The 137,348-nt window shown below is 39.2% G+C and overlaps 2 protein-coding genes across 4 annotated transcripts; both read right to left on the bottom strand.

The window, feature by feature from the left end:
• Positions 1–51,707: 51,707 nt before the first annotated feature.
• Positions 51,708–84,207, bottom strand: GXYLT1 (glucoside xylosyltransferase 1). The gene is made up of 8 exons (XM_062017279.1): positions 83,993–84,207; positions 75,867–75,959; positions 66,072–66,246; positions 65,002–65,127; positions 63,911–64,162; positions 55,558–55,681; positions 55,099–55,271; positions 51,708–53,589 (listed from the first exon to the last, which is right to left on the bottom strand). The coding sequence occupies exons 1-8, from the start codon at positions 84,205–84,207 to the stop codon at positions 53,428–53,430; spliced, it is 1,320 nt and encodes a 439-aa protein (XP_061873263.1). The 3' UTR covers positions 51,708–53,427.
• Positions 84,208–92,338: 8,131 nt separating this feature from the next.
• Positions 92,339–129,008, bottom strand: YAF2 (YY1 associated factor 2). 3 transcript variants are annotated; one of them, XM_062017244.1, is made up of 4 exons: positions 128,706–129,008; positions 128,405–128,530; positions 104,526–104,678; positions 92,339–101,905 (listed from the first exon to the last, which is right to left on the bottom strand). In XM_062017244.1, exons 1-4 carry the CDS (start codon positions 128,729–128,731, stop codon positions 101,668–101,670), a joined length of 543 nt encoding a protein of 180 aa, XP_061873228.1. In that variant the 5' UTR covers positions 128,732–129,008; the 3' UTR covers positions 92,339–101,667. The 3 variants fall into 3 exon arrangements, with proteins under 3 accessions (XP_061873228.1, XP_061873239.1, XP_061873248.1); XM_062017255.1 differs by lacking the exon at positions 128,405–128,530; XM_062017264.1 differs by lacking the exons at positions 128,405–128,530; positions 128,706–129,008 and adding an exon at positions 119,817–119,895.
• Between the last annotated feature and the right edge of the window lie 8,340 nt (positions 129,009–137,348).

Below are 137,348 nucleotides of genomic sequence, written 5' to 3'. Positions count from 1 at the left end.
CACACAAACTATTAATGAATAAGTCAATACACAGACAAGATTTGGGACCCTTAATATTAGAAAGAGGAATTAGCTCTGCAGGAACAGAGGTTCTCAGCAATAGTCTTAACACCACGATTCACCTGTGCGCTCATTCTATTTATTTCTCCCAACCTCATTTGAGCTCATTTCTAGACTGAAGGTTTCTAGTCTGAGGCTTGGAGTTTGGGAATGTGCCTCTCCCATGTTGAAAATGACTGCTGGGGATGGACTGAGACCTACATGTGATCTGGAGCAAGCTTTGGTTCTCAGGCTTTGAGGGACAATACAATCTCCAGCATGGTACCAGCTCGCCTCTCATTTGTCTATGTGGCAACAGCAGCAAATGCTGACAGTCCTCCCATTACCCCACCACTCCAGGCAGAGGGGATGAAGGAGCTGAAGCTGTGGGTGCTTTCCTCCCAACTGCCAGCTGTGGGAGGGGAGAAGGTAGACCACAAGGACCACAGGCACCACAGCCACGAGAGAGAAGATTAATTTCAGATCCTGCAACTTACCTGAGACTATTACTATCACAAATTAAAGCTACTCCACAAATCACGGTTTTGGACATGTCTCTTTGGCTCATCAGGTCTGAGAGTCGGAGAGATCACTGGCTGCCTCAAACAGAGGAGACAGAGCTATGCGATAGTGGGCAAAGATGGATCTCCCGTGAATGAGTTGTCATTTCATAATGTAGCCTGGTGTCTCAGCATAGCAAACCATCAGCTGCAAAATTTAAGTTAAAGGAGCATAGCTACAATTCAACATTCTGAAAGCAAAGAAAGCCTTCCTATTTCCCTTCCAATTCCTCTGTGATACACAGCCAGTCCAATTAGTTTCTGCTCACACATATTGCTAGAGATTGTGTGACACAGAAATCTCTGACCCACTGCCACAGAAACAAGTAACACCGAAGCCACTTTATGAAAATAGAATTTGTAATGTTTAACTTATGGTGCAGGGAAAGAAGCAGCAAAGAAAACCAGTAAGATACAACTCTAAGCGACATGTTACCTGAGAAACTTCATCACAGTCAATAGGTACAGAAGACATGGGCAAGCCTGTGGCTCTTGGCTGCAAAAAGAAATGTATTAGAACACCTGTAACAAGAGCAAGGGTTCTGCTTTAAATGTGATACTTCTTTTTCCATTCCTAGGTGAGCATTTAGCTTTTCCAATATGTTCAAGGAAGCTAGTTAGCACATCAATACGAGAATGTGTCAGTGTTTGCCACGTGTCATTCAGACATGAGAGAGATTTTACCATTTAGCACAGCTCCCCTGCACCACTCAATCATTGGACTTGCTTGTTACAGCTGCCAGATCCTGAACAAATGTCTTGACAGAAGCATCTCCTCTGATACTGTTGTCCAGTCAGTGAGAGTGCCTATCAAAGGAGAAATAAAATTAGGCACATAAAATTCATTTCTCTTTGGTAAGAAGATGCTGTGGCAAAGAGCAGCTCCAAAACTCAACTTCTCAGGCCCTTGCTAGATTTAAACTGTCTTTAATATTTCACCCAAATACGGGTCCCAGCTATGAATTTAGGCAGCCTCAAATTTTTTTCTATCTTACCTATGTGAAAGCTCAATGGTGGAGAACAACTAGAGAGATGAAACAGAAGAGATATCTTTGATTTGATTCCTTCTAAAAAGTATTGTGCCAAACCCTAGCATTTCCATGCTCTTTGTTGTGCCAGGCCACTGAACTGGCTGCAGAGGGCTGCTTAGAGCTTCCTGCAAATGTCTGTCACTGTAATCCTTGGGTCACTCAATGCAACTTTCAAACAGGAGCTTTGCTCTTCTTCTCTTCCCACTCCACAAAGTATCTGTCAAAAGTTCCCATCATCTCCAACTTGAATGACAGAGGATTTATCTGGGTTCTGGGGCACAGTGTGATGTTGTTAATGATGACATCTTATTTGTTTGTGTGTAAAAAAACACCTGATCACAGCTGTCTGGGAGAGTAAAATATGTAGACAGTGTTGGAAAACTTCTGTGAGATAAAAATCTGGGTGTACTGCCTATTCTGCTTCCTTCAGCTGCATTCTGGACACATCATTTGTATCCCGAGCCTTTCTGGGTTAATTATTTTCGTGAAAGTGCCAGGGAGCAAAAACACTGCCATGTATTAGCAATCAGACTTGACTGGGTGTCAGCATAGATGTTCTCTGGTAACATGTCTTCCTGTATCTAGCCACAATGAAGTGAAGCGTAACCCCTCAAGCGATTCAACACATTCAATATCTAAACTTCTCATTTGAGGAATTTGTTGTACTTATTTCTCTCTTAGAAAAAGCAAAGAGAGGATGAGGATCATGTAGTTCAGAGTTTTAACACAGCACAGATCACATTCCATCCCAATTACACAGCAGGTACCCTACTTAGTATCCCTAAAACTAAGCAATTGTCAGTGTCAGCTTCCTACTTCCCAAGATTCGAGTACCATCCCCGATGATCCTGAAAGCTCTACAAAGAAAAAAAAAACCTCTTCCTTCACATGAGTGATTTTCTTATTTTAAAATCCTTTTATCAATAACTCTTGACAAAGCAGTCATTATCAGCAGACTAGTGTCTTTTCTCAAGGTATTTAGGGCTAACAAGGTTTGCCACAGCCTGTTAATGCTCTTGCTACCCAGCCATTACTCAGACTAACCACCAGCTTCACTGTTAATACTGTTACCAAAATGTGGAACTTAAATTTTTAGCCATTTGAATTATGGAACTGATGTATTTAATAAACTCATAATTAAAAGGTTAACATGAGAGAGACAGGAAGTGCTCACTTTTTGAGGCATGAAGCAGGTATTCAAAAGCATCATGCATTTCTGGGAATATTGGAGTATAGGTCTGCAAGACATCACACAGATTATTGAATCAAGTCCCCAGCAGTCAAAGACAATATGGAATAACCATTTAGTCCATTAAAAAAATCTGTAGGGCTATAGAAAGCTCAGGTCCTTCTAGGTCTGCTGTCCCTGGAACATCTGTCTCACAAAGTCTTGCTCACTGGTGACAACAAATTATTTCACAGCACGCTGTATCAAACTAAAAGAGCAGAGGTGTCTGAGTGCACTAAACATAAATAAAATGAAAGATCACTGATGGAAGAAATATTCAAAGTCCAAAAGGAAGGTCCCCAATCATCCTATGAAGCAGACTGCAGCCAATGAGTAGAACAATGTGCAAGGCAAATTGCCAGCTACCACAACCAAGCCTGTATTTTTTTTTTCTGAATACACTTAATGTGAGGACAAGCCCACCTCAAAATACTCTCTCAAAGGCTTTCAGGAGTCAAATATAAAGGATTTAGAAAGTCACTCAGTATTAGAATTAAATAGAATTGGGCATCCTACCGTCTGGAAGGCTTTGAAAGACCAACATTAAAAACCCTCATCTCCCTATTTAATTAACTGAGGTGACTTCTATGCCCAAAGCAAAGCACCTACCGTCACAACCTGACCTCTGAGTCCTTCCTCTGGTTGAGTTAGGATCTGGCAGACCCAGGTAACTTGCTCTCCGATGGAGTGATGTTTCATCTCCTGGATGAAGCAGCATGTTGAGCCTTTACTTTCAGCTCTTGTTTTATTTGTGCATGATTATCCATGTGAGAATATGATTATGTATACAGTCTCTACCAGAGTAAGAACAATGGTCCTCTTGAGAAGTGCCAAGGCATTTGACCTTTTGATCACTAGTTGAATTTAATCTAATTTGGTAGTTATTGAAAGTTTCTAGTGTTCAATGACTTTACTGTGGCCTGCTGGTATGTGAAATGCATTGATGTTTTCCCAGGCTGGATCTTGTTGGTGAGGTCTGTAGCTCAGCCATTGGCAGTCTGACAAAATCTGCTAAGACAGTAGAAATTACTGAACTTCTCCATCTCCCAATACACTCTGGAAAAAGAGACATGCTAGATGTCTCTTTCAGGGAAATTCAATACTATTGAAAATGCTACCTGCAAAATCTTGTTGATGGGTTTCCAGAGCAACTTAGCAACTTTTCCAAATGTGAATGATGCTTATGAAAATATGGTGGCATGCTAGTGACAGCTTGAGGCTTTGAAAAAAAGATTGTAAACTCTCAAACTCAGAGTTTTGTTTCACTGAGAAACAAGGGGCACACCACGGTTCTGATACCCCAGAAGCACATGCCACATTAGAGGCCACTGGTACTCTCCTCCATGTCCCTTGCTCTTTGTTTGGCAATTTCTGTTGATCACTTCCCCCAGCTGAGCTGACAGAGCTCAGGCTGTTTGCTCTCAGCTGGATACACAGGCTGGAGACGCTGGTGAAGCTTTTTCTAGGCGTTGCAGACAGGCCCTTGCCTCTGCTCGTACATTTTATTTGATTGTGTCACACAGTCCCTCGTAGCATTTCCACCTCTCCCATTACAGAGAAGAATTAGTTTCCCAGCTGCCTGTGCCGAGCAGCCTGCTGACAGACACAGGTCAGTGGATGAGATAACTAGCTACCCCTTGCTGAGAAAGATGGAAAGAGAAAGGTCTGATGAGGAGCCATGCATATGTATCTACATGCCAGGCATATTATGCCACTCAGTAGGTCTGCTATACTAGCCTCTGAGCCTCTCTTTTTGGTTTTGCCTTAATCTCTCTCTGTAGTTTCCATACAACTTTCCTGAAGGTCTGCTGTATAAATACTTTTGCAATTGGGTTGTTAGAAATGCTACAATCGCTAATCTAACATGACAAAGTGCTAATGGGCATTCTGTTGAATGTATATCTTTTACCTTTTGATGAGAAAGAAGACTCTTGTTACCTTTTGATGAGAAAGAAGACTCTTGGATTCTCATGTTGCTGAAAGATGATGCACATTCTCTTTTTGCTCCTATCCACAGTGTTTATTTAGTCTAATGCCTCCCAAAAACAGCAATTTCCACTTTTCAGAATTTTCTATTGTCCTGAACTTTCCTTTCCTGGATTTGTGGCTACTGTAACGGCACTCCTGCCCCCTATCAGCCTTAAAAATCTTATGCCATCCTCAGAAAGCAGATATCCAGTTCTGCTCCCCTCACAGGTCCAATTTTTTCATGCCTCCAGAGAAGCACAAATGAAGAGTCTTCCCTTCCTACCATAATTTTCATTATTATTTGTACTACATAAATGTTCAGCCTGTGATGAGACTGTATTCATCTACAGATAAAAACAAGATCCCATAAGTTAAAAGACCTGAGTTATTAATCACAGTTAGCTCAGGTAGGGATTAGAAGACTGTCTAGGAATCTGTGCACAGCTTCTGAGGAGTTTTCAAAAGCAGATCAAGAAAAACTGATTTCTATGTGGTGTAGAAGGAGCTGTATGTGATGAAATGTCTATAGATTTCCATATCTCTGCTGAGTTCACACCTCTAAAGAACTAAAAACTGCTTCTGGAGACAAAGGGAAAAACATGATCCACAAGCAAAGAATGATACCTGCTCACAGACATTTTTGATATCTCCTGTGTTGAAGATTAATTTTCAATCATATCATAGTCCTTCCAGGCTTTAATAATTAAAACTAACTACTCAGTGTTATCTCATAAACTCCCACCTTGGATTTAACTCCCTTTTAAACAAGACTGCAAAATCCCAAGCAGGAAATTGCCAGAGCAATCCTGCAGCCACCATCCTCAAATTCAGTTGATACACACAGTTAATTCTCCTTTGGACAAAGCCTGCAATGAGCACTACTGTTTCTTTGTTACCAACAAAGCCTTCTTGTCTGGTAAGCTATCTGTGAAGACTGTTACCTGCAAATAGCCAACAGCTGAGTACATTAACAGCGATCGACAAACAGCTACTGACCTGTTCTGCTTTTCAAGTTGAACAAAACTCTTTAAATTCTGTGGTTATTTGCCATACTGTAACTCTAGACCTTGAGATAACTGCTACACCCTTAATATAACCAGAGTGAGCTTAGGATAAAGGAAATGTTATATATTTTGGGGGAGGGTTGTTGTTGATTTTACTTTCCCTGTAATAAGACCAGGTTACTCACAAAGTGTTCCTGATTTTTGAGGCAAGCAGATTCTTCAAACTTTCTGGCTACTCAAAACATTGTGGCGTAAAATTTGCCCTGATGCCTTGATTAACTGGAAGACTATATATTTCCTAACTGATGTATGGCTAGAGCTGATGATTCATGCATGGTCCTCATGTTTGCATGTGGCATTTCAGGTGACAGAATATAGCTCAAATTGTTGTTGTTATCATCGCATGGCAATTTACGTGTTAAACTCCTACATATTCTGCGTTATTTTGCAGACAGGTTAATTACAGTTAGCAAGAGTCCTCAGAAAAGTATATGCTACAATGTCAAATGGAAAATTACTTATTAAAGAGTAGAAGACAGACATTAACACGAGACTTCTGTATTGCATACCTAACTACCTGAATGAAAGATACTGTTTGTAAAAGAAAATTAACTCCTAGACTGGAGAGAATTTTATGCATGAACAAGGCACAGAAGTAAAAAAAAATGGTGCACACTGCTAAAATTTGCTGAGTTATCCTTTGCAGAAAAGGTCCAGAGTGCAGTGCCATACTGCAGGGACTGCATAACCTGGAAGACTTAAGTAATAGAAGGAATTTAATAATAGGCCTGAAAGGTCATGCCTTAAAAATAGACCTGAAAGGTCATGCCTGCAAAGATGCTCTATTACAGAAGCTTCTGTTAAAAGCTGGGAGTACCTCAGTCAGAAGAAAGAGTGGAGGAGAAAGACCTGGCTATACTCGTTAGATGCCAGGTGACTGTGAGGTGCCAGTATATTTTGGCAATGAAAAGACAATAGAAAAATCTGAGGGTATATCAGTATTCCCAGCAGGAAGAGAAATTCATCCTGATGGGCTCACCAGTACAAAGGTGATCAAAGGACACAAACCTTGCCTGCTGATAGGCTGTGAAGAAGCCTTGCTGTGGCAGTCTGCTACTGCAAGGCTGAGAGGTGACATGACTCGTCTCTGTAAATCTGAGAGAAACAAGAATTATTTCCACAGACACAAAGCTGACTCGGGGTCAACAGCCTGATTAAACTTCATGCAGAAATTAAAAGGCTTCTAATTATGAGAAGAGTGGATTTCTGGTATCACCTCTGTGTAAAAGTAAAGGAGATAATAAACACCTTAGTTATTTTTAAGATGCAATGATCAGCTCAATGGCAGGATTACTCAGAGCTTTGTAACTTCAGTAATAACAGGGCATTAGGCTCAACATCGAAAGTTCATCTGAATCCTCTGCCCCTTGTTCTATACATCATGGTACACGATAATGATTGCTGACTGTCTCCTGCCACCTTCACTCCTGTTGCACTGAGGGCAATGCAGAGCTAAGCCTGTCCTCAAATTCAGATCTGAGATTGTTTAGTGACCTCTGATTTCCCACAGCAACTATGCTCCATCAGAGATATGAAGGTGCTGAGAGAGAGAGAAAAAGAGTCAGAGCCACCAAAAAATAAGAGCTTTTTTAAGACTGGATCATGAACATCAGGAACTCACCTGATGCATCTCCATTACTGTTTAGCTCAGCTCAGGAGCATATTTTTGAAGTTGATTCCTCACTCATCCTCACTCAAATGTGCTTGACAGGAAAGGAAAGGAAAGGAAAGGAAAGGAAAGGAAAGGAAAGGAAAGGAAAGGAAAGGAAAGGAAAGGAAAGGAAAGGAAAGGAAAGGAAAGGAAAGGAAAGGAAAGGAAATTCACAGATACTCTCCACAGTATCAGACCCATTCTGACTTCAGACTCTGATCCTCCAGCTGATAGGGTCTAAAATTAGACTGAATCCTATAAAGCACAAAATGGGCAAATGTATTTACCCTGGATCATTTGTTATTTCTGCCTGATGCTGTGGAATCTCCAGCAGATGACTGCACAGTATGCGTTGCTGAATTATGCAGATAACAGATGAATTTCAGGGTAGTGGCTGCCTTAAGCAAACACTGTCTTGCTATTGAAAATTTAATATTACAACTATTTTGGCACTTTTCTGTGTTTCATCTGCTTATTTTAAAAACAGCGGTATTTGTTTGCAACGGCATTGTAATATCCTCAATAATCTTAAACCATAATGCCAATAAACCACCACTGACATTGTAATGGCTCACATTACCATATCATTATAGATGTAAAAGTCAGTCCCATATACTTCCTACAACATCAGTGCTGGTGAGGCAGCCATTAAGATGTCAGTGGTAGAGCAGAGAATCACCATTATGAGCTTAGTCAAGATAATAAAACATTACTAAAGGTAGCTACAGGGCCAAGCTCAGCAGCTGTTTCCAAATATAAACCTCTCAGCAGTTTAAAAATAAATTTTAAATTAGCCAAATGCTCAAACCTGCATTAAAAAACAATGTTTATATCAGCCCCAAAAAGTTCTATTCAAGACTGTCGGGAGTTTTCTTTCATGCCTGTTTTGAAAAGGCATCTTTAAAAAAAAAACCATATTTCAGTATACTTTAAATAACTGTAAAATTGAGAGACAAGAATTGTACTCTTCCTTTAGCTGCAAATTGACAATGACACCTTAGCTGACAGCAATGGAAATACCCAGCTTAAAATGAGAATGTATCCCAGCTGCATATAAGAAGATTTCACCTACTATGGCTGAATCCAGTGGTGAAATACTTTTCACATAGTAATTTATATTCTATAGCATACACAATTGGTTGTATTTGGGCCTTTCACTGCCACTAATATAATTGAGTCATATCAGATTAAGCTTTTGCATATGATTTTTTTAAAGCAATACAATACTGAGACTAAAGAAAAGTGGTTAATAGAGATTCTGGCAAACGGGAAAAGTTGATTTGGAAGGCATAGAGGATTGAGACTGGGAAAGATAAATGGGAGTAACAGAACACAATGCACACAGCAAGCCAAGTATACTAAACAAGAGCATTCACTGCAACAGCAGCTTACATTTATGTACACTGCATTCAAGAATGTGTTGAGCTTATGTTATACAAAAAATCATACTGCTAGAATTTTTATATCCTGTACATAAAAATCAGAAGTGACTCTTCTTATGTGAATTTTAACCATCATAAAATTCAGATAATATATAAGCAGAATGTAACTGGAGACTTCTCTTCCTCTCTGGTTATTAGTCAGTCTTGAGGAGGAGGCAATGCAACCTCCTCTCCCCAGCCTGTACCTTTACAGCCCAACCTTTACTGCCCAGCCTGTACGGAAGCAGGAAACATCTTGGTTTCACCAACACTTCTTAATGGGCAAGTACTTGATAAGGCAAAGGCTTCTTGAAACTGGCCCTTTACCTGACAACATGCAATAAGTGTGGAGGACCATTAATACACAGTTCTCAGGGCTCCACTTTTAAAGAAGTTTTATGTTGTCAAATGTAGAGTTTGACAAAGCTAAGTTTTTAACAGCCTATCAAAAATCTGCAAAATCAATGGAAACTGTGTTGGAATGACTAATTTTCAAACGGCTGTTGAGATTGGTCAGTTTTCTGGTAATAAGGGAAGTCTGTGAGGGCAGAGGAGATAACAGAAGTAATGTTAACTCCTTCACTCAAATGATGTAATTTTTGTGTTTCATTAAATCATGTGGTAACTATGGTTTTCAACATTATTTATATGCTATACAGGTGAATATTGTCCTATCTTCAGATTCACGGTACCTATGACCTTAACTGGGGATATGGAAATGGAAGATGATGGTCTTTGCTTATGTATACACACCTTATATGTGACTTATGACTTATATGGTCATATATGCTGCTGAATGTACATTTAGGACGAAAGGCAAAAGAGAGATCAATCATAATCATTTGTCGATAAGAAGAGCAAGAATTGCATTGCTCAGATATTTAAATGCACTACTTTATTTTCATTATCTTGGAAACAAACTCAAAATTGTCATTTACATATGGTGCTCAAAGTAACTTGCACACATACACATTATTCTCTCTCAACACTAAACATCTAAAGCTTTACCACTATTAAATAAATGAGGTTCTTATTCCCATCAGTCTCATCATCAGAGAAATTTCAGCATATGCTTTTCCTCCTTGTCAAAGATTTTCTTTAGACACAGTGGGCTTTATGCAATGCATTGTGAAGGGCAGTTAACCACTGAAGGTCAAACAGATTCAAACACAGGATCCAGCTCTTCCGTGTCATCCCTCCAAAAGAAAAATGGTTAGACACTTTTCACTATCTTGTTTTGCAAATCATGTAAGACTTAACAACACCAAGTTCAGGTTTCCACAGATACCAGGCATAAAACTTCTATTTATAAATTGCCTTTTCTGATTATAATCTTAGGAAAGCCATGCACTTTTAAAAATGTATGAAATTTGAGACAACTCCAAAAATATGAAAAAGAAAGCTTTTACATCTTTGACAGATGGAAGATATGTAGTTTGGAAAGAGGCTGGTTTTTAAAGTATCACTATATTTTATGTATTAATAGAATAAACTATCTGGTATCTCTCAGAAAGTTCTGGCATAACTTTTAGCTATATTTCATTAGACAGCTGACTGCTTGGATATCTGTGGTCGCTTCCCAAAGTACTTAAAAGCATTTGGGACCCTTCAAGAGACATTGTGATTGAAATGGTGCTAAATTTTGGAGAAGGTGCTCATTAGCTGACCCTGACCTGCCATCTCTGGAGCATCAGCTCCAGTATCAGCTTGTTTGTGAAGTCTCAGGATGGTGAAGGTTTCTGTGGGTCAGCAGAGGGCTTAGTTAGGGGAGATAATAGAAATATATCTTGTAAGAAAAATCAGTGTAGCTGAGTAAGGTTATAGCAACAGTGCAGAGCACAAAGTTCATTTGTAGTTCTGTTGCTGGCATGCATCCTGTAACAACAAAGGTTCCCATCTCTCCTCAAATGTCTTCATAGCAATTTTTTTAACTAGGCAGGATTTTATCAGCTTTTCCACTCTTTAAACATTGTCAGTTAGTGCTAGCCAGACTTCACAGTTAATTGTATTTTAATCTAGTCAATTAGTCCCTTATTCCCATAAAGACTTACACATGTGGTTAATTTAAAGTTTAACGCAAGTGTGAAACTCTTCTGTGCCTGAGCCTGTCTGCTTCTAATGAGTGAAAAACCAAATGCTTTTCTTCCTCAAATCCCTCCTCAAGAGCCACAGCTTTCTCTTAGCCTTTCATCATTAATCTCAGCTCTAGTGTTATGCAGTATCTCACCCATGTCTGGTTATTAAATATAATAAAGCAAAGTGAAAAACAAATCCAAAATAAAAGCCAAAGGGAATCAAATTACCTGATGGCCATGCTTTGTAAATAACGTCTCTTTCATGAAACAAATTCCCTTTCTTCTGCTTTCTGTTGTTTCCTTTCCTCTTTTGCCTACTCTGTGACCCTTCTTACCCAATGTCATAATTCATTGCGTTGTCTGTCCTGTAAGCATCATAGGGCAGGTATCTTGTCATCTCTGTGTTCTGCACAGCACCACACACCTCCAGAGGAGTATGTAAATATTAATAAACACACATTCCCATTCAATGAAATCAAAAGCCCTATTTTTCCGAATCAATAACTTATTCTTTCTGAGTACAAAACAGTAGCAATCCATGACCATGAGCCTTAATCCTTTTGAAACGTGCTTTCAAATGGGACTTTCACGAGCAGTATGAAAAATATAGACAAACAACCAAACGTACAGCACAGCTAGTAAAGCACTGGTTTTCTGCATGAGAAGTGTTTATTGACTTCCACCCACAAGGAAAAATGTTGTCACCTGCTGCCAACCTGTCTCCATTGATGTTAAACTCTGTTTGGAAAGGAGTTTTCCTATCTGACCTTTCCAAAATTTTTTATTCTCTTAGCCTATCATTTTACCCTTTCTCTGCCATCCCTTCATGGTGTTAAAACAACTTAAAAAAAAGGCACTAATGAAATCATTGTACAAGTTAGAAGAGATTTACAGTCCTTCTGTGCAACCTCAGTTCCTCCTCCCTCCTGCTTGTGCCTCATGACACAAACTTTGGCTGCAAGACCACGCTTTGATTTTTTACAAAACTCCTCTGGTTTTACAGACCAATCAACCAGAGTGAATGCAGACGAGGTGCTGAAGCTGATAGCAAGGATCATACCTGCATCACAGGATGTCGAGCATGACCAGATTAATGAATGAACTACATCCCTTTTAGGCAAGCTGTATATTCTTACTTGCCTTGATTCACTATTATTCTCTGCACTGCATGGACCTGGGTTCCTCTGGAAAAAAAAAAACTGCCTCTGACTGTGTCATTGTTACCCTAAGCAGTTAGTCTGTTTTCAAGGGTTTGGTGGGCTGCTTCTGTTAGAAGCAGAAGAAATTAAAGAGGGAAACAGATGTTTGTCTGATCTAAGCAACTTTAGCAGGAAAAAACAAGACCATTGTCCTGTTTCTATGAGGATGAAATATCTGTTCCAGACCCCTTTCCACTCTGCAATGTGTCCTCTAAATATCACAGTTTTTATATCAGGTTGGTGTAGTATTTTACCATCTGGCTATAACCTGTGGGGTTTATTATGCAGCACCATTTCTTATGCAGAGAATAGTGGGGTCTCTCCATCCCTAACCCTGCTGCAGCCTTGCAACCATTGGCAAACTCTTTCTGTGCTTCTCTTCCCCCAGTCACTGAGCAAGGTCAGCCCCTGATGCAGCCCACAGAAGCTGGAAGTACATATCATCTCCATATCAGTCCTTGGCAGGACTTTACTGCTGTCCCCCAAGTTACTTAGACAAACACAAGGCAGCTCAGGCAGGAAAAGCAGTGCATGAGAGTGAGTGCCAATGCCTTGGCTGCCCAGTACTTGTTGGAATTTATCGTACAATTGCATGTTACCACCTTTCTTCACGCTAAAGCTGAATGAAGCAGAGCTTTTATATTGATCAACAAGTTAAGCAAATGTGTTACTGAGCTGTTGTGCACTTGTGTGTCTGGATAGTAGACCCCAGGGGAGCTTTCACTTGCTGCCTAAGCACAAAGAGATGGCTACAGAGCACCTGTAAAGCAGCATATGAGAGAAAATTATAAGGCTTTTTACAACATAAAGGCTATTTCTTCTGTTTCCAACATGCAACAACTAAATAGTTTCATATTCTTAGTATTATCTTTGTGATAAGTGACCTGTACTGTTCCTATGTTGTATATTGTTCTCCCAAACCTCCATTACACACACACACATTCAGAAATTTCTTTGTTGAGAAAATTTGGCACATCAACCAAAAAACACCAGAGTGAGCACCGCTTCTAGGTATAAAACATACACATTTTTTCCCCTCTTTCTCCCATACACTCAATTCCCTGAAACAATAAACAGTAAAACCGAGAATGCTCTTGAAAAGCATGGCTGGCATGTGTCGGACTGATGGCTGTAGATAACAGTTATTTTCTGGAAATTTTATCTGGGAAGGATTTGAGTCCATTTTGTGGACTTCTAGACATATGGCAACTTATGGGAACACCTACACAGTAGCTTCATCTGACTAGCCAGAAATCTGGCAACCCCAGGGTCTGCCAGATTAACGACACGCGCGGTACACAGATGGTTCGTGCACGTGCAGTAAGTATGATGGGAACTGGAAGTGTCAGAGTAGCTATGCACAGAATTAGCCCATGAAATCCCACAGACATACAGCAGCCTCACCTGAGATCCCCTGGCTCAACATCTGTGCCAAGTTTGAAGGCAGCATCGTGCTCTAGGGTACAACAATATTGTCTCCTCTATTTATTCCACAAGAAAACAAGATCAATTTTGCTATTTATTCTGAATTAATAAGGCTTCAGTAAGGCTTTGCTCACTCCCAGAATAAAACAAACAAAAAAAATTGTGTCATACTGTAACAGGTCTGCCCTGAATGAAGTTAGCTTTCTTCATAGCAGCCCATATGGTGCTGAGTTTTTAATTTGTGTCGAAAAAAGTGTTCGGAACACACCAGTGTTTTGGCTACTGCTGAGCAATGCTTGCACAGCATCAAGTCTTTCCCTCTTTCCCACTCTGTTCTCTCATCACCTTGTAGCAAGTAGGCTGAAGATGGGCAAGACTGTTCAAATTGTCCAAAGGGATACTCTATACCATACAGTCAATGCTCAGCAGTAAAACTGGGTTATAGGAAGAAGGAGGTCGAGGCGCTTTGTCTTCCAAGAGAGATATTGTTCAGGGGCTGGCTGGGCATCAGTCTGCAGGTGGGAGGTGATGAGTGATTGCTTTTGCATCACTTGGCTTTGCCTCTTTTTTCACTTATTAAATTGTCTTTATCTTGACTTACAAGTTTTCTTGCTTTTACTCTTCTTATTCTCTTGCTCCCCTGCTGGGACATGGGACTGAGCAGCTGTGTGGGTGCTTCACTGCTGATCAAGGTCAGCCTACAATACACACTAGTATGCGTAGAGGCAGAGTGTTGACTGGGGCAAGACAGCTTGTATCAGTAACCTTATTGCTCATATTTCATGAGAGTTTGAATGGATGACCATCAGCCCAGACTTGTACTTGCTTTAACATCTAGATTGCCTCCTTCTTCACCAACCAGCCCTTGTGTTTACTGATGCCCATATTTAACTGGTGAGTTTGGCATCTATGTGTTCATTATCCTGTAATACTCAGATGCAGGGCCTTGGACTCAATCTACTTCCAGCTTCTGCTTCCCCAAACCCTCATAAGCATGTCATTGCCCTGCTACCATCCACGTGCCCTAGCTTATACTTATTGACTGTTTTCCTTGTCCTTCCTCCTAATCACCCCTCAGGATCTCACGTACGTGCCCTGTTTGTCCAGGTGCCTGGCTCCAGGATCTGGTCCTCATGGGGGATGAGATTCCTACGTTCCTACTCCACTGTTCTTCTCCCCAGAGCCAAGCATCAGAACTGTGTGTAGAGAGGCAATGCTCCTCTTCCCCTTCCTGTGCTCAGGAACACAACTGAAAGCACGTTAAGTGACTTACCAGTAGGTCTGTGACCTGACAGCCAGCATGATTTTACCAGTAGTTTAAAAATCTTAGTCCTTCCAGCCATTGATCAAAAGTAAATTCCTTATTTCTGCAGGATAAGAAAATTTATAGCGCTCTTGAGAGAGGAGAGTATTCTCTAGTGCCAGAAGGTGACTGCTTTTAAGGTATGTATTTTATAGCTCCCAGAATTTTTAAGCCCATCTCATTTTCTTTGTGATCTGAATCATGAAATTAGTTTTTATTCAAGATGCCATCCAGGATCAGTCAAAATGTAGTTTACTAGGAGATTCCTACTGAAACTCTTCATTTCAGCAGCATTAAACATACCATCTCTTTTTTGGAATGAAATTCAGGCTTTCTGAAGGCAGCAGGAGTTTTGTCATTGATTTCAACAGTATAGCTTTCTGCCTTTTCATATAAAAGAATCACTTACTGCAGAGAGGAACTGAGACGCTGAGGCTTGGGTTTGGATCCTGATTGATCTCCAAATCCCTTGTGCAATCACCCAGGCAGCTGAGCTCTACTGCAAGTCCAGGAACAAGGATAAATTCCACTCACCTCCAAAAGAGAACAAGGATAAAGCAAATGTTTGGAGGATTTGAAGTCTTTAGGGATGAGAACGGTTCATTCCTCTCATTTCCCTTAGCTGCTATTGTAAAGATTTCCTTCACTGTGAGGCTGATCCAATTGCCATTGAATGTCACTAGCAAAGCTGCAAGTGACTTGTAAGCCAGGATACACTGGAAGGTTATTATTGTTGTTATTACAATACATAGAAATTAATTCCAAAGAACTTTTTGAGAAAGATGTGTTCTCTCTGTACTGTCACCTAGCCTGTAGAAGTTCAAGCTCTCAGCAGAACACAGAATGACAGCTTCAGAAGTGCCTTACTAGCTGCTGTTTTAAGGGACATCATTTGTGCCTTCAGTGTGCCTGTTTAATACTCCCTGACTTCAACGACTTCGCACACATCTTCCTGGTGATAAAAGTGGTTCTACAGCAAAAAGAAAAAAAATCATGGAGATAGCTTAGTGACAGCATGTGGGAGCAGTATACCCTGACTAATTAAACCCACAGTTTCAACGTTAGGGCCTTGCTGTAGCACCAAGTATATCACAGAACTGTCTGGGGGAAAAAAAATCACAAAGAAAAATATTTAACTGGAATTTGAAAACAAAAATCCCCAGCATTAAAAGTTTGCATGGAATCATTCAAAACCAACAAATGACCAAAGGTCTGAAGGGCACACGTTCTTGGACAATGGTGCTGGTGTCACATGCTGGCAGTCAATGTGTTAGGGCAACTGGTTTATAACTTTCCCTGCCCTGTGTCAGTTCAGTACATGTGAAGAAAAAGATTTCTGAATAACATTTTATAAGCCAGTGCTGCTCAGAGGCACCAGGGTAAGAAACACACGTCGCTGCTGAAGATCTTTTCCATCATGCCTTCCAGCATGATCTTCACCCACTCCGAACACTAACTATTCATCTCTCTCACTCATTTGACTGCCAACCTAGGAGTCGGGAAAATTTCTAGACTCTTGAAACGTGCATACACAGATTTCTTCTTGCTGGACAATGAAGTTCTCTTCCTAAGCTAAGTACACAAGCCTTTTTCCTCTGAGTAAGTGCTCTCATGTGTGACAGGAAGGTCAGAAATCATATCACTCAACCTTCTAACTCTTGCATCAAAAGGACAGTCATCAATCTTTTCGACAGCGGATTAAGAAGTAAGAAGCTTAACTAGAGAGTCTCAGAACATAACTTCCAGTGCCCTGCTAGTATGCTTTGAAATGGATCTCAGTGTACAGTTTCAATTATATTTTTTTAAAAATGCAATGCATGTGGAGTGGTCTGTTTGCCCTTTCCTTACACAAACACGTTTACCTTCTGCTAATGGGAGTAGCAGAGGTATGAACAACATCTGGGTTGTAGGCACTAGGAATCTTCAGGGTCCTCAGCACTCCCAGTTGTGTTATTCACAGTTTTAGCAACTGCCAATGAAACTCAGAGAACATTTCCACTTCATTCTGCATTTTTGCTTTGACGGTGTAATGAATCTTCTTTCAGTCAAAGCCAAATATTTTACCGTGGATGCAAATTTTTGCTAATGAATGAATAGCAGATATACATTTTTCATTTGATAAAGACATGCACTTAACGTCATTTAAAAAATGTATATTCATATAGCCATTTAAAAATAACTGGCACCATTGTCATAATTAGCTTTTCATATGTTCAGCAGTGTCAGGAATTAACTATGAATGTAAATGTAATCAAGCACACCACTACACTTTTAATAAATAAGACAGCTTCTATATCTCTGTTGTGCTAGGAATGATCTGTGGTTTACTCTTAAAGAAGCTAAAAGGAAATCTTTTCCCAGGTAACAAGTGTATTGGTTCATTAGTGTACCACATTGTACTGAGTCTGCTGGAACTCATGGAGCAGATTAGCTCTGGAAAAAAAAACACATCCAGCTCGAAATATGGGAAGAAAAATTTGTATTTTTGTGTGTCATCTCTCATAGATGTGGGGAGTGGAGGATTGTCTTGAAATGCAAGTGTGCAAGAATAGATTTCTTTGAGGAGGTACTAAGCAGGTTCTCAAACTTCCCCATCAGCACAAATGTTCTGTATGTTCCTACATCACACAATGTAATTGCAGACTTTTATCTCTATGTCCCTTTTCTCAATCTCCCAGCTTCTGCCTCCATCTGTCAGATGAAAAACATTTCTGCTAAAGATCATGATATTTTAAGAAAAAGCCCTCAAAGTCCTGTGTACATAGGAAACGTGATACATGATCAAAACACAACCTACCATGACTTGATTATTTCCCATTGGTCTTATCTCAGCTCCCGCCTCTCCTCATCTCTCTCTCATGGTGCCTTTTGTTTCTCTCATATTCTCACCTTCTAGGAGGTCGAAGTGGCTTTAGTGAACAAACATATCACCATAGGTCGTCTGAAAAACCCTAAGGCTGCTTTATCAGGAAAAAGATATCAGAAATATGAAAGGTAAATTGCATAAAGATATTAAGATATTGTTTCCTTACTATGTGTTGGAAAATATGAAAATACATTATTTCAAAATCTATTTAGTGCTCTCATGAAATGCCTAGTTGAGAATCCTTCATAAAAGACATAAGATAACTAAGATTTGGGCAAACAGGCCTGTGCCTCAAAGAAAAGATGCTATGGAAGGGCTTGCTTTGGGGCTGAAACTGCAATGTACTCTCTAGAGGCAATTAGGTACTCTGTGTTTCTGCTGGAAGAAGAGTATAAGTTATCAGCACCTTTCCACTAGAAATGGGCTGATACCACTTGCTCATTAAACCCAGGCCACCAGATACCTGTCACCTAGTAACAGCCTTCCAAGCGGAATACGACTGGATACTGTGCTGGATTTTAGCCAATGGCCTGAGGGTAGAAGCACCTGTGTGTCCTAGTATTAGGTATTATTTCTCATTGATTTGACAGGGAAACTGTTCTGGCATACTGAAAAGCAAAGACCACACTAAAAATTTAACCCTTGAATATATCCTACAGGGATCTAAAGACCCAAGGCGCTCGATTAGGTATGGCTTGCGAGCAAGCTCAAGAAATATAAATCATTGCAAGGAGAAAGTTATGCAGAATAGTAAAAGTCCCTTATTATCACTGACACTCTCACTGTCAGAGGGTTCCAGAACACTGCTGATTAAATTATCATTTTTTTTTATCAGCAGGTTTTGATTCTTAAGGTGTATTCACTACACCTCCCACATCTCACAGGGATCATCCACAATGCCACTGGCAGGTAATGGGAAAGCTTCTCAGCTAGGGGAAAGGCAGCTGGAGACAAATGATAGAGTTTCTCTTAAGTCTCTTCTTCCAAATTCAGGCACCAAATTTGTCATAAGGGCTTTTTCTTTACACCTGAGGAAAACTGTACCATGTTGGCACCACCTGGACCAAAGGCTTCCACTCACATATTTTTTTCCTTTGTGACCGCAGCACAGAGGCCACTTTCTTGCATCCCTGCACCTCCCATTTTCAATCAGGCCTGGAAACAGATATGAACACAACAAACACAACTTCTCCACTGACATTTCTCTGTATTGGGAAGAGGAGGAATGTATCACATGGTGATAACTGAGATAAATAAGGGCAGATTTTCAGACTGAATCCTGTGCTTTTGAGCCACACACCAAAATGGTACAGGAATGACACTTGGCTCTTAAAAAAATAAAAAACCAAAAAAATCAAGTAACATAGAAATACTTGCTCCACAAGAGTCTGTTTTTGGTAAAAAAAAATGCCTGGAGAAATAGTGAGGAGTACAGTTATCTTCTACCCTTTAAACTTAGTGCTGGTGGAGCAACAAGATACAATATCATTAATATTATTTCCCTTTAATGGTTTTGGATCATTAGTTGCCATCATAGTTGATTACAGTAACTAGTTATGCACTTAAATGTATGTGACTGGAAGCATGATCAGTAAATTTAACTTACTGCTTCCCTAATGGGTTCATTTATGTCTTCAGCTTGGTGAAATCAGTAGTAACAGAAGGGACCTAGTTTAAAGCCCATCCAAGTCCGCTCAGGATATTTGCATTGGTCTCCAGGAAATTTGAGTGGGATCCATGCAGCATGTCCATCTGTAGATGTAGAAACCTTTTACTAAGAAATGACAACTCATTTCTCAGAGATGTTTTGATGGATACATGTGCAACACATGCCATGATGTGTATACAAGAATTCTATTTTATATGGATCAGCCATTAATTTTACTTTCTTAAAGAGGTATGAAGATAAAAAATAGTTTCGATGGCTGAGTTCATGTGTATGCATAAAACAAATGGCCGTCAGTGTAATAGAAGTTATGATAAGGTGTGTTTCCACATGTAATGGGGTGTAGTATAAATTTTATGATTAGGCTCTCTGGCACATAAATAATAAAAATTCTCCAAAGGGTTCTTGCAGATACCAGCTGATATTTCTCTGGCTTTGTAGCTTGCAGACTGATACTGGTTTTGTACTGCTGTTATAGAAACAGAAAAGACAACAAGAGCTGCTTTACCCTTTCCACTATTTTGCCTTTTGTACTTAACAGACATTAATAACACAGGTTGTGTGCAAAAATATTCTGTGTCCTGCTCTAGAAAATGAATGAAACCCACTGTATTTTGTCACTTTTCTTCTTAGAACTGCTCTCTGTCCAGAAATAAAGCATTAAAACATGTAGCAGTTCCTTAAATAAAAACTTTTCTACAGATTATCACTACTGAAGAAATGTAATCCTGCTTGATATTCAGTATATATTTTCTCCTGACAGTTTTATGGTACAATTAAATTTCATACTTTCTTTTCTACCACTCTGAATATGCATTAGAAAACCAAGCATCATAATTCTAAGCCAATTGGCTTGATTTGCTTGTTTAAATTCAGATATTGCTCCTTTCTGTGCATTTCAAAGAAAGGCCATGGGCTGTAACAGCGTATTTAGAATCAACACAGCATATGGCCACCAAAGCTCTGGCTTGCACCAAAATTGCATTTCTAGACTCAAGTTATGCACTTTACATGAAAAATTAAATAATGCAATTCTAAAATGCTTTATTGGAGTAACACACTGTAGAGAAACAATACAGCTAATAGAGGGTTTGGGAGAGAGGCAGATTATGGAACTCATTGTGTATTAGTTGAAAATTACACCGATATTTAGATGGACTTAATAACTTAATAAGACTCATTTGAATGCAAAAGAATGAACATGGAGTTGATATTAACTTTTAATGCTTGTCATTTCATGTTAATTGATATTTTTAAATTATAGTCGATTTTTTTTAGTAATCAGACTGGCTAATTATACCTCAAACATGTAAATTTGACATGATGCCAACACCAAATTAAAAAAAAATCAACAAAGTACTTGGTTATAAAGGCCCATCATTCACTGAAACTAGATTCTGGCTTTGTTCCTCCAACCACTCAAAGCATTATGCTTTGCACTAGTACAATCATTCCATTTCTCTGAGACGATTTCTTTAGTTTGTTTTACCAAGGAAGCAATGCTAATGCACTGTGTTTGTGTAACCTTTTCCTGATCATTGATTTGATCATTCTTCAGAGAAACCTTTCGTCTATCCTCGATATCCTCAAATGCAGCTTTCAAATATTCCCTCATGCTAAAACGGTCATTTACAAAAATGTCTTTTTCTAGCACTGAAATGGTCTTGAATTAGGATTGTGAGCTCTGGTCCTTAACATTACATAGTAAATTACTCTTGTAAATCCTAAAAGTCTAATAACTTTCTAAAATCAAAGTGTAAAACTATTGCCTTACAGTTTATATATCCGAGTCCCTCCAGGCTAATTATTTCCCAGCACATATTAAACAAAGTTACTGTGTCTAAATATGCCAAATAGACAGGAGCTTAATGCTACTTGAAAATGAGTGGGTTCTTTTTTTTCTTAATTTACACTTTGGAGTTAGACTTCATTTCATTTCTTTTATCGTGTTTCCAGAATTGAAATCGTAAATTCCTTCTGTCAATTCTGTAGAGATAATTTTTAAGCTCTCATAATTCAGATGTCTTTAAAAAAACAACAAACAACAAAATCTTTCAGCTTGAATGACCTCAGCCTTCATCAAATTGGGAGATTCTGTGTGCGAAGATATAGATACAGCAGAGATGTGTTGAGCTGACAGCCTTGTTGCACCAGCCCTCTACCCATTTCAGGGATTTGTTTAACAAGTATTTGTGTAATGGAACCCAACTATTTAACGAAATGTTGTTTTGTTTGCATAAAGGTGAACAGACAAGATGATTAATATATATAACAAACTGAAAATCTGTACTCCTTCAGTAAGAATTCCTTCTCCTCTCCTCACCTTCCTGTAGGGTCAGAGTGTTATTCTTTTTGTTTTTCATGACACAGATTGACATGAGATCATAAGCTAAATTTTAACATGGCAAATCTTACTCTAGTTGATTCAAGAGGGAAGTTCCTCCTAAATAGGAATTGAAATTTGAACTGTGTCTTTTGGGGTAAAAATAGGTATAGTTACTGTAAGTATCTAGGTGAAGTTTCTACCTCCGCTTTACTTACTTCTGTGGAAATATCAAAGCCAGGGTTTGCCCCTAGGTTTATGAAGTATTTGACTACTCCATCCTCCTCACTCAGCCATACCTATAGCCATGCAAAGTCCTTCATGCACAAAACTATAGTTGGTATCTCCTGGAACACTGAGAAAGATGAGCAGAAACTCTCCATTACTGCCTTACTATCAGGGCTTTGCGGCAGCAGGACGTTGCAGCACTGTCCTTACCAAGGCACTGCAGAGCTTGGGCACACATGCTGCAAGGTTAGAGATCCCGTGAGCACACTGGCTGCAGTCATAGAGCTCCAGGTAGTGGTTCAGTGGTGAGTTCCCATCAGGACAGTAGCAAAGCCACAGGCAGCCTATAAGCAATTCTCTTTCCCAGGTGTAGCAAAATTGACAGTCTGTGGTAAGAGCATGTTCTGTCTTATTTTCTCTAACCTTTTTATATGTGTGAGTCGCCGAGCACACAGTTCCACCCACAGTAAATTCATAGTCACTGAATGCCAGTCTTTGTAGCTACCAGCTAAATGTACTTCCCCATCCTTGTCTCTCCAAGTCCATATTATCAAACTGCTTCTCATTTGCACTGAGGCTTTCCATTGCCAGTGTCATATTGTTGCTAGTTTACATTTCAAATGACTAGGTCAGTTTTCTGTCTTAGTTTGTCTTTTCTAATGCTGAAGTCTCAGTAATCTTATTTTGATATGTTTGTGGTGGGAAAGAGAGATCGAAGGCTTTTTGTACTGACTAGTAGTGGTCTTGAACAGTGATTATTCAAGCACTTGGATAAATGGCTCTGCTCTAGCATCTTTCATCTGCTCTCCAGTTGGACCCATGAAACGCACATAATAACAGTTACAGGGCCCCAAGAGAGTTTACTCACAGAGCAGTGAAAATAGAACAATTGTGAAATTTGCAGACCATCCTTATGATAACCGAGAACATATCTCTTCAGCAGCTCAGAACTGATTTTCTTTTATTAAAGCATATTCCATAATAGCTAGTGCATACTTACAATGCTAGTTACTTTCTTGCAATTATGTTATTCAGAAATAATTGGATTTCTGGGTTTAATTGGGCTCTAAATTAGCCAGAGCTTTCATAAAAGCTATTACAGAGATTTCTAATAGCAGCTTTTCCTGCTATTTAAGCACAGAGTATTTCAATGAGAGAGATTCACCGGTGCAAAAAGTCATGGCTGCTGTGAACTCTAGTGCAGGTTCAGATTAATTATGACAATTTAGGCACCATCCTTTTGTAATTAAACATTTGCTCAAAACATTACCCAGAGTGCACAACTGTGTCAGACAACTGGTTGCCCTTTATTTAGAAATATATGAATTTGTTTTCCAGCTCTTTGGAAGATCAGGAAGCTTTATGGAAGGTGAGCTCAGAGGCAGGGTCAGCATCTGTCTGCTCCCACTAGTCATTTCACCAGCCCAAGTGGGAGGAGGCTGCATGAGGTGTCCTTCTGAAACCCTCTCCCACCCAAGAGATTCTATATTCCCTTTACTGACCACTCCTGCATGTGTGTGCTAACAAGCCCAGTTACTGGGAAATACAGATAATTTAAAATGCAATCAGGTTCACAAAAGGTGGTTCCTTTGGCTCTGACACAGACAATTAAGTGGTGATGATGAGGTGACTCAGGGTGAAGAGTAATAGACCTGGTCATTGTTTTTCCCTGTTCTCTGCCAATGGCACCAGTACTCCTGTGCAGTAGTACCTGTGATTTCACCATAGCTTGGAGACTAGACTCTATTTTAGGCATCACTTTGATTAAGGAAAGGTGTATTGCCTTACTCAACCAAACAATATAACTCCTGGACCATAATGATATCTTCCCTACTTATCTCCTAGCCCAGTGGATAGGGGATAACAGCAATTAGTCAACTGACCACTCATTCCTGCCTACATACTGGCCCCTCCGTGCCACGTTTGCTGCCCTAAGTGGTGGAGAGAGGCTGAAATTTTTACTCAGTCCTTCCTCATTTACATTCAGGTAAAAAGTGAAGCTTCTCCCATACACAAGACTCAAGACTACATTCATTTTACAATATTGGATTTGAGGATAGAGTGTGACCTAGCATGTGAAAACTCAGGAACGATTTGAGAAGGCAAACTGCTCAGGTTTTGGTTTTTAGAGAACAAATTAGCAAGTCTCTACTTGGTATTTTTGGCTTTGGAAGATGGATAATCTAAGAAAATTTAAAATGTAATGTGGTAAATTTACCTCATTCTCTAAATCACCCACCCTTCTGAAGAAGCCCATCTCTCTGCAAGGGCTGCTGCTGAGGGAGAAGAAGCCCAATAGTGAAAGCTGATCGTGTTATTACCTGCTTTGCTGGGAAAGTGGGAGTTGGTGAGCTTCGGCACAGATGTGGTTGCTTGAAAAGGCAATAATTTTACAGGACTGAATTAAAGGGATAATCATGAGGGCTTCTGATCTCATAATTTGCAATGTCCTTTCTCGGCTTTCGGGAAGACATTTGCTCCCAGAAACGTTTTGCTCTGTTATTGGAACAACTTACCATGCAAAAGGGACACGTGTCACGTAGATTTTGCCTTCCACTCTAACTCGGCAGCTGAGAGAGCAGGTGGGCATGATTGCCAGCGTTTTTTTGCAGGATATTTTCTCAGCGATTCAGGCTCTCCACAGCATTCTTCTGGGATATTTCTGTCTCCAAGAAAGGCATCTTATCTGTGCGTTTTCAAAAAGGCTTGTGCTAAAAGTTCAAATATATATATATTTTTTTTAATTATAATCACAGATAAAACAGAACACTCTTCCACTGATTCATTCAGCTCTGAAAAATACTTGCTCGTGTAACAAAAGGCAAAATTCAGCCCCAAATTAAAACACGAAAATTTGGATGCTGGTGTATACGTATTTACATATTAAGTAGGAAGCCAAAGGGACCTTTAGAGATCATCTAGTTCAATTCCCCTGCAGAAGCAAGTCAACCTAGATCAGGTCACACAGGAACATGTCCAGGCAGGTCTTGAAGACCTCCAAGGAAGGAGACTACAGCCTCCCTGAGCAGCCTGTGCCAGGGCTCCGTCACCCTCACAGTGAAATAGTTTTTTCTTATGTTTAAATGGAACTTTTTGTGTTCCAGCTTCATCCCATTATCCCTTCTCCTGTGGCTAAATATCATAGAAAAAAAGGATGCCCCAACCTCCTGACATCATCATTTAGATATTGTAAATATTAATCAGATCATGCCTCCACAGTTTTAGTCAATATGCTCAAATGAGCCCTTTCTAATACAGAGGCTTCAGGTCTCAGCCCTGTACCTACACGTAGGTGTTTCCTGAGCAGCTCTAGGAGTTCCCAGATGGCTTTTGGGTGTTCATCTGGGAAGATGCATACCTCCCAGGTTTCAAACATCACAACTGTAGCCCTACGTTCAAGTCTGGGGCACTCCAAGTAGCACAAGAATCCTGCCTTTATGCAGCTGAATTGATATCAAGAAGCCAAAATATTGAAATCACTTTGGAAAATCAGGGATTGCATAGGACGCAGTAAGATAGCAGCAGTAACTCAATTCATTATACTATAGAATAACAGAATATAGAATAACAGAATAATAGAACACAGAATATAGAATAATAGAATATACTATATGAAGTCCCAACAACATCTGATCTGAAAGACATGATACAACTTCAAGATTTGCCAAAATTAAATATGAAGGTTGAAACAATTCAGTTAAATCTTTTGCTATTGAATTTTCCCCCTTTTCCTACAACATGCTACAGAGTTAGACGAGACTGTACTATGTGGTGGAAAAGCCTCCTACTGACAAGAAGTCCCCTTCACGGGTATACCTCAGACAAATGGCGAGTGGTAACATTTCGGTCTCTTGCAGCACATGCTGTTTGGCTTTGTTTTATCCGTAATAGCTAGGAGGTTCCTTTGAGATTTACTTCAAGGCTGAGAATGTTATTTTGGAAATTCATTTGCTAAAGCACTTTTTTTTCAATTACCTGAGAAAATTCAAGGTTCTTTTGTGTAAATGGTGGGAAATGGAAGCAAGGCATTGCATAAGTCAATTCTCAATCCTTTTCCAGTCAACAGGAGTTTTACAATTGACTTCAATAGAAGCAAACTTAAACCTTCTAAATCAATATCCCAGTTTGCCATGGACTAAGTACAAATAAAACCTTAGTAAATTGTAAAAGGAATTTAGTCAATTTAGTCGATTCATGAAGTTAAATGGTAAGAGAAGCAAATCAGGAGAGATAGGTTATTAAAAAGCCTTATTTAAGTAGATGAACTTCTTTTGGAGCCTGTTTCATATAAGCAAAGATTTATCAATATTCATCAATAATGTACTCACCTATGATGACTGTGAATAATGTGATCTTTATTATTCCCTAAATTTTTTAGATAACCTTAGTGAAAAGTCATTAATTATAATATTTATCTGTTACTCGAAAAAGAACACGATATAAAATGACGACTCAATTTTCCTCTTTGACATTTCAAATACAACTAGGTCACATTAATCAATCAATAATGTGCTTATCATACACTGTGGTCAATTATACCCCAACTATCAGTGACAGTTTTCTGGCTTGCAATCTGGACACATATACTGTCATGACAACTACATTCTTTTTTAGCCTTTTTGCATTTTACAACCAGTGCTATTGCTTAAGGCACATCAGAAATGTGCAGAAAGGGCATCAGATACTTTATAATCACCATTCCATTTCTATGCTATTAGTGTATTCCAAAGAACAAATTTTCAGTGCACTGAAATCCAAGAAAAATAGGATAAGTTCCCCTTCTCTGAAGAGCAACTTATGTTTGCAATACTACAAGAATAAGCATTTGTATTTGCTGATTGCAATGTTGCAATTATAGCTCTCCATTTTAATGAAGTGATAAACTAGTTGAGCTTACTACTTTGGTTTATTGCACCATGATAACCTTTTTTGGGGTGGGGAGTTGTAGCCATATAAACTGTAATTATTAATGATATCTCTCTGAAAGACATTATTAATACTGTTTGTCAGGACATTATTTATAGTCTGGGCTATCTGTAAAGATGAGTCACTATCTCTCAAACGAACTTTGACACAGTTTTAAATAGAACTTCTCACCTTCAGACAAATCATATAAATCTTAACCTTTCTGTTTTTATTAAAATTATTGTGAATGAATGATACAGTCATAAATCTTAAGACAAAGTATTTCTCCATTGGAAAATGATGGTTGGCCAACATTTAGTGAAATTGCTTTTTTCAACAACACCTCACTAATTTCCCTTGAAAGATATTTTTCTGATAAGGAACAAGAGAACACTTCAGATTTTTTGAAGGGGAATACTTAATTTTTCTTTTTAAAAAGAACTTCTTTCAAAATATCGAAACAATAATGAATTATTGACACAACAAGATGGAAAATTATGGGAGAAACAATTAAAAAATACATTATCCAGAATTTTTATTTTAATTTAATTTCACATTAATGAAATCTGAAAACACTCAGAACGGGAATTTGTTTTAAATTGCAGTTTCACATGAAACAATAAAAAAGGCAGTTTTTATGAGGTCACAGACTCAGTCAGGCAAAGGACACAAGCACCAACTGATAAAACTTTGTTCTGCAGAGGTGATGGCTTCTGCAGTACTGCCCTCCAAGATTTCCCGGAAACATGAGAGATTATGACTTCCAATTTTTGGGACACAAAGCTCTGTTTGCCCCAACTATCTTGTACATGAAGCTGAGAAGGAAGAAGATAAGTGATTTTCAAAACCCACCTGGTTGCATTACTGTGTGACCTGATCTAGGTGGACCTGCTTCTGCAGGGGAGTTGGACTAGACAATGTCTAAAGCTCCCTTCCAACTCCTACCATTCTCTGTGTGTGTGTGTGATTTCTCAGCCCTTCCAAGTGCATGAAGAGACACATTTCACATCACCCTGCCCTAAGAGCCAGCAGCAGAATATAGAAACAAGATGAGAGCAAATTTGAATATCAAAAGTCATGCTCCTGTTTATCCACTCCTAAAACCTGTCACATCATGTTCCCAGCAGTAATTAGCTACCATATTCCAATTCAGAAGCAATGGTATCTCAAAGGTGGTTGAATGACCCTATCAGTTGCAAACTGTTTATTTATTCAGCATAAAAATAAAGGAAAAGGAAGAAAGAATGTTATATACATCTAATAGTCCAATACGTACTGTTTGTATGATTTCATTGTGTAGTGGGTCTGGGGTGGTAGTGATTTTCCACAGCAGCTCTTGAAGTGCTGTGCTTACTGTTGGTATCAATATTGTGACTACTGCTCGCACAGCATCAGGGCTGTCCCTCCAGCATTCCTTCCCCCACCTTCACCAATAGCTGTGGGTGGGAACAATCTTGGGAGGGACTATGGCCAGGACAGCTGACCCAGGCTGACCAAGGAGATATTCCATACCATATGACGTCAGCTCAGTAATATAAACTGGGGGAGAGGAGCAGGAAGGGGAGGAGAGATTCATTTCTGGCCTTCCAAAGGCAACTGCTACACATATCGAAGCCCTGCTTCTCGGGAGGTGGCCGGACATCGCTGCTGATGGGAAGTAGAGAGTAACAGCTTTATCTCCTCTTGCTTTGCTTCTTTATTAAACTGGATTTATCTCAACCCGCGAGACTCTCACTTTCTCCCTTTCCCTGGCTTGCTGAGGAGATGGGTGATAGAGCGGTGTGGTGGACACCTGGCATCCAGCCAGGCTCAAACTACCACATATTGTTTTTACATCCTATTTTGATATTGTTATACTCATTGGGGCATTTAGAGGCTAATATAGCGATAATTTGTGAAATAAGAGTCTGATATGCAACAGAATTCCTAGTGGTGCATTTTGTATCATATTGGCAATACAAAAACCATAAAAAGCTGACGGTGTCAGTGGGTTCCCACTGAGACATACCCTATTACAGTGGTGTATTCATGTCAGCTTTTTGCTTTTTAATCACAGCTTTGACATTCAGTAACTACAGTGCTTCTCTTAAAAACTGTATAGGGCTTCACTAAGAAGTCCAAATCATTTTGATAACATTCCTTCTCCTACATTAAAGTAAATTAATGAAAGGACTACACTTAGTGCAGTTGACTTCCACTGACAAAGACTGATGTACCAAAATTATTTGTGTGTGGAGCCTGTAAAGAAAAAGTCCTTTCTGAACCCATAGAGATCTACCTAGTGCTGCAATGGGACATGAGAGGAGGCTGTCAAGTATTCCTGTGGTAATTTCAATGTACAATTCTTTCCCTATCACAAACACCATGTTATGCTACCAGTGCACAAATATGCACGACAATTGCTAACAAAACCTGGTCTTTCAATATTTACTTGATGGTGGTAGTGCAGGGGATGTGGTTTATCCTGATTTCAGTAAAGCATTTGAAACCATCTCCCACAGCATCCTCACAGCAAAACTGAGATAGTGTGGGCTGGATGATCAGGTAGTGAGGTGGATTGTTAACTGGTTGAAGGAGAGAAGGCAGAGAGTTGTGATCAATGGGGCAGGATCTAGTTGGAGGCCTGTCTCTAGTGGAGTCCCTCAGGGATCAGTGCTGGAACTGGTACTGTTCAATATATTCATTAATGACCCTGAAAGATGAAACAGAGGGCATTGTCAGCAAGTTTGCTGATGATACTTAAAGTGGGGGGAGTGGCTGACACACTAGAAGGCTGTGCTGCCATCCAACAAGTCCTGGACAGGCTGGAGAGTCAGCCAGGGAGAAATCTAATTAAATGCAACAAGGGCAAGTATAGAGTCTTGCATCTGGGAAAGAATAACCCCAGGTACCAGTACAGGCTGGGAATGAACTGTTAGAGAGTAGTGTAGGGGAAAGGGACCTGAGGGTGTTGGTGGACAGCAGGATGAACATGAGCCAGCCACGTGTCCTTGTGGCCAAGAAGACCAATAACATCCTGGGGTGTATTCAAAGGGTTGTGGTGAGTAGGTCAAGAGAGGTTCTCCTCCTCCTCTACTCTGCCCTCGTGAGACCACACCTGGAATATTGTGTCCAGTTCTGGGCCCCTCAGTTCAAGAAGGACAGGGAGCTGCTGGAGAGAGTTCAGTGCAGGGCCACCAACAAGATGATGGAGTGGAGCATCTCCCTTATGATGAAAGGCTGAGGGAGCTGGGGCTCTTTGGCTTGAGGGGTGACCTCATTAATGTTTACAAATATATAAAGGGTGGGTGTCAGGAGGATGAAGCCAGGCTGTTCTCAGTGATGTCCAGTAATAGGATGAGGGGCAATGGCTACAAGCTGGAACACAAGAGGTTCCAAAGAAACATAAGGAAAAACTTCTTCACTGTGAGGGTGACAGAGCACTGGAACAGGCTACCCAGATGGGTTGTGGAGTCTCCTACTCTGGAGACATTAAAAATCCACGTGGATAAGTTCCTGTGTGACCTACTCTAGATGCTCCTGCTCTGTCAGGGGAGTTGGATTAGATGATCTTTCGAGGTCCCTTCCTGCCCTTGAGATTCAGTGATTCTATTATTCAGTGATAGGCAAGACCCTGAAAGTTTGAGCTATTCTTACAAAGTGAAGGCAAAAGTGATGATGAGAGGGGTATGTTCAGATATTGGTCAGGTAAGACAATTGGACTTGGTGAAAAACGGTCTTCCAGTCCTGGGGAAAAAAATCTTAAGAATTCAGTATTTCTTTCATCTATGGTAAAACTCCCTCTGAGAACTTTGGCTTCATCTGAAGTACAGTCAGACTGCCAGCCACAGCTCTTGCTCCAGGAGGCAGAAAGCTTCCTCTAGGAAGCCCTGGGTTGATTTTAGCTGTGCTTTGAAAGAAAGACATCATATGCTCACAGGAGTAAAGGAGTGGGGCTTTAACAAACAAGCAGTGTGCAATGGTGCTCGGGAAAATAAGGCAATTCTAAGGCAGAGCCAACAATGTCTTTAAAATTTAATCATCCTGGATCTACAAAATTATTGACTGTACTGCTGCATCTTCAGATTGATTTTTTCACACCATTCCTAGATTATTATATTACCATCTCCCATCAGAGAGATCACCTTTGTTAGAGTAAACTGAAAATCACTGGTTACGACAAAAAAGAATTCCCATTAACAAGTCCTCATCTAATCATATTAGGATCATTGTATCCTATTATCAGCTTTCTTATGAAATACCATGTCTTAATGACAGGGATTTGGCTAATACTGCGTGACCTCTGTTAACATAATTTGTAAGTTACTACCAAGTGTGTATTTATAGAATAAGGTGTCATCTTTTTCATGTTTGCACATAATTCTAGCTTGTGATTTGATCAGATGTGAATGTTGAAAGTTAATTTTCATCAAATCAACTGAGGAAAGAGGAATAGAGTGATCAGCACTTTGCACTGGATTAAAATGTTTTGGCATCAAATTCAATGAGGCCTCAAAGGGAGTCAGATTTTTCTTCTCTGAGTCTACAAAGTTTCTTTTGTAGTTGACCAAGGCAATCCATCCATTCGGCAGTTACTTTGAAGGCAATGGTTCAGCTTGTATATGCAATATGTAACATTTACTGTATTTCAGCTGAAGGGCAAGCAGCACGGAAAGCCTAGGCCCCTTCAGTCCCAGTTTTGAACCTCATGCAGTTAACTCAATGCCCAGTTCATTTTCCTCACACTGAAATGTTATGTTTCTTTCCTCTCATTCTCCCTGCTGCCAATCCAGATTGATTTTACCTTAACCTGAGTTGCCCAAATCAGTTGTCCAGGCACCTCAGAATGTGGAAACTATACACTGATATAATACATCAACTCATCAATATAAGTCTACACATGAAATCATGTGAAAATAGGGAAGAAATTTATCTCCTCATATAGTTTGCTCCTTGTAGCTCTAATTCAGGGATAAAACACATGGTGCAATACATATATATTTAATAGTTCACTTTCCATCAATCCGAAGATACGTTTCTTAGGTAATAGCTTGTGAAAAATACATTTTGATCCCTTTCTCATTGATGATCTTCATATCACTCTTCCTCCTACCTTAAAAGAACAAAAAGCATCCACATTTTTTAGAAAATAAAATCTTCTACAGGCAATAATCACTTTGGATCTATTTAAAAGACATATACTCTGCTAAAGAGTAGATATTGACTTACAGAAATGGAATTTTGCTTTACTTTTTCATAGATAGACTGACTTCATAATTCTGAACTAAAAAAAAAAACATTAATTAATTTAGTATGTGACATTTTTTCAGTTTTAATTACAAACATAAAGATGCCTATCTGAAACAGGAAAATTTACTATCAACAGTCTGTTCATAAGACAGCCTCAAACTACCAAAATGCTGAGCATTAAAGTCAGAGATTGTCCTTTCAGGTTGTGTCTGTACAGCATCTACCATGGGCTCAGATCAATGGCTGATGTTCTTAAATATACTATCACATAAACAGCAATACGATTTTATCAAGTACAATGCCACAGAGTGAAATAGGTAAGTATCATAAATGACAGCAAATAGCAAAATAGTCAAAATAAGTTACCTATTGTGCTTCAGTATGCTTGGTATCTTTGTTATGGAAATACATGTAAGGGATAACTCAAGCACTGTAAAGCCAATGGAAGTCTTTACTTTGATTTTCTGGAGCTTTGCATCATGCTTTTACTTCCTGATTTGCAACATCCGATAATCCACAATCCAGCCCACAGAGTTATTAGTTTGAATTAGTGAAGTTCTCCTACCTGATTGGTTTTAAGCCAATTTATATAAGCTTGTCTGTTTAAGCTGTTAATACTGTTGAAGATTACTATGGTATTACTACAGTCTGCAATATTTCAAAGCTTACAGCACTGTTTCTCACCAAATCCTTGAAATGGATTTGACTTTTTCAACACCGCTTCTAGTCACCTAAGAGCTATCACTTGTGAAACAAGCCCCTGAAAGCCTGGGCTGTGTTAAGTGTCAAAAAACAGCATTCAGTCTGCCAAAAGCACTAAAGAGAGGATTCAACTATTCAGCATAAAAACAGAGAATACTTTTTTATTTCATCCAATTTCAGGTAGCCGGATAAATATTTTGCTAAATTAGTTATGTGAAACTTTCCTTGATTTAGAGGTTCTGACAGTGTCACTGAGGTCACTGCTTAAACTCAGCCTGTATTTGATTTCTCAATTCATTCATTTTAGTAAAGAGTTATTAATTTGAAACAAATACTGGTTTTGCACACATGGAAAGAATCCCTTAATAAACCAAGTCGGTGTTCTGCTCTAACTGCACAGAGAAGATAAGATTAAGTGTTGTAAATTAACCCACAAACAGACTTTACGCTTTCTGTTCTTCAGAACAAAATCAGCACATGGTTAAGTAAACTATCTCTGAAAATATGTAGCTCCAATTGCTCAGCCAGTGCAGAAAAGATTATTAATAATCCCCAGTCTTGGTCTGAAAAATTTAGCTAATGACAGTAGTGTGTGTGAGAAGAAAGGGAAGCAGAGCACCATCTGCTGTACAGCTGTGCAAATGTTTCAGAACAAAAAATGCAGAAAAAACCCAACCCTACCTTAAGCTTTCCAAATAGCTAGGACATACGGAAGGCCCACGGCATCCAACATTGCATGACCATGCACTTGAGATGGGCACAGACTAAAATTACAGAGACGTGAAGAGTCAGAGATAGCCATCAAAAGCTACAGGGAGAAAACAAAGAAGAGGCCCTAATGGAAACAGGGGCATCTCAGTGATTAGCACATGATTGTGCACACAGCATTAGCAAAGAAGCTCACACAGTATTAGCAAAGAAGCTTTGGTTCCTTATTGTGGGAGAAGAAAAATATTATGAAGATGAAGCACCTTGGCTGAGCTGGAAGACAGGGATAGGAAGCAAAATGAAACCTCCATGATTCCAGAGGAAAAGGTTATCAAATTGCTACACCATTCAGATACATAGAAGTACACAGAGCCAGATGGGATCTATCCAAGAGTACTGAGGGAGCTGGTGCCTCACCAAGCCACTTTGCATCATTTATCAGCAGTCCTGGCTAACCAGGGAGGTCCTATTTGATTGGAAAGTTAGCAAGTGTGATGCTCATCTACAAGAAGGGTCAGAAGGACCTGTGGAACTACAGGCCTGTCAGCATGACCTTGGTGCCAATGAAGGTTATGGAACAGATCATCTTGAATGCCATCACATGACACATACAGAACAACCAAGCAACCAGGCCCAGTGAGCATGGCTTCATGAAAAGCAGGTCCTGCATGACTGACCTGATCTCTTTCTATGACAAGGTAAACCACTTAGTGGATGAGGGAAAGGCTGTGGATATGGTCTTACTGGACTTTAGTAAAGCCTTCAACACTGTCTCCCACAGTATCCTCCTGGAGAAGCTGGCTGCCCATGGCTGGATGGACCTACTCTGTGATGGATGGCCTGTGTCAGAGTGATGGTGAATTGAGTTAAATGCAGCTGATAGCTGGTCACCAGTGGTGTTCCACAGGGCTCAGTGCTGGGGCCTGTTCTGTTTAACATCTTTATCAATGTCCTGGATGAGAGGATCAAGTGCATCCTCAGTAAGTCTCCAGACAACACGAATTGGGGCAGGAGCTTAGATGGGCTTGAGGAGGGGAAGGCTCTTCAGAGAGATCTCTCTGAATTAATGAGCCCCTCACTATAAGAAGGACATTTTGGTTCTGGAGTGTGTCCAGAGACGGGCAACAAAGCTGGTGAAGGGTCTGGAGAATAAGTCTGATGAGGAATGACTGAGGGAGGGGGATGTTTAGCCTGGAGAAGACGAGGCTGCGAGGAGACTTTATTGCTCCCCTACAACTACCTGAGAGGAGGTTGTAGTGAGGTGGGAGTCTGTTTCATCTCCCAAGTAATAAGTGATAGGACAAGATGAAATGGTCAGGAGAGGTTTAGGTTGGATATTAGGAAAAACTTCCCTGAAAGGGTTGTCAAGCATTGGAATAGGCTTCCCAAGGAAGTGGTGGAGTCACGAGCCCTGGAGATATTTAAAAGATGCATAGATGAGATGGATGCTAAGGGACACAGTTTAGTGGTGGACTTGGCAGGGCTGGGTTAATGGTTGGATTTGATGATCTTAAAGGTCTATAAATGATTCCATAAACAAAGGCTTGCTCAGGGATGCGACTGGGATTTTCAAGTGCTGTTGCAAAGACCTGCACAAAAAAATCCCCCCACCTCACAACCTGACAGTATGATACAAATAAAGAGAGTTTAAGTATTCAGTATAGCATTACAAGAGGATCCACAATGAAGAGGACAATCCGAGGAGCCTCTCAGGTAGACAACGGAAGTGAATTATAGTGTAAGCAGAAGGAAATGGAAATGGACTTTTTCCTAAACAGTTCTTTGCCAAGCAACTACAATGTGAATTTTGAGAAGGCACAGAAAAAACTCTGTAACCAATCAGGAATCTCCTTTTGGAAATATATTGCAGAAGGTCAGGATATTACACACAAGTACAAAATATCCTAATGTAAAGACATGAAGCATAATAAGACCCAGTTTGGTCCAGCCATGTGTTCCTTAATGATCCCAAACACAAGTGAGTGTACAAAGACAAATTATTAGATATAACAATGTAAAAGAAAATAACAAAAATTTAACAACTAAATCAAAAAAGTCACAAAATGAGGATTATAAACAAGAAGAAAGGTGGAAACCTCTGAGACAGAAGGGAAGAAGAAAGGCTAATGAGTGGTGCTAAGAAAGCTTAAATATCAAACACTTCTTTTTATTTCAGTCTTCACTTAAAGGTCACCCAGGTGACACAAGGAACACTAGTGCTAAAAGAGCTTGTAGGTCAGACTCAGCTGCCAAAGTCACAGCCAACTTATCCACACACATTAAGACTCAAAACTGCATCAGAACATGATATTTCTGGTTTTAAACAAATGGAAGAAAATCCTTTTCTTTCTTGCCACATCAAGGGTTATTGGGAATGTGCATGGAGTGTGATAACAGGTGTTTGCACAGCTGTCCCTCAGCTCAGGTTAGTGAACTGGCTCTCCTGGTACTCTAACAGATACAAGAGACCAGACTCTCAGTTTTATCCCAGCATAAGCCAAGAATAACTCTGCTTGCAAAGTAGAATGTAAAACTGTAAATAACTGGTACTATGAACATGGAACAAAATGTTCTGTCTTTTCATAATGACTCATCATTTTACCATTTTGCCTTTTATTTGACTGAACTTTTGGGATCTTGGTCTTAAGGGAAATCTTAATGCCAGTAAGTTAGTAGTAACTCCATCCGAGTTTGTAGCTATTCTGAAAAATAAGAGATCACATTCTTTCTCTGTTCATGGGAGTAACTGAAATGGCACAGGTGAAGCCAGTTCCACTGCATGCTATCCAGGAAGGCACAGTAAGGACAGGCTCAAACTAAGCAGGGGGATGCTGTGTGGGTATTCACAGGCATGCTAATCAAATCCTCTTTAATTTGTGAAGACATATAGGCAGTACAGCTGCAGCCAGACAGGCACGTACTCCTGTTCCAAGACTTTAACCGCTTGATATCAGATTTTAAATTCCAGTTTTGTGAGGAATTCATACAGTGAATCTCAGTCTCTAATGTGCAGTGGTCTAACTGCTCTCTAATTTAGCACTGTTCCACCAAAAAAAAGCATACGTGACAGTATTAGTGATACTGATTAATACTGGTTAGGTCTCACATTAACAAAAATGAATGCAAAATTATCAGAGCACATTGTCAAAGCTCCTTAAACATTGAGCTGAAATTCCTTTGAGGATTATCAGAGGGATCTTATGGGGTTTTGGAAAGAGAAGAGTAGTCAGCAAGTGGTTCAATTTTTCTGCCTCCTTATTGCACAGACAAGAACTCTTTAACCTCACCACTGAAGTTCAGATAGCTCTTACTTGTTGGCAGCAGCTTAGGACCTCCAGGCTAGAAAAGCAACACTGCAGTACTACCACTCACAGCTTCTGATTGGCACAGGCAGGTCACGCTTCCAAAAAATCAGCCAGAAGAGTGTTACACTTTTAGAGACATTAAGAAATGGTAAGATCAAAAGTTATAGGTCCATTATTAGCAGATTAATCCATAGATAAATCATAAACGCATAGGCTACTCGACAAGCATCCAGCGTGTTAGCTCTGAGCTATCAGTAATCCATCAGTTTGAGCGAGGAAAGCTCCAGAAGCAGAACTGCAGACCTGATTATGGAATGCCATTTTTCCATCCATCCTGCACAAGAAGCCTGTGCACAATACATTTGGATTGACATCCAGCACCCCTGGCATCCTCCAGCTCTACGCTTGCCTGACTTCATCTTCTGCCAGAGCAGAAAGTATGACGCCAAAGGCAGACGCAGAACTTCTCTGAAAAGACAGCCTACGCCAAGCCAATTTGCTTAACTGTTACTGTTTAGCTGTCAGGGTTAAGAAAATTAAATTGTCTGTGAAAAGCCGAAGAAATCCACTAGAAACATTCTGCCTTGTACTTAATTTCACAGTGGTGGGAATTTCCAGTGCTCTGCTTCTCACAGCTGCAACAAACATAAATCCATGCTGCTGGCAGCAGACAGATGTGCTGCCTAATTTAACCCCATAGCTCGCTCATGTTGCAGAATCTGTGAATATAGCAGCCAATATAAGCCAATACACAAGCTCATATACAAGTTTCAAAGCATGACTGCTCCACATCTCTGTGACCTAGTGGAAAAGGTAGGTGATGCCCTTCAGCTCACTTGGTGTGGTTTCAGTGATCCTGTGAGTAAGGCTGATTCAACTTTTTTCTACTCCTAAGAGCCGTAGAAGTGATTTGATTGTTTTCACTGAGCACCAAATCATGTCCTTGATAGGTAAGGGTAGTTTATTGCATTGACCAGTCAGAAAGATCACAAAGCATTTCTGATTCCTACTCTCAGAGGAAAAAGCTGTACTTTGTCACTGTCTGTGTCCTTCTACAGGCCTCTGCAAATAAGACATCAGAGTTCCTCGCATAATTTATTTCATATCAATCATTACCAAGTCAGGCAGCTCTAGTAATAGCCCAAAGAGATCTACAACCCACAGTTTGGTATAGTATACAAAAGCATCTGGATAAGATCCCAGAATGAGAGGTAGTCACAGTCTCGCCGGGAGTGAACTCTTCATAAGATGGAACCACTTTTGTGTCATTACCATTTCATTTGGACTTCACGGGCTGCTGCTCTGCCAAGATATTGTTACATAATGGCTGTTTTTACTCAGAATTGATGTCCAACAGCTGAAATTGTATAAAGCAGTAAAAGGCTGTCTTTTGCCATGAAGAACAGTCAAACTAGGTTGATGGCAACACGTGATGAAATGCTGAACGAATAATGGCCACAGCCAGGCAGGTTTGCAGCCTCCATCAGTCTCCACCCTCTCAGCAAGCAGGTTGGGTTGCAGATGGAAACGTTCACATCAGGGTGACCCAAGGGACAGGACAGCAGCTATGGGAGTCATGCTGGGAAAGCCACAGGTGCAGAGTGAAGGGGTGAAGCAGGCAGAGAGCACTGAAGACACTGGGCAGGGAATGGACCACCTCCGAAAGTCCTAAGAGTAGCTGCCCACTGTGGAAGTGGCTCAGTCAGAAGTGCCCCAAGTCAGAGGGAACAATAAAATACTCGGGTAAATCAGAGAGGAGATCAAAAAGAAAAGCAGACTAAGAGCCATAGTCAAGGGGAGATCGGATTTTACTTTAATAGTTAAACTGTCAGTGTTTATAGTGAAGATAACTAGAAAAAATGAAAACCACCAAAACAAGACAGATTTCACCCTAAAATCAACGCTCCAATCTGTGAAGGAAGCAGAACACTTCAGCACCATTCTGTCTCACCCATTTCATAGGGCACCTTGACAGGGTTCATTAAATCCAAGGGTGAATACAGGAAAAGCCAGCCTCCTTCCCCAGAGAAATGCAGCATTGCAACTTTTCATGTCAGTTTATGAGAAAAGGTTTTCTGTCTTTTGTTCAGGTAGCCAAATCAAATTACTACCATTCAGTTAATTCTGCAGCTGTAAAGGCTAGAAACTTCCTGTTTCTTATAGCTGTTGAATTTTCTTTGTTTTCGTTGTTCTTAGTTTGCATCACTTCACTGGAGTGACCAAGCAGTTAAAACTGTACACTATTTTACCAAAGGTTTCCAGAAAAAAACACTATGAAGGCCTTCTTGAAGACAATTAAGACTCTGGACATCAAAAACATGCCCATCCTCCTTCTGTTTTACTCCAGCACCACACAAACGTGTGAATTTCATGAAATAACAGAAACTAGCATTAGGTAAAATTAGTATGTGTTTTCTTAGAAAACTAAAGTTGTGGACCAAGTAACCTCTCTCTTTAAAACACAGACTAGAAAGGAGTTCAAAGAACACAGCTTGTAGTAGCATTCTTAGTATAGCAAATTTAGGAAAGCAAAACAAAAAGCCTGAGTTAAACACACATCTGATGCTATTAAAGATGCACTGCTGCACTTCCTTTCCCCTGAGATTCTGCTGAATCTAGGGCTCCTAGATGACTGTAAGCAGTAATGGTCTCTTAAAATTAAGACCAAATGTGAAAGAAATGCAAAGCACCCTGTGAACTCTTCCTGTCCTCAGAACCAATTACATTATTAAAGACTGCCAAAACATTCTCTATTTTAATTGCTGTTCAAGATTTCACCATGTCCTGAAAAATAAAATAGTGGTTCCTTTTCAGTTAGTGCCCAAAGATATTTAAGAACAAAACTGCATGAAAACAGCAATAGTTACTAAAGGCTTTATTGAGAAGAGTGCCACTTAATTTCCTTAATTTCATGCATTTCCCAAAAGGGCATAACATCTAATCCCCTGCCGATCCCACGTTCTGTACAATTCACTAACATACCCCATTGATTTTCGGTCTGCAGAGCACAGGGTGAAGATAAACAATAACTTTATATAGAAAATATTGATTTAAAACCATTGACTCAAAGCCCTAGGGAATCAAAAGATTAGTTACTTTTAAGGAAAGTACTAAAGGTGACTTTGGGCTACTTCGTTATTGAAGAACGCAAAGCAAATAAACCTGGCTACTCAAAGCAGCAAGATACCAATGCAGAAGCTGTTACAACGCAAGGCAGTTTGACACACAACAGGCCAATAGGAAGAGACCTAAGCAGGCATGGCTAGCGGTTGGTTTAATGATAAAACAGAAATGCTACATCTGCCAAAGAAAAGAAAAAACAAAACCAAGCCACAAACCAGAACCCCTCAGTGTTTTTTGGTAATCTCCAGATTACAACAGTTATCATTCCCAGACTGAAACTGTGAGGGAGGGCTGCTGTAACTAGACCTTGTGTGTCATCCTTTAACATCAGCATCTACTTGCTCGGTAGTAACGAGTCTTGCTTGGTCAACATTTGCCTTCTTGTGCATAACCTAAAGTCAGGAAAAAAAGTTTCATATTTCAGTCTGGGATGAGAAAAATACACCAAAAGAACCACAGCCTGTGCTATTAATTATCTCTTGTCAAAAACCACCATTCCTTCAGTTACAACAACCTCACAAGCATCTCCATCTCTTCCAGTACAGACTTTTAAATGAAGGCAAAGACAGTTCATCCTTAAACGGATGTTCTTCACAGGCTATTTGCTGTGTATTTGCTGCGTTTATATTTACATTCACACTGTGCCAAGAGTGTCACCATGCCTAAATTCAGAGACCTTTAAACCTCTTGTGGGAGAACTTGCCAACAGTGGTCCAAACATAAACAATACTGAACACAAGGTCAGAGAGGGAAGTGGGAAGACATTGGAGGTAGCTATGCAAAGGGCCCTGTGAAGATTCTAGCTGCTTCTGAGAAATCTTCCTCCCATCCTCCATCAGCTGTTCATGTTCAGGGTCATGCTGAGAATGGTGGTCACACAGACAGAATCCTCACACAAAAAACTGCAGAAAGCAAGAATGGACCATCCTGCTGTCTAGAAAACTTCAACTGAAACACTCTCTCTAGAAGCTTTACAAATTTGGAAGCAATTTTATGAACAGGATGTGTGCCAGGTTATAAATATGAACTACAAAAGCAGGTTCCACCTTTGCTGCATCATTGCAAGCCTTTGTGCCATGAGTGATTCAAGAGGATGGTCTTACAACCTGCTAAAAACAAAGCCCTTTCTGTGGCAGAGGCAATGATAACTCACTTTACAGAAGGGAGCAGTCCTAACCAAAGAACTTTTAATATTCAGTGCGTGTAATGTCATCCACTGAAGATGAACAGGGTTTGGGAAGCAATATAGAAGGACCATCCTTCAGGGAAAATAGTACTCATACAATCACAGGTAGAAACTTTATCCTGAAACCTTATCCAAGAAAAACCCAGCATACGAGTGATTAGCCACAAGAGTTCCTTTAAGCTTTTTAACTCAAATCCTGAATTAAGATCTCACAGTGATACAGGATTTCCAGATGCAAGAGCAGATGCCTTTAGCAAAAGCACTACAGCAGCACAGATGAAAACCAAGTGTTTCTACAAGTAGACACAAAGACAAAGATGACTGCCAAAATAACTTTTACTGAGTTTACAGAAAGGTTCCAGTTTTTCTGATTTTCCATACATCCCAAACTGACATGACGAAGGCTTCCCTGGGGACAACAGATCCCTGTCCACACACAAAGCTCAAAGCTTTCATCATGTTTCATCTACATGCACCAGTGTCTGCCTTGCTATTGACACAGGTATTTCTCACTGGGAGTGAACAGACCCACTCTGATTACCTGGACCATGTTGCTACCTTTCAATAATATGAAGATGCTTGAGTTTCTGGAACAAGGCCTCAGAAGTGCTACAAAAAGGTACATTTTGTTGGTTAGTCTGCTTCATATTATGTGTGTGAACACACGAGGTCAAAGAGTGGAAGCAAGGTGTTAACTTCTGGAATAAAGTTTCACCAAATCTGGAGGTGAAAAGACACAGAGTAACTGCAGACAAGCCAGCTTTGTCCAGTACTTCATCTGGCAGACAAACATCTTAGAGAGGCACATGGAAGATGATGCCAACTGATGTTTCAGTAAGATAAAAATAACAAAAGCTAAAAATTAAAAAAATGCTAAATTATGTAGGAGTTGCCACAATGTCCATATGGTAAAACTGAGAAGTGTTACATCTGGAGGAGAAAAAAAACCATCCCTGCAGCTGACAATGAAAGACCAAGAACACAATGTTGTAATTTTTTGAATAAATTAAGAACAAAAGAAATAAATGTGGTTTCACCACTAATGATAATCTTGTTGATCACACAAAAGCATTCCATTAAGTCTTCTGTATTCAGAAACAAAACATGTTTGCATCACATGAGGATGCTGAAATGTAGGAAACCATGAAAGAGCTTCCTCAAGAATGCTGCTGTTAGTAGGCTCAATAAATCTTAGCATTCCCAGATTCCAGGAGACAACCTAAGTAACTTCAGTACTTTTCAAAACATTAAGTTACTTGTAGCCAAGTACTACTACAAGACTATTTCCACAAAATAAATATTACATAAGTCGCAAAACAATCACCTGGAAGAGAATGAAAATACTACCATCAGAAGTAATCAACATGGATGTCAAACAAATATGATATTTATTCCTGAATATATTTTTTGTTGCATAAAGTTGAAAGCATGCTATGCAGAGAAAACACAGAAACATCAAAATCTTGCAAGATTAACTGGCCACTCTCAAGAAGTAAACTTTGATAGAAAAGAGCTGTTTCCAGTGACATTATAAAGGACATAACACTATTAAAAGCTTTCACTGGTAATTTGGAAGTAAATATAAAACCATGGCTGATGAAGTCTGCAGACGACAATACCTGGCAAGATAATAAATAGTGATAATGACATAATTTTCACAGATGAACTTGCATTACTGCAGTGAAATGGCACCAGGCTGAGCTCATTTTAACATAGAAAAATAACGCCCTCCCCCCCCCGCCTGCCCCCCCCAGTGAGCAACATAGATCTTATCCAAGGAATGGAATTAAAGCTAACGTGAGCATTTAACATATACATTCAGAAATTACTAGGAAAAAAAGATATCTATATATTAGAAACTACAAGTCATTAACTATACTGAAACCCTATGTACCATCCTGATATTTTGAGGACAACTTTGGAAAACTGATGAAGGTAGAATAAGAGAGACACAGAAATTAAATGACGCATGTGTTTTAATGAGAGTTCATGAGCTACATTTGTTTGGCTTCCCCAAAAGGAAACTGAGAAGAGATCTGATTTCAACATCTAACTTACCTCCACAAAAAGAAACTGCAGGATATTAAGAAGCATAAACAGAATCAATTGCTGGAAGGTAACACCAGAAAAATTTAAAAGAGACACAAGGCACATGCTCAGCACTGTGAGTACAACCCCTGCAAAGGAAAGTATTGACCCTTTTCATGCCTTCAAAGCAGGACTAGGCATTTCTCTGAAATGTATGATTTAATTGGACACAAAGTTATGCTTTAGTCAAATTATTGGGTTCAGCACTGAAATTTGATGGCTTGTGATATATGACAGACTAGACTGGATGAACTAACACACACCCCAAGGCTGAACTCTATTAATCGATTTACTGGTGCTTTATGCTGCCGACTATTGCTACGGTATCTGAGCACTTTCATACTAAATCAATAGCAATAAGAAAATACCTCATGGACTTCAAGGAGCTTCTGCAACTTTTGCTTTTAGGAGTAAAATTAATTAGGTGAGGATTTTTGAGTTTTTCTAGAAGAGTGTAGTGGTTTTGCCTGGGCCAGGTTTCGGTAGCAAGAGGGCTACAGGGGTGGCTTCTTCAAAGAGCTGCCTGAAGCTTCCCCTGTAGCTGATAGGGCTAATGCCAGTCAGTTCTAAGATGGACCCACAGTTGACCAAGTGGCCCATTAGTGAATGAGGTAATGCCTCTGTGAACAACGTATTTGAGAAGTTGCTGCACAGTTGCTAAACTGCAGCAGCAACAGGAAGTGAAAATGTGAAAACATCTCCACAGACACCAAGATCAGTGGAGAAGGAGGCAGAGGAGGTGCCCAGGCACTGGAAGGAAGATTTCACTGTGAATTGTGGTGAGGACCACGGTGAGGCAGCTGTGCCCCTGCAGCCCAATGAGGACCATTGAGGAGCAGAGATCCACTCGCAGCCTGTGGAGGACCCCACGCCACAGCAGGTGGATGCCTGAAGGAGGCTGTGACTCTGTGGGAAGCAAGTTCCTGGCAGGACCTGGGAGTCTGTGGGGAGACAGGAGCCCATGCCAGAGCAGGACTGTCAGGACTTGTGATCCTGTGAGGGATTCAGGCTGGAGTAGTTGGTACCTGAAGGCCTGTTCTCCCGATGGATGACCCACACTGGGGCAGGGTGTGAGGAGCTGCCCCCGTGGGAAGCCCAATGCCAGAGCAGTTCATGTGGAAGTGTAGCCCATGAGAAGGAAGTTCACGAAGGACTGTCTCCCGTGGGGAGGGACTTCACACTGTAGCAGTGGGAAGTGTGATGAGGCCTCCCCCTAAGAAGCAGCAGCAGCAGCAAAGTATATCTGTAATGAACTGACCACAATCCCCATCCCCTGCACTGCTGGGGAGGAAGGAAGGAAGGAGAGTCCCGGGAAGAGGGAGGGGTGAGGGGAGGTGTTTTGAGTTTTATTTCTCATTTTCCCTGTTCTGATTGTTCATTAATAAATCAAACCATTTCTCCCCGAGTTGGGTCTGTTTTGCCCATGACACTAACTGAAGAGTGATCTCCCTGTCCTTTTCTCGACTTACAAACCTCTCATATTTCTCTCTCCTCTGTTCAGTTTAGGAGGGGGAGTTATAGAATGACTTGGTGGGCACCTGGAACCCAGGCCGAGGCTAAATCACCTCAAGGAGGTCAGAAGGTCTGTATTTATCCTTCTTGTGACAGTCTGTGTATTACTGTATTTCCTTTGTGCTTACATAACGTTTTGAAGCAGTGAGCTAGTAATTTCAGTCAGGCATAATAATGCTAAATAGTTCTGTTTAAGAAACAGTTACTTTTGTTTCCTAACACTTGCAAACATGCCCAGGGGTATCACAACAGAACTCTCAGAATTCTGCTTCCCAGTGTTATTTAATGGACACTTGCCTTGCTGATACGAAGAAAAAAACATTTCCTCCTCAGAGAGTCATAATTTACATGAACATGAAGAGTGGCAGTAGGCCCAAAGCACCATATAATCTATTCCTCTAAACCTACATATTTTCAGAGACAAGATACTTCTCTAAGAGGGTAACATGTCTGTTCTACAGCTATTCTCACTCTTAAGCAATTTTATTTTTATAGCTAACAGTCAGAAGAGACTTATGCTACAGGATGTGGTGTCCTCAAAATACACATATTGTATGAAAAAGATATTAATTCAACCTTGGGCTCTAAAAATGACAAAAATAGAAAAGGTTTTTTTGTACAAAAGTTCTTCCCAAGGTACTATTTGACAAATGTACATTAACAAAGATATTTCTAATTAATTTAGAGACTGCTTGAGGTCTAACACAGCAAAAAACTTTCTAGATGTTTCATTTTTCTTACAATAGCAAAGTGTTAACGCTTTACGCTAAATCAATTTTCATTAATTACACCCTATCCTTCTGGCCAAAGAAAGATGAAGTTAGGCAAACAGGATTACTGCAAAAATAAGGCACTGATCCAGTTTTAAAGCAATATCCTACCATTACTTATTTTTGCTAGGCTTTATTCATTGTTTTTATGGACCAGTGAAAAAGGTACTTCTCAAGACCCTGTGTGTTTCAATGGGCAATTTGCAGCTGTTCATTTTTCAGCTAGAACAATTTTACATACTGTGTACTCTCTTGCATTCTGTAATCCCTGTCTGGGCTTTTTGATGTCGTAAATGAATTTTCTCTCTTCTTATGTGCACAGAAAGAAGTGAGACTGAAGATGGCTTTTCCCTCAGAGGTTGTCAAGCACCTGGAGGAACAGGGCTGAGACTAAGCCCCTCATTTGGATAACACTAATCATAGCATAAAAATGTAAAACAAACAATAAAATATAGAAGAGTATTTTAAAATTAAAAAATGGGAGTACCAGTGACTAGCCATAATCTGCATGACATCTTACTTCTGAAGTTTCGCAACATCCAACGGGCAAGCAGAGTGTCTCCTAGGCACCAGCTGCTCAGTGAGACATAACAGATTAATGTTATAAGGCTAAAAAAGCAGCTTTAATTAAATCTAAATTCCTAGTCTTAAATCAGGAGTTAAAAAGTATTATATTGCTTTTATTTCCTTGCAAGCCTAAAAACCCATTCTAAATACTGATCAATTCTACCACAAAGATTTGCAAATGAGGCTAACTTCTACATCTACTTTTGTATTTCAAAGCAATTTATATGACCATTACAGACTGATTTAACGTGAATTGCTCAGTAAAATGTGTATACAGACAAATGGCAGAACATTACGATTCATGAGATACAGACATAAATGAAAAAGTGAACCTGTTGTACCCAGATTACAATTCTGAGAATGAGGATATGATATTAAATGACCCAAAGAAAGAACAGACAAGAAAGTGGCCTTCCAGAATACGAAGGTAGAAGAAAATGCATTAGGCTAACGTACTACATTGTTCAACTCGGTTTAACTGTTTAACACACACTAGATAAAAAAGAAAAGTCCTTTTAAATAGAGAAAAAACATTTTTATAAATCAGTGTTTGATGCTAGAAATAAGTGAGAAAATTAAAGATAGTGTGATCTAGCGGCACTTCTCCAAGTGGTGAGGAAGCCACAGGTAAGTTCTACGTTTGCACTCCATGACCTTACAGTAGTCTAAAGCACAGAAGCAATTTACTAGCAAACAAACTTCACAGTCCCTTCCCTTCCCTAGCAAGTTCTGTTTGGTTTCAAAGGAACATTCATTCAAGCAAACTCGCAAATTTTGTCTTTGCTCTAAAAAGACAAACAAAGCAATGAACTATCTGTGGAAAATAGCACAGAGTGGGAAAAAGGGAATTTGAGTGAGACTATTAGTTCAACAGGTACCTTGAAAAGTAGTCATAAGTCTTAAAGACTATAGATTTAAGATAAGAGCATATTACATGCCTCTAACAGACTTACTTTGGGAACACAATATGCCTGTATCTTACAGGTTTGGCACTCTCAAGCAATAACGTAGATCAAACCTGAGAAATCCTGCTCTTACAAAGTTGTTTTGATATATACTGCAAGGAAACTGTCTTGACTTAATCTGTGAGTAACATCCATGACCAGTGAAAGCATGTTCCCAAGCAAAGGTCTTAACATGTCAGGGGAAACCATCAAGTTTATTCTCTTCTGGCTTTGATGCAGATGCAGAACGTTGAGGTTTAGTGGCTGTGGGTTTTTTAAGTGTCATGTGGAATTCTAAATCGCAGGGCAGAAACTAACAAGGCGATAGGAATAACTGCATCTTTTTCCCCTCCCTTTTCAGCATCAACATTAGAAAAAAAAACACTAAAAGCAGTTATTACTAAATAACAGCAAGGAGACATCATTACCAGTTTCAAAGAGTTCAGGTAGGAGGATATCAAGGATTTACAGCAATGACTTACACTTAAAGAGCTGCTGTTCCTTTCCTTGGAATTTAAAGGAAGCAGGGAACCAGTCTTTTATGAGATAGCTGGCTGCCCCATCCACATAAGGGGACAGCAGAGGAAAAGTCAAAGGACTTCACTGAACTAAGGATGTTAACCCTTTTATCTACCAAAGGGGAAGTTAGGCTCAAGGACAGAATACTGTTCCAAAATTGTTAATTATTTTTCAGAAATCTGTAATTTTCTAATACACTGTGAAAAATTCATTACTTAAATCTCAGTATTTTATGCCTACAGGTCCAGCTGGAACTAGAACAACAAAATGAAATCAAAGGTGGACATCTAAAAATTGAAACACATTAGGTCCCTGGTTCGTGCAACTAACATGGCACCAAGATAAGAAATGAGTGTGTAAAATCCAGATCTAGAAGTGACAGTCACTACTTTGATTGAAGGAATTTCAATTGTATAGATCAAGTTGGCAGACAGCAGCCAAGCATCTGTCAGGAGCAAAGACAGCAATAATATCGATTCAGAGAAGAAACTACCAGATGATCCCTGAAAGAATATAACAACTTTACTAAATGCTCAAAAATTCTTCCTACTCAAATTTCCTCAAACAGTAATCTGAAAAAGAAACCCAGCCACAGTAGGACTACAGATCCTCCTTTAATTACAGGTCTCTGCAGAGAGACCTGTAATAACATCTCCCGTAATTTTTATAAGTCTTCAAATGAAAGAGCTTAGTGATTATCTTCTAAAAGCAGTGCAGGGAGAAGAAAGAAGCCTCATAGAAATTTGCTAGCAAATATATAGCAAGGTGCACATTTGGAAGTTTAAATGAAGACTCTAAAGAATTAAATACAGCTGTGCATAACGCAACCACAAAAAACTAGGAGACACAATTGAACTTCTTCAACCCAAGAACTTCCCATTACTTAATATTCTTTCAAGAAATTTACTATTTTAATAGGCCCACAAAGGCTTAAATATGCATCAGAGAAACACAACTCATAAATTTTATGACAACTTCAGAGGGCAAGCTGTTCTTATACAGACCCACTAAGTGGTAACAAGAGAGAGATTTTGAGAACTATTTTAAAATGAGATTTTTCTCCTCACTTCCTGAAGTAGAAAATTCACTATTACCTCTGCAAACATCTTCTGGTTTTTAAGCCCAAGTAATAGTTTCTAGTAGTCTACCAGGACTACAAAGCAACTGTGAGACAACCTGGATTTCTACAGAAAATTATCTTTCATTATTTGAGATGTAGCAGTTAAATACAGAAAACAAGTTGTGTTTCTCTGTAAAGCTGAACTTGGATCAAACAACTTATTTTTTTCCCAAAGGAACCTAAAGTGCATCCACTAGTGTTTAAGTTTGACTTGCTGAGTTCATGCTTTGCCTGCTTGGGTAATTTAAGCAAATAACTTGACTGTTAGTTGCACAAAACTTTGTAGCTAAAGTTATTCTTTTTGAATATATAGGTAATTCAGACTGTCAGAAGTGAAGTGCCAAAAAGAAACGAAATAGAATCACAGAATCTTAATGGTTGGAAGGGACCTCGAAAGATCATCTAAGCCGAACCCTCCTGCCAGAGCAGGAGCACCTAGAGTAGGTCACACAGGAATTTATCCAGGTGGGTTTTGAATGTCTCCAGAGAAGGAGACTCCATAACCCATCTGGGCAGCCCATTCCAGTGCTCTGTCACCCTCACAGGGAAGAATTTTTCCCTTGTGTTTCTTTGGAACCTCTTATGTTCCAGCTTGTACCCATTGCCCCTTGTCCTATCGTTGGACATCATTGATAACAGCCTGGCTCCATCCTCCCGACACCTGTCCTTTACACCTTTGTAAATATTGATGAGGTCACCCCTCAGTCTCCTCTTCTCCAAGCCAAAGAGCCCCAGCTCCCTCAGCCTTTCATCATAAGGGGGATGCTCCACTCCATCATCTTGGTGGCCCTGTACAGAACTCTCTCCAGCAGCTCCCTGTCCTTCTTGAACTGAGGGGCCCAGAACTGGACACAACATTCCATATGTGGTATCACAAGGGCAGAGTCGAGGGGGAGGAAAACCTCTCTCAACCTACTGCCCACAGCTCTTCTAATACACCCCAGGATGTTATTTGCCTTCTTGGCCACAAGGGCACATTGCTGGCTCAGGGTCATCCTGCTGTCCACCAGCACCCCCAGGTCCCTTTCCCCTACACTACTCTCTAAGAGTCCATTCCCCAACCTGTACTGGTACCTGGGGTTATTCTTTCCCAGATGCAAGACTCTACACTTGCCCTTGTTGAATTTCATTAGATTTCTTCCTACCCATCTCTCCAGCCTGTCCAGGTCTCACTGAATGGCAGCACAGCCTTCTGGTGTGTCAGCCGCTGCCCCCAGTTTAGTATCATCAGCAAATTTGCTGACAATGCCCTCTGTTCCCTCATCAGGGTCATTAATGAATAGATTGTACAGTACTGGTCCCAGTACCGACCCCTGAGGGACTCCACTACAGACAAGTCTCCAACCAGATCCTGCCCTGTTGATCACAATTCTCTGCCTTCTCACCTTCAACCAGTTAACAATCCACCTCACTACCTGATCATCCAGCCCACACTATCTGTTTTGCTGTGAGGATGCTGTGGGAGACAGTGCCAAATGCTTTACTGAAATTGAGATACACCACATCCACGGCACTACCACCATCTATCCACCTGGTTATGTCTTCATAAAATAGATATCCAATGAGGTTATAAATGTAACAAAAATACTGGAGGTTCCTTTTGAACAATGTAAGTTATGACAACTCTTCTGAGTGTTTCTTTACACAGAAGTGCTCAGACTGATAGCACACATCTGAGACACTTCTACATATCCATGGTGATGAGAAGTACATTTCTACTCCTTGATACCTCTGCTGTCTCTGCTACCAAAGAATCCAATTCCTGCTTATAAAGACAAAGTCACACTCTCACATTATAGCTCTCTGCAATTTACTTTAACATACAAACTTATGGGAGCTATTCCAAATGCCATCCAGTCACAAAGTACAGAAGTGGGCAGGGAAGTTTTTATAATTTTGGTAATCACATGAGATACCACAAGAGAGAAAATCAAAACAGTAACTATTCAAAACTAGTAATTTGTTTTGAAAAATCAACAAACAGCCTACATACCATAGAAACTATATGAGGTATTCCACTTAATCAGGTCAAAAAAACCCCTTTATATAGTCAGTAAACAGGTATTGTTAAACTTGCTTGATAACTGAAAATCTTATAATTGGAAACAGAAACTAGACAATGAAAAAAACCTGAAGACTTCTAAGAAACAGAAATTCTACATACGGCCATGTGTTAAGATAACTTTATAAACTAGGCAAAAGAAACCAAAATCTAGGGCTTTCCTACGGATAATCTAAAAAAAAATAGAAGACTGATTTTATCCTTCAGTTTCACCTCATTTAATCCACAACAAATACCATCCACATCTATAGAAGTGAGTATATAAGCAATGGTGCTTCTTTCCTGTTTTCAGTCAAAATAAATTTCAATTATTCCACCAATATCTCCAGTTTTCTTATTGTCTCCAAATGTTTTCCACATAAATTTGTTTTTCAAGGTAGGACATCTTCCCAGATTTAAGACATAGGGTTACAAAATTAAAAATTTACTCAAAACAGACAAATACTCCGCAGAGTTACTGAATGGAAGCTAGCAAGCACTTGCTGATGAATTTTTCTAAAGTGTTCAAATGCAGCCCTTAAGATCCTGTGACTGTTACTGGGAACGGATAGTTAAGGTGAGAGAAAACCATGACAGACAGTATATTCTGCTATTTGCAATATGTTAAACAAACATCTATTGAAATAAGCACAAAGTAAACTTTTTTATCATGTGATAAGCTTCACTATTAATCCATTTTATTCTAATCCCCCACAAAAACTGAAATGCAAGTGGAAAAGATTGCTGCTAATGTTCACATGCGACTTTCTCTTTTCCAAAATGGCTCACTGAGTTTTGAGCGTTATCTTCACGTGCATGCAAGATACTAAAAAAACCAATTCAGAACTGGAAGTTCCTGTAACAACAAACACAAAAACCAGGCTGAAAGAATTTTTAAGTACAAACACACAGCACAAGTTAAAAAAGAAGCTGAAGACAAATTGATATAAAAATCAGTATTTATGTAAAAAAATAATGCATTGCATATTGTAAAAATCAGTCAATAACGGTATTCACCTTCACATAGATTGCTAGATTTTCAGACTTCAAAAGATTACAGAGCACAGAAAAGAGGTCAATACTACTTGCGAGGCAGACTGGTTCCTAGTTTCCATCACAGAAATTTACACCCTGAGCCAGCAGGGAGACTAACAGCAGAATACAAACTCTGCTTCCAATGGAGTGTGGTTTCATACTGCTAAAGTGTTCATTCAGCTCACATGGTCAGAGTCAGCCTGCATTTGACAAAGAAACAGCCACAAAAAGATAAGCTTCTAAAACAGGGTTGGGATGAAGGTGCAAGTCAGTGAGTGGATCCTCCGTTTTCGACACACAGGAACTTTTCTGGAATCCAAAATCTCACTTTACAAAGACTTCATCTCAGTTAGACAGGTTATCTAACTTCAGATATACTTTACAAATACATTTCATACCATGCAAGTTTAAATAGTATTTTACCAAAACACTATAAACTCAGACATTTTCTTCATGTTTTTCTCTGGAAAAAAGTTTGTATTACATAAACAGAACTCTTTTTCTCACTAAGGTAACTAAAGAAAATCTAATCCTTACTTCTTGTAAATCACTATCACACTACTGAGAATAACGCATTCACATAGTTGAGGGTCTTCCCCAAAACTATTTTAAAGCTATATTATTAAAAAAATATTATAACAGTATATATTCTCTAAGAAACTCATCTAATATATAGTCTGATGAAGCACCAGAACTCTTATTACAGCTCTTCACTTTTAGGTACTAAATACTCTATAATAATCACCAGGTAATAATTCTTAGTAAGGATATACAACAGCAACAGTTTTCCACTGTTTTGTTCATCTACTTCCAAAATGCCCTATAAAGCTGCAAAACCACGTAATTTCTAAAAGGTATTGTAAGATGAACAATTTGAATCTGAATTTTTGCTAAGAAAAAAAAAAAACAACTCAATCTTTTGGCCATGATGGCTCAACGACGTCGAAACAAATGCTGTATATTAAAAGCCTCTCCACATTTATCAACAGAGAAAGTTAGTATCACATACTAGTTATTCATTTCTCAGAAAATCGTATTTATAGTGTGCAGTTTACATCTAAGGTAAGCAAAACAAGATTGTCAAAACAGTACTTAAATGTGTAAGAGATGAACATATCAAGGCACATACAGATTGTCAATGATTATTTCACATTCCTTTGAAAACAGAGTATTTTCTGCACTTGTAAACAACTTTGTTTACATAAAGGCTCACACCTTTAAAGTGAGGTTAGTGCTGCTGACTCAGTTATTGCTACATTCACAGTTTAATAGAATTTTAGACAATGAGGTACACTCCCAAAGAGCCATCTTCATTTCTTCCTTGTACATTTGATCATTAGATAACTGAATTACGCAGACTAAAACGACTGACCATAGAAGCCAGTAGCATCCAAATCACTGGATCCAAGATAAACATTAGCAGTGATTAAACTCCAAAAGAGTAAAAAGTCACCTTTGCAGAAAAAAAGTTCCTGTTCTTCATTCCATGAATATTTTCTTCATTTTTATGTATGCTAGTAAACTTTGACCCGGGCACATTAGGAGCTGATTCAAGTCATATTGGAATTTTTGCATCTTTTGACCATTATGTTAATTCAGTCTCAACTTAGTAGTTCAGAGTAAAAATCACCTCCCCTTTGACCTTCTGGTATGCAAGTCTCTTATGCTTTTTGTTAGCTGCTTTATGAACACTTTGTACACTTTTCCACAGTATGTGTGCATGGTTTTCTGTAATTCCAGTTCAAGGGGCTGCAACAGGGAATGAACCAGATCTTCTCCAAATGAATACTGTAAAGAGGTTAAGAAAAGAAGATTTAAGGTCAATACAGAAGACTGTCATTATTCAGAGGTATTAGAGAGTTCTATAAAAATACCTTTGAATATTGTATTTACCGTCTATAGGTTTATTAAATGTTTTCAAGAACTCAGCTTCTGAATGCAGTATTTAAGAAAAAAAAAAAATCCTCTAAATTACAGAATCCTCTGTGATGCTTTCAATAAGCGAGATTTTAAGAAACAATAAATGTAATACCCAGACAGGCAAGCAGGAAATCTTAAATTACCTTGTTAAATTAAAAAATTACAGATGAAAAATAATTTCTGGTTATTTGTCGGTTGAACAGTAACTTTCTTGAATGACATATAACTTTTAAGGAATACAATTCTTATCAATCACAATGAACAGTATGAAGAGTGGTACTACTGAAGTGTCATTAAACTGAATGATGGTCAAATGCACACTGTGTTTAACGTGGACTTGAAATAAAGAAGTCATTAATTCAACAATGCAATATTTTTTGTAAACAAATGATAAGCTAAAACAGCATTTCAAAGTAACATAATTTCGTTCATCTTATTACCACTGAATCAGTAGTGTTTTATGTACTTTCTCTGACATATTCATAAACCAAATGGGATCATAAATAAAAAGAAATATCTTTTCTTCTGCTTTTGACAATGCTCAAAGGAAACAAAGAAATCATATTTTTATGAAAACACATTCACTTTCTCAACAATGTATTCTCAGACCCCCACAAGTACTTTTCTTCATTTTTATATCTACATGACAACATGTAATAAAGCACCATTAAAATATACTATTGATTTTTGAAGGTTATACACACACAATCGCCTGCTACATTAAAATGTGCATCAGTGCTAAATTTTACAGCTCTTCAGTGAGTACACTGATGTAGTGATAAATAGTTTATTAGATGACTTATTTGCAGAATGAAAAGAAGCTACTCTGCTTAGTATTTAAAGGAACAGCAACATATTAATACACTGAATCTCTAGAAAAGGTCAAAGCACCATATAAAGAAACTATTTCCTACAATCTAAATCCAGCTACAATTACATGTTAAAATATTGCAGTAAATATACACAAACTTTGGGAGTAAGAAGGATTTATTTCTGCATTTTAAAATCTCATGAATAATGAAGCTTGTGGTGATCTCCAAATATACATACAGTTTACTAGATGTATTTAATAAATGAATGGGAATAAAGACTTTAAAATAGACACTAAAAACTATGGGCAAAGTTTCAGGATCTTAACATAGTCTACACTACGTTTCAAATGTTTCAAAAGATGTTCATCACAAAAGGAATACATCAGAATTCTAGCCAAGCAGTAACTGAGAAACTGATGAATTACTTAGCATTGCTTAAGAGAAAAAACTTACCTTGTTGCACTCAAGGTAAGCATGAACAAAGCCTACAAAATGCATGCAACACTAGATAAAAACTACACCAAAAAATAAACTTTGTACAAGTTCAATGCTGAAAAAAACTTACATTTTTTATTGCTTCATAGATAGCCCTAAAAGTTGGTTGTTTATCATCGTGGTAAACACCTCTGTTTCCATGAAGAATAAATATACCTTCCTCTTCAGCTTCCTTACAATTGCTTCCATAGATGCAGTGGTCAGGCCGATAATTCCATTGGCAAGGAAAGACATAAAGACTTTCTGTGAGGAGAAATGAGAACTTTGGATTAAGTATTAAAATCATTTGAAGAAAACCACTGATGGTTATTTTTCTTAAGGTTGGCTTAATACATTTCTGTAAGGCTGTTTTGAAACCTAACACTTAACTACACTCTAGTGAGCTTTCAAACTGAACACTTCCAGAAAACAAAAGTCCCTTGAATACTTCACTAAGAAGTCTACTAGAAAAGAGTATTCTCCTAGATTTTTGAGCATCATAGAAGAGATCAACTGTGTCATGTTAGACTTAAAATCAACATGGATTTACCTGGATTGTGAAAAAACATAATGTTCAATAGATCCTGATCACCCCATGTTATGTTCAACTTGTACTTCTTCAACAGTGGCATAAGAATTTCTCCCCATTGTAACCGAACTGGTGTCATATCGTTCTGTTAAAATAAACACAAACACATTCAGGGTGATTATATCTATAAAGGATGAAATCACAGAATAACAGAATGGTAGAAGTTGGAACGGACCTCTAAAGATCATCTAGTCTAATCCTCCTGCTAAAAGAGGTTCACCTAGATCAAGTTACACAGGAACAGTTACACATTCAGGTGGGTTTTGAAAACATCCAGAGAAGACTCTACACCCTCCCTGGGCAGCCCATGCCAGGGCGCCATCACATGAAAGAAGTTTTTCCTCATGTTCAAGTGGAACTTCCTCTATTCCAGATTGTGCCTGCTATTGTCCTGTCAAGGGGCACTACATAAAAATAAACTTGTCTCATCCTCTCAACCACCCTCTTTAAAAGTATTTATAAGTGTTTATAAGACTCCCTTCAGTCTTCTCTTCCCCAAACTCAACAGCCCTAGGTCTCACAGTCTTTCCTTGTAAGAAAGAAGTTCCAGTCCCCCAGTCATCTTGGTAGTCCTTCCCTGGACTCTCCCCAGAAGTTCTCTATCACTCTTGAACTGGGGATCCCAGAAGTGGACAGAGAAGTCTTGATGAGGCCTCACCAGAGCAGAGTAGAGGGGGAGCAGAACCTCTCTCAACCTGCTGGCCACACTCTTCTTGATGCATCTCAGAATGCCATTGGCCTTCTTGGCCATGAGGGCACATTGCTGGCTCATGATTAGCTTATTATCAACCAGGTCTCTCTCCTCAGATCTGCTCTCCAGCAGGTCATTCCCCAGCCTGTAATGGTGCATGGGGTTGTTCCTTCCCAGGAACCCCATGTAGTTCCTCTCTGCCCAACTCTCAAGTCAGTAAAGATCCTGATGAATGGCAGCACAGCCTTCTGGGGAATCAGCCAGCCTTCTCAGTTTCATGCCACCAGCGAACTTGCTGAGGGTACATTCCATCCCTTAATCCAGGACTGTGATGAAGATGTTGAACAAGACTGGCCCCAGTACCAACCCTTGTGGAATCCCACTGGCCACAGGCCTCCAACTTGATTCTGTACCACAGAACGTCACATAGAATTGCAGTAACTTCCTTTTCAAAGTTACAAATCTCTAATATATGTACGATTTATTCCTTTTAAACAAATAAACATACTTCAGGAAAGTAATTATGAACATTTCCAATTTGCTTTACGTCCCTGTTATTATCTTACAAAGAAAACCACATCCATCTCCTACTTCTACTTAACTGTCATATTAAGTTTTTCAAGATTTCTCTCAAATGTCTCAAACTAAGAGATATAAAATAATGACAAGGTTCTTTTATACAGCAATAGGATCTAACATAAAAACTGCATTTAAGCAATAAATGCAAGTACGTAGTCACTCTTTAAATATCCACTCTTCATGCAATTTCTCTGTCTTCATCAGAGTGATAATATATACAGGTTTTAAAGTTAACTTCAAAAATTCAAAACAGCTCAATATAAAATTCATTATTAAATAGTTCCAAATACATACAGCTAAAAATATTGGCTACAAAGCAGTGTGCAAAAATAAGGAAAACCTTCAAAAGGTTTTCAAAAGGATTTTATTGAGTTGGACTGGTTTTTTACTTACTGAAATTGAATGTCCACAGCAAAGGCACAACTTTTCACAACCAAAAGGCAGTAAGACTCTAAACCAATAGCTGTTACTTAACTCTCAAATCCCTGATTTAGCAAAATCACTTCAAAGGAAAAGGAGTTCCACTACATTTTTGACTGAGGAGGTGCTACTTGGAGCAAACTGGCCTACCCTGAACTCCACATAAACAAAGGCGTCACCATCTGCAGTGTAACAAGTTACATATTCTAAAGCTCATTTCTTATCTTCACATCACATTAAAGTTCAACTAGAATAGAAAAGGAACAAGGCTGCTCACTCTGTACTCTCTACTGCAGTTGTGAGACTGAAGATGGAATAACAGTAAGCTCCAGAGAAAAATCCTGAACAAGATTTTACCCTTGAATCTATTTAACCAAGTGGTCACAAAAACATTGAAGTAGAACTCCAGTATGGCTTAGGATCTGTACACAGAAACGCCATGACAAAGAGAAAGTATTACCAGGAGAAAAACATTCATAGAATCATAGAACGGTAGGGGTTGGAAGGGACCTTTAGAGATCATCTAGTCCAACCCCCCTGCAGAAGCAGGTTCACCTAGATCAGGTCACATAGGAACACGTCCAGGTGGGTCTTGAAGACCTCCAAGGAAGGAGACTCCACAACCCCTCTGGGCAGCCTGTGCCACTGCTCCCTCACCTGAACAGTGAAATACGTTTTTTCTTATGTTTAAGTGGAACTTTTTTTGTTCCAGCTTCATCCCATTACCCCTTGTCCTCTTGCTAGGTACTATAGAAAAAAGGGATGTCCCAACCTCCTGACACCCACTCTTTAGATATTTAAAAATGTTAATAAGATCTCCCCTCAGTCTCCTCTTCTCCAGACTAAACAGCCCCAGTTCCCACAGCCTTTCCTTGTATGAAAAAGGTTACAGTCCCCTGACCATCCTGGTGGCCCTGCGCTGGACTCTCTCCAGCACTTCCCTGTGCCTCTTGAGCTGAGGGGCCCAGAACTGGACACAGGTCGGAGTAGAGAGGGAGAAGAACCTCCCTTGACCTGCTGGCCACACTCTTCTTGATGCATCCCTGGATGCCACTGGCCTTCCTGGCCACAATGGCACATTGCTGGCTCATGTTTAGCTTATTATCAATCAGGACTCTCAGGTCTCTCTCTGCAGAGCTGCTCTTCAACAGTTCAATCCCCAGCCTGTATTGGTGCATGGGGTTGTTCCTTCCCAAATGCAGGACTCTGCACTTGTCCTTGTTGAACCTCATGAGGTTCCTCTCTGCCCAACTCTCAAGCGGGTCAAGATCTCGCTGAATGGCAGCACAGCCTTCTGGGGAATCAGCCAGTCCTCCCAGTTTGCTATCATCAGCCAACTTACTGAGGGTACACTCTGTCCCCTCACCCAGGTTGTTGATGAAGATGCTGAACAAGACTGGCCCCAGAACCAATCCCTGTGGAACTCCACTGGCCACAGGTCTCCAACTCGATTCTGTGCCGTTGATCACCCCCCTCTCGGCTCTGTCATTCAGCCAGCTCTCGATTCACCTCACTGTCCACTCATCCAAGCCACATTGCTTGAGTTTTCTGATGAGGATGTTATGGGAGACAGAGTCAAAAGCCTTGCTGAAGTCAAGGTAGATGACATCCACTGCTCTCCCCTCATCTAGTCAGCCGGTTATGCACTCATAAAAAGCTATCAGGTTGGTCAAACAGGATTTCCCCTTGATGAAGCCACGTTGACTCCCCCTGATAACCATCTTTTCCTTCATATGTTCAGTGAAAACATTCAGGATGAGTTGTTCCATCACCTTTCCAGGGATGGAGGTGAGGCTGACCGACCTGTAGCTTCCTGGGTTGTCCTTCCTGCCCTTTTTGAAGACTGACATGACATTGGCCTTTCTCCAGTCCTCAGGCACTTCAAAAATGATGGAGAGAGGCTTAGCAATGATGAAGAAAGGCTTAGCAAGTTTTAGAATTATAGTGTTAAAGACTTTCTTTGAGCTTTCCACTGATTGACTAAAAAGTGCAAAAATTGCAGTTCAGTTTTTACTCTTTTCTCAAATCATTCAGCCATAAAATGTGAAGTGCTTTCAGAATAGAAGACCAAAAAATGAAATACTATGAGATCTTAGACAAGAATTAATTAAAAAAAAAAATCTATAGCTTATATTATGTAAGAAGCCAAAAAGAATATTATGGTCCCTTCTGTCCTAAAAAATTTTTGACTATGATTGCTTGCAAGTATTTGATGAGAGCAGGCATATGAAATGCACAAGAGGATTCTTCTCTAGCAAGAATTATCATTAGGCTCAATGCAATGTGATTAAACAGAAGAAAACACAGGCTTAACAGCAATCTAAAACCTTGCAAAAAGCAAATCAGATTGAATCACAGTGGGTAAAGATTACTCCCTCACCTAAACTTTGTCATCCATTGACTATTGACCTAATTAGACCCAATGGTAAGAATTAAAACCAGAACTAAATTAGCTCACAGATATCAGGATAATCACAGTAAGAGAATATACAGTATTAAATAAAGTTTTAGAGCAATCCATGGAATTATTACTTTAATAACTTAAAGTAATTACATCACAGTTTAACTTGTATAGTTTTAATAGCAGTGAAATCCAGAATATATTCAAGACACAAGGCAGGTAACAGCATACGGCACATTGACAGATGTCTAGACACAATGCTATTTGACAAGTAGTGCTGTCAGATTTAAGAATTGAAAGTTATATTTCAACAGCCTTTGCATAAAAAGAACTGCATTTAGTTTATTAACACTGATGTACAGTGAAACAAGTGTAGGAATCACAGACTAAGAGAAACTATTTGAATAGTTATACAATCTGCTTTAAAACTCAACTTGTGAGGTCAAATAGCATGAAGTAGAATGTCCAAGTACGAACAAAAGTTATGATAGAATCAGTTTTCAAATATTAATCAAGTAAATATGAGCAAAATAACTCTATGTTAACTTAAGGATTCCCAGAATATAAACCTCCTCTCCAATACTCAACAAGTCGCAAAGAAGCTTACAGAGGTTTAAGACAAAAATCCACAATGGTAGTGGGTATTTCTGTGATGTCATCAAACTGATACAGATAGGCACTTATGAACCCTCAAAATTTGAGGTTTGAGTGAAATAAAATGCATGAGAACAAAATATATATAAGAGCATGAAGATATTCCCCTATGTGTTTTTTTTTGTTTAGATGCTGTGTTTTAGCTTGGTCATTGATGACTTCTGTCTCAGAAGATTTCTGCCTGGCCAAGTCACAGTTGTCACATCTAGTCTGTAGCAACCTAGTATTATCTTTCTCTTAATTCCAGTAAGAATATTTGCTTAGTTCTAGTAAGCAACATCTAAATAAATTGCAGCTGTGTCCCACAAACAGTCGATCCACTTAAAACTTCCTGAAGGCCAAACGAAAGCAAGCCCTCTTCCTTCTAGTTACCTGGCTCCATCCTGTTCTTGCAATAACAGTGTAGTGCTAACACTTCCTAGACATTTATGTGAGTTGATTTACTTCACTAACCCAGCAGAAGGATTTCTTTTTTCTACTGTTATCAAATTTAACAAAATCATAGAAGATATCAACAAATACCAGAGGCTAGGACAAAATAAATATTAAAAGCAGGGAAAAACAGCTCATAAGAGATGGGAATCTTCCTTTTAGAAGCAATTAGCTCTTGCATAGGCTCATCATACTTCTTGAACTATAGCCTTAAGTAATACTGACTGGTAAAAAAGAAGAAAAGGCATATAATGCTTTAGGTCATAGAAACTCTCTGAATTTTGATGTTTTTTTTGTCTAAAGCATACCCATGAATTCTCTCCTTTGCATACAATATCTGGAGTTATTTTGTTTGAGGCTTGTTTGATTTTTCTAAGAGCTCTTTCCTTACAGTAACTACCCACACTTCAGACCTCAGAATAACTATGTTTCTTAACTTTGATAAAAGTCATTCTCTATTCACAAAGCCTCATTGCTCTAGGACTTTTTGTTCAAACACCATATCTGTGGTATTTGCTACACATCTTCCAGTTTAAAAGTATCTACACCTATATGTATGCAAATATTTTAAAAGTCACCTACTATTACCCTCTCTCTCAAATACTTTTGCACATTTTACATTCCCATTTTCTAATTGCTGCTTAGCAAAGACAACAGGCAGACTTCATAATGAAGCTTCATTAACAATTCTAGTCTTATGTCCATTTATCCACTCTTTAATGACTACGTTATAGCTACAGAACATATATTTGTACTGTGTGTGTATATATATATATATATATATATATATATATAGATATATATATAGATATATATAAAAAGAGAGAGAGAGAGAGAGAGAGAGAGAGAAAGTCTCAAAACACACAAGACAAATGGGACCTAGGCATGGAAATTTCCATGGGGCACCACAGACAGACAAGTAGTTGAGAAGTTTGTTTCAAATGAATAAACCTGAGAGTCCTGAGAAGATTGAGACTCGAATAAGTGGATAAAAAACAATTCTGGAGGAGTATGTGGAACTACAGGTTTTCTGCCACCCAGGTGAGCATCAGAACCACTGGCTAAAGTCCATTAATCTTTTAATTTATTCACCTTCTGGTTCTTCCTGACTCTTACAAAATGTGACAACAGAAGAAACACTTAAAGCAGCTCATCCTCTAATTTTGGGCTGAAAAAACAACAATAGACAAGAACTCATAGTTTTAAATCCACCATATTGGAGGAACATCCTGATAGAAAACATCCATTCTTTCAACAAGTGGTCTAGGCACTATGTAGTCACACAAAAAGCAGCTTTTTAAAATACAGGAAAATTCTCAGAACTTATACACTCCTTGAGGAATTTGTGGAGTCTCCTGAATGAATATAAACAAATCTGAACTGTCCTAGAAGACAGTAAGGCATTTTCTAGTTGAACTGTGTCTGACTGGAATCGGTAATGGGACATGACCTGGGACAGTATCTCTAAAGGTCCAAGCACCTGTAGTGTTGCTGGCAAGGGGTATTAGAATAGTCCTTATCTCTTAATTTGGTTTACCTCTCTCCTAAAAGCTTAGGACAAGTAGCTCCTTTGCTGTCAGCCACAAGGAAAGCCTTACATTGTCAGGCCTACAGTGCAGAGTCTCAACTATACCAAACCCTTTTCAAAGTTTTGCTGTGAGAATTGCAATCTTTCATATCAATGAATCCTCCTTTTAAGATACTCAAGGAATTTGAAGATGAAAAAAAAATCTCTCTGCATGTCTCCTTGAACAGTAGAGATTTTGTAAGGAAGTCGTTGCATCTTAGGGCCCTGTGATGGTCCACAAGCCTGTGGTACTGCACTTTAGGTACCAGAAGAGCATAAAACTAAATGGTTCCCTTGCCAAGTGCTAAGTCAAGATCTCAATAATCAATATTGCATGACAAACTCATTTCCTGCTTAGTCAATTACCCAATTTGCACTATTTAGCTATGATATGAGAGAACGATCAAGCACTATTCCTTCTAAGTTTCAGGTAATGTTGCAGCTCTCTAATTAGACATCCTCAAACTGTTCTAACTGGGCTGAGCATGCTAGCACAAGTCTGATGGTATAGAACACTACTGGATAGTGTGTCAAACAGGTGGAAGGACTAAGTGAGCAGCAGGGGCTATAAATCATGAAATAGTTTCTCTTCAGAAAGGGAAATATTTTCATTTCTCCAAATGCTATATTCAGGAAAAGAAACAAACAACATAGACAATGCAAGATTCCAATGATGATATTTACAGAGAAGTTTCCTTCTTGGGGGAACTACAGTTATATACTATAGCTATTATATCTCTAATCACAGCCAAGATCATCCATACCCTATTTTCCTTTAATTCTCTGTATTTCCAGAATAAAAATATATAGCAAGAATATTTAAAATATTTAAGTTTTATTTTAACATTAAATTGGAAACGGAGAAGAAGAAATGCTTACTGCAAGTTTACATTGCCCCTCCTGTGAGTATATCTTCAAACAATTCTTTATTATTTTTCCCTAACCAAGCTTCTGTTAAACAGAGGTGTACTTTTTGCCCTAGCAGCATCACAGAACTGCTTTTGTACCTGTTTCAGATACTAATGTCTTATCTGCGAAGCAAGGACACTCTCTGCTCCTGCACTCAGTAAGTACTTTCAAGATGAACTTATTCACTACAAAAATTATGACTTCAATCAAAAGATACTTAAGTGTGATAATCTCCTGGTTACAATGTAAAAGATAAAAATTTGGTAACACTATAGTTAACTTACTAAATGTTTTAGCACCATCTCCTGGTCACACTACTGCACACACTTTTAAACTTGGTTTACCATACATATTAACTATTTTCTCAGATCTCTACAGTGAAGATAAAACACATGATTATCTACTGAAATATAATTTACAGCAGACTGTATCAAGTCACAGGATCTCTCAGAAATAATTAAAAAATGTAAGAATCAAGCACACCTGAAATTCTGGAATTCCAAGTCTTAGAATGAATGACATTTAAAAACCACAAGTTAGATACTATTTTAAACACAACATATTTTTAGAGCATTATAAAATACTGTCCCACATGACTCTGAAATAGGATTAGAATTAAAGACATAAACCCACAAAATTTCAACAAAGGTAACATACATACCTTGAAATACTTTCTTCTGATCCGTGTCATATTCATTAACATGACTCCAGAATTTATTCCAGTTACTCCATAATAGGGATGTCTAGCAAAACGATTATACCACCCAATGCGAGGCTCTTCATGTTCTGGTGCCATTGCAGCAATTTGTGTGGAGTTGAACTTTCCCAGAAAAGACCAAATATCATCAACAGGTCTCAAAAACAGGATGTCAGTATCAACGTACAGCAGTGAGTCCACATTTTTGAGGATTAACTGTAGGGGAAAAAAAATAAAACCAAACTTGTTTTTATTGCACTTCACTTTATAAGTTGCTGCCATTACACAATAATGTTTAAGACATTTGGCATACACAAACAAATTAACTTTAGACTGACAGTTCGCAGTCAATAAGTTTGTCATCATTCCTTCTTCTCTCATTTTAGAGAATTTTTGTAGAATGAAACAGAAGTTTTCAATGGAACAGTAATGCAAATGCATGCATTCAGTCTACATTTTATATCCCAGGGCTCCTCAGAAGTAAATTGTAGGCCAGGTGAAACAGTACCATAACAGGAGCTCCCTCCTATCTCCCTCCCATTCCCTTGCTTTCCTACATCTAATCACACCAGGGAGAGGTGTAAATGAGCCCCAGAAGAGACAGTATTTGGGAGATAGCTTTCCCTGCTATAACTCACCTAGCCTGAAGTATGATTTCTGAAGTGTCTTAGATGAGCAAAGAAAAGGCTGCACAAAACATTCTGTCAACAATAGCTCATTTCTTCTTCCATTTTCTTTACCATTTCTCAGCCTCATAAGTGCAGGAGACTTTCCAACCAATTGAGATGAGTTGTGATAAATCCTTCTTACCTCCAAGATGATGGCATGACCTGTACCTCTCACTGAGGATACTGTGCCATAACGCAGCAAGTGAGGACTTCTATTACATAGTGTATTAGTGCAGAAAAGAATATAAAATTCAGAGGGTTTTAAGGATGTCATAAAAGTAGGAGCAGCAGTAGTTCTTAATTTAAAACTAAGCAGAAAAGATTAACAAGGACAGCCTAATGCTTCATAAACAGACATCTGTATTGTCCAATTACAGAATAACTTACTGGCAAGAATAATCTCTGTGAGGCACATGGTTTAAACAATTTCTTCCATTCTGCTGCACTCTCAGTTGGAAACGTTATTGGATATAATGTGTAATTAACTTTTCCTTCATAGGGGAAGTCATCAAGCTATATGAAAAGATCACAAAAATTACTTCAATTCTGTTACAAAAAACAAATCAATCCCCCATTCAAATTGGTAATAAAACACAACTGCAACACTTCTCTTCCATAACAGAAATCCTTTCTGAACTACAAGAATCGATCAACTATTCAAAATGCTTGAACAAAAAGTGGCACCTGCAGGCCACTATGAAGAAAACACATCATACTAGATCATTTACAAAAGTAAGAGCAAGTAAAATAAATTCATATTTACAGAAAGTAAATACATCAAATAACACTTTCTCACCTCTTAACTAGCTTCCAGAGGGGAAATATCAATGAAGACTTTCTTAATTTAAAATTACCTTAGCCAATTTTTGCCAGCTACTGGTCACATTACATTAGTGCATACATATTACTATGTATAATATACTAATGTCATAGTTAGTTGGACATTTTAAGCAGAAAAAAAAGAAGAGTAAAACCTGCTACAGCTATATATTAATCAGCCTCTAATACTGCTATTCCAGTCATTATGTTATACACATTAAAGGGAATTTACTAGAATTAGATATAACCGTATCTATCAAAGATTGATGTTTCACTGTGTTTAAGCAACATAAGGCTGATTCATACAAAAAAAAGATAGATCTCTACTTTCTCCTGTGAAACCAACTTTAAGTTCACAAAAGATAACTGATTGAGAATATCAGTTTGTGTTTAACAGATTCAAGGTGACAATTCAAGAAGCTTTGCTGTTTCTGTGAAAAGCTCTGGTATCAGCAACTGGCACTTCTTTCACAGAAAAAAAAAAATCAAAAATCCCCATTATAACATTATAAGACTTGCATATTACCTTCTTTTAGACCCCTGTCCTTCCACTACTGTATCCAACAACTACTACTCAAGAAGCAGAGAAATTGCTATATATTACTCAAATTGATTAAATAAATTATTTGGGTACTTACTATGTCTTTGAAACTCTCATGCAATTGGTCCTCAGCAAAAATATGAAACTGGAGAGGTTTGATGCTGAAAATAATGGCTGATCTCAACATTGTAACAGTCTCTTCCAGTCTTTCACCGCAGGCAACCACTGCTAGATGCATTTTCTCAGAAGGACGTGTTTTCACATAATCATATCTGATGCAAAAATATTTTTTCATTTGGCATTATTTCTATCATAGGCTTAAAGAAAAACTCTAGTATTTACTGCAGCATGTAATTTAATAAAATATCTTTTATCGTAGTTAAAACAGTAAAGGATAACTCAAACAAAATATAACAACTACAGCATTATGTCTCATAAGTAGGCTTAGATTTAACCTGAACTATTCTCATATTCACTCCCACCATCCTATGAGGGAAAAACCAGGTATGGAAGACCTAAACAGACACTCAGTATTTTCTTTCTTAGCAATCTTACTATCCATTCCTAGCAAGGAATTCCATCAAAAGAGCTAGTTAAAAGAACGATCACATGAATTTACATCAAAATGTGAAAGACACATTGATCACATTGAGTGATAATTTAAGCTCATTGATTAAGGGTTCATTTTATCATTTTCAACTGGCCTTAGTAGAGAGATAGGTAAAATGATAACTATAGCAGAATTAAACTCAACAACTAAAGTGAGATAACCCTTTTTTTTTTTTTTTTTTTTTTTGAGTGATCTATGTGAGTGATCTGTTCCAGTAAATCCTTTTGTTAAATCCATGGTTTAGGGCCCCTCCTAAGGACTAGCAAAATACAAACCCCTTTCTCTTCTCCTTCCATCTTGCAGGAGCACAAGTTGGACTGGAAATGGGAAAACTAACAGCTCAAATGGCCTTGTGGGATGTCCCGGTGCTCCCAGTAGTTCTGGAAAATCCCTCAAGTACACTGATCACATGCACTGCCCATGTCCTCAGGGTTAAACCACTGCAGGGTGTGGGAACTGGAAAGTCCTTCCTTACTGAGGACAGCTGTCCAGTAATTATAGTGAAAAATGCCTTGTACATATTATTCAAGGTATATTTGAAAGTTAGTTCATTATTTTAATACAATAGGCTACAATTATGATCAGGTAAATACCATTAGCTTGGTGCCAAACAGAATGGGCATATTATCATGGGTTGTGTGAAGACGCTTTTTGCTTGGTAACATGGGGAGGGTGCTAAAGTACTGCCCCCATAAGCAGCTCTCAAAAGATCTCCCAGCTCTCAGGTGAACCAACCTCCAGCCCCACCAGGCCAATCTGGCACCTCTGCCACCCTTATTTAAGAAGCAAAATCTGCAGTGGAGGAAGAGGTGGAGGATCAGTACAAGATGGAGTTGGATCCTATGAGGAACCCACAGTCAGGGAAGCAGGAGGGAAGGGAGGAACACTGAATCAGAGACCCTCCTGCAACCCATGGCAAGAACACAGTCTGTGCGCTGCAACTGTGGAGGACAATGGCAGGACTGAGAGTCACCAGCAGCTCCAAGTGAGTGCATCTGGATGGGTAGGAGCCATGCTGGAGTACCAGCAGGCTGCACAGATCCACACAGGAGGCAGAGAGGACCCACATTCCTTGGGATGAACACACATAAGAGTGGCCCGTGCAGGGCTGCATGGTGTGTGAGGGAGCCCGTGGAGGGCTGCCAAGGAGCCCACCTGCCTTGAGGAGAGGCAAACAGCAGGAGCCATGAGGAAAAGACTGAATGAAATCCCCATTCCCTGTCCCCCTGAACATTTCAGGGGCAGCGGATGAAGGAAGCAAATACATCAAGATCAGGGCTCTGAGCCCAGTAAGAGGGGAGGGATGAGGGGAAGGTGGTTTTAAAGGGCTGGTTATGCTCTTCATCATTGTACCACTTTGTATTGTTTTCTGTTTGTTATGGTTTTGTTTTTTATGGTTTTGGTTCGTGATGGAGGATTAATATTTATTTCCTTCCCCAAGCTGAGTAGTCTTGTCTATTTCGCCTGGGATCCTAAGTTGCAATTAAGCCCTCCCTGTCCTTAGAGGGTTACAAAGGCTCTTGAAACTTATGGCTGATTATGGTCCTTGGACAATCCTAAACCATGTTCTCCTGGATTTCCTATATTTAATTGGTCAGAAAAGCTTTCAAATGTTTAAAACCTTTATGAACTTAAAGCCAGTCTTCAAAATACTATTCTGCACTTGAGCTACTCAAGGGATGAGGGAAGTTAAGAGAATATCTGAAGGTTTAAATTACAAGTTTAATTCCAAGTTATGCAGACAAAAAAAAAAATCTGTTAGAAAAGACTTTCTCAAATTAGTAACAGTAGAAAACTGCTTGGCAAACACACCATCCATTCTTAGAATCTTGTCAAAGAGACACTCCAAAACAAAATTAACAGATGTAACTCCTTATCTCCACCCAATATACATAATTGAAAGGTACAGATGTATACAAGTTTTCCTTTCAATTTATAATAGATACTATGTAACTATACTTTTTTCTCTTTAAGGCACTGAAGAGCAACACACATTGAGTCCCATGAGGCAAAATATAAACAAATATACCACTGTAAAACCAAAGTTCAGTGCATGCATTTAAAAAACTTTCTGAGTTTTCAGTTCAATGCCCTAGAACTATAAAACCTCCAGCATCTCAGAGGTTTAAGATAAATAAAATGTTAATTAGAATATGCAGTCAGCCTTAAGTCAGGATTGGGACATGATTAAAAATCACATAAATGAAAGACCTCATAGGTAGGATTCAAATACAAAAATGACACCTACATGAAGATGCTGATGTATGAGATCGAGTCCAAAAGTCTCATTAAAGCCATCAGAGATCTAGTGAGCTGGGTATAGAAGTAGACTACAATTCCTCTTATTTTAAAGTGAATACCTAGGACTTGATTCAATTTTTTAACATAGGTATAGTGCCATTTAATGAGTTCCAGAATACCTCACCTGATCTCAAGGTGCCAGTCAGAAAGGACTGGTGGTCTCAAAGATCATGTTGTATGTACTAGTTCTAAGGAGGTATCAAGGATACTCAAGTGCTTCTCAACATCAGCCATCTACTTCTTAGCAACTTACTGGCTAGTCATCTGGATGGTCTCTACCCTCTTTCAACTTTAATGTCTGCCTAAGACCTACTTGACATAGACATGTACATGCATACATCTATACTCAGAGGAGTTAATCCACAGACATAAACCTTGCATAAGTCTTGTAGCAAAAACACTTAAAAATTCGTTTGGGTTAACAGGGAAAAAAATATAAAATAGAATCTTTAAATGTAACTGACACATTCAGACTTTAATACATAAAGCGAACTTAAACTTTACACCATGTATTAAGTAGCTAATATAAAAAACACAAAGCAAGCTCAATATGATGAGAGTAGCTGAAATGCACAACTAAGCACACTGTTGCAGTCTGAAAAAGCTGCAAGCAGCAGATTAGCCTCATCACTAATCCACTGAAAAGAGAATTACAATAATTAAGTCCCAAAGTCATAGGAGCCTACAGTGATATTGCAAGGTCATGTAACAAACAAGGGCACAATCTACACAAATTGCACAGCTGAAAGCCAAGTTCCTGAACCACATGTAACACATGGCTTTCCATCAATAAGCTATGATGAAAACTGTGCCAATGCAACTCTAAAATGTACTGGGATTCAAAGACTGTATTTTATTATTTCTACATCTAGAGTAATTTGCGATCAGATCACACAACAAAAAACAGACTGATCACATTTATAATGCTTTCATAGACACTTCATTCACACAGTGCCTGTTCTATGAGTTTCTGACTTCAAGAGTTCATTTTTTTTAAATCTATGATTAAAAAATAAAGACAAAAATATTTAGAAAAAGCTAACAACAACTGAATTGTAGCTTGCACAATATGGGGAACAGCTGGACTCAGATCCATAAGTCCACAACACAAAGCTTTATCCCTGAAGCAGATGGAGCAAGGAAGCCATTGGAAAGAATAGGTCACCATTCCCTCTGGGTACTATCCACTAAGAAGGGAATGAGACACACTGGGTCTCGGAGACATGACTGAAGTTATGAGACTCTGGAATTGTGGTTCTTACTCCAGACTCCATCAAGATATATCCTTTAGTGATTATAAATTGCATTTGACTTCCCTGCATACAGGCCATTTGAAATCACAGCCTCTTTTTCAGTAATCAGGCCTCAGTACTGTGTCTCTCTATATATCTCTCGGTGGGAAATCTTTGCCAGGGACTCTAACTACTTAACTCTTGTGCTAATCCTTCACTGCTAGCACTTCTCATCACTTTTTCTTCCTCTAAAGTTTAAGTTTTTCTCCTCTAAAGTTTAAGTTGTCCAGCAGAGATTATCAGCTTCAGCTCTGCAGTCTTACTTTCAATATTACCATGCCTCACTCACAAATCCGCTTACCTATGTTATGACTCAACTCACTCCCTTCTTCCACATTAGGTCTACATGACTATGGTCCTTCCCTAATTCCATTTAAAATTGTGTGCCCTCAACTGCTCCCTTCTCTATTTCTTCATTAATTTTTCTCTACTTCTTTATGTAACCCTTTCCAATGAGTCTGCTACAAGATTTTTCAGCGTCTGTCTGGCAAGCCACTGCCTTATGTTTTAAGATGTGTAACATGACACACTGTATATTTAATTAGCATTTCTAGGTCAATTAAAATTATGAGGTAATAACTCAGTAGTAAGCTAGAGGTACATTGTAATGGGTTGTACTCTAGTTCTAGAGCCTTCATTGCATCCCAGTTAATCCCTTGGAAAAAAAATCAAAACCCAAATAATATTGTTGCTGAAACGCTCAGCAGCTCCTCAAAAATCTCAGCTCTGCCCTCCAGACCTGGCACAAGCTGGTGCAGTGGGAGGTCTCCTGCTTACCTTTAAGATAGGGTTCTCTTTCTGTAGCACATTAAGAGGCAAGTGAGAGGGTACCAAATCCTCAGGCATCCAGACAGGACGATTTGTCTGCTTTCCTGAGGTCACTACAACAGCTTCTTCTGCAGCACCCCCTCACTGTCACCCTTCCAGAGCAGCCCCAGTGTCACAGCATCTAGTGTGACCTGGGTACCATTCAAGAAGTCATCAGTGTGACTGAGGACATTGTCATTTTTTATGTACGACCATCACTGTATTACATAATGGTAATACAAGGATGCAAGAATCATTATGTAGGTCACAAAAAAAAAAAAAAGAAAAGAAAAATTCTAAAATTATTCTAGGTCAAAATAAGTTTTCCTAAATTGGTTCTGATAGAGCTACCACCTTGCTTTTCTTTGATCTTTCCTCCATATAGTCTGGAATGCCTGAAGCATGCAATATTCAGCTTCCTAAAAGAGGTTACAAAAGTCTCTCAGTCCTTCCACAACAACATTAAACTAACTTTCCTTGATATTATAACCAAATGGATTAAGTTGCCAGGCTCAGCTATGTTAAAGTTGTTCACACTTACAAAAAGAGCAAATAGAAGCCTACTGCCAACAGCTTTACCTCTTCGGTACAAAAGAATAACCACAGTATCAGTGCAAATGTTTTACACACGCAAGGTTGGCTTTTTTTTCAATTAGCATGGAAAATGCAAATTATATTCATTAGAATATGCAAGCAAAATATTTTCATATCATTAACCCTTATTACTTCAAACCTGGCACCGCGATACATATACAACACAGATGGCTTACTTATGACATCCTCTTTTCTTTTAATGCTTTGTGCTTGATCTAAATCAATCATTAAGCAATCTAACCCACCAACCTTTAGTCACCAAAAAAAGGAAAGTTAATAGGCAGTGAGAAGGAAAAAAAGCCAACACTGATTAAAATGTGACTGTTCAAATCATTCCCACACTTATTAGAAGCAGGATCCAGGTAATCACAGAAAACGTGGATTTGGAAGTGATGAAAATTCCAGATTTTACTCAGCTTAACTTTCTACTACTGCACTGCATTAAAAATAGGTCATAATCAGAGCTTACTCTGTAAAAATATGTTAATTACACCAGTGCATATGATGTCCAAATGTCATTCGTTCAATTATAAACTCAATTAGTAAATTAGGTTTGAAGATACATTTAAAAAATTACTATAAGTCTGAAGCCTCCATAAGCTAGATAATTTAGAGGACTTCTGTTTTCTAGGATTGTCATAATTCTTCTTAATTTAGTCACAGCACAGAAACCTCGACTTTCTTAAAGGAAACAAAAAAAACTCCAACAAACTGTTTTTAATAGGCAATGCAAGTTAGAAGCAACATCCAATAACTGAAATCAGACAGGTCAGATAGTCATAGTATTGACTGACAAGGATTTTTTCCTAGTCAGTGTCAGTAGCAAATAAGTGGTCAGGCCAGCCAGATGGCACTGAGCACCTTGAAAGGTGTACTAGAAAAGGTACACTTTATCTGAATGCAAAACCTAAGCCTCATGTTACCTTTATCAGCATTTTTTTTTTAATAAAATTTATACCACTGTATGTAAAAGTGATCTCATGCTTCCTTTAGCAATAAAACAGCTAACAAATGTTCTGTACTAAAAGCACAAGACATTCTGTCTCAATAATTATGATAACCAGAACAATTATAAAAAATGTGGGGGCTTAATAGTTCTAAAATCCTTCCCACCTACAGCAGAGGCAATAGATCTTACACTGATCAACTCAGAGGTTCTTATTATCTATTACTAGACTCATCAACTGCTCAGAGACATTAGTTTCAAATGATATTAAATTAGTTATAGAATGACTCATACTGAAGTCTATATATACGAGTCTCCTAAAAAAACTCCAGATTTCTGTCTCCAATGCTTCCATTATACTAACTCTAGTCTCACAAATCCACAGAATCAATCGTCACTTCACACTTTATACATTTACAGCTACTCAGAGACAATAATGTGGAAAGCCGCACTTCAAATATGCCTATGCCATGGTTCTTTTTCTCATGGATAAACAATTCCGTTGTTCTGATAATCCAGGATGAAAAAGACAACTAGAATTTCAAGTTAGAAACAGAGAGAAAACAACCTAAGTTTTTTCTTTGAAAAAACTTAAAAATCCAAAAGCTAAAAGGATTATCTCCCAATGACTGGAAAATTTCACTGGTAAAGGAAAAGGAGATATTCTACAACTGAGATAAATTTTATCAGTATATTATTGGTAAAGAAATTCTGGTTATATGGTCTGCTCCTCTGAACAAACTCATTTGGTTAGCTTATTGAAACAGCAAGAATAGAACATCAGAATCTCCACAAACTGATATATTATCTGGATAAATAGTGTTGTTTCCTTTTTATGGACTAAACCAGTACAAATAGAAGACTCAACGTAAGTGCAGTTCAATGACCAGACTCTGCCATTTCCATTAAAAACAAACTCATTGGAATTTCCATTATTTTGTTGGCATGTCTACAGACAGCGGAGTTAGTCATCCTAAGACTGCAGTCAGATAGGAGAGGTTTTTTTCATATCCCTCTCCTTATCCCAGTCTCTCCAGAGTCCAGCTTATTTCTGTACCTCTCTACAACTGCACTTAACAAGAACACAAAGGCTCAGTCAACCCAGGATCAAATTATTTGGAATATATATCCCACTATAGTAGGACTTCTATTCCTATTTCAAAAGATTTAGAACCATAGTGTTGCCTCTTTACAGAAAAAAGCTTTCAAGAGGCTTTATCTTGAAGTGGCTCTACACATACAATCTCAGAAAACAAGGCGGCTACACTTGATTTGCTGTGGTTAACAGCAATCGATTGCACAGAATTAAGTTCACTTCTCCTCCTCCAAAAATCTGACTGCAAACTTGACAACAACTACTAAATACCATATTAAGAAGCCTCAGCTTCTCAATGCACATATTTCGTTTGAGAGTTGAGGTAACAAAATTATAACTCATTCCCAAAGCTGAAGCCAGCACACAGAAGAAAATAAGGCTCAGGCAGCAGGTTCAGACGCTAAGCCATTGTAATTACTTGCTGCTATCCAAAGAGGGAGCACTTTATCCTCCTCTCTGCCACCTTCCCAATATCTTCTCTTACACAAACTGCACTTCTCTGAAATCAATTGAATCTATTAAACGGGGAAAGAAAAAGTGTCAGGGAGAAAAGGAGGACCTCTCTGAAGTTAGAGCATATCACTGAGAAATTCAACAAGCACCACAGCACAACATATGGGGATTAATTTCACAGTAACATATTGATAATAAAAATCTGAAGTGTTTACTCTGCACCCCCTTTAAAGGAGATTTTTTTTCCTTTCAGTTTCAGAACGTATATTTTGCAAATATTAGAGGTAATTGTTTTACCATGAAAGAAATTGTACTCACCCAGTAAAGTAATAATCAATGCATACTTCAACAGACTTGTCTTCACAGTCACATATAGCATTCTTAAGAGAATAACCAAAGTTACAACTTAAGGTATGTACAAAGGAACTGCACAGGGTTCCTCCACTTATAGTTGCAAGGTTGCATTTGCCTTAAACCTGGCACAAAATCCAGAAAGGAAGGGTTTTTTTGCTATTTTAGTGCATTACATAGTGCTGTGGAGAGTTCATGGACATCATCATGGTCGATGGGGTCAGAAGATAGCAAAACCCTGTCTTCTCAGCACTACACCACTGTGAGACTGGCTGAGATGTCCATGGATAAACAAAGCTTACAGTCACTCCAGTAAACACAGGTTAAGTTCCTACTCCCTCCACCACAATAACACTGACATTTGGTTTACTCCTGTAATAAAACTTCATAAATCTAAACTCCCAAGAGCTAACCTTTAAGTGGAATCAAGTCCATCCAGATAGCTAAATCTGACAAAGAGAAAGTCAGATAAATCCCCGTGGAGTGACATACTGGCTGCCAAGGGCAGTGAGAAAGACTCAGCAGTCCCAAATTACAGCTGCAGCTCACTAACAGACTGAAAAAACAAAGAAAATCAATCAATCTCTTTAAGTAGCTTCTTGGCAACTGATGAGCTTAAAAAGCATTGACAGCACACAAGCAGATAGATCTAAGGTCTTTACCACAATCATAATTTTGAAAAACATACTGTGAAGATTGCTTCCCTTAAACTATTCAAGCTTCAGACTAAGAGATAACCATATCAAAGGACAATTGGTAAAGTTTTAAATGTCAGAAAAATTGACTCATGACTTCAGTTATATGATGAAGAGAATTATGCAACTTAGAGAACATATATGTCAAGTAGCTTAAGCAGTCTTCCATTTCTTTTCAAGCTACTTCTGTAATCTGATGGCCTAAAGTATCTGAATAATCACATTGAAACATTTAAACTTGTTGTTAAAAGTGCAACTTTCAGGACAGAACCTACACTTTAACACAGTGTATCTTAAAGCACATTCTAAAATGGTTGTTTCAGTGCTTTGGGATTCTGTAAAATAAGTAACTTGAAATAAAAAACTCTAAAGTACTAAACATTTGCCATTTTTATCACAAGTTACATCGTATTACTGTGCAGCAAGTTTTATTTAGCAAAACTAAAATTCATTGGTAACTTTTCAGACTATACTCAGGTACTTTTTACCAATGTTAGCAAGTCTCTAATGAAGCAACAGTTAAAAAAAAAAAAGCTACTCTTTGTAGTAATACTTGAGTCTACAATTTAAAAAACATAACAGAACAGGAGAAAGCCCAGCTGAAGGCAACCATAATATAAGCAAGTGAAATTCATGTGAATTAATCAAAATATTTTGCTTTGTCACCTTGCTAAATAGGCAAAAATACTTAACAGCTACACTTCTCTGCAATCAAATATCAAAGTACTATTTAATAATGGATCCTACCTAAAAGCAGCTTCCCAAAAGCAGTTCATTCCACAAACATCAGAGGGCAGCATCCAATAGGAATTCCAGAAAGATACAGACAAATTCTTACACCTAACAGGATAAGACAAAAATAACCTATATAAATGTTACTGCTTTTATGGCAAAGTTAAATGGATTATTTTCTACCTCAAATATAGCTTGGATAGTTAATTACCTGACACAAGACTGGCTATGTAATGGAACTTGGATAATACAAAAGAGGATGTTTTAGGTGCCAACCTTGAGGATTCTTTTAAGGAAGAACAGTCCCCATCCTTTAGCCTTTTGTATTTTCAGAGTGAGAAAAACAGAGGAGCTGGGATTGTTGAAGGTCATTCTTGTCTTAGTACAAGTCCACAGGTAATAAGAGTGAATGTCAACACTTAGTACTAGAAAGAACTCCTTGACCTTTGTGCATTTCAAGCAGAGGAGCAAGGAGAATATTTCATTTACAAAGTCACATTGTCCATTTAATCACAATTTATTCATTACTCTATTTGGTGCAAACCTACAAAGCTGATTTTTAATTAAAAACCAGAGCTCTGCAGCATCAGTGAATTTCATTGTTTCATAACATAAAGTTACGAATATATATAAAGTTATATATATATATATATATACACAGAAATAATCACCACATCTATCAAGATTTCCCTCTCCATAATGACAAGACTAAAAATGTACTGACTTGGGCTATACTAACAACTAAAACAGCAGGTTTTACTAGTCCATCACTACATTTTATGCAACAGTAATATAGGAAATAGTCTAAAACAACAACAGCAGTGTATTTTCAAATGTTCTGGTGAGGAAATTGATATCAACATTTAAAATCTGAAATGAGCAAGTTTTATTGTAAAGTAAGGGGTATACTCGAGACAACTCCTCTGTTCCCTTTTCCTGCCCTGGTGATACAACCCCAACAGCGTTTATCCTCCTTTGACAGCTGAACCTGCTTCTGCAGGTTCTTCTAGGGGAACCTGCTTCTGCAGGGGGGTTGGACTAGATGATCTCTAAAGGTCCCTTCCAACTCCTACCATTCTATGACAGTATCTGTGAATGAAAGACAAGGGGGGGAAGAAGAAAACCCGGACAAAAGTTTGATAATGGAAAGGTATTTGAGGACTAGAGCTCAGAACTCTACTGGAAGTTGACTTTGCAAGTTTGAAATGAATCAGCTCCATCTTGGTAAGGTTATCTGGTGTCTATAAAGGCAAATGTTTTGCAAATAACTGATGTAATAGATAATGTAGCATCAAAATGTCAAGCTGTACTATTTCTTCTGTTTTCCAATACTTGAGAATGACCTGATCAACATAGTGTTTCACAAAGCCTCATTAAGTGTTGTGGGGATGGAGAAGTTCTTTGGCAGAGATTGCAAGAACTCCTCCTACTCTGTAGATGCCATGTGTTTGCAAATATTAATCAAGTAATTCTATAGCATGATTTCAGAACGATCTCCACAAATAAATACACAGGTACATGTAGATTGAGACCGGGATATGTGCAGTCCTCTGGTGAAAGCACAAAACCACAAGTTCTCTCTGCCAGGTTCTTTCTTACAGTAATCTTTGTGGCTTTTGAAGTGTTTTTAAAAACTTCAAGGCCCATTAAAAACTTGTTCTTATCTAAAGAACAATCTTTATGACCTCCACTGTTTACCTTTCTGAAGTAACTGTCATCACTTTTTGTATAAATTAATACACTATCTCTCAAAAACAGGTTTCTGGTTTAGCATACGTGGGATTCCTCTTCCAGCTGTCAAGGGCTGTGTTTTCTAAACTGCTTTGAGCTACTATCCTATACAGACTACCAAGGCAAGAGTTAATGCCTAAGTCATTTATTTCTCTGATACATCAGACCTTTCTGATATCCCGTTCAGCATGATGACAAGGTTGTCAGCCTTGGATTTGATTAATAAATGTCATATCTATAACAAAAACATGACTAGGATACATATGTATGTGATTTACCTAACGTTAGGCTTAGGCTTTTTCCTGCCAACAGAAGTCTCTTTCTACAGATCTCAAGCTTCCATAAGCCACAAAGCTTTTGCATATAAATGATTAAGACACTAGAATCATTGGACAGCACTTTCTTCTTGTTATTCACAATAAGATTATTCAAAATGCCACTTAAGATATTATTTTTACTTGAAATAAAACTTGAGGAAAACTTAAAGACTACAAGTGCTTTACGAAGGTAGGGAAATGCATTGTATCTGTTCATCAAGCAGGCTGTTAGCTGAGCAAAGTTACTAGTCAGACAGGATTAATCACCTTCACCATTAGGGAGGGACATTTTGCTTGCACCTATTATAGGTTGTTTGACTAAAGGCTAGTCTGCACAAACAGAAAGCCAAAATTGTCAGGTGACAGAAACCCAGCAACCTAGCCCAGGCATGTGACGAACTCTGACCCAGCACCAGTGCAGGAGAACAGTCAGTCTCTGGCCCAGGCACAAGATCCACCAGATGAGTGAAGAAGACAGTTTCTCCAGATCCCCTTACCAACTGCCTACAGAAGTATTTGCCAGCAGAGTGTGGGGCTCATGGAGGGATCAAGGTGGACTGAGGAATAATACGAATGCAAAAAAACAGAGAAATCCAATCCCACATAAACAGATTGTCAATACACTTGGCCATGTTGTGTGCCTGATCACATGCACCCTTATCAAATGCAATTTCTGTTTTCCCCGGTGACAGGGTGCTCTTCATTCTGTGTGCATGTGAGTGCACAGAGGCACCAGTAAATGAAAAGATGGCTGCAGACCATCGGGGTCCATGAACCAACCTGTGCTCAGCCAAGTCAAATTTTAACCATACGGAATCTTCCAATATTCTGGGGGGAAAAAGAAAAAAATTATTTTGTTAAGTGCACTGGTGGGCTTGCTATTCATGGTGATCAGTTTTCAAGTATACTTTTCAGTCCATGTGGTATCTTTGATACTTCTGTAACTTCACAGCAAACATAGCAGGATGTCCAAATGGTGAGGGTTGCAGTCATGATATTGCCTTCCTGTCAATATTTAAAGAATGGTAGGGGTTGGAAGGGACCTTTGGAGATCATCTAGTCCAACCCCCCTGCCAAAGCAGGTCCACTCAGATCAGGTCACACAGGAACACGTCCAGGTATGTTTCGAAGACCTCCAGAGAAGGAGACTCCACACCCTCCCTGGGCAGTCTGTGCCACTGCTCCCTCACCCTCACAGTGAAATAGTTTTTCCTTATGCTTAAAGGGAATTTGTGTTCCAGCTTCATCCCATTACCCCTTGTCCTGTCACCAGATACAACAGAAAAAAGGATGCCCCAGCCTCCTGACACCCACCATTTAGATACTTACAAATATTAATGAGATCCCCCCCACAGCCTCCTATTCTCTAGACTAAACAGCCCCAGTTCCCACAGCCTTTCTTCATAAGGAAGATGCTCCAGTCCCCTGACCATCTTGGTGGCCTTCCACGGGACTCTCTCCAGAAGTTCCCTGTCCCTCTTGAGCTAAGGAGCCCAGAACTGGACACAGGACTCCAGACGAGGTCTCACCATGGCAAAGGGGGAGGAGAACCTCCCTTGACCTGCTGGCCACACTCTTCTTGATGCATCCCAGGATGCCATTGGCCTTCTTGGCCACAAGGGCACATTGCTGATTCATGGTTAGTTTATTATCAACCAGGATAATAATAATGTTATTGCATTAACAACCTGGGTCTAAACTCTGAAAATCAGCTAACAGAGACAGACTGGTGTCTCTCCTATAGCATAACTCACAGCACACAGCAAAATAGGAAGAATGCATTTCTTAAGTTCCTTCCTGTTCAAAATCATGGGAGAAAAAATTTGGGAAGAGATGCTCAGTTCCTAAATGCACTGACAAATTCTGATTCCTCTGAATACCTTTTCCTGAATGTTTGCAGCAATACAAATTTATTATATTTTGTCAGAAAAACAATGGATAGATTAGATAAAAGACAAGAGGTGCAATGTTAAACATCTGACAGGACAAACTTCTAAACTGGAAAAATCTTAATAATGTTTCATCAATTTGCAACATTTCTAAGTAAAATAACATTTGCTAGCCAACTGCTTGATAGATTCAGGAGATTTTTTTTTAAATTTCAACTTCAAATTATTCAACGTTTCATCCTTTTAAAAGTTCTACTCATATTTTGTAATGCTTAGACAGTTTCTAGAGCAATCTGTTAAGGTATGAGATTAGATGAGCATCAGACTAGTGAAACTGCTGGTTAAGTTCTGACTCAGATAAAAACAGTTGCATGCAGCACATGGAAAGAAAAAAACACCTATTACAACCACCCTCCTCTGCTGTCTAAGCTTCTGGGTATACTTCCTACACTTTTCCACACACTATTATTTATCACTTAAGTCTCCATTTGTCAGGATAGTTACAGAGTAAGAGATAGGGTCAGATATCAGTGTCGCATGTAACAAACTGTATGGCTGGCTGCACAGAAATGCTGAACTGCAGTACAACAAAAAAAATGTTTCATTTCAATAGGGTCAAATTCATTGACCTCACTGAATTCACAGAACTGACAACAGATCCATTCATTCCTGTTCTACTTGTCAAACTTGCCATTAGGATAGCACTTTTTTTAGACATGAATAGAAAGACAAACATATCTGCCTAACTGAAGTGGCAATATTGAGAAAATTAACTGAAGATTCATGTCTCATAAGCACAGTCTGCTAATTCAGTGATTTGAAAGCATACTCAGGCACACAGCAGAATAGAGAACTATTAAATTACATACATATAGCAAATACGCATTTATTCACTCTATGGCTTTTTGCATTTTTTCACAGCCACCTTCCTCATCCATAAATCATATTGGCAAAGGCAAAAAGGCTGACGACAGATGCTGGCTCTAACTGACTTTGCATCTTCTGGAAGTAGACCCTTCAATATTTTCTTTTTTCCAAGTTCAGATCTATTATTCATTTAGCTATTACATGTGACAACATTAACAATACTGCTTTTCTCACTGGAATTAATTGTCAGGAGGACAATTTACCTTTAATGTTAATGTATCTTCACAGCTAAAACTCAGCCTTAGTATTTAGCTTATAAATTCTTGAAACATTTTTCACCTACTTATATCAAGATACAAGCCTTTAGTTTGAAGTCATCTTGTTCCTCAGGCTACTGCAGCCTCTGAAACAAACAACTCCTTACTAGTGATTACCCAACAAGCTCCCCTGAATTATTATGTTTATTGGAGGACCTTGCCTCAACCTGTAAGTCTAGTTTCAATACAGTACTTCCTTTTTAATTAAAGATTTCTGCTTAAAAGAATCATCACTGTTGCAAAATTCTTCCAGGTGTGGTACACTTAAGCTTTATTCAAAGCTTGCAGTTTTCACGTCTGCATGCTTCTGAAAGCTACCAGAAATCTCGACTTTTCCGCCATCACAGAGTATGACTGAGCTCTTTCTGCCTTTATGTCATATACTAAAGCAGATTACTCAGGCAAAGAAATCCCTTCTTAGCTAAAGAGAAGGGGGCATAAATGCCTTCAGATGGCAGCTAGGTTTGCTTTGCCAAGCAACGTTTTAAAGCTATCAGTGAAAACAAAGAAACTCATTACTGAAAGTTAACATTAATGAATATGAAATGTTAAATATTAAGAAGAATGAGGTTATCTGAACACAATTTATAAGGTTACAAATGCTTTAGGATATTAAAGTCACCAGATAGACAGAAGTTGGCGTAAGACAGCCACAGGGCTGCCATGCTCAGTCTCCGCAGAAGGAACGTCTGAAGTATAAAAACCAAAAGACATCAATACATTCACCAAGATGTGTTACACAAGTGAATGTAACACCATCTAATGCTCAAGAATAATTGAAATACACATCTAAAGGAACATTCAGTGGGGCATTTCTTAACTGCCATAGGACATTTCTTCCCTTAAACAAAAGTCTTTAAGGACTGTTCTAAGGGGCTGACTCACACATGAGTTTTGGACACGCTATACATGCAGCATATAAAACTTCAATCATTTACAACAGTACGATGTCCATCCCAAGCCCTCAGTCTGACGGCAGTTTATAAGTAAAGAATTTCCACACAGGCGTCAAACAGACATCTATTTTGCAAGAAGATATGCCCCTACAAAACTGTGTACACAAGGAATTATTTTCAGTACCTAGTCTTTGGAAAATAACTTTCTCAGTTTGTAAAGCTTTTCCACATTACAACACACAGAGAATTTCTATCTCACTCCACATGTTCCAGCAAGCAAGGAGCTTCCTCCACCTTGTTGGTCTTCTCTCCCACCAGTATCGTTGACTTAAAAGCTACACTTCAGTACAAATAACAAAAAAAGCTTTTAAAATAAACATGGTCCTTCTTTTGCTAACCAGGAGCATAATGTGCCTGAAAGTAATTTCCCTGCTTACTAATGCAAATTATTTAGCTTATCAAGCAAAAGTTTTCTTCATGTAAATTGCATATTTTCTTCAGTAAAACAAGTATCATACATAGAAATGTGAGGGGAAAAAAAAAATCCTACTTAAAATTGTTTTATTAAACCAATGAAATTTTACCTAAAACTCGTAAAGTTAACTTTTATTCCAGTTATCAAGTTCTTTAGAATTAGGAAATTGCAACTTCTCACAAAGACTTTTTAATCATGAACTAAAAGTAAGGAATTTCAAGTCACAATCTGTACTAATCTGAACAAACGCATGGGAAGGAAAACAAAAGCCAAAACAATACCAAAAAAAACCCCATTCTCATAACACAAGTCAAAAGCTGGGTTTCACCTTTCAGATGACTCCACCCCTACCAACTCAGAATGCTGTTTCATGCTATTTTAAGATGATTAAGTCAGAGCTTCTGTCATCCTGCCATTCTCCATAACTGTTCTGCCTCAACACTTCCATAATTACATGACGAGCCAATTCAGAGCACTGGACTGGCCAAAAACTCAGGTGGTTTTCGGGCTGGTCAGTAAGCCTGATCAGCTCACTTGTGTGAACAAGCAGTGTAAGAAGGGGGTGTCAGAGAATGTGAAGCCTTGGGAAGGAGGGATGGTAGTCAAACTTCATTGCTCTCAGCTGCCATGGAATCTATGCAGTTAGAGGCAGGCTGGCCCAAAAAAAACTAGTCTTAATTTTTCCTGCGACTTCAGTAACAGGCTTCCTGTCACACCTCTTTTCCTGGCATTAGCATTCTGGCAGCCACAGGGGAACAGGATCATGACAGTAACCTGAAAGAAAACTAGTATTTTTTCATTCCATAATCTCACTCACCCCCTGACCACATAAGAACTTCTGCTGACAGAAGCAGGTAACAAAAGCACGTAGCCAGGCAGAGTGTGTGGGCCGCTCAGATTTACATCCCTTCGACTTCAGAACTGAACTCACAAGTAAGTATTTCATAAGAAGAACTTTTTCTTAAATAAAGCTATGTGATAATCATAAAGAAAACTAGTTTCAAAACTAAATAACGCCATGGCAACTTCCTTGCTTGGAAAATGACAATGCACTCTTCCTTACTTCACCCCCCACGCCGCAACACAGCGGCAAGCCCGATTTTCACAGGGGCCGGCATACGGTGGCCGGCCGGCTCTCGGCACTGGCCGCCGGCTCCTCCCGTTGCACTACCGCCCAGCCCCGGGGCGCCCATGGTCGCGGCGGAGCACGGCCTGCGGGCACCACGGACTCTCCCGCGACGGGGACCGGTTTCGGCCTCCGGCCGACCCGCAACGCCACTTTACTCTAGAGTTTTATCGGGTTTTGTTTGTTTTAAGCCTTGCTGCAACTCTGTTCCCCGGAAAGCGGCCCGCGGGACACGAGAGCTGCTGCGCAGGCAGCGCACCGCCAACCTCCGAAGCACCGTCCCGGCCCCGGGCGGCGGCCTCCCCTCGGCCCCGCCGCCCCAGCGCAGCAGCCGGGAGCGCGCTGCCGGCCCGCACCAGGCGGCCGGGGGCGCCCGCGGAGGCTGAGGGCGGACACCAAGCCCCCGCTCCGCCCGCGGGAGGGCGGCCCGCGCGCTCCTGCACCTCCCCGGCCCTCCCCGCAGGAATGCGGGGGGAACCGCCGCCCACCCGCCCGCGCCCCCGCTTTCCCCGCGCCCCCGTACCTGCCGGCCGCCGCCTCGCCCCGGCCCGCGCTCCCCGCCGCCTGGCCGCCGCCCTCCTGCCGCCGGGCGCCGGGAGCGGCGGGGTCTCGGGCCTGCCGCTCACGGCCGCGGCCGGGCTCCTGCTCCAGCGAGAGGGCCAGCTGGCTGAAGCCGTAGAGCAGCGAGCAGACGCCGCAGCCCAGGCACAGCAGCGCCACCCGCGCGAACCGCCGCATCTTCCCGCGCCGGCCCCGGCAGCGGCGCCAGGCGGCGGCCGGGGCCCGACCGGCAGCGCGAGCCCCAGCGGACGCGGCGGCGGCGGCACGAACCCCGGTGTGTGAGAGGCGGGGCGGGGCGGACTCTGAGGCGCCCGCAGGGCGACAGGAGCCGGCAGCGTAGCGGACGCGAGGCCGGGCCGGGCCGCGCCGCGCCTCGGCTCAGGGGGCGGGGCGGGCCTCACGGGGCGGGCCGCTGTGTAATTGCCCCACGAGGGAGAGGAGTGGCGGGTCGTCTGTCTCTGCTGTCGGCAGAATCAGTGTCATTTCGGTTGGAAAAGACCTTTCAGATCATCAAGTCCAACCACTAACCTCACACTGCCAAGCCCACGACTAAATTATGTCCTTCAGAAACTCATCTACCTGTCTTTTAAATATCTCCCGGGATGATGACTCCCTGGGCAGCCCATTCTAGTGCTTAATAACCCTCCTGGTGAAAAAGTTATTACTAATGTCTAATCTAAACCTCTCCTGGCACAACTTACGGTCATTTCCTTTTGTCTTATTATTCATTACTCAGGAGAAGAGACTGCCCTCAACTCACTACAGCCTCCTTCGAAGTAGCTGTAGAGAGTCATCATCTCTCAGTCTCCTCTTCTCTGGGCTCCTCTTCTCTGGAGCCCAGCTCCATCAGCCACTCTTCGTAAGAGTGGTTCTCCAGACCCTTCACCAGTGTTGTTGCCCATCTCCCATAGCTGCCCTGCTCTCCTGAGGGGTGCTGGCTGGCCTGGTCCCCAGGGCAGCACCCAGAAGATGCTTGCCTCCACCTCTGTGGTCAGCCTTGTCTTGCTGCCCACTCTGGAAAATGCATCCATGGGGAGAAGTCGAGGGTAGTATCATCCCAGACAGAGGCAGACATCAGTCTTGACAAACTAGAAATCTGCAGGCTTTTCACACAGGTTCATGTCTTGCCTTGTCTTCCTTACACTCAAAAGCGAGGCTCAAGTCTGCTGAAAGTGACACTTTTTTTTCCCCCACACTCACTGTTTTTGTTGTGGTATCTTTGACTTTAGTTTGTAAAATCCTCACGGTTGCCTTGTCACAAGCATATTCCCACACATGCATTAAGCCACTAGTGTTACACAAGTGTCCTTCCTTCATATAGCAACACAATCTGAGCATGCACATCATTTTGAACTCCAGCTCATCTTCCCTCCACAGGCCTTGGCACACAGGTGATGACAACAGGCTGGCCAGGGGCAGTCGTTTGGGTGGATGTTGGGCCAGAGAAGCTTGGTGAATTGGGCCTGAAGTATTCATTTGTGGTCACTAGCAAAAAGAGGGTTATCTTGGCTCACGAAGCCATGCTTCTGGAGAACAAGAAGTAGGTCGGGAAAGCAGCACACTGGGGAAAAAGAAATAATAGGTATATGTCCTCTTGGACAGGGGGAATGTTGGCTGGGTTTCAGATGAATCCAGTACAGTATCACATCGCCTGTCTCTGGCTCAGTCTGCTGCACAAAGGCCTATCAGGCTAACCCATTATTGTCAAGGTGTTTTAAAGTCATCAGCCAGTGCTTCTCTGTCAGCTCCTGACATTATTTTTCTTCAAAAAGGCAAATTTGAAATATTTCTGCTTGATTTTTCATCCCTTCAGTGTATATGGCTCACATTTTTTCTACAGACTGGAAACATCCTTTTTAAAAATAAGCTATGATACATACTTTACTGCCACACTTGGATGTGTGTAAAAGAAGGGGAAAACCAGAATGCCAGCTGGCAACTCTAGTAGCTAGAACAGAAGTAACGCCAAAATTGTGCTGCCAGAATTGTTCATCACCTCATCCTCAAAACAAAAGCAGAAAAGAGGAAAAAAGGTGTTCCTCAGAAAATACTGGACATACAGCTATGTTTGCAGTGCAGATACCAGGATGATTACTAAGAGATGCAAACAGGGAAATCGGGACTGAGAAAATAAGTAGAATTCAAGAGAACTGAGGAACTAAGGAGAATGAGGAGTAATGATGAGAATTCAGGGCAAAGTGACAATGTGAGAGTCATAGATGAAATAGGGGATAATTTGTAAAAGGAGTCTAGAAAGAATTTGCTTAATGAAGTAAGGGAAATTTATGTTAGTGAGAACTATGTGCTGGCATATACATCACAGAAAGAAGCAGCTCCAAAAGTGCCACTCAAAGTCCTAGCTGGGCTTCCTGCCCCTCTATTTTCTGTTCCTCCATGCTTTCTGCCACATATCATAAAGCCATTCAGCTTTCCTGGATTTGTATTTGTGCTCAAAACCTGGCCCATTGCTCTCATTGCCTATCTGCCTGCCAGCCTGTGTCATGAATTCACTTGCTGTCCCATTTCACAACCCCTGTGTATACTTACATCAAGTCCATGTGTCAGAGAGTAAGTAACACAGCAACATGAGAGTCAGGAGTGGAGCGATACAATGCAATATTTACTGACAGCATAAATTGAAGACCCTACTGGGGTGTGACACTGGCCTTTTGTATTGAAGTATTCCAGTCAGGGAAAATGATGTCTGAAGGGTGTTACAGAGGGACCAAGAATGAATATGGCAGCTGTGCAGTAATAAAGCTTTCATGCTTCAGAAGAAGAGAGTACATTTTTAGATGAGAAAAGAAGTCCTAAAGAAAGATGACATAGGAAGGAAAATATTTTGGGGAGATTAACAGTTATACCATTTCCCAAATAGGAAACAAAGATTCTCTTTGTTCAGTGCTGTCCAATAATGCCTGAATAATTAATGAGTAAGAATGTATCTGCATTGCTCTAAAAATATAACTAAGGCAAGGTCAGAGTGAAAGTTAGTATCTCTTTTGTTGATGTATCTGATGCTATTGGGGAGAAAAAAAAAATTAAACACACAGAGCCTTTGTTCACACTGCAAAATCTGCCCATTTAATCTAGCTATCACTTGATCTGATAAAAGCTAAAATGTTTCTCGCTAAAGACTCAGCCTTGTGAATAACAAAGATAAACAGAAATGACTGAAATGTAATATCTAGGTTGTGTGACTGAGAAAAAAAAGGTATCAGACGGTATCCAATTAGTGAATACAGCTTTTCAAATTCTTTAAAGAGAAATAATTATGCACCTTTATTACTCACCATAAACAGTTAATGAGCAATGTTTTACATTTCATGCTGTAATGTCTGCTAGTCTTTAATAAACTTAAAACATGAAGAGATATAATCAGATGCAAGGCTTCTCCTTATTACCGATTTTAACTTTTAAAATCCTTTTCTTGACTGGCTTTTATGTACTTAGACATGTTCTTAGACATTTGCATCTGTAGGATTTAATTCTATTTACTATGTCCAGGAAACAGCTGAAATCTAGAAAAAAAAAGTAATCTTAATGAACTACAGATGTAAAATAAGTGAATAACTGATTTCCTAAAAGAATCCACATCTTATACTGCTGCAAGTGTGTGCAAGGTCATAAGACCAGTTACTGCGTGCCAGAAAAAATGAAAACAAAGCTCTAACTACTCATTAGACTGAGAGATGAATGAGATCAACTTTAAAAAAATATATATGCACAATTATGGACGGGGATTATCTGATGCAACAGAGAATAAAGAGAGAAATGAATTTCCACTCTGGCTTTCTGCTAATTACAAACTCCAGTCCTAATCAGATGAATTTGTATCACTCCTGGTTTTGTTCTTTCAGGAAGTTAAACCCTTAGTTAAGCTGGGAAAGCAATAGGGTTTTGCGCTGACAGATTTGTGTCAGTGCCTGCATGCAGACCAGTTAAGGGTTTTTCAAAGGCAAAGACACTTCCTTTGATGTTCACTGCCCTTTCGTATAACCTGCAGTTTCAACACTTTGCTGTGATACATTGCAAGGCTGGGTAAGGAGGGGGAAACTACTTTACTACCATGTGTTGTGCATATGGTATCATCAGACTTCTTGGTGCAACATCCCTTTTCTGTTCCTGCCAGACATAATTTTTCTTTCCTTCTGATTCATTTTTAAGACAAGGACTTAGTTTGGTACCACTGCCACTCACTCTTATTGTATCTAATCTTCAAATTCCCCCACATCTACCTTCAATGTATAAAAATGTTAAGAAAGTCTCTAAAAATCAATTTGTATTGATGTCCAAATTATCATTGCCTTCCCTCATTCCTTCCCTTTTTAGCTCTCCTTGTTTTGCGCTGTAGTATATGTTTACCCTATTTAGACTATAAGCAGGAACTTACAACATTTTGCAATTGATCTTAGCATCAGCAGTATACACACCTAAGGACAATAGTACACAAAATTAAGTAAGCTGTGTTGTAAGCAGTTTGAGAAGTGGTTTGATACTTTGCAAAATTCCTAGTTTCATCTAATCTGAATCAATTATTTCTTCAGCATTAGTACAATTTACTTCAAACTTTATTTAATGGATTCTCTGGGAAAAAAAATATCAGTTATTAAACAGTAGAGTCAAAATATTTGTGTCATTCCTTTTAAGAAAGTTCAACTTCCATATCCTAAATAAATAAATATGCATCTATATATGCAGACTTGCAGAGTTTTTAGTGCTCTGCTACATTAAAAAAGGAAATAATTTCTAGGAGCATGAAGAGAATTTATCTCTTTTTCTTTATTTGTGACAAACATATATTTTTTTTTTCTGTAAAGACTTCTAAGTAGAGAAGTCTAAAACATCAGTCCAAAGGGAATTCTCAGTGCTGGGTTTTTGTTTCTCTTCCTCATATAAAATTCTCCAAGGACCATATCTGACACAGCTATTTATGTTTAAAGTACTCCTGGAAGGACTCAAAGCAAACTTACCTACTTTTGCAAATACCTACCACACATGAAAATATAAAAATAAGGCAAGCAAGCCTTGGCTTTTGTTTGTCTATATATAACAATACTCAGGTTTAAAAGTCCTTATCTTGTGCTGTTGTTTGCTACAATATGAAATGCTTTGAAGCCCCTAACATCCAGATTGGGGTCTTTAAATTTTTACTGTACATAATTTTTTCATGTAATGGACTAAATATTTACTAATAGTAATCATGCCAGCCTTGCATTGGCTTGAAAGTTCAATTTTTAAGATTAAATATGTAAAATCATCTGAAAATAATCCTGTATTTTCTACCTCTTCAACTTCATAGTAACAGAGCAGACTCTATGTAGCGAATTTAACGCTGCTTGAAAAAATGCTGCTCATCCATGTCACTTTTTTGAAGACCCTCATAAGGAATGCATTAGCTCCTGAAATCTTCAGACCACAGACTGAAAACCACTGCTTTTCTTTTGTTTATTTTTTCATGTTTCATGTAAAACCTGTAGGCATTTTATGTATTTATTATTTCCAAGTGCACAAAGCCTGCATGGCTTGAAGAGTGAAACTGAATCTAGCAAAGAGTTAAAATTAAAAATTAAATAAATAAATCCAAGTTAGATAATGTTAGATGTTAACTGCCAGCTGCCCTTAAGAGGAAACAGAGGTTTAGGAGAGTTGTCAGGGGCAATGAGAGCTGTTCAGCAGTGCAAGCCAGATGATACACTGGAGGCAGTGAGCCAGGAAGCCAGTGGCCCCTGTTTTGAAAGAGCAGCATAGCTCAAAAGATGACAGACAGTCATTCAGTGAGGAGGAGTTTTATAAAGCAGTCAGTCAAAACAGATGAAGAGTTAATTTTGCATTTTCTAGCAAGTCCACTTCTGATTTTACCTTTTTCACTTTGTTTATCTCTACCCTGCTTTTGCTCCATGTCCTCCTCAAGCGGGGTTTAACATTGTGAACCGATGTAGAGGCATGTCAAGGACAGAGAAATGAAGTCCTAATGTTTGTCTCTCTACATCCTTTTCTGCAGGGGTTGCCTTATTTCTGCAATTAGTAATTCTACAAACAGATTTGAGCAGTCAAATGTGCTGGCTTTTAAAACATTTAGTGCTTGAATTATAAGGAAGAAGAGATAAGACAGTATTTTCTTTTGTACTGACTGCTCTTTTTAAAACTGAATAGAACAGCCACATGACAGACAGTTGCGTAAGGTACATAACAGGCTTAGGTACCAGTATCCTCATACTTGGTCAAGAGTCTTAGTTACATCTGAAGTCACAGAAGTAATCACGGTGAGCAGTCAGCTTAACTTGCACAATCCTATGCCCCTCCCTTGAGCACGCAGACATTATACTGTTTTATCTAAAGTGTCACTAGAATTGTATTCTCAAACTGTTTCACTGCCTGAGTGGCAACAGGGTCGGTGAGTAGCTCAGATATTGTGCTGCACTGAACTTCAAGCCTGAAACATCTAAGATAACTTCAAGCGCTGCTGCCCTATGATTGCGCTTACACATTACTCAGCCTTCTTTCACCTATCTTTTATCTGTAACTTCGGGGTGGGGGGAGAAATGTTTTACTCATTTTGTTTTTCAGGCTAAGAAAGGGTAAAATAAAATTGGACACTGTCCTAAGCTGTCTCCAGGCAGCAGGCCCATAGTGGAATGCTGTGATCTCCCACAGCTGCCAAAACGTTTATGTGGAATTTAAGAAATTTGTTTTGATCTTCAGACCCCTAATTGTGCAGCAGACTTATCAAACAATCAACGGAGGAAAGAAATTAATAGCAGGGTGATAGAAGGCTTTATAGCTTGCTCTTCTCCTTTGAATTCCTTCTGTTCTTCTAAAATAGATGTTAAGTAAACTAGATAGACTCTCTTAATTAGTCACAATAGTCCCATTCTGGTATCTGATGCCAATTTAATCTGGTATAAGTCGGCATTTCTGCTAGTACCAAACTTGGTAGTTTTGTGAACAAGCTGGCTACCCTTTGCTGCCCGCACTTCAGGATCCACACTCAGACAGAAGCAATACAAGCACTCTGCACCTGAGGATGTCTCAGCCACAGACATCACCTCCTTGGAGTGAGGGTGAATATACATAGTTGTGGTCAATGCTTCAGTCACCTGCTGCACAAATGGGAAACTCTGACAGTCCTCAGACCAGCTTCCTTCCAGAACGCGCTGTGGAATGTTAGCCTCACACTGCAAAGCAACACAAACAATTCAGAGAACTGAACACTGGAAATGTGTGTAGTTTGAAGGTAACTTCAGACAACCCACACAGATCACTGTTTTAGAAGCTCCTGTAGTAACAAAGGCAGCTTCGTATACAATGAGATGAACCCTTAAACAAAGTCTTCTCAAGTTTCTTACCTCAGTTGTGTCTTTAATTTGCAAGTATGGATGCTTTCACAGTTTCTTGCCTTGGAAGCAGTAATCCCAGGAGTATCTCAACTTCCATCATAACCAAAAACAGTAACATATCACCTCTGCCAACAAATTAGCAGAGGCTTCTTGACATTTTGAGATCAAATTCCCTAAGTCTGTTGTTTATCCCAAAATTGTCCACTTGCATTTCTTCCACTTTTTCCTAAACAACACAGAGAAGAGTTCTGAAAAATGTAATGATTTTATTTACCATGTCATTTATCACAACACACCCTAAAGCATCACCACTGCCAGCCAGAATTTAATATAGCGCACCCACAATAGTTTTTGCTAAAAATACTTTCTTGTTGGATTCTTCACAGGTAACTGAGTGTTAATTTATTCCTGGGGAAGGCATTTCAAGATGTGTCACTATTCTGGGCTTCATATGCATCTGTTTATGCTCACCTGAAATCAAGTGTATGTTACTATATTACCAAACAATATGAAATAACTGCAGAGTTGTTACTTTCTAATCAACTCCATTATCATTATGTAGCATTTATTCTTTAAAAAAATAATAATCTTTGCACTGTGATTCCTATTGTTTCGTTCTTTCCAGACACTTCCTCTCAGCTTTTCTGCCAAGCTTTCAGAACTTTAAATTGTTTAATAACGTCTTTGAGTTAAGGTCTGGAAGAGGTCAGTTTAAGGCAGTGTCCTGTCCTATTGGGTAAATGCAATATATTGTCCTCTTTATTTAAAGGAGTGCTTAACTGCAATTGCACACAGTTTATCAGATATAAAATTTGTAGCATCTTGTGATGCAAACTCCATCTTCTGACTGCTACACAGAGACCTTTTAAGTGTAGACCAATATACTCGTTACGTTTTTCTTACAGTACCTTTCGAATTTTTATGGTGAATTTGTATGTATTTAAAAAAAACTACAATCACACACAATCTTTTGATCACGGAGATGTTTATTTTTGTCTTCAATGTTTGTAGGGAATAAGATTTCACTACAAAAGTGTCTCAGAGAAACTCCATTCAAAGTCTAGGCTTAAGAATGAAGGGAAAATATACTTTCAGCTGTACCAGTCCTGAGCAAAGTTTAAAATGAAAATGAAAAAAAGTCCTCTAGAGATAGGAAGCACCACCAATAAAACCAGAGGGCCTCTTACTGATATCTGCTCATGCTTTCTTTTCTGCTTGAGAATTGATAAAAACTTCGGTAGGAAGAATTACTTTATTAGAATGTGGACCTAAGAGTCACAGCCCCAATCTCTCAACAAATACCACACACTCTTTTACAGTCAGAGTTCAGAGCCTCAGTTTTACTTTCCATTAAGTAGTCAGGACTGCTAACAGCAAGACTGTTGCCCCCACGGTGTAACATTTCCTCTTACTTAAACTGGTAAATAAATATTTATTTAATATACTTCTTTCAATAAATATTTATTTCCTATCAATATCAAGTTCCTGAAAAGTTACATTGTTCTTAGAAGTATACTACTCACAGCAGTTACAAAACTTCTGATAACATCAGGTCTCAAAATAATTTATGTGGCTTACATTCTGTCTCTTGTTCTTTCAGTGAAAGGATTTCAAGCCATTGGTAACACTCAGTACTTACAGTTGATATATCCAGGACATACAATCTGACAAAGTAAATACTTCTAAGAGCCAGAACACAAAAGGCACTTACTCATTTTGGGGAAGACACCTGGCAGGTAAGATTTTTATTTTCAAAATAACAAGCCCTTTTTTTCTGAGAAGAAAATCCTTAAACACCACTGTTGGATAAACATAAACCCTATGAACAAGACCGACTTATGTATCCCTTCCCAAGAAAGGTAATACTGTCCTTGACTGAGAAACTGAGAAGTGTGAAAGCATCCAGAAACTTTTTATTTACTTGTGTGATATTCCAGTAGGCTATCACTGCTGATTAGAAACAATAATCTCCTCTGAAGAAAGTAGAATTTACAAACTGAAAGCCTCTGAAACTTTTGGACTGTTTCTTATTAGGTACCTGTATCAGCAATAAAATGTAAGACTTTTGTGTTATAACCAGGAACATCACCGTGGTTACAACTGATAACCTGTGACTCCATCCAGAGGAGTAAATCTTTTATCAAACTTCCTTTCAACTGAACCATTGCCTCAGTGATGCTCTGTATAAGGCACTTAGTAAATTTTAAGAGCATCTGTCAGTGCTGTTGGTAGTTTTGATTTGTTTGTGAGGATGCTCTACCAATGCTTCAAGGGCCAAGGTGTGGAATCGTCACTGAAAACAGCCGTATGAACTACCATCCACAGAACTCTTCAGAAGCCACATCCATTCTAGTCTGGGTTCTTATTATTCTTTCTACATAAAGTTATCTCTTTTCGAGTAGTCCAGCAATTAGACCTTTTAAAATCTGGGTAGTGTCTAAATGTACAAGAGGAATTTATATTGCTCCTGATGAACTCTTTAAACAAAACTTCTGCCTTTTCAATAAATGACCTGTGTCCGAGAGTGAAATATTCACGGTATTTACTATTAAATTCACAAAAACCTATATCTATCTTTAGGCCAAAATTCACTGAACCAACAAGTAACAAGAATCATAAAGCAACACACACCTGTATGAAGTGTGGGATGCCACCTACTTCCAATATAGTACACAGAGAAAGGAATACTAAACACAAAAAGAAGCCATTATATAGAAGCTTTTCTAGATATTGTTCTGAAAATGCATTTTCTTTGTTCTTCCACCTTTATCCTCTTTTTTTGTTAGACTGAGGGTTTTCAAAGGTGTTTGACATTTTAGAAACAGAAGCTGCCTACTTAGAATTTCTGTAGGAAAGCCAAGAAAGCACTCAGTATTTGTGCATGCTCTTCAGACCTCCTCCAGCTGGCACCAAGAGCATTTTCCTGCACCTTTCAAAAAGCCTCCAGGTACTGCAAATTACTCGGCAACATTACGCCTCCATCAGTCGGAAAGCAATTTGCTTACTTTCCCATGCTTGGAAGCCTCCTAGCAATAGAATCAGATCATTTGCAGAAATGTCGATATGACAACCAGCAACTGGTACCCCAGAACAGGAGCTACCTCAGCCAGAATGCTTGAAGGGTACAGGATCAGTGTAAGTTTGCTCAGCAAGAATCTCTTCAGTAAGTCATAATATAGAAACAAGGACAATGGTGACAAAATTGGTAATGACTCCTAAGTTCCATGTACCACTGTTGGTCTTGCAGAAATCAAGATCTAGTTGAAGAACTGAGAATACAAGTTGCCCATTTACAAAAGCAGGCATAATAAATCACTCAAACTCACTGCATACACTTATACCACAGATGTACTTTTAAAAAACAAAAGCAAGGAGGAATTGGAATGTGTTTTCTTCAGAGGTGGGAGTAGTGATAATCAACTGATATATGTGACCTTGAAAGATTTCCCTTGCTTAGATTAATTCACACCTGAAAGCTGTTACAGTAACAAATGATCAGTCCGATGGAAGATTGTCTTTCTGAGACTGGTACCATCAGGAACTGGGGTTGGCACTGAAGCATTTTCACTTATTCTATGCAAAGAAGGATCAGCTTGAAATATGTTATTCATGGATGGTAGTTATATATTAGATGCACATAAACAGAAAATTAGGTCTCTATATTCCCAAAGTGGGTATTCAGAAAGTAGAACCAGCCTGATCACTCGCTTATCTTAACTAACAGATGCAAAGTGATTGAACAACTCCATCCTTCTCTAGTGACAAAGAACTGCAACCAGAACTTGCAGTCTGTAGAATCTAGGGTGTTTGGGAAGAGGGTAAAGAGCCAAAATTAATTAGCTCCAGTTACATATATCTCCTTCTGTATACTTTTGCTTCTTCATACAAAAGAGGAAAATTACAAGCATGGTTAGGAGGTTACAAAGAAACAGATTAATACTCCCTTTTCCTCAGATGTCTTCTCAATAACTCTACTGTAAATTAGAGCTCCATTGATTTAAAACCAAGTTTCTTAAAATCATAAAGTTAAAGGGAGCTTGTTCACTTTGCAAGCACTGTGACTAAGATCAGTATTTATACACAGAGAATGGTGTAATTAAAGATTACACTTCTCCAGGTGGCTTACATCCTGCCAATGTAGTCCTGAAGAGCTTCTTGCTCAGATATTCGCTCCTCTATGAAGATATGCTATACTTTCCACAAAATAATTAACATTCTGGAACTATTTAAATAATTGTTATTGTAACGATATCTTTTCTGGTGGCAATTTTCTTTTAAAGTGTACGGGAGTTGTTACATATTGTTATCATTTATCTTTTACAAACTCCAATGGTGCAGCAATCTCTTGTGATAACAAGAACATATTTTTGTCCTTCATGTTCCATATTTAACTCCTTGAAAGTACAGCTAAAACTTCCTGTACCCATTAAACTGTCTGCTCTTACAATCCCATGTGTTGGTAGACAAAGCCAGTTCTTTTCAGATGACTTCTATCTGTTTCCTACTAAAAAAAGGGACACGACAAACATCAAAAACATCTGCTAAGGGATTAAATATTAGACAGTGATGGTTCATTTTAATTACTTTTCACTGACAGTTAAACAGAAGCTGTAGACAGCTCCTGCAATACTAAGACTCTATGATCTCGAAGTAATTTATTTGTTGGCTGCATTTTCTGTCACAGTTTGAATCCAATGGTATAGTTCAGGCAGAGCGGAAAGACACATGAACTCCTAGGCTTTGTTCACAGATCACAATATTCTGGTGTAATATCTTAGGAAAGTCACTTAAACATCATTTGCTTTTGGAGAATACCATTTACTAGCAAGTGCACAGCTATCTGTTGTTGTTGCACACCATTTACTCCATCCTAGACAGGAAGTTACAATAATTTTTGTAAAGCATTGATTTGTAATTAGCTTGTGAAGTACTTTTCTGAATTTAATTTAGTAGTTAAATCCTGTTAATTCTTATTAAAATCCACATTCTTCTTTAGATGTCAAATTAAGCTCAATACCTGATTGCTGTCTTAGACAAATCTCTAAGTCTCTTTCAACAGTTTTTCCTCTAGTTAAAACAGCACAAAAGAAAACCAACTGAGCTTCCTCATTTTTAACAGATATTACTGTATGGCTCCTGCTAATTTGTGAAGTTATATCATTTCAAATTGAGATTGCCTTGACATAAGTCAGGTAAGAAAGACCTTTGGAAGCTCAAAATATTTCTGGCACACTCGAATCTTAATGTTAAGATAGAAGTACACATTTGCAAAACATCATATTTAACTGGTCCCCTAGCCAAAACCAGCATTAACTTTCTATCACTCCTGTCTTATTTCTGAATAAGCACAAGACAAATTTTCAACAAGTATAGCACTTGATACTGCCTTCAGAGAAATTAAATTTCCCCCATAGTTTCTGATATTTGAATGGAAGTACATCCAGACTCCCTGGTAGAGAGCACAGTTAAATAAAGGCATGTGACAGAAAAAAAACAAGCAGATACAGTTAAAGAACTCTGGATGAACATAAAAAGTACACTATGTACAGTTCCATTCCAAATCCATCCCGTATAACAAAAGTATAATCAATCAACACAACGTGGGAAACTGCCAGGCTCTTGAGACAGGAAACAAAAATTAATGAACTTAAGATGCAGTGCCATGCGCTTGTGGCAAGTCTAGAAAACCTGCCTGAACACTATAATGAACTGTTGTAAACAAATTCTGTCTTACAGGGCTATCTAAAAATGTGTTCTCATAATATTAAAAAAGTGCACAAATTATAAAACCAAACTATCTGGGAGATTTTACAATCTGTTCCCCAGAACATAAAATACCTAGAGAAACATCTAATAGTTGTATTCTTAATCTCAAGACTTTCACAATCAGGAATTTTAATTTCTTTTTTACCACTGTTTCTGTTAGAATAAAGATTTTATGTCATCACTTAACCTGCTACTAAGTAGAATAATGCTTATTTATTTCCCATATTTAGATAAACCCATAAAAAAAAAAAAGGATCATAGTCTACAACTCTGTATTTGTTCTGTTTCTCATACCACCTACAATTAGTGGCAATGTTAGGAAGATAAGAGACTGAATTGTACACTTTTATCAATGAACTATTCATACTTCATTTTCCCCCATTTCTCCCCCCTTTTCCTTTCTGAAACTGAACAATCAATCAGCACATAAAGGAACTCATTTACATGGAACACTATCACTCTCTTGTCTTTGTTGGGTCACCATTTCATGAACAATCCAGGATGTACGGCTGCTGGAGACTGGTGCATATATAGATTTAACAAATAGCAGTTCTGGTGCAGAGAGCAGTCACAGAGAAAAATAGCTAATCAAAACACATTACAACATTCAATTTTCACTTTTTATAAATGGAGTAAAGACGTTTTTAAATATATTTACAGTTAGAAAAAGGACTTAGGATTACTACAAGTCAACAAAACTTCGGAAATTATGAAAGTTCATTTAAATTATAACTTCATGAATAGAGTCAAATGCCATATTCTACTTAGAATTTATCTACTCTGCTATCAGTATCATCACATTCCTTTAATCAGAAACAGGCAAAAATTATCTCAACTTTGTTTAATGCCAACACAGGCATCACTGCAATGTAAACACTGGTAATGGAATAGTTCAGTTAAAACCACCACAGAGCAGGTTTCAGATCACAGAATCAGAGATTCTTAAGGGCTGGATCCTGGCTGGCTTGCATTGCATCTGTGGTTCGAAATTGCTTTTCTAATGTCTTATTCTCTAAAAGACAGGGAGATTTTTCTGCATTCATTTTTATTACAACCATACTTGTGCCCCCATTTTTGAGATTATTCTCCAGAGACAACTGAATTGTAGTAAAATCCACTCCAACCTCCCTTCCTTCTAAACCAAATGGCTACTTATTTCTGAAGATACAAAGAGACCTTTAGTTGGCGGTGCTGGGGGGTTTATTCACATAAAGTTAAATGAAAACACGTTTTCCATTTAGTGAACCACTGGCAATAGATTATTAGTTGTTTGCAAGGAATTCTGAAATGTGTTTGCATTCGTTACATTTTAAGTAAGAAACACATTTCATGAAACATCTTGAGATGAGATTCGCTATCATTAAACTGCTTGCTTTGAGCAGTTTCAGTGCTCTTATAATCCATTACATCAGCAGATTCTGCAAATAGACCCACCTAAAGTAAAATATAACAAAAATACAGTTAAGAAGCATAGGGTTCTTTTTTTCTTTTCTTTTAAAAACTAGGGTATGTTATTCTGAACACCAGCCCAGCCCCCAGAACATTTAAGAACCTTAAAATGCATTGTTTTACAGACACTAAAATTTGTCCAGGTAATGGCAATGAACAGACATCCGATTTAGTCAGATAAAGTAGAATACATAATAAACAGGTCAGTAGTTATCCATCTGAAATAGCCTATAAATAACATTTGATGTCTTAAAAAGTTTAAACAGCAACACCAAGGAATGAGGTATGTATGTTCTCAGATATCACATCAGACTTCCATTTTATGCAACTAACTGTATTTCACAACTAGCATCTTACAAAATAGAACAGTACCATTGTGCCTGTAGAAGTACTGCATTAAAAACAGAAAAAAATACATTACTACAAGAAATCACCAAACATCACAATTGTCAGGGGCTACCAAAAACCATTGTTTTAGCTGTTAGGAAGATATATCGTATGTTGGTAATAATTTAGGGCTGGATTCACTACCAAGAAGGTCCATCCAACTTTTACATGGGCTTAAAAATATACTTAGTTTGAATGAAAAAGAATCACTGAACTGTAACTGGACTACCTCACTAAAAGCAGCTAAATGGACTGAATGTATTGAATCTGAATCTATAATTTTTAATCTATACATAGATTGCATGTGTGTATCAAAACACTTATTGGTTGTAAACAAAAATGCAAAATCTGTATTCACAAAAATATTTTATTGGTAATTTTACATTATACCAGATGGGACTGCAAATAGCTCTGTTCTGTATCATGATATTGCTAAGTGCATAAATGTTGACACTTTATGCCATAAAGTCAGGTACTGAGTTTTTTCATATGGTTTATGACATAATACATTCTAATAAGCCAAATCAATATTAAAGAAATTGATTCAGGAACACATAAGTAATAGTATTGTTATTTCTTATTCTTGTGCAACGTGATACTCCTGTAATGAAATGACCTATTGGGCAAGCTTAACATCCATTAATCTACGGGATCTGACGGGATGCACCCACCAGTGCTGAGGGAGCTGGCTGATGTTATTGCTAAGCTACTCTCCATCATTTTTGAATAATGGTGGAGAACAGGTGAGGTACCTGAGGACTGGAGGAAGGCCAATGTCACACCAGTCTTCAAAAAAGGCAAGAAGGACGACTCAGGAAATTACAGGCCAGTCAGCCTCACCTCCATCCCTGGAACTGTGATGGAACAACTCATCCTGGATGTCATCTCTAAACAGACAAGGGAAAAAATGGGTATCAGGGGGAGTCAACACAGATTCACCAAGGGGAAGTCCTGCTTGACCAACCTAACGGCATTCTTTGAACAGTGGCTATTGTCTGCCTTGACGTCAGCAAGGCTTTTGACACCATCTCCCAAAACTTCCTCATAGGAAAGCTCAGGGATGGACGGGTGGATAGCGAGGTGGATCAAGAATGGGCTGAACAGTAGAGCCCAGACTGTGGTGATCAAAGACCCCTAACCTTCAGCCAGCAATGTGCCCTTGTGGCCAAGAAGGCCAATGGCATCCTGGGATGCATCAAGAAGAGCATGTCCAGCAGGTCAAGGGAGGTTCCCCTCTACTCTGCCCTGGTGAGGCCTCATCTGGAGTCCTGTGTCCAGTTTTGGGCTCCCCAGCTCAAGAAGGACAGGAAACTTCTGGAGAGAGTCCAGCGCAGAGCTACCAAGATGATCACAGCACTGGAACATCTTTCATACGAGGAAAGGCTGCAAGACCTGGGACTGTTTAGCCTGGAGGAGATTGAGGGGGGACCTCATTAACACTTACAAGTATTTAAAAGCTGCATGTCAAGAGGTTGGGGCAACACTTTTTTCTGTAGTGTCCAGTGAGGGGACAAGGGGTAATGGACAAAAGCTGAAACACATGAAGTTCCATCTAAACACAAAGAAAAACTATTTTACTGTGAGGGTGAGGGAGGGAGCCCTGGCACAGGCTCCCCAGGGAGGTTAGGGAATCTCCTCCTCTGGAGATTTTCAAAACCCATTTGTATACTTGCTTGTGCAACCTGATTAAGGTGAACCTGCTTTAGTGGGGGCTTGTATTAGATAATCTCCAGAGGTCCCTTCCAACTCCTACCATTCTGTGATTCTATACAACACTAGATAAATTTGGGGCAAGGAACTAGCACTAAGCAGAAGTGAAAACTGCACTTGTTATTTTTAAAGCTTTTCCAAACTTTCCTATTTCCAAATGTTAGTTTTTGCCAAACATATGATCATCTGAGGTTCAATATTTGTTACACAACATAGAATACCAGTGTACAGTGACAATGTAGTAATTACCTGAATTGTAAGGTAAACCAATAGATACCTAGAATGTGTTTTCTGCTTTGCTTGTAAACATTACAATAAGTGTTTTAAGTGTGAAAAAAATATTGGTAAAATCATCAACATAATTCAGTTACAGTAATCTAGTAAAATGTGTCAAACATTGGCAAAAATTCATACAAATGTTTTATTTAATAACATTTTTCCTATTTAACCACACCAAGTACCAGCAGGTGTTTTTAAGAAGATAATTATTATGAAAATTCTGTTGCAGCAATAGTTGATTAGGTTGATCTTTGACTTGCATACATATAACTATGTTTCACAATTCTCAAATAATACATATTTAGGCAGCTTGAACTATGTTATAAAAATTTCAATTCAGTACATGCCAATAGTAGAGACTCCAAGAGTTGTATTAGAATTCACTAAACTAAAAGTGAAAATGGACTTACCAATAACACTGCATAATGAACATTCAAACCACATTTTCATGGCATCTTTACACATGAAGATTAGCGAGTTGGTCTGAAAATGCTTCGTAAGCATTTGTAGATTGCATTTAAATTATTGTTTCTACCACTGCACTTTTTTTTCTTTTTTCTCTTTTTAAAACTGCATAAATTATGTTCCAGACAACATACCAATTATGCATGAATAATCTGTCATGAAAATGTGGTAACAGGTGACAGAAGTTATGTATTTGCACGTTTTGAAGAGAAGAGACTAAAGAAACTGGAGGAAATTAACTTTAATGAGATTCCCCGTTCAGTGATGATGCTTCTCCCCTGGGTGAAGATGACCTGGACATTCCCCTCTCTGTGTTGTCAGAGCTAGAACCACTCTGACTGTGTTGATCTGCAGAAGCAGCACTGGAAGCAGGTGGTGACTTTGTTTTCTCTTTAAAGTCTGTAATTATGACCGTCAGATCTCCAACGGTAACTTCCAAATGCTGAGCGCTACTTCGATCCACATTTTTCAATCTTGGCCTAAATAAAGCAAACAATCATATTAAAAGCACACACACCATCTTATCATCTTTTAATTCTACTTTTCATGAGCTTTGGAGAACATACTTGTGCACATAAGACTGCTATGGGCACTATGTAATACTTGTGGTACGTTGTTTTCCTCTGTATTTATGGAGGAGTGTTTCCTGGTGTGTCTTACATTAAAATAGCTTTACATAACACATCACCTTCTTCTAAGAGTATTTAAAAGTTGACTTTATGAATAATGTAACTGTGCAGCAAGATGGGTATGTTGCACACGTGCAAGCTTTTACTCTTAAAAATTAAATCTTTCTTTATGGTGGCTATAGAAAGTTCCAGAGAAGAATCCATCTCTGCAGCAGCCTTAAGCCACAATTCTAAGTGGAGAATGATGTTTAATAATGAAGATGTTACTGTTTGCCTTCTGAATTCCATAACACAGATAGTGTTAACTTGCAGCAGCAGCAGGTACTAGTTCAGTTAAAAACCTCACTGGGACTGCTAGTATACTGTTTGCATTGTACTTTGTCTTCACAGGTATTCCCGACACATGCAGTGATTTAAACTACGCACAGAGCACAGTATCACACACGCAGTGTTGACAGGGCAAGTCTCCATCTGATCATTCAACCATTTGATTTTTCACAACAGTAAGAACCAAAGAACACTTGGACTTGTATTTTGCTGTCATATTTTTGCTAGTAATAAGCATGAAGTACTTCCAATTTACTACATTCCTTTGACTACTATGATAAACCATCAGTTGAATTGACCCAAGTGGTTATGAACAGCATAGATTTATGCATGTAACCAACTCCACAGCTTTCACTAGCTCAAGCTGCAATAAAATAAATGACTGACATCACACGTTAGCAGGTCTGCTAACAGCAAAGCCCTAACATTTACCCTATCATCTGACTTGGTTTGAAGCAGAGTTGGTTCCCAGTCACTTGAGCTGAAACACCTCAAGCTTTCCCTTCACTGGAACAGTGAGAGGCTTTGACATCTTGTTCCTTGGAGGCTGAAGTAGCACAACTGAAGAATTTAAGAGAAAGCTGAAAATCTGCTGCTCTGTAACATGGGAATGGAGAGAAAAATTCCACATTACCGAGTTGCCCAAGTGCCATGTCTGGAGCTCATTAATCATCTTGAGTGTGCATGCTGATTTTTGTTGTCATTTCCAGCAATAATGTGCAAATTTGAAGACAAAAAGAAAAAGATTTTCTTTCCCTAAAGGACACTGAAAAGATCTGCCTAAACTAATCCAGTGCCCTTAACATTCTGTCCTATGTACTGATTCAATTCTGTGAAAAACTGAACTATTTGGAGCAATAAAAAAAAAGTATTTTGAAGTAGGTCAATTATTTCCAATAACAGTTCTTAATGCAAATCTCAATACTGGTATTTCAGTCCAGGATTTTAATTTTAGTTATTTTTTACACGTTCTCCCCCTTTCCCTATCCGACTTTTGCATTTTTAATGTATTATTGCAATTCAACCATCAATGTCTCAATTTATATTATTTGTTATCTTACAAATACTTCATAACTGAAGTACTTCAGCTGCATGAGGTAAGCTAATAAATTTAAGTATTACAAAAAAGGAAGAAAGAAAAGGAAGGAATACCTCAGTGTGCCTAATCCTAACAATGAGTTTCTTAATGACTGTTCTTTCTTGACTCTCAAATCTCTCTACTCTCTAGTTCTGATCCTGATGATCCTATTTCAGACACAACAGAAGTATCTGCTACTTCCCTGCATAACTAATCTCAAAAGACCTTCTTTGGCTGGAGCACTTTGGAGTGCTTCCAAAAAACAAACAAACAAAAAATTAAAACCCAATCAGCTGTTCCTCCCACATTTGATTAGACTACTTCTGTTGTACACTCTTCAGCTTTCTTTTTTTTTGGCATGGCATTCTTGCCATAACAACTTGATGTTTAGACTGTGATGATTTAGGGGTTAAACTTGATGCTTTTGTTTCGAAATTTGCACCGTCTTCCCACGTGCACTTATGGCAAGATCAAGGCTTTTACAACTGCTTGTCTGTACTGTCATATTTTATGTTCTAAGAGTCCAAGGTTTCCTTCAACAGCTCAGATGTAGCATACACATTTTTATCACTAGGTAATATACATGCCTTATCCTGTCACATTAATTTACACCCTAGTTCAGGTCGCCAGAGTTTATTCCAGTTCTGCAAGGATAGCAATAACCATGTTACTTTCTCACTCTTCTTCAATCTGGTACTGCTTCTCTCTCTCTCCTCTGTTATTTTGCATGCAAACAAGTACCTCCCGTCCCCTCTCTTTTTCAGAGATTAATATCATCTGTTCACCTATCTACAGAGAAAAAGATCTGTAACCAGTAACAAAAATACCAAAGTCTTTATCTCTAAATTCAGCTGATCTCCATCTTCTGGTCAAAATTCCAAACTACAAGTACTCTTTGCATTTAATAGGTATCCTAAAGCAGTGAAACTTCACACACAAATATTTAGTCTTATTGTCAAAACAGTTGTCACAGCACTCACAAAGCAGTAAACCTACAGCATATTTTCTTATTTCCTTTTCTAAATTATGTTTTTGAATAGTGCAAAAGTTTCTTAAAATTTTTACCTGCTTTTCTTATGACTGTTCTTTTTGCTTGTTGTTTCCTTTTCACTTTTTTCCTTTTCTACTTTGTCTTTTTTCTCTTTCTTTGATTGTGTAGGGGGCACAAACTGCTGAGGAACCTGTTGTGCAACCAGCTGAGAGACAGGTCGAGGTTTCCTGTGTGCACATATATATAGACATGCATAATGATTAGACTTTACAACAAGTCTCAAACTTGGTATTCACATTAACAATCACTATAAAAAGAAATAGTGCTAAAACTTTTATTGCTGCTAATACTTCATTAAAATAGCATATTAAATTTAAACTCATTACAGTGTTTTGTTTCACTTACTTGTACCATCAACAATTTTTTTTTTTTTTTAAGGATTTAGAGACAAGACTTTGCAATGTGCCCCCTTCTCCCAGCTGTCACATCCAGACAGGGACTTCACACCAAGTGAACTGCAAAAGTTGAAGCTTCAGGAGGGAATCCTCTACCATGCACTCTCAGCTCCCTCAAACGATGAAGAGGTCTGTTTTAAGTGTACTCCAATACAGAAGTATATGATCCATATCACAAAAAGGAAAAAGTCACCCTCTCAGCTATCAGAACTAAAGCCACTGTCAGCTTTATAGACTAAAACGTGTTTTCAGCTCAAACAACTCCACTAAAGCAATGACAAATCCTGATTAGTTGTGCATCATTTTTAATCACATTGTTAATTGGAAGAAAGTATACTGCACTAATATTAGTTGGATATAGCCGTCAGATCATATATACTTAAAAAAATGGCAATAGAAACTTCGAACCACATTCTATCTGTATACACAGTGCCGGTTTCATTCCCAAATTTTGATCCAAACTGAAAACAGGGGTGAGAAGAACAGTAGGCAAAACAATTTCAACAGTATATTATTTTTATATTTTTTGAAAGCTTATTTGGAAATTGCTCTATTTTTATTTCGTATTGGAACACAATGCCTCTAATTTACAATGAAATATTTTAGTCTTTCCAATGCATGTGTATTTCTTTATTCTGAGATTTTAGAATTAAGAAATTTCAAGTCATAACATATAAAAAGGAATGTTCTGTGATTTTGTTAAGACTTTGATGATGAAAGCATGTTTATCCTGACAAATTCTTGGGTTTTGTTAGTTGGGTTGTGTTCTTGGGGTTTTTGGGTGTTTCTTAATGCATATTTATTTATCCCAACCCTCAGGATCATGCTACCAGCACTTCACATTTAAGTGAACTGATAAGTATAATAACAAATGCAGAAAATCAGGGCAGATCCCATTAGAAAGTTCTACTTGCAGTAATGACTGCAATAGGTCATATTACCAACTAAAAAACAAGTTAAAAGAATCCATAAAGCATAGGAAAAGCAGTTAACATAAAACAGTTGAGAATTCATGAGTGTTCACAGCAAGTTCTTAATGAAGTAAAAGTACAGACTATTAAAAATGTAAAGACAATAGAACCTTGGTGTAAAAATTAGACTGTCACTACCCACTCATGAACTAAGCCTGTGCTATTTCATGGAGAGATGAGGATCAGCAATGGATCACAGAATCTTAAGGGTTGGAAGGGACCTTGAAAGATCACCTAGTCCAACCCCAATGGATAATTAGTGAAAACTATCCAGCTTTTTTCAGCTGGTAAATACATGACTACATAGTTTTCAGGACAGCATTGCATTAGGACAGTGTATGGAGTCCAAAATCACTGGGATGATTCAGTGGACTGTTGTTTACATTAATAGAGTATGCAGGATATTTTTAATAAAACTCACCTCAGAGCCGTTTCAACCCTTTGTCACAATAGCTCATAATAAAGCAAGAACTGTCAAGGTGTAATCGATGCATAAGCTTATCATTTCAGGTGGAGAACACTTGTGATACATAAACAAAACCTGTCTGATGAAAATTGCTTCAGGAGATAGGGGTACAGGGAGTTAACATTCCTAGATTTGGCCAAGTGACAATGCCAAGAATAATCTGACATGTTACTTATGAAGTGAGACAGTGGTGGACATCTCGACACAGAATTAACTATTGCCAAGGGCAATACTGCACCATGATCACAGAAACTTGTTAAAAAGGAGGTAGAGAGAAAAATTCTTAAGCAACTATTTTAGGAGTTCTCAGTTTGCCACTAGATAATATCTAGTGGCAAACTAGATAATTTCCATTAGACTACAGCAGGAAATTAAGCTTGGAACTGTCCTAGGTTTAAAATTCTTTTTCCTAGTACCATAAAACAAATGAGACTGACAAAATATATCTTTGCATGAAGAAATGGAAATCAGTTAAACAAAACCATAGAAAAATCATGTTTGGGAAGATGCACTAAAAATGAATCAGAAAGTTCTACATGGTTTTGCTGTGACAAGGAAATCCACTCAGTTATTTTCTTCCTCCAAATGAAACGTCCATATTTTGTTGTCAATTATGCATATGTCTATCAGTTATATCTGTGTTCCAAAATCTATTATCTGCTTTGTCGCTTCCAGGTTTCTCAAATGAAGTACTCAATGTTTTCATATTAAAATTTTGAGAGGGGAAAAAAAAAAATAATATACCTCAATACTGACAGTGTCTTTCAAGCATTCTCCTTTTTTTATTTCCCCTTAGGTACTCAAAGGGGGCTACTGAACTGCAACAAGCATTTTGCAAGCCATTAGACTTCAGGAGACAACGTCACCACTCATGAAGCTTTAACCTGACAGAATTGTTCATAACTTAGTGATAGCTGAAGCAAGTCATTCAAGCATGAAGGAATTCATACAAAGAAGGCTTTCTCACAGAGAAGATAAATGTAAGAAAAACTATTTCTGTAACAGGAAATTGATTTTGATGCTAACTGCTAAAATGCTAACTGGCATTTAGAAAGAAGCTCTATAAACTTTTGTATTATGATTACAAGCGTTATCGCCTCTACCACTGGGAGTGAGTTCACAACGGAACAATCCAGGACTACAGGTAGAAACATTATTAAATACATTACATCTTCACAGAATCACAGAATGGTAGGGGTTGGAAGGGACCTTTAGAGATCATCTAGTCCAACCCCCCTGCAGAAGCAGGTCCACCAATATCAGGTCACACAGGAACACGTCGAGGCGGGTCTTGAAGATCTCCAAGGAAGGAGACTCCACATCCTCCCTGGGCAGCCTGTGCCACTGCTCCCTCATCCTCACAGTAAAATGGTTTTTTCTTGTATTTAAATGGAACTTTTTGTGTTCCAGCTTCATTCCATTACCCCTTGTCCTGTTGCTAGATACCATCAAAAAAAGGGATGTCCCAACCTCCTGACATCCACCCTTTAGGTATTTGTAAATATTAATAAGATCCCCCCTCAGTCTCCTCTAGACTAAAATGATAAATATTGCTTAGTCAGCCCCTCTAAACTTTGCATTTTTATCTAATAATTTCACTTCAGTCATTTTAAATGGGACACTAATCAAAAGAGGCATACACTATTACAAAAGATAAGAGCTAGAGGTTAAATTTATGGTTTAGGCCTTAAAGGCTGCAGTCATACCAATGAACTGATTTACTGAGCTTTAAGAGATCACTAAATATTACAGATCTGAATACCATTCCTCTCCTTCTCTTAGTCTTCCTTTTCAGTATTATCTTTCTTATAAGTTAACATCAGCCATATTTCTACCTATATTTCTATTCTAACCTCAATCATCACGATTTTATTAATTACCTACTTCCAATGTTGCTTTCAAGGTCCTAGATACAAATACCCACACACTTCAAAATCTCCTAAGGAAAACTAACATTTTGGGGTTTTAAAAAGCCAATAGAAAGTAATATGAACATTGAAGGATACAGTTCTTGTCTTCCCTACAATTCCCATTAATGCTAAATGATGGGGCTGTCATCCTTTTAACACTATTTTTCTTGTTGCAAGATGTGATTACATTTTATCTTAGAAGATTTCATCCAGCTACTGGTTTAGAGGGTATATTTACAGCGGGTGCAAAGGCTTGATATTCAGGTCTCAAGTGCAGAAAGTCATTCAGCACTGATGCTCTCCAAGGGAGCAAATATTTAATACTGAAAAAGATAAACTATTTTTTAAAAAGAAAAAAGCAAGATTAGCAATTTGCATGCCTAGAGACAAGAAATACTCATTCAAGAACACACACAGTGCACTAGACCAAATGATTTTGCCAAGCCATTTCTCTCACAGAGCTCATCACAACACGTTCCTGCTTTTAAGTCATTTTGGACGTCTCACAGTAAGTAGCACATGATTCCTTAATTTCCTTCACCCGATATTCAGGAATAACCTATGTAAAAAGAATTTTGAACAATATGATATAGACACTGGCACAGGCTGCCCAGAGAAGTGGTGGAGCCACCATCCTTGGAAATATTTAAAAGATGCATAGATGAGGTGCTGAGGGACACAGTTTAGCGGTGGGCTTAACAGTGTGAGGTTAGTGGTTGGACTCAACGATCTTAAACGTCTTTTCCAATCAAAATGACTCTATGATACTATGATATCATGAATAGCTTGGTCTCATTTCAATAAAGCAAGTCTGTTTATGAACAGAAATAAACAAAAAAAATCTACATACAATATTAATATTTAACATATGCAGCAGAAGTACAGTAAATTCTCAGTTGCCTCGGCTGCACATCAAACACTCAGACAACCAAACTGGCTTAATGCTGAGGCATCTTGGGATCTGGCTGAATTTATTTAATTTATACAGAGCATAACTACATTTGCACAGTGCTGCTTCTAAGCCATCATAAGACCATAAAGCAGTGTAATGTCTCCTGCACTACTTGAGTACAGGCTCAAATTCTGACAGACCTGAGCTACTTATCTGTCAAAGCAGCTCTAGGGGCCATCTGCTACACTCTGGAAATAAAGAGCATGATGTGGGCAAGTGTGCCCGTTTTTCCACGAACCAACTCCAAATCTACCTAGAGCTGGAAGCAAGTCCTGCATCAGCATGCTGCACCCATGCGTGCAGGGTTTAGAGGAGATGAGTCCCTTTGGTGCAGCATATTTGGAATGCACAGAGCCAACAAAGGAAGCCAGGCCAAGCAGCACGCTGCAGCCAAGCAAATGAGACTGCTGAAGAGCACAGTTTCTCAGAGACAGCAGCAGTCCAACAGAGCAGCCAACACCATAGCTTTGGCTCAGTGTGGGCCATGCTGGACTGGTCCACACAGAACTAGTACCTATCTCTTCCCAGCATTTACAGATCTCAGAATATAAACCTCTGTTTTTTATATGGAAAACTAGATGCTATAATTAAATCTCAGTGCTGTATATGTATACCTTCAACCTGTTATGGAGGAAATGTATTGTCACATATGATGCAGTTCACAGAGTTCAGATATTCCGAAGAACAGGAGACATACTCAAAGGCACTCCTCTGCTTTGTATATTTTCTTACTGCAGAAGTATTAAAATTACAATTTCCCAGTCTGAACAGAACAGGTCTAAATTAAGGAAATGCCATCACCTCAGCTTTCAATCAAGATGAAAGATGTTCTTTCAACAGATAACCTGGATCCAGAACAGAATCTGCCAAGCACAGTTTCCACTCTAATATGATCCTCTCCTCTTCTCAAGTCCATCCATCTCCTGGCTTCAATTCACTCAAAAAGTCCTTGATGAGGGCTTATCCTATCTGGAGTGGCAAATTACCTATTTTATGAAGCAGGTGTCACATGCAGCATATCTAAAAACTTTTAGAACACCAGAAGTTAAGCCAGATATTTACGTTTTGTGAGCTCTTGGTCACGCCACTTGCCACACTTTTCCTCCAATAGCTACCACAATATTCTAATCCAGTTTTACTTACCTATCAATGAGGTGATACAATTCTGTTCTCAAATTCCTCTTACTCCCTGGTTTGCTATGAAATTATACACATCTTGCCCCATCCTAGAAATCAGGAAGAAATTGCCTGTGAAACTCTGTTCCTACAGAAGGATGTTTATTCATAGCTGTCCAATATGACATTGATCTAGTTTTGATTCATGGACTCAAGTTTCTCCTCCAGATGGCTAAGAAGATACCTTTTGACTGACAGAAGGATTCAATGAAACAGAAAAGATGTTCATACTATCAAACAAAACGGGTAACTATTATACAGCAGGACTCATTTATGCATCAGAACAGTTTGAGCTTTTAGGTTGATCAGTAAGATCTTATCTCCTATCATATTTTCACTGCCAGAAAAGACCAGCTCCTGAGCAATGCCTGTGGTATTTCTTCAAAATTCTTCACCTGCTTTTATGTAGAATCTCTACACGATATCCCATACATTCCATTATTTCAACTTTGCACAGGAATTTTCTCCTTTCCTCTACTGTAAAACATCATTACTTCTTAAAAAAAAAAAAAAAGCACAACCCACAATGGTTTCAGAGACTTAAAAGAGGTTTTACTGAAAGGCACCCCTAGTACTTAAGCAGTACCATTTATCAAAACTTCTCTCCCCTGAAGGGAGACACTGACCTTTTGTTCAAGACAGCAGAGCAGATTCATCCCTCAAGAAAGTGAGGTTAGAAATATTTAGAACAGAAACTTTCCTGGTTTTGTCTTGCCCCTGGTCACAGAATCCTTTCCTCAAAAATGAAAAATCCACATTATTCTTTACATACAAAGTATTCTTCCTCTTCAGGCGATTCAGGAGAATAGAATAAACACTTCCAAGTTTATGGAAGTTCCCAAATATCTACTCTTTCTTGCTTTAAGGCACTCACTGCACAAGACTCAAGTAATGAATCCAGTATGTTTTTGAACATGAGCTTCATTCATATTTCTGCAACCTCTTCTGTCCCACCAGCAAGGTGCAGCAGAACTCATTCTTTGGAACCCAGTAGACTAGTCAATCAGTGCCCTGAATTTCACTCTCAAGGGTTTTTCAAGAATTAAAAAAATCACTATTGCCAAAAGGCCTTACAAGTAGTAACTAATCCATTTAGAGAAGTCATCTTTGGGGAAATTTGTGAAATTGATTGCTTAAGAATAGGATCAGTTAAAAAAAAAAAAAAGTTAAATTCACTGCTTTGGCCTTCACAAACTTCACACAGGTTTGGTTTTTCTTATGATGCCTCCTTGGGAAAGTCTTGGAGTTTATTCCAAAAGCTGCATTATAAACACAGAGTATGTTGATGCACTATAGATTAAACCCAGAAAGCTTGTCACAGTTCTGACTAAGGTAGTAGAAACCCTAAAATCAAGGTAAGGCATTCCCAGTTAAGTATCTTCAGGCAATGCATGAGAGAACAAGTTCAGTCAGCTTCTAGGAAAAAATACCTAGAACTAACCAGGCAGCATTAGAGAAAGTCAGTCAGCTCGTCAAACCACAGCCTGCTTTGTTGTATTCCACCTTCTCCTCCATTTACTACATATGAACAACAACTGCTTGAAAAGCAACCTTCCCCAGATCAAACAATTATGACAGTCAACAGAGAAATATGACTACTAGAGCATCATCATGACAATACCTCCACTTTCTGATTAATACCCTTTTGATTCTTTCCTTCTATCTTATCCTATATATACAAGTTTATGCAATGACTACTTTAGGTCATGCTGAAATTCATCTGGTTTCTACTTAGATACCTACATATTTTTATTCAAGCACTCATTCTTACTTTAATAGCAACCTTTCTTTCATTTACGTATAATTGCACTGCTTGCTTCTTTCAACAGCTCTGTTGTCCCCTGACTTCCACACAAAATGTGTCTACAGAAATATAAGGTAGCATGGATAAGCTGATAAGCAGTAACCAGCTGTGGGCACTCTTAAACCATTGAAAATGCTCAGTAACTTCGAACAGAAAACAACTCTATTGTGGAGCCTTTCTGCAGGCAGTTCTAACAACTAGGTGATGCACATCAACAAGTCAAATGGCAATAAAATGTTAAGACACTTTTCAAAATTACTGCCAAATGCAAGGAAAGCATTTAACGTTCTTTTAAATTCAGAACTAGCAACTTCCCCATAGGTTGACCTTACAGTCACATAATTATATGCTACTTCTAAGATTAGTCACTCTTAAAAATGTTTTTTGCAAACTGTGTCCACTTATATTCATATCTAAAATCTCGGTTTTGCCCAAAACTTACACTCTTCTATACTATCCCTAGCATGATAACATCTGATTTTAAATCTTCAACTATGCTAGAAGGTTAAGACACATCAAATACAGGTTTACACCGCCTACAAGACTGATAAAGCTGTTGGGAACCTAAAACCAGCATACAATTTACAGTAATACATACCATGTGATAAAAACACTTGTTACCATGACACAACTAATTTTTACTTTAATTTTGTCTTGTCCTTCCTCCAGCTCACCTCTTTTTGGTGGAACTGTATTGTTCTTGACATGCAGTCAAACTCTTCTAAGCACCTGCACCAAATTTTTAATTTCTCCCTTTGTAGCAAACCTACAAAAGTTGAACGTCTTTTGTTCAACTAGAAGTTACAATAGATCTACTTCATTATGAAAAAAATGGTTTTCCTCTCTCTCAAGCCCTGTAGACTTGTCTGTCTCCATTCCACCTGCTACTGTGGGGCTTCGGTGTGGTTCCGACTGAGCTAGTATTTGTTTCAAATGGAATTCTAATTCCAATCATGTACTAGTACTTCTCCTCCACCAGCTTCTGCTATTCCCTCATCTAGCTAGGATTTCAGAAGTGCCTTGTTAACATGCCAGAAGTTTTCTGACCTTCTATTCTTCTATTCTTCTATAATTTGGTGGCAAATTTAATTCCTGTAACAGGAGGTGGACTGAAAGTCTTAGTTGTCTGTATTTCATAGCGCACTGCTACTGGAAACAAGAGTAATCCCTGATTAAGGGGGACAGACCACAGAATTAATTAAATTTAGTCATCTCCTTTTTATAGCTTCAGCCTTTATGCAGAAAATAACAGGATGGGGGCCATTTCCAACAACCATTTTTTAAACTGTACTACTCACTTGGCTAACAGCAAGCATATTTTACCTCAGACAAGTCAACACATTCTTGGAAAATTCACAGCACAATTTTAGTACTGCATCTTGAATACGGGGCTGTATTTCAGATATCTGTACTCAGAAATGCACATTGTTGTGATACTCAATATTCTGTATTGATCCTTCGCTTCTTCATTTTTCATCATATATTCCTCACCTCCAGACAATACAAAGTCAACCTCATGATAATTATGACTGTCTCCATAGAAACCATATAAAAATCTTACCATTAGGTACCTAATTAAGTAGTTTTTTAATATCCCTTAATATACATCACTCGGCTGAAAAAATTCACAAAGCTGTTAAATGACCCTCATACAGTGGCTAGTCTAAAATTCTGCAAAACTACAGTAAAAACAATTGAAACAGTTTGAAACACTTCCAGGAGTGTTTTCAGAATGCATCTGCAAAATAGCATGACACCTTATACATCAGCTCATCAAGAAAAAAACACCCTGCTCAACACTTCTTGGAACTGTAACTAAAAACAAGAAGATAAACTCCTGTAAAGCTATAATATTAAAGTACTTGTTCATTTTCTCTTAAGTAATTCCACTTTAAATAACTTAATAAGATGCCATTGTGAACTGAAGAAAACTATTAGAAGAAGTGGCCAGCAGGTCCAGGGAGGTTCTTCTCCCCCTCTACTCTGCCCTGGTGAGGCCTCATCTGGAGTCCTGTGTCCAGTTCTGGGCTCCTCAGCTCAAGAGGGACAGGGAAGTGCTGGAGAGAGTCCAGTGCAGGGCCACCAAGATGATCAAGGGTATAGAACATCTTTCATATGAGGAAAGACTGCGGAAACTGGGACTGTTTAGTCTGGAGGAGATTGAGGGGTGATCTTATTAACATTTATAAATATCTAAAGGGTGAGTGTCAGGAGGTTGGGACATCCCTCTTTTCTATAGTAGATAGTAACAGGACAAAGGGTAAAAGGATGAAGCTGGAACACAAAAAGTTCCATTTAAATATAAGAAAAAACTATTTCCCCATGAGAGTGAGGGAGCAGTGGCACAGGCTGCCCAGGGGGGTTGTGGAGTCTCCTTCCTTGGAGGTCTTCAAGACCCACCTGGATATGTTCCTGTGCGACCTGATCTAGGTGAACCTGCTTCTGCAGGGGGGTTGGACTAGATGATCTCTAAAGGCCCCTTCCAACCCCTACCATTCTATGATTCTATGAAATAAGGTTGGGTTTAACCAAACCCTAATAAAAATCTTGTTTTGCTTATGTTTGCATTATACTTGTCTTTTAGAAGTCCAAACAGAACAGAGTGAAGTGCACTGAAATCTTGACAAGAACAAAGTCAAATTGTTCAAATCCTACTCTGTTCTTTCATTACTAGACTGGATAATTTCCCAGTACAAATGTACAGGCTTTAAATATCTTATAATTTATTTGAAGATCATTTTCCACTCACGTCTATCCTAAATATTAATGTCTCAAGAAGCTAATAGAAATCTGATATCCACAGTAATACTCTAATCTCCATTTTTCTAGTTCACAGTCATTACTGAAATCTCAAGAAAAGCTTATCTTTGCACGCTTTCTACTTCATTATCATATTCTTGCTAGTCCCTACTCAAATCTCCTTCACCACATGTCCTCATTTCTCTGAGCACTGAAGTCCACATTCTCAAATATAACTGAACACAGTAATTAGAGCAATTAATTAAAAAACAAAAAGTTGCTCCTAATCTCAAAAGCAAGTAGATGCACATAGAGAGTCAGCTGGAAAGATGCATGGTTTTACAGCAAACAACTTTTTAAACACAATGACAAAAAGAAGGATATGAAAAAGTGGTTTTAGACAAAAGATTTCCTAAACGAAAGACTACACTTTTGTAACACATTATTAAGAAAGTATCTCCACCTAGATAAAAATGGTTTGAGCAGTTCTTATCACATTTATTTCACTAACTTTTACATGGTACAGCTATAGTTAAACACTGTAGCAATACTGTAGTATGACATGTTTCTGTGTGTTTTCAAAAATACAGGAATTATGCAAAGTTCTAACTGTAACTTCGTAATACAGTTTAGACAGCTTTTTAGTCTGAAGATCACAGGACAGGTTACAACCAGCAGCTTTGGAATGTGACTTTTCCATAATGGACTGATGATGTAGATTTAGATGCCAGAAAGTCTAAATGGGTCCAGACAGGTGTAAAAAAAAAAAAAAAAAAAAAATTCTGTAACAAATAACACAGTACCTTGAAGCAGAAATTACTAAGAAGAAAATAAACTTTCCTCCCACCTACTAGTAAATCTTTAATACAGTTTTACCCCTCCCCTACCCTCATGTACTGATAACAAGTTACTTTAAAAATATCAACTAATTAACATTCCCACTTCCTCAGGCATGTTTTCTCTCTCTTCCAGAAGTCTTTCTGCAAAACAGATTACAATAAAACCAATGATTTTTGCATCTATGCTCCTTCCAGAGTCTTCCCCTCTCCCATACTGTAACTAGCTTTAAATATTAGCAAATGTAAGCAACTTCTAAACAGATAAAAGTTAAAACATGTACTTAGCTACCCCAGTCTTCCTTGTTTTGAGCAGACCTCTGCCTGGAAAGAGATGGCTACTTTTAAAATACTAGGATTTCATTTAAAGTGCTGGAAGGCCAAGGCCTATATTTATATAGACATTGCCGTGGTGTTGACAACCTTAAATAAATGGAACGAAATTTAATTTAGCATCATAATCTTGCTCTCATGACTTACAAATGCACAGGTGAAGAATTTCCTGAGTCAAGAATTTCTTATTTATGTTCTTTATAATATAAAAAGAAATCAATAGAACCAATATACACACACATGCATTAAGCCATCACAGTCAGTAACTGTCCTCATGCAACAATGCAATCAACTTGTCACAGAGCGAATGGCAGAATCTTATTAAGCTTCAAGTGAGAAGTCTTATATTTAAGCCATTCATTTCAGTTTACACACAGATCTGTGTTGTTAAGATCATCATATGTGCAATCTGGCTATACAGAAGTGAAGAAACAAAACTTCCTGTCTTTACCCTATCACTTGAAATCTGTCTTCTTTACTGATCTTTCTTTTGTGCCTCAATAGGACAATAAATTTTTTAGTGCTGGTTTGACAGTAAACATTTACAACATGAAGTATTCTTCAAACTTTGGTAGTGGAAGACTTTAATTCCCAAATAATTAGAGATAATTGTCACACATTTCTATACACAAAATACACAACAACTTTTAATATATCCTTCCACATATTTGCAAGTTAGTAGTTACAATGTTATGAGACTTTATTTTCTTCTGTCAGGCAATTTTTCAACTACTTGAATTTTTTTTTCCTAGATGTGATACCTAATCAAAATTTACCTTTTAAATGACAGTTATTATTAATAGACTATCATATCTACTCCATAAACTCTTTGTGCAGCATTTTGTGCAATTAGAGTTTCTGGCTTCTGCCAAAATACTGAGGAAAACAATACTCCAGAACAAAGGAAACTGCTTTTTCTAATTCACTAAAAAAAATCCAGCACAAACTTTAGTTGCATTACCACTGCCAATTTTTGTGATCAAGTGCAACCTGACCACAACTTACCTCCTAATACCAAAGAAAGAAAAAAAGACTCATTTCTGTGTAAGCTAGTATTTCTGTATTAGTGATATTATTTCAACCAAATGGGAAATCATCAGGAACACTGTGTACACTAAGCATCATTGCAAACACTGTGGCAAATCAGTTGTTGCGAACTGTGGTCTGCAGAGAAATTAGCAGTTCATGTAATGACGTCACTCCTGATTTTAAACAGTTGAAGTCACATTATGAAAAGCAAAAAGTATTTCCTATTACCAGTTCTTGTAATGCAAGTATCATAGTTGCTAGCAATTAAATTAAATCACTAGCAAGAGAAGCAGTCTTTGGATTCTGACAGAGATCAGCTCACCCTCCCTCAGTTATCAGCAGTCTATTAAGCTATTCATAGAATAAAAACTACCAGATTAAATTACGTTTAGCTTGCTGTGTCACATGAATATGCTCACACTAATCACCTCACAAAGCCATCTTGTGAGAAACTAGTCTTCATTTCCACATTGAAGCAGGTCATGATTAAATGCATCTTCAACATCAGTCACTTACGTTGTTATCCAAAATTATTTTTACTCATTACCATCACTCCTGTCATATCCTGGAGTGTTGACAGTGCATTACACTGCCCTCGCAAATAATACAACTGAATAATTATGCTGGTGCAAAGGAACTAGTGGTCTGTATGGGAAACCATAGTATTGATCCATATGCATATTATAGTGTAATGATGCCATTTCTACACATCCTAGGAACAGCTGAATTCTAACTTTCGGCCAGCTCTGATTCCAGCGATTTCATAATCCTAGCCATTTTAGAGTGTGAATCATTTACTTGGAATTCATCCATTCAGTGCATTTCCAGCAATTCTGTCTTTCAATAAAAGCTGATTCAATTAGAATAGACTTACAAGACCCATATGGTTTTATCAGTCACTGTATAAATGTGCAGAAAACTACCCCTGAGGCAGTGTCCCTATTTAATCACTCCCTTAAAGGGAATGCCCTATTTTCCAGATGGCATTTAACAGATGAGGCCAGCAAGTCTCCTGAAGACAATCGGTACACTGCACAACGGTCTGCCCCAAGGAGAAATATCCATATCAGGACCTTTAGAAAGCCTAAGTTCATGTTCATGGATAGTTTTTAAAGCAGTCATCAAATGTTACTTTTCCATCACACAGTTTTAAGGCTTCGGCCTCTCACACACTCTGGTTAGATGTTCAGATTCCCCATGTCACACACTCTGGTTGACCAATATTGGAAATACTCTGAGAAACATACAGGTATCAGTCAATTGATGCTTCCCAAATGATAATGTGCTACTTGTGAGCAGGGGTCAGGAAGCCCAATTTCCTCAACACCATCCCCTAAGGAGGCAGTATTTGGGAGCCTGCAGAGAAAGCAGCAGTCACAAGTCTTTCAGACCCCTAAATCCTTGGGATTCATGGGGAAGTGACCTCTCTCAACTTCCAATCCCACAAAGGATTGGATTCTCCAGGCTGCTCCTCTGTCTTCTTCCTGTAGACACTGTGATGCTTCCTGCACCTATGCAAAAAACCACACACAAAACATAAGGTTCATACTGATGTGGCAGCACAGTTACTGTTGTACAAAACAGAGTGAATACTTGACACAGCCAGTTTCATGTCCAAACAGGAAGGAGCTTGCTTCTAACCTATCTTATTCTGTACTGGAGGTGTGTAGGGTTGCAGCTTTCCAGAAACTTTTCTATCCAGCCCCACATGGCTGTCCACCTTAAGGAGAAAAAGAAGACTACACACTGTCCCTAAAAATCCTCCACATTCCTCCACAATGTTCTTCAGGAAAATATGAATCTTAAGAGAAAAAGTTGCCACACAATCACTAGCCCTCACCTTTTCTTTTTCCCCCCTCTTATTCAATTACAGAACATCTAGTTCATGACCCTAACAAGAGAACTCAATGATTCAACTTCCCTTTCACTGAATGTGTTAAACCCACTTTTTTCCAGTTTTTACAGCTAGGAACTATTTTTAAAGTAAACTTTAAATTCCCAACTTGTTCACATACGGGTTTTTTTCTAACAAGCACTGTCACTTGAGCTATGCAGTTCAGATGAGGTATTTTCAACCGTTATGGAAAAATTTAAAGGCAATTCCCAAACTTCCAATTAATTAGAATGGGCAAATTTTCAATTGTTCATTTCCTCCCCACCTCCCAACTCCTAACAAAACAAGAAAAAACTTGTAGCAGACGTCAAGGTCATATCTTGTAGTTTTCAATCTGATTTCTGATGGAAAGTTTGCCAGCAAAAGCCTATCAACAACATTCTGCAGCTGAACTATCCAAGTTCAAGCCTGCTCTACATCAACGTACCACATACCAGTGGAATGCACTTCAGAGCAAACAGACAATCCCCAGGTTCTATCTGTCCTACTTAAATCAAGATATGTCACTGCATGAAAGCCTAAAAAATTAACGTTAATATTTTGTTCCACTAGCCTATTTTGAAAGTATTTTTGCAGCTGACTGTATCAGCTGAGATAAGACATCATCTGATACTCAGAAAATTTTTTGCAAAGCATACTGTTCTAACCTGACTTTAAAGTTGAGAAGTACAGACATTTCTGTCAAGTTTTAAACAGGTACAGGCATAGCAGACTGTCACAACAGTAAAGAAAAAACTGTTATAAAAAGTCATGGGGCATCACTCATCACTCTACAGGTGACACAAGAGGTTTCTTCTTACCAGCTAGACTTCTCTTTCAACATACTTAATCTTATTGTAGGTGTTTCTTGAAATCCCAGTAGCTTTTAGTCCAGGACAGGTAATAATTTTCCCTAGAAAAGAACTCAGTGAGCAAGAGTACTCCCAGTGTCACTAAAAACAAAGATGACATTTCTACTTAAAAAAAAAAAAATAAATAAACGCATGGAAACACACTACTTATATCCAACAAGAAAGTACTTAATCATGGAAATAAAGAAGTATATCCACTATCAAACATGGAAAGAAAGAAAATAAAAGATGGGGTAAAGGCTTCTTTGCTTCAATGTCCCCATAAAAGTTCAGTTTCATATAACAAATTAAATAAGGGGATACAAATACAAATTAGAATAAGAAACAGATCAGGCTACTGAATGTTATATATGTCAGTCAACAGCATTTAATGAAATCCACCCTTGGAAGAAGATTGTTTAGAGAACTAGATGAAGATGGAAGAAGTCATCAAGTGCTGCTGAAGACCAAAAGAAAAAATGAAAAAAAAGCCCATCACAAGATGGGTTAAGTAAAAATGCAAGAAGTAGTAGATTACTCAGCCTAACTCAAATTTCAGAATGATACTAGAATGAAATTCTTTAACATTTGGGAGCATGAAAAGATAAAGCCAATTGGCTTGACACGATCTAGTTTCTCTCTTTAATATAACCAGGAAAAACGAAACACAAATCCCATTTATTGACTTGCAACAAAATCAAAAGCATTTTCTACCACTCAACCTACACTACAGCTGGGACAAAGTTGTGCAGAATGAAGTTCAAAATCAAGGTCTGTTTATTTGTTTGTTTTCAATAGTTCTCAACCACCAGCTGTAGATTAGGATAGTATTTATAGCAAGGTTCTAAGGGCAGACAATGTAATACGTTTAATCATGCCTTGGACACAAGAATAAGGAATAGAACAAAGAGAGCCAGGCTGAAAGGTGGTGAGAACAAGCTGCCAAGACCATCCTGACCTAAGATGACTTCTAAAAAGTCAAAACAATGAAATCCAAGAAAGGCAACATAAAGCACCACAGGTCCCATGATTGCACAAAAAATGTCCTACTTAACTAATAATAGGACACAAAAGGACATCAGACTTTACTGAATCAAGTCCATCACAAGGCACGGAGAAGTCACGTCAGGATACTACCATACAAAAGGAAAATCTTCATTCATAGCAGTACCAACATCAGACATCACAATTTTGCAGGATTCTGGAAAGGCACAATCCCACTAAACCTTACGCTATAAATGACTGAGCTGAACATATGTCCTTATTCTGGGCTACTACTGTAAGAAACAGATGTGCCAACTGAAGAGTCAAAAACAATGAATCATGATATAAACTAAAGAAAACTGTCACCTATAAGAAAGGGCTGCTGAAATTTTATTTCTGTAAGAAAAGCTTAACAGAGAGAAAATGGGTGAACATGGAAACCATGACCCAATAAACAAAGAACTAAAAATATAGTTGGCAATTCACTGGGGATAGCGAGAGTGTAAATCAACTTATCTTACTGAAGGGTCAGATACCTGGAAAAACATCAATGGTAAAAAGCACTATAAATAAACTGTCTGAAAGGGTCACAGTCTCCTTCATGGCAGACTAGTTAAGAGGAAGATTGTGCTGAAAGTTGCCCAGGTTTACTGATCCTCTTTCAATATGGGAGAGGGTCTAGCTCACTGGAAGACCTTTCCATCCTGAGTTCCTAGGGCAACATGGATAAGCCAAATGAGACATGTTAAGTTTCCATAGAACCATCCCTATAATGAATCCAAACGTATTCAAAGCTTTTTCTACTTAGTAGCTGTGGGGAAAAAAATGCTAATCTATTTTGCTTGGCTTTGGTACAATTCAGCTGAACAAGCCATCCCTAACTGGTAGAACACTGACATTTGACCCTGCAGTGCCCATTAACAGTTGGCCTTCTAGAGAGTCTATCTCCTAAATCTATAATCAGATCTGAGATCTTGGAAAGAGAAGGCTACGTTTTTCTTCCTGTTCACCAGCTCTGATTTCGTTAATTATCACAGAAAGGAAAAAGTTCATAGAAAGCAATAAGTCTCTTTCTGCTCCTTGTTTGTTTCTTTCATTAGTTAAGGTATATACACATAAAAGGTCAAGTCACAATGACAGGTATGTAAATTTCTAGCCAAAGATGACTGCTGATATAACTACAGCAGTAGTTTTAATTATATTTTCAATATAATTAAAAAGAAACAACTAAACTAGGTTTAAATCAACTGTTAAAGTCGGATCAAAGAGGTCCTACTGGGTCTTATCCTAATATCAAACAAAATACTTTTCATCTTCTTCTGAGAGATTGCACTAAGAAAAGTGAGGGGAAGCGGGGAAAAAAGTCCAAGCTTTAACAAACTTTAGGAAAGTTACAAAAGAAAAATATCCAAACAAACATCAAACTAAAAATACCGTGCTCATGTTTAAGTAAAAAAAGCACCTTTTTTAATGAGCTGTCTAGAATAATGGATTAAAATGTCAGGTTCAAAACTACAGAGACTTAACAAAAGAATTAACCATAAAAACAACAAATAAAAAAAAAAAATCCCCAAATACAAACCCAACTACTTATTTAGTCTTTCTAAAATATAAGCTTTATCTTCTTTTGATTGGTTGCTCACTGCATTCCCTATTGCTCATACAAGCTCCACCTATTAATGGTATTTTAATAGAGCCACTCCAATCAATTAAAAAAATATTTAATTGTTTTATATGGAAAATCAAAACTATATTCAAGTCAGTGTGTGCAAAATCCTTAAATTTCACTGTACTTCTTAGGGAAAATAATTCTTAAATAAATTCCTTAATAATTCCAAAGGTTACTTTTAAAAATTTGTTTTAAAAAGAATAATAGAGGTCCAGAATGACTACATCACCCAACCACTGTGAGCAAGAGAGAACTATTTATTCCTGCTTCCCTTGATAATTTAATATTTAAGCTAAAACATAAAACTTGTAACACAGAGCTTGGCAAAACATGGATTATACATGACTTTTCCACTCACTTCATCCCTGCAAATATTTCCTTCTCCAAACTACCACAAGTTACGAACAACTCTTCAGTCTGTTAAGCTTGATTCAGTCATGTATTTGCAAAATCAGCATGACAGGCGCTTCTTCCTCTTTTTCTCCTTCACAGCCTTCCCCAGACACACGCATGCGCATGTGTGCACACAGAGGCTGCACAGTGAAAGGCAGAAGAGAGAGTCCTTAACAAGCTGTTGTAAAACAGACATGTTAAACCAGATATACAATAGAAGTACCAACTCTGTCCTGAGCAGTACTGTGCTTCAACAGAAATACATTTAACCAAATCTGGTATTTGTAACTGATTTGTGCCTATAAACATCCAGATGGTACATGACTAAACAAATTGCACATATTTTCTGAAGAAAAATGACCTTGATATCCAAGTTTAAAAATTAAACATTTTATTTATGCTTCTCAAAGCATAAAACAAACTCATGACAACTTCAAGTAGAGATTTGTATCTCATGTTTGGGAAATTGTCAGACATGCTTATAAAATACATGCACATATTTTAAATGGCTGCACTGTCAGACACAATCAAGGAGAACAGATGAAATATCAAGCAAACATACGAAAATGGCATCCCTTTTGTAAGGCTCCTCATACCTTAGACACTTCTGTCTGGTACGATGTGAAGTTGGCCTTTTGTATCTTAAGCTGAGAGAAAAGGAATGATTCGGTAATGGAGATCAATAAGGCACACGACACAGAAGCCATGCTCCCATTCATCTGCTTATGTCTGTCTCTACTTTGGTAGTACAGGACATTAAGAAGTATAGATCCCAAATCCACAGAAATTCATCCTGACTTGAGACAAAGTTCTTATTCTGGCTACAAATTTCAGAGGCTATTCTATGTAAATATTGCATATAGCAGAATACTCAACATGTATATCAGAGAGGAATACCTAAAAAACAAACCAACCACTCAACATCAAACTTCACAGAAGTCACTTGTAATATCTCCTAATTCTCCCTCCTTTCCTCCCACCAAAAGAAAAATACTTTAGGCTTTAATAGTGTGCTTTAAGTCTCAGATTCATAGATATGATTAAGTTTTCACTGAATTCAAAGCAATACATATAATTCTAAAAAATAAAATTAAACTGTAACAAGTATGAAGTGATTATATCTTTGTATAACAAACCTTGTTACAACTAGGAAAAAAACTATTAGTGAAAATATGCTTTGGAGTTCTGCCCTTTTTCCTAATTTCAAAGGTACAGAATGCCATTGACTCTGGAAGAGGGAAATTGATCATGTATCCCTGTCCCCTTTTTGCCTTTATTCACATGGCAGAGTGTCGTGCCAAGAATTCAGAAGTTTAAAAAGGAGGATTTGCAGTTTCTCCTGTAGCTGTCACTACACTCCCCTGGATGCTCATCCTTTACACTGAATAGAGAAGCAGCTTGTCACAGCATGGAAAAAAAAAAAGAATGGGATCCTGCAACTAGAGACCAGACCATAATGTTCATGCACAAAAAAAATCACATTTAAGAAAATCAAAGGGGCAGGTCATTGTAAACCTGGATGCTGTCACTAACTGAATAACAAGTGCACTAATATGATCTGAGAAAGCTGGAGCACAGCAATGGAGGAGTTAATGCGGCCTCCTAGAAGACAGAAATGAGTAGCAAACATACATCCCTTAGAAAGAGTGCAGCACTGAAACTTTTAAATCTTCATCTTTTACAAGGCATCTAAATTACAATGACTAACCGTGTTAGCTGGCCAGAAAAAAAACAAAGCCAAACACAACAAAACACAAAAACCCATCAAAGGACCAACAAACTGGAAGCAAATCCTTGCTGCATTAATGTCTGTCCAAGGATTGAGCCCAGTTCTTGAAAGTCAACTGGTATTAGCTTACTCCTGATTCTGACAGTGCCATGAAGAGCAGAAGGAAAGAAAGAAAGAAGAAAAGAAATGGTAGCATGCCCACAGAGGCAAGTTGCTTTAGGCAAAGCATTATTTGTGAGTCAGACCAAGTTCAGCAACCCCACTATAACCTACCCAGGAGCCAACTAATTCCCTTCCAGGTTTTCGGCACAATACCACTGCCACTGCTGCTTTTAGTGATGCCAGCCTGAGCTTTTTCAGGGCTCTAGCAATTGCTTTGCTTTTCCGTACAACAAGACTGATAGAGGGGGAATGATGACTTTCAAGTGTTTACATCTCAGCAAAACTTAAACAATTTAACAGGGCAAGGAAATCAAACCACTTATTTAGCCTAAGGACTCTTCCTCTTGCCAACCTTCAACGGCTTTTGCAAACAATAGAGCTTCTCAAACAGATCACACAATTTCTTTATAATGGAAACTATTAGGCAACCTAAATATAGAGTTCGTTACCAATTCCCTCTGTAACACAGTATGTTAGGGTTCTATTCAGCGTTCCTTACTCATGCTTCTAATGAACTTCAGCAGGAAATCTGTCCAAGTAAGGAATGATTATTACAGCCCTAGGTTCCTTAAATTTATACAACATCTTTCATCTAGAAAGATTTCAAAACGTTTTAAAGGTCACGTATAGAAAATTACTATATTCAGTACAGTCTCCTATCAAGAGGAACATAGTAATTTCTCAGTACCCAAGCAACAATACAGAACATTTTAGGTTAGAAAGCAAAGAAAGTCATATCTACAGGGAGAATTTAGATCCTCAGCAACATTACCAAATTGAAGTCTGACAATGGTTCTATAGTGAAAGGTACAGGGATTTCCAACTGGCAGATAGGAGCTTGGTTTTACATCTGACTCATGGCACATCTAACAGGCACCATGCTGTGGCACTCCTTTAGTGCCAGGATAAAGGAACGAGTGCCAAGTGGCACTCGGTTACACTGCTTCCTCCAGCACCCAGGACATCTCCCATCCAAGCACAGCCTGTTTAATCATTCAAGGTGATACTGCCACGAAGTCAGTTTAACTCCATGAACCAATCTGCTTTGAAAATGCAGTCTAGAATACGTTAAAATATAATCAAGAAGTCATACGAATTATTTCCACTAATCTTAACAATTCCACCAGTTGTCAAAGATTATAATCCATGTCTACCCTCTGGCATAAAAGATAATTCTTTCAGAGAGAAGAAATTATCCAACAGTGAAAACACCCAGAAGTCCAACCTCACACCTGAAAATACTTCTGTAAAGTTAATTGTACATGATTATTATTAAAAAATGCAACTGTTTTAATAAAATTTGCACCCAACTTCCAGTGGCTTTCAAAACCACTAAACTTGACTACGATTGCTTATTTTTCTGTCTGCAAATCTGGTCACATTTAGTGAATTCTAACATGCAGAAGCAGACATTAAACCATCCTCCACCCTAGGAATGGATTTCTCCGAACCGAAAAAATGGTGCTTAACAGTGTCTTACAGACAAAGCTGTATATTAGTAAGAAAAATGCAGTAGAAATTTTGAAGTAAGAACCATTGCACATTAAGAACTGTGCTGAGGCATCAATTTAATCTAAGTGAGTTTCAAAATGGAAGACTTAAAAAACCCAAAATGCATGCACAGTGTCATCAAAACACCACAGCATTGTTATTCTGACCAACATTGATGAAAAACATTTTGTAGTATAGGCAGCACTACCAAATGTTTTAACAAGGCTTCAATTTGGTCTCTTGGACTACAGCTCCTTACAAAAAAAAAAAAAAAAAAAAATCCACCCAAATGGCCTTTTGTGTCTCTTTGGCATCCTAATGATTCTCTCCATAGACACAAAGGTCTACTTACCAGCTCAAAACTAATTTCAGAACTGGGGCCTAAAATTGCCTGGCCTAAAACCTCCACCTCTATTTATCTCATGCCATAGGCAAATTCTGGACTTTGCAAACATGTGAAAATGCAGCCCATGTAAACCTTATGGGAAAAACAAACCCATAAACCTGCTCAGATACACATTGCTTCAGAATTTAAGCAGAGAAACAGAAATCAATCTATTAACTAAAGCTCTGCATACCAGTTCACTGAGTGGAGAGAACGCAGAAACAAAAATAAAACAGCATCAAAAAAGGATATTTTGTTGCTAAAATATTTTTAAAATATGAAATATTCAAGTGGGGAAAGCAATGATAATATTGGTTTCTCAGAACTGTTTGTTTTTTCCACATTCTTTTTTTGTTGGTTTGTTGTTGTTTAAGTTTCAATGCTTTCACTCAATTGAGTTTCCAATGTAACAGAACATAATTTTAAATTGACTTTGCCTATCAAGCTGAGTGGGGGTTAAAGAGGCACCATTTGAGCTGTTTTAAAGATTTTGCATGCATTCGTTGTTTCATCAGTATCATTTTGCTGAATGTTATCAATCTGTACAAATCTATCTGTGATACAAACAGAATGCTGCTGTTATAACTGGGAACTACCCTGTGAGTGATGCAATTCCTCTCAGCACATTTACCTCAGTGACTTCCTTGGTTCAAAAACAGAAAAAAAAATTAAAAATCAACTATTACTCAAAACTGAAGTTACAAGAAATCCTTTGAGTAGTCACTCTGGTTTTCAGAAGTCTAGGAAATCAACTCTAGCAATAAAGATGAATCTTTGCTGTCAAGTAATTAGACCCAATCTTGCACATACAGTTTCAAACATGTCACATTTGTTGCAACTCGCATTCAGCACTGCTTTGACCAGTATCTAGAATTAACTGCTGCTTTTGATACGACTGCAACTTTCATTGCCACTTAAACTCCTTCTATTGCCGACAGGATTAACCCATAGGGTACGACAACCATAACAAAGGATTCTTTAGCAATATTCTCTTCTGTTGGCATGCAACGGCTACAAGTGCCCTCCTGTCGGTTTTACAAAACACCTCCATTCCCCTGGTATCCACGTTTAGTTCACAATACTGGAAAAAACACAGGCTGAGCAGGAACCAGGTGATTCACTGCAAGCTTTCCGATGAGTGCAGAGAAAAGGTCCTCTTGGGAAGCCACGGACATGAAGGGTGGCACTTCAGTACTACGGCGCAGTTCAGCTAATTAACAATTCCTCCCTAAACAGCCAAAGGATACTAACCTCCGCTGTAGCCCCCAGAAACCTGCACAGTGATGCTCTGTGATGAAAAGCAGATTAAAAACCCCATAACAGAAATTTTTGAGGTTATTTATGAGGTAAAGTTAAACTCATAGGGAAAAAAACCAAAGAGTTTAAAGGGGATAAAAAAAACCCCAACTTAGAATGTCTTAGCAAGGCACATGCCAAGGGATCGCACATCTTCCCGCGAGGGCCACGGCCCCTCTGGTGTCAGACTGTGCGGGCAATTAAGCTCTTCCTGGCATTTATTTTGCTTCCACAGTCGCCGGCGAACCGCTCCCCACCTTGGGTCACGTTTCCCGGGGAGCCCCAGGTCGGGGGATAGGATAGGGGGCTGAGGAGTCCTCCCGGCCGTCCTGGAGCTCCCCGGAAACCCTGACCCGATTCCTGTGACAGTCGCCCTTCCTCATAACCCGGGGCGGCGGGAGGCCGCCCAACGGCTCCCTCCGCCCCTGCTTCCCCCGCCGGCGACCCACCGTGTGGAGGTGCCCTTCCTCACGTCGCACATCATGCACTTGAAGGCCTCGGCGCCGTTGCGGAAGGTGCAGACGCTGCAGTCCCAGTAGCCCTCGTCCGAGGAGGGTTTCGGCTGCCGCTTCGGCCTGCGGAGACACACGCGCGCCAGGGGCAACTCCGGCACGACGCCCTCACGCCGCCGCCGCCGCCTCCCCCCCGGGGCGCCCCGCCGGCCGCCATCGCCCCGGCTCCGCGCACCGGCCGCCGCGGAGAGGGCCGGCGGAGAGCAGGAGGAGGAGGCAGCGCCGCCGCTGCCCCTACCTGGTCGGGCTCTTCTTGTCTCCCATGCCGGCTCCAGACGCGTCCCCGGCCCAGCCCCGGCGCGGCTCTTTGTGTGTTTGTCAATAAAGAGGAGAGCGGGGGGTCTCTAGGCTCTAACTGGGACCTGGGGAGGAGGAGCCGCCGCCGCAACCTCCAGCTGTCGGGGAAACTCCTGCCCCTGCTACCGCCGCCGTCGCCGTCGCAGCCCCCTCCCCCTCACGTGTCTCTCCGCCGCCAACCAGCGGCCGCCCGCAGGCCGCGGCACCCGGCGGGCCGCGCACGGCGGCAGCTTCGCAACCGCCGCGGCTCGGGCGCTGCGAGCCGGGCTGCGGCGGGGCCGGCGCGCCGCGGGGGCTGCTGGGGGCGGCAGGCGGGGCCGCGGCGGTGACGGGGGCGGTGGCGGTAGGGGACCGGCCCGGCGCCGAGGGGCGGCCCCGGGGCGGTTGGCGTGTGGGCGACCTGCGGCCATTGTCCCGCCACGGCAAAGAGACGCGCCGCCCTGGGGGCATGGCGGCATGGCGGCCTTCCGCCGGCTTAGGCCGGGCGGGCTACGCGGCCGCGGGGTGGGGGCTGCCCGCGGCCCGGCGTTGCCTTTCCCGGGCGGAGTCGGAGGACGGAGCCCCCGGTCTGGGCCCGGGCCCAGGCCCATGTCGGAAGCCGAGGCAAGGCCTCGCGGGCGGCGGGGACAGGGGTCGCGGTGAGGGCAGGAGCGCGGAACCGGCGGAGGGGCCGTCCCCGGCGGGCAGCCGTGAGGTGGTGCAGGTCACAACAGGCCGAGCGGCAGTGCGAGTCATCTAAACTGGCGCTGCACGGCTCTACCCTGGAAAGCTGCTGCTCCGTTACCTCCCCAACTGCCTGCACTAGCGCCTAGATTGCCTTAGGCTTCTTTCCAAAGAAATTGCTCCGCACAAGCCGTGCTTTGCAGTAAGAAAGAAACGAGTAAAAAAAAAAAAAACCCAAACACCTATACACGAGGGATGCTCTGCTGAGAAAAATCAGTCTGATTGATAGCCTGAGGCAGATGGAGAACAGGATGAGTACCGATGCAAAACCGGGAGAGCGTGGTGTTACCTGTGTGCAGTGAGGTGCTTTCGAACTTGCAAGCTTACAGCTACAACGTGGCTTGCATGCAGCATAGCAACGTTAAACAAAAAGCTGGTGGTTATCACCTGTATTATCCTAGTGCATCAGACCCCCGGTCAGAGACCAGGATGCCATCTTGCCAGATGCTGTGCAAACAGAACAAAGAGCACATGTCCTAAGTACATAACAAAAGACGGCAGTTAGGCGCAGGTAGATGGCAGATGAGATGGTCTTGGTCAACATAATAGTGGGGCAAAGCTACTTTTGTTGCGTTGCCTTTGTCAAGAAACTATGGTATTTTGAGAACAAAAATATGCCCAAACAAAAATATGCCTGAAAAACATAACTGAAGATGTAGATGTCTTTGAAAATTAGGCAAGTGAACAATAGAGAAACTTTCTGATTCTGAAAGCAAAGTTGTCAAAAAGAATTTTGTTTAGAAATGGACTAGATGATCTCTAAAGGTTCCTTCCAAAACCCCTACCAAACCATCCAAACCCCTACGATTCTATGATTCATTCTATGAAATACTGAAGAGAAGGAAAATGTAGGTAAAAGGCTTGACCTTTTCTTAGAGAAGCAATGAAAGACCCATTAGTTGGGACATGGCATTTGTGTGAAAGCACAAATTCTTTTACAACACAGTTTCCCATGTCTCTAGCACTCCTGTACACCTGTAATTGGAAGCCTGTGTAGTATTTCCTACTTTTGGTTGGCCATTTATCCCAATTCCCTTCTGCATTCACATCCTGCTTCCAGTATTGTATTTTTCCCTGCTGACTTTTTTCCCCCCTGTATTTACCTTGTCTTTTCCTTTTTAACTTTTATTGCATTTTCTTTCTTTCTTTCTTCTCCTTTTATGCTTCTCTTAGAGCCTTCTGTAAATTACAAATTAAATGTATGGATTGCACACCTGAGGACAGACCATGCCAGGCACAGGCAGCTGGCCTGTGTGTATTTAGTTAGCCATGAACTAGGTGCCCAGACTCAACCCCCAGTGAGGAGAAACAAGTTCCTGCTGAAGGTGATTGATCTGATGCTGATAGGCATATGGGGACCATTTCTGTCCCTTGACTGTAAATAGAATTTTGCACCAGTAATCCAAAACTGAACATCTGCCCTTTAAAATGGTATGAGAATTGTATGAGGTGACTCATCTGTGTTTGAACCTCATGCTACGTATCAATTTCTAGATGGGAAGCAGTGGAGAAACCTGTCTCCTTGTGTCCTTTTCCATAGTGCACTCCTCTACTGTATAAATAAACATTTTGGTTTTCCATGTTTAGAAAGCAATTGTTCCGAGACAACTTCTTTCTCTTGACCTTTCCTCTGTCGCAGCCTCCCTTTTCCATCCCAATTGTGAGAAACAAAAGAGAACTTCCACTGAGGGTTACAAAACACTGGGATATGTTGTAATCAGGTGGGAACCAGTCGTGGAAATAACCATTTCTAATAGGCAGGGGGAGTCACAACTAACAGCCACAAATGTTATCCCTGACAGCCAATCTGTCTGGCTGCCGCCTTGCAGGCCTTCTGCCGCGTGGCCATCATCCAAACCCACTGTGCTTAAGGATTGCATTGTTTTCCCAGCAGACTTGGGCCTCTTTCTCACTGAACTCCCAGCTAATCCTTATTTTGGGAGCTGAAAGGGGATTATGATGGTGCATTCAAAGATTCAGGTGCCTTCCATGAGTCTGTGCAATGATGGGTCTGATTTGAGAGTACCGCTGAAGAGAGAAGAAAAGCTGTTTTCCCCACACGTTGTTCTGTCCTCAGGAGGACAAGAGACCAGTAATGAAAGCAGCGAGCTATCCCATGTCATCTCTGCAACTGCAGAGATGGTGCACAGCATCTTTTAGCAGCAGTGCAGGAAAGCCAACAGAAGGGATGTGCATAATAGTCAAATGCTGAACTAAGAGATTTTGGAGGACATTGCTACAAACCCACAAAGCTGAGAATTCCATAGCTGGATATTTTGCAATCAAGTGTTATCTGTGTGAGCCCAGAAAACCTACCAGTCTCCATTAAATATTTGTGTTGCATTTGACCTGAATAGTTTGGATGATAAAACTGATGGCATCAGAATTAGCAGTCTTTTTAAAAAAAAGGTGTCAGGGGAAGAAAGGAAAGGAATGAACTGATGAAGCCACACCTTGAATACTGTGTCCAGTTCTGGGACACTCACTACAAGAGGGACATTGAGGTGCTGAGCATGTCCAGAGATGGGAAACAATGCTGGTGAAGGGTCTAGAGAGTAGGTCTTATGAGGAGTGGCTGAGGGAAGTGAGGATGTTTAGCCTAGAGAAGAGGAGGCTGGGAGGAGACATGATCACTCTCTACAACTACCTGATGGGGAGTTGCAGTGAAGTGGTGGTTGACCTCTCCAGTAATGAATGATAGGACATGAAGAAATGGGCTCAAGCTGCATCAAGGGAGGTTTAAATTGGACATTCAGAAGAACTTTTTCACCAAGAAGGTTATTTGGCATTGGAACGGGCTGCCAAAGGAGGTGGTGGAGTCACCATCCCTAGAGATATTCAAAAGACGCATAGATGAGGTGCTGAGGAATGTGGTTCAGTTTAGCAATGGGCTTGGCAGTGTGAGGTTATTGGTTGGACTTGACAATCTTAAAGGTTTTTTCCAACCATAATGATTCTGTGTTTCATTTTGAATTCCCTTTATTTCAAGTTTGATTTTATCTAGATGTACAGTTTTTCTGGAATAGTTATTTCCATCCCATTTTAACCCAGCTGAGCTAAAGTAAACACATCTTTAAGACAGAAAGGATGAGCAATATAATTGTCTCTCTGAACATCAGGTGTTCATTCTCTAGCTAGTGCTTGGTCTCTTATTATCTTAAAATTAACTGTAGCATTGTACTAGGGGAATGCTCATGGTATGATTATGATACTGGAGATGATATTATACTGATAGCTTTGTGGAAGTTAAAGAACTAATAATATTTTCAACATGCTATGGTATAAATGTTCTGGTATGCATGACTTCTCAGTTAAAAGTGTATTCATGTCAGAATGGATGTAGCGATTCCTAAGTATCTTTTTTGTGGGAAAACTCTTGCTGCAGAGAAAGTGACACTTTTTCCTAAAAAAAAGGTGTTCACATGTGAGGTTATTTAAGAATAGGCCCTTGCTGTGTAAATCCATATGAGGACTTGCTATTTAGTCAATAGTCATCAAACCTATACCAGTTGCTGCTTTACCGCATCCTGAGCAATTAATCACATTGTCACTGCCCGAGCTTAAAAAAACTCTATGAGGATGACTGTCATTATATTGTAGATAAACCACCTTTTAATCCTTATTTATAAAAAGGAAAACTACATAAGTACAAAATTGTACTGGAACAAATGCATGTTATTCCTTCACAGTGTATCAGGTTTGCTTGGGTCACGCTGCTATAATAAAATCAACACAATGAAATCAATTCATGGGAATTTGGTCAGTTTTTTTAAATGTGCTTAGTATAATGAAGTCAAAATTCTGTCTGGGCTTCTACATGCTACTGCACCGAAAAAAAAGAGCTTTTGAAAACTGAAAGATACTTGCAGACCCTATAGTCTAGACAATGAAATTGGTGACAGTGAAAACTGCCACTCCAGCATGTGATTGCTCAACCTCGGGGAGAAACCAAGCTATCAAGTATCAGTGGCTCCTGGAAGTCCACACTTCTTTTATTGGTGTGTAGAGGCAGGGAGGGAAATTCTGTTACAGAAGGCTGGGGCAGGGAGGGGCCACATGTAGAGTACATTGTAACATGAGAGAGATTAAAACATGTTTTAAAAGAGTTTGTGCTTACTTGGGTGTACAAACTGGACCTAAACACATTACAGATTTTTTAGGCAGCTACTGCATTCATGAGACTCAGTTTATCACTCTGTCCTTCAGGTTTCACACAGTTAAGAGACACCCTGACGTCAGCAGAGATATACTGTCATGAAAGTGGTACACAAGTCCAAGGGTCTCTTTAGGGCTTTATTTTGATTTTATGTTTATGCAAAATTGCCTCCAAATATGTAAGACAGACGATTGTATGCAGAATACTTGCAGGTTATAGCATGTTAGCCATAGTTATGTGTGTAAGATGAAGCAAAAATTGACCATAGTGGTAATTTTTTGTATTTGTCCTCTATGGACCGGAATTAAATTCTCAAACCATGGCATTTCAGGTACTTGGTAATTATCAAATAATTCTTTCAGTTACTGCCTACTTCTCATTCACCACTCTGGTTTGGGCCCAGCTTTTATCCTTGCAGATTTTGCTGTGAATTTAAAAGTTGATAAATGTTCAGCTTTATAGTCTCTGTAAGTCCTCTGCTTTGTCACAGAAAACTCTTGAAGCAGAAGTTTCCATACGTTTTCCATTCAGCCTCTCTCGGAGGTAATCTGAGGTGTGAAGGATCACTGCTAGGAATAAAAGAACATTCCCAACACTCATTAAATATTTCTGGTCCTTTTGCTGAGATTCCCAGGCCTAGTGGTGCATGTGACAGTCTTTCAGATAGAAGATGATAATTCATTTCAGATAGGTCACTAAAGATTGTTAATAAATAATACTGATACTTAATACTTCTGTCATACCTCCCTCAAGAGAGATGTGCTAAAAACTTCCCGTGAATGCTAGATTGAAGGTGTGCCAGGCGAAGGCTTCAGACAACCGGTGTCTGGAATGAGGAGCCAGTGGAATTTTCCATCCAAACAAATGGTGAAAGATTGGCTTCTACAGGGCAAATGGTTCAAAGTGGTAAGGCTGGGGTCTTGCTTTGAACCATCTATAAAGGGAGTGGAGGGAGACAAAGTTCACTAGCCTCTCTGAATTTGAATCTCTGGGGTTAAAGGAACTAGAGTTGAAGCAGCCATTATCAGATATTCGTATCTAGGGCTAAATCTTTCCCTGTCTGCTCCCCTCAGGGTAAACTGAGGTAGTGTCCAGTACATCCTCTGCCAAGGGGGATTCATTCTGGCAAAGCCAGAGCTTTCCCCGCCCCGAGGAGGAATGGGTATGCATTGCAGAGGCTCCTTTAAACAGAAACAATCTGTCTTCAGCTGCCAGTTCTTGCTGACATCAGCATAAGATCTAGCTGGTTACAGGGGTGAACACATACATACCTTGATTAGCAAACCAAGCTCCCTCGGGGCTATAGGAGAGGAAAAAAAATTAGCCCACTCTCAGTGCTATCTGTTCAAGTCTGCTCCTCGATTTCATCATCTGCCTTTATCCCTCCTACTTTACTCCTTCTTTCTATCTGCTATTTGTCATCTTCCCAGCTGGCATTTTCCCTTTTCCTTCTCCTCATGATATATTCCTACGTCCTCATTCCTGTTTTCTTTTCATCCTTGTCTTTACATCCGAGATGTGTCTTTTTAGTTGGTCTTCTGAACTGCTCATTCTGCCTGTTCAATCCTCTGAGTTCCCTTTCTGTCATGTCTCACTCTTCTTTTGCTTGCTTTTCACCTTCACTGATGCTCTCTCTTTCAGGAGTTGTTTTAAAGCATAAAATCTGGCCAGAGGTTGAGTTTCCTATTTTTGTGTCGTGTGGGTGGCAGGCTTCCAGTGGAAACAGTGCCAAAGGAAGAACCGTAGCCCAGAGGAGGTTTCACACTTTACAGCAACATTTAAAGCATTCTGAATCTGATTAGGGGATATGGCTGAAAGTCACACAGCTTCCTGGTCCTACACAGCATTTTTTAAAAGCTCTCAGAGCAAAAAATACTAGAACTGAAGCCCCTAAGCAAGTTCCAGCTTCAGTTCAGTACCCTGACATCCTGTCAGTCAGCACGCAAACACCCACTGCAATGGCGGGATTCGCAAGTGCCATAAGCCACCTTTGGATCAAAAGTGCCATTCAGTTTTTCACACCATACATCTCTTTTATACGTTCCTCCAGATTTACTTTGAGATCAGAATTTGACTTACAGGCATTATCTCTAACAAACGAAGGGGAAAGGGTGAATGTGTAACACTGTGGCATCGGGAGGAAAAAAAGGATATTGCAGATGTGCTGCTTTTTTCAAGTATAATAGGAGTAGTGAACGAACATGCCGACTTTCTGTTCAGAAGAAAACCCCATACAAAGATGATGACTCCTTAAAAAGAATGCCTTCTCTGTGTATAACAAAGAGCATATTTTACTGCTTATAGCTATATATACACACATGGAGACAAAAGTACATAAATATTCAAACCAGTTGTGAATTTATCTTAAAAGGTCTTCCATATCAGATCATTGTATTTTCATTACGAAATACTCTGAGGTAAGGGCTCTCTATAAGCAACCTTTCAAGTCCCTTTTTCCCAATTCCCACACCATTCTAGGTAAGGAAGAGAAAGATGGGTTCAATAAAAGTCAAAGGTCTCCGTTTTTTCTTCTTTTTTTTTTCCTTTCCCTCAGAATCACTGGCTTTGTCTCAGTTTAACAAAAAATAATATCCTTAGTAACACTACCCATGTCAGTATATTCTGCCTCCAGCCCCAGTGTTACATTTTCTATTTTTCCTTTTCTTCCTCTCCTTTTAATTAAATGAATATAGATCACAGCACCTAAACAACAAAAAGGAACAAAAAAGCAGAGGGATCATGTCCAGCTAATAAAACGCATCAGCGTGTGGGTTCAGAATCAAGGCCAGGCAAGGAAGCCTCTCTCCTGAGGAGAAGATGATTTCCTCGCCACTGCGCTAAGGTTATTGCAATGCCAGCTTCGCTAAATAACCACACACTGCCTCTTACCACTCCTCTGTCTCTCTCCCCATCCTTTTGGCTGGACTTGTGCTGCTGCCAAGTGCAGGCCTGGACTGGGTAGAGACTCAGTATTTGGTAGAAGCTCTTTACAGAGCTTCTTTTTCAAAATAAATATAGAAATGAGAGAGGGAAAGTAACAAAGTTCTTTAATTAAGGTATAGCATAAGCTCAGGCTTTGCCTGTAGGTTTGGAGCACTGTCTGTAGCAAGCCCATTGCACTGACAGGTGGTCTGGGACAGAAATCTCCCAGAGGAACCTGTCAGTCAACATGGAACGGTGTTGATTCCTCCTGCTAGGTAATTGCTCAAGTACAAGATTCTCCAAATTGCTCAGGATTCGAGAAGTACTGTTGAGATAAAAGACTATCTAATCTTGCAGCGCTAAGATTTTAAAAATTATTTCCACTTTAAAAAAAACCACTATGGAAAAAAATATTGCAGTTATTAAGGTGATCATCACAGATCACTGTAGCTGGAAGTTGAACACTGAGGTCAGAGGACTTCTTTAGGGAGCAGCTGCCCTGCAGGGTCCAGCTGCTGCTCCCAGGCCTGCAAATGCCCAAGGAGGCAGCACTGCCAGTACTGCAAAGGCACCCACTGCTGCTGCAAAACCTCTGCTCTCAAGCTGAACTACTGTTCTCTGTCTGCTAAAAAGGAAAAGGAAAGGTGGCTACACAAAAGAGAGCTTGAAAAATGACCAATTTTGCTACTTAATACTGCATTGGAGTTATCATCATGTGTAGCCATTACATACATTTGACTAACCCTCAGAATGCTCTCTTACAGCCTTACAAAGAAATCTTCA

This window comes from Colius striatus, chromosome 1, assembly GCF_028858725.1.
Source record: "Colius striatus isolate bColStr4 chromosome 1, bColStr4.1.hap1, whole genome shotgun sequence".
NCBI lineage: Eukaryota > Metazoa > Chordata > Aves > Coliiformes > Coliidae > Colius > Colius striatus.
The sequence above is the reverse complement of the archived record's forward strand: the minus strand, read 5'-3'. Positions and strand labels throughout refer to the sequence as shown.

What these genes read in the sequence shown, in the direction of transcription:
- GXYLT1 (XM_062017279.1), bottom strand. Translation starts at nt 84,207, where the DNA reads ATGCGGCGGTTCGCGCGGGTGGCGCTGCTGTGCCTGGGCTGCGGCGTC. An exon ending in TTTTGGGAAGCTGCTTTTAG is followed by an intron (nt 66,247 to 75,866) that starts GTAGGATCCATT and finishes TTTTTGCATCAG; the next exon opens with ATATGATTATGTGAAAACAC. An exon ending in TCTATGAAGCAATAAAAAAT is followed by an intron (nt 53,590 to 55,098) that starts GTAAGTTTTTTT and finishes ACCTCTTTACAG; the next exon opens with TATTCATTTGGAGAAGATCT.
- YAF2 (XM_062017244.1), bottom strand. Translation starts at nt 128,731, where the DNA reads ATGGGAGACAAGAAGAGCCCGACCAG. An exon ending in GACAAGAAGAGCCCGACCAG is followed by an intron (nt 128,531 to 128,705) that starts GTAGGGGCAGCG and finishes GTGTCTCCGCAG; the next exon opens with GCCGAAGCGGCAGCCGAAAC. An exon ending in AACAGTCATAAGAAAAGCAG is followed by an intron (nt 101,906 to 104,525) that starts GTAAAAATTTTA and finishes TGCTTTATTTAG; the next exon opens with GCCAAGATTGAAAAATGTGG.